General features: G+C 47.5%; 2 protein-coding genes across 3 annotated transcripts; both read left to right on the forward strand.

Annotated features, from left to right (window-relative positions):
• Positions 1 to 18,651: 18,651 nt before the first annotated feature.
• tnfsf12 (TNF superfamily member 12) lies at positions 18,652 to 67,156 on the forward strand. The gene is made up of 6 exons (XM_072591611.1): positions 18,652 to 18,908; positions 44,986 to 45,124; positions 49,680 to 49,724; positions 51,730 to 51,771; positions 59,844 to 59,965; positions 61,684 to 67,156. The coding sequence occupies exons 1-6, from the start codon at positions 18,681 to 18,683 to the stop codon at positions 61,927 to 61,929; spliced, it is 822 nt and encodes a 273-aa protein (XP_072447712.1). The 5' UTR covers positions 18,652 to 18,680; the 3' UTR covers positions 61,930 to 67,156.
• Positions 67,157 to 75,360: 8,204 nt separating this feature from the next.
• On the forward strand, positions 75,361 to 98,653 carry tnfsf13 (TNF superfamily member 13). 2 transcript variants are annotated; one of them, XM_072591613.1, is made up of 6 exons: positions 75,361 to 75,547; positions 87,045 to 87,207; positions 89,322 to 89,369; positions 90,975 to 91,087; positions 91,794 to 91,935; positions 97,335 to 98,653. In XM_072591613.1, the coding sequence occupies exons 1-6, from the start codon at positions 75,530 to 75,532 to the stop codon at positions 97,442 to 97,444; spliced, it is 594 nt and encodes a 197-aa protein (XP_072447714.1). In that variant the 5' UTR covers positions 75,361 to 75,529; the 3' UTR covers positions 97,445 to 98,653. The 2 variants fall into 2 exon arrangements, with proteins under 2 accessions (XP_072447714.1, XP_072447713.1); XM_072591612.1 differs by lacking the exon at positions 75,361 to 75,547 and adding an exon at positions 75,767 to 76,212.
• Positions 98,654 to 109,723: the final 11,070 nt, after the last annotated feature.

The raw sequence follows: 109,723 nt of genomic DNA on the forward strand, positions 1-109,723 counted from the left end.
TCCCCGAGGGGAGGGGGAGTGTGTCAGTATTTACAGGGGGGCCCCCGAGGGGAGGGGGGAGTGTGTCAGTACTTACAAGGGGGTCTTTGAGGGGAGGGGAGGAGTGTGTCAGTCTTTACTGGGGGTCTCTGAGGGAATGGGGGAGTGTGTCAATATTTACAGGGGATCCCCGAGGGGAGGGTCGGGGGGGAGGGAGTGTGTCAGTATTTACGGGGGGGGGGGGAGGGGGGGGCCCGAGGGGAGGGTCGGGGGGGAGGGGGGGGCCCGAGGGGAGGGTGGAGTGTGTCAGTATTTACGGGGGGTCCTCAAGGTGGGAGTGTGTCAGTATTTACAGGGGGTCCCCGAGGGAAGGGGGGGAGTGTGTCAGTATTTACAGGGGGATCCCCAAGGGGAGGGGGCGGGGGAGTGTGTCAGTATTTACAGGGGGGGTTCCTGAGGGGAGGGGGGAGTGTGTCAGTATTTGCAGGGGGGGTTCCTGAGGGGAGGGGGGAGTGTGTCAGTATTTGCAGGGGGGGTTCCTGAGGGGAGGGGGGAGTGTGTCAGTATTTGCAGGGGGGGTCCTGAGGGGAGGGGGCGTGTGTCAGTATTTACAGGGGGGTCTCCGTGGGGAGGGACGAGTGAGTCAGTATTTACGGGGGGGGGTCCGGAGGGGAGAGGGTAGTGTGTCAGTATTAACGGGGGGCACAAAGGGGAGGGGGCAATGTGTCAGTATTTACTGAGGGGTTCCCCAATGTGAGGGAGGAGTATGTCAGTATTTACAGGGGGTTCCCTGAGGGGAGGGGGCAATGTGTCAGTATTTACAGGGGCGTCCCCGAGGGGAGGGGGCAATGTGTCAGTATTTATAGGGGGGTCTCCGTGGGGAGGGACGAGTGAGTGAGTATTTACAGGAGGGGTCCCTGAGGGGAGGGGGGGGGAGTGTATCAGTATTTACAGAGGGGTCCCCGAGGGGAGGGGGGAGTGTGTCAGTATTTACAGGGGGGGTCCCCGAGGAGAAGGGGGGAGTGTGTCAGTATTTACAGGGGGGGTTCCTGAGGGAAGGGGGGAGTGTGTCAGTATTTACAGGGGGGTCCCCGAGGAGAAGGGGGAGTGTGTCAGTATTTACAGGGGGGGTTCCTGAGGGAAGGGGGGAGTGTGTCAGCATTTACAGGGGGGTCCCCGAGGAGAAGGGGGAGTGTGTCAGTATTTACAGGGGGGGTTCCTGAGGGAAGGGGGGAGTGTGTCAGCATTTACAGGGGGGTCCCCGAGGAGAAGGGGTAGTGTGTCAGTATTTACAGGGGGGGTTCCTGAGGGGAGGGGGGAGTGTGTCAGTATTTGCAGGGGGGGTCCTGAGGGGAGGGGGCGTGTGTCAGTATTTACAGGGGGGTCTCCGTGGGGAGGGACGAGTGAGTCAGTATTTACGGGGGGGGGTCCGGAGGGGAGAGGGTAGTGTGTCAGTATTAACGGGGGGCACAAAGGGGAGGGGGCAATGTGTCAGTATTTACTGAGGGGTTCCCCAATGTGAGGGAGGAGTATGTCAGTATTTACAGGGGGTTCCCTGAGGGGAGGGGGCAATGTGTCAGTATTTACAGGGGCGTCCCCGAGGGGAGGGGGCAATGTGTCAGTATTTATAGGGGGGTCTCCGTGGGGAGGGACGAGTGAGTGAGTATTTACAGGAGGGGTCCCTGAGGGGAGGGGGGGGGAGTGCATCAGTATTTACAGAGGGGTCCCCGAGGGGAGGGGGCTGTGTGTCAGTATTTACAGGGGTTCCCCGAGGGGAGGGGGAATGTTGTCAGTATTTACAGGGGTTCCCCGAGGGGAGGGGGAATGTTGTTAGTATTTACAGGGGTGTCCCCTAGGGGAGGGGGCTGTGTGTCAGTATTTACAGGATGGTCCCCGAGGGGAGGGGGGAGTGTGTAAGTACTTACAGGGGGGTCCCCGAGGAGAAGGGGGAGTGTGTCAGTATTTACAGGGGGGTCCCTGTGGGGAGGGGGAGTGTGTCAGTATTTACAGGGGGGTCCCCGTGGGGAGGGTGAGTGTGTCAGTATTTACAGGGGGTTCCCTGAGGGTAGGGCGCCGTATGTCAGTATTTATGGCGGGGGGTGTTCCCAAGGGGAGGCGAGAGTGTGTCAGTATTTACAGGGGGGGTCCCCGAGGGGAGGGGGGGGACTGAGTATTAACGGGGGGCACAAAGGGGAGGGGGCAGTGTGTCAGTATTTACTGAGGGGTTCCCCAATGTGAGGGAGGAGTGTGTCAGTATTTACAGGGGTTCCCCGAGGGGAGGGGGAGTGTTGTCAGTATTTACAGGGGGGTCCCCTAGGGGAGTTGGGAGTGAGTCATTATTTACAGGGGGGTCCCCGAGGGTATGGCGCCGTATGTCAGTATTTATGGCGGTGGGGGGTTCCCGAGGGGAGGCGAGAGTGTGTCAGTATTTACAGGGGGGTCCCCAGGGGGAGGGAGGAGTATGTCAGTATTTATAGGGGGTCCATGAGGGTAGGGGTGAGTGTGTCAGTATTTACAGGGGGGATCCCCGATGTGGTGGGGGAGTGTGTCAGTATTTACAGGGGTGGTCCCCGACGGGTGGGGGGGGTGGCGAGTGTGACAGTATTTACGGGGAGGCCCCCGCAGAGGAGGGAATGTGTCAGTATTTACAGGGGGGGTCCCCGAGGGGAGTGGGCTGTGTGTCAGTATTTACAGGGGGGTCTCCGTGGGGAGGGACGAGTGAGTGAGTATTTACAGGAGGGGTCCCTGAGGGGAGGGGGGAGTGTGTTGGTATTTACAGGAGGGGTCCCTGAGGGGAGGGGGGAGTGTGTTGGTATTTACAGGGGGGACCCTGTGGGGAGGGGGGAGTGTGTCAGTATTTTCAGGAGGTCCCCGAGGGGAGGGGGGAGTGTGTCAGTATTTACAGGGGGGTCTCCGTGGGGAGGGACGAGTGAGTGAGTATTTACGGGGGGGGGGTCCCTGAGGGGAGGGGGCAACATGTCAGTATTTACAAAGGTGTCTCCAAGGGGAGAGGGGAGTGTGACAGTATTTACAGGGGGGACCCGAGGTGGGGGATGTGTGTCAGTATTTATAGTGCGTTCCCTGAGGGGAGGGGGGAGTGTGTCAGTATTTACAGGGGGGTCCCCGAGGGAAGAGGGGAGTGTGTCAGTATTTACAGGGGGGGACCCCAAGGGGAGGGGGGAGTGTGTCAGTATTTACAGGGGGGTCCCCGAGGGAAGAGGGGAGTGTGTTGGTATTTACAGGGGGGTCCCCAAGGGGAGGGGGGAGTGTGTCAGTATTTACAGGGGGGTCCCCGAGGGGAGGGGGGTGTGTGTCAGTATTTAAAGGGGGGTCCCCATGGGGAGGCGGGAGTGTGTCAGTATTTACAGGGGGGTCCCCAGGGGGAGGGGGGACTCAGTGAGTATTTACAGGGGGTCCCCGAGGGGAGGGAGGAGTATGTCAGTATTTACAGGGGGGTCCCCAAGGGGACGGGGGCGTGTGTCAGTATTTACAGGGGGGGGCTCCCCGAGGGGAGGGTGTGTGTGTCAGTATTTATAGTGGGTTCCCTGAGGGGAGGGGGGAGTGTGTCAGTATTTACAGGGGGTTCCCTGAGGGCAGGGGGGAGTGTGTCAGCATTTACAGGGGGTTCCCTGAGGGCAGGGGGGAGTGTGTCAGCATTTACAGGGGGGTCCCTGAGGGGAGGGGGGAGTGTGTCAGTTTTTACGGGGGGGTCCCTGAGGGGAGGGGGGAGTGTGTCAGTCTTTACGGGGGGGTATCCCTGAGGGGAGGGGGGAGTGTGTCAGTTTTTACAGGGGGGGGTCCCTGAGGGGATGGTGGAGTGTGTCAGTATTTACAAAGGGGTCTGAGGGGGGAGTGTGTCAGTATTTACAGGGGGGGTCTCCGAGGGGAGGGGACAATGTGTCAGTATTTACAAAGGGGTCTCCGAGGGGAGGGGGGAGTGTGTCAGTATTTACAGGGGGGTTCCTGTGGGGAGGGTGAGTGTGTCAGTATTTACAGGGGAGTCCCCAAGGTGGTGGGGGAGTGTGTCAGTATTTACAGGGGGGTCCCCGAGGGTAGGGCGCCGTATGTCAGTATTTATGGCGGGGGGGTTCCCGAGGGGAGGCGGGAGTGTGTCAGTATTTACAGTGGGTCCCCGAGGGGAGGGAGGAATATGTCAGTATTTACAGGGGGGTCCCCTCGGGGACGGGGGGCGTGTGTCAGTATTTACAGGGGGGGGTCTATGAGGGTAGGGGGGAGTGTGTCAGTATTTACAGGGGTGGTCCCCGACGGGCGGGGGGGGTGGCGAGTGTGACAGTTTTTACGGGGGGGCCCCCGGGGAGAGGAGGGAATGTGTCAGTATTTACAGGGGTCGTCCCCGAGGGGAGGGGACTGTGTGTCAGTATTTACAGGGGGGTCTCCGTGGGGAGGGACGAGTGAGTGAGTATTTACAGGAGGGGTCCCTGAGGGGAAGGGGGTGTGTGTCGGTATTTACAGGGGGGGCCCCGTGGGGAGGGGGGAGTGAGTCAGTATTTACAGGAGGGGTCCCTGAGGGGAGGGGGGAGTGCATCAGTATTTACAGGGGGGTCCCCGTGGGGAGGGCAGGAGTGTGTCAGTATTTACAGGGGGGGTCTCTGAGGGGATGGGGGAGTGTGTCGGTATTTACAGGAGGGTCCCCGGGGGGGGAGGGGGAGTGTGTCAGTATTTACAGTGGGGGACCCCGTGGGTGGGGGAAGTGTGTCAGTATTTACAGGGGGACCCTGAGGGAAGGGGGGAGAGTGTCAGTATTTACAGTGGGGTCCCCGGGGGGAGGGGGGAGTGAGTCAGTATTTACAGAAAGGTGCCTGGTGGGAGGGGAGAGTGTGTCTGTATTTACAGGGGGGTCCTCGAGGGGAGGGGGTGTGTGTCAGTATTTATAGTGGGTTCCCTGAGGGGTGGGGGGAGTGTGTCAGTATTTACAGGGGGGGTCCCCGAGGGAAGAGGGGATTGTGTCACATTTACAGGGGGGTCCCTGAGGGTAGGGGGGAGTGTGTCACATTTACGGGGGGGGATCCCTGAGGGCGGGGGGAGTGTGTCAGTTTTTACGGGGGTGTCCCTGAGGGGAGGGGCGAGTGTGTCAGTTTTTACGGGGGTGGTGTCCCTGAGAGGCGGGGCGGGTGTGACAGTATTTACAAGGGGGTCCCTGAGGGGAGGGGGGTGTGTGTCAGTATTTACGGTGGGGGGGTCCCTGAGGGGAGGGGGGTGTGTGTCAGTATTTACGGGGGGTGGTCCCTGAGGGGAGGGGGGTGTGTGTCAGTATTTACGGGGGGGGGGGGGGGGGTCCCTGAGGGGAGGGGGGTGTGTGTCAGTATTTACAGGGGTGTCCCCGAGGGGCGGGGCGGTTGTGACAGCATTTAAGGCGGGTCTGTGTTCCCTTGGTTGGGGAGGGTGCCAGGGGACGTTAACATATTCCCTCCAGATATGTCAGCAGCCATTCCATTACCTTGCCCTGTCAACCATAACGCTTGACTATTCACCTCTGAGGGGCCTCACAGCCATGTTCAATCCCCTCTCTGACCCGAAACGTATAGTTTTTGACTACCTTTGCCGTAGCTCCTTCCTTCTAACTCATACCTCTTGCCCTCACCAATTCTATTGCATCTTGAAACCTATACCATCCTGCCCCCACCCCAGTCTGTATACAAGACCAGCCCTGTCAGTCCCGGGGATGTATACTGCTGTCAGCTCTAACCTCGGACTGAGTTAAATACTGTGTATCTGGTAATGAATTCACTAATTCAGCACAGGCAGTGAAATGGAGCCAAGGACAGAGTGACAAAGTAGCATGGTTGACATCTCATGGCCACAGACCCTGCGTCTGCACAGCTTGGATCCTGTCCCAGACGCCAGCATTGTGCTGAATTTTGGGAGCGTGTAAGGTTACAGTTACTGTCACACCCTACATCCCAGAATGAGGCCTTTTAACCCATAATGCCTGTGCCAGCCCTTTGATAATGGTATCCACTTGGTCCTGCCTACTCTTACCCCACAGCCCTGCATTATTACTCCTTCACTGAAGATTTTAAAAAACGTTCATTTCCAGGGTGAGGGCACTACTGACTGGGCCAGCGTTTATTCCCATCCCTAATTGTCCAGAGGGCAGTTACGAATCAACCATATTGGCTGTGGGTCTGGAGTCATATGTAGGCCCGACTAGGTAAGGATGGCAGTTTCCTTCCCTGAAGTGAACCAGATGGGTTCTTCAAACAATCAGCAATGGATTCAGGGTCCTCATTAGACTCTCCATTCTAGATTTTGCCATGCTGGGATTCGAACCTGGGTCCCAGGCCATTAGCCACTAGATTAACAGTCCAGCGATAATAGCACTGGCCATTGCCTCCCCTGCCTTTATTCAATTCCCTTCCGAACATGAACCTCAAAGTGCGTACCAGAGCACGAAGCCGGGATTGAATGGCAGAGCAGACTCAATGGGCCGAATGGCCGAATTCTGCTCCTCCTATGGTCTTAGAACAGCTCACTGTGGAAACAGAAGACCAGTTGAATGCTGCCTAGCAGAACTAAGGACTTGGGATAGAATAGAATTGTCGAATAGAATAGAAATGGTTAAATTGGTTGATGACCAATGAGTATAGCATCAGTTAGACCATAAGACTATAAGACATAGGAGCCATTCGGCCCATCGTGTCCACTCTGCCATTCAATCATGGCTGATGGGCACTTCAGCACCACTTACCCACACTCTCCCTGTATCCCTTAATTCCTTGCGAGATCAACAATTTATCGCACTCTGCCTTGAAGACATTTAACGTCCCGGCCTCCACTCGCTCCGGAGCGGTGAATTCCACTGGTCCACCAATCTCTGGCTCCTCACTTCCATTTTAAACTGACCCCCTCTAATCCTAAGGCTGTGCCCACAGGCGTTAGTCTCCCCACCTAATCAAAACAAATTCTCAGCGTCGACCCTTTCTAAGCCATGCATTATCGTGTAAGTTTCTATCAGATCTCCCCTCAACCTTCTAAACGCTAATGAATACAATCCCAGGATCCTCAGCCGTTCATCATATGTTAGGCCTGCCAATTGAGCCATTTTATTGGTCAGAGTATGGAGTACAGGAGGTCATGTTGTGGCTGTACAGGACATTGGTTAGGCCATTGTTGGAATATTGTGTGCAATTCTGGTCTCCTTCCTGTCGGAAAGATGTTGTGAAACTTGAAAGGGTTCAGAAAAGATTTACAAGGATGTTGCCAGGGTTGGAGGATTTGGGCTATAGGGAGAGGCTGAACAGGCTGGGGCTGTTTTCCCTGGAGCGTCGGAGGCTGAGGGGTGACCTTATAGAGGTTTACAAAATCATGAGGGGCATGGATAGGGTAAATCAGTAAAGTCTTTTCCCTGGGGTGGGGGAGTCCAGAACTGGAGGGCATAGGTTTAGGGTGAGAGGGGAAAGATATAAGAGAGACCTAAGGGGCAACTTTTTCACGCAGAGGGTGGTACGTGTATGGAATGAGCTGCCAGAGGAAGTGGTGGAGGCTGCGACATTTAAGAGGCATTTGGATGGGTATATGAATAGGAAGGGTTTGGAGGGATAGGGGCCGGGTGCTGGCAGGTGGGACGAGATTGGGTTGGGATATCTGGTCGGCATGGATGGGTTGGACCGAAGGGTCTGTTTCCGTGCTGCACATCTCTATGACTCTATGTGAGAGGAATTTAGCTGGTTATTTGGATTGAAGTAACTTTGGGCTGAATGGCATCCTTCTGCACTATAACAATTGTGATTCTGTGACCTTTTTATCGATGCCCATGAGGGGAATAAAAGCGAGTGTAATTATTGTTTGAGGATAATGAAGGGATTGTTGTACAATAGCCGGACGTGACAGGAGCAATGTGGATGCAACATTAACTGTGTGATAAAACAGTGGTGGTGTCCCTATCCCTGGACTGGGAGGCTCAAGTCCCACCTCATCCAGAAGGCAGATCAGAAAAATAGGCAGAGAGTAACAGTAACAGTTCTAGGGGAAGGCAATGGCCGTGTGGTATTATGACTGAGAGAGTGGTGCTGGAAAAGCACAGCAGGTCAGGCAGCAACTGAGGAGCAGGAGAATCGACGTTTCGGGCAGAAGCCCTTCATCTGGATTTCTGATGAAGGGCTTCCTGCCTGAAATGTCGATCCTCCTGCTCCTCAGTTGCTGCCTGACCTGCTGTGCTTTTCCAGCACCACACTCTCGACTGTGATCTCCAGCATCTGCAGTCCTCAATGTCTCCTGGTGGTATTAGCACGGGCCTGTTATTCCCCACACCCAGGAAATGATCTGGGGGACCGGGGTTCGAATCCCACCATGACAGATGGTAGAATTTGAATAAAGTTCGGGCATTAAGAGTCTAATGAATCGATGGCCAGAAAAATACCCATCTGGTTCACTAAGACACTTCAGGGAAGGAAACTGCCAAGCTTCCCTGGGCTGGTCTACATGTGACTCCAGACCCACAACAATTTGGTTGACTCGTAACTGCCCTCTGGGGAATTAGGGGTGGGCAATAAATGCTGGGTCGAGACAGTATCACCCTCTTCCCGTCAATTATTGAAGAAGAAACAGTCAGTTTTTCGCTCCCCTCGGGTACCCCCCCCCCCTGTAAATACTGACACACTCGCTGAAGAATGGTTGCTAGGGGTCAGTACTGGGGCCCCTTGTTTTCCCTCAAATATATCCATGATCTGGATTCTGGTGTGCAGGGGACAATTTCAAACCTTGCAGATGACACAACACCTGGAAGACCACTAAGGAGGACAGTGTAGAATTCCAAAATTATGTAGACAAATAGACAGGCAGCTGACAGATCAATAGCGATGCATTTAGTGAGAATTACATGGACAGTCAGTCTAAAATAAAGCATATAGTTCTTAAGTCGTGTGAGAGCAGAGGGACTTTGGCAAATGTATGTATAAATCATGAAAGGTGGCAACTCAAAGTGGGGGGAGCAGTTAATAAAGCGTGCTTGTTCTTGAGTTTTATTAATCAGGACATTGAGTACAGGAGCAGGGAGATTATGCTGAACTAGCACAGGTCACTGGTTTGATCTCAGCTGGAACATTGTGTATAGCTCTAGGCACCACTCTATAGAGAGAACATGGACATACTGGGGAGAGTGCTGAAAAGGTTCAAGGAAATCGTTCCATGGGTGAACTGTGAGGACAGACAATACAGGTCAGGACTATTCTCCTTGGAGAGTAGAAGGTGATCTGGTGGAGGTTTACAAAGTCACGAGAAATCTGGACAGAGTAGATAGGGAGATGTTCCCACTCGTAGAAGGGTCAAGAACAAACTGATTTAAAGTCACTAACGGAAACAGAAATTGCTGGAGAAACTCAGCAGGTCTGCGGGGAGAAATCAGAGTTAATATTGAGGGTCCAGTGACCCTGAGAGTCATAGAGATGTACAGCACGGAAACAGACCCTTCAGTCCAACTCGTTCATGCTGACCAGATATCCTAAACTAATCTAGTCTCATTTGCCAGCATTCGGCCCATATTCCTGTAATCCCTTCCTGTTCATAAACCCATCCAGATGCCTTTTAAATGTTGTCATTGTATCAGCGTCCACCACCTCCTGTTTGAGATTTTAAAAAAACACTGCAGATGCTGGAATCCAAGGTAGACAGGCAGGAGGCTGGAAGAACACAACAAGCCAGGCAGCATCAGCTGGAGAACTCAATGTTTCAGGTATAACCCTTCTTCAGGATTTTGGGTTACACCTGAAGTGTTGACTTCTCCACCTCCTAATGCTGCCTGCCTTGCTGTGTCCCCCCAGCCTCCTGCCTGTCCATCCTGATGCTGCCTGCCTTGCTGTGTTCTCCCAGCCTCCTGCCTGTCCCTCCTGATGCTGCCTGCCTTGCTGTGTTCTTCCAGCCTCCTGCCTGTCCCTCCTGATGCTGCCTGCCTTGCTGTGTTCTTCCAGCCTCCTGCCTGTCCCTCCTGATGCTGCCTACCTTGCTGTGTTCCCCAGCCTCCTGCCTGTCCCTCCTGATGCTGCCTGCCTTGCTGTGTTCCCCAGCCTCCTGCCTGTCCCTCCTGATGCTGCCTGCCTTGCTGTGTTCCCCCAGCCTCCTGCCTGTCCCTCCTGATGCTGCCTGCCTTGCTGTGTTCTCCCAGCCTCCTGCCTGTCCCTCCTGATGCTGCCTGCCTTGCTGTGTTCTTCCAGCCTCCTGCCTGTCCCTCCTGATGTTGCCTGCCTTGCGGTGTTCTTCCAGCCTCCTGCCTATCCACCATTTCCTCTGGCAGCTCGTTCCATATACACTCCACCCTCTGTGTGAAAAAGTTCTCCCTTAGGTCCCTTCTAAATCTTTCCCCTCTCACCTTAAACCTATGCCCTCTAGTTCTGGACTCCCCCACCCCAGGGGAAAAGACCTTGACTCTTCACCTTCTCCATGCCCCTCATGATTTTATAAACCTCTATAAGGTCACCCCTCAGCCTCTGATGCTCCAGGGAAAACAGCCCCAGCCTGTTCAGCCTCTCCCTACAGCTCAAGCCCTCCAACCCTGGCAACATCCTTGGATGAGTCGGACCGAAAGGTCTGCTTCCATGCTGTACATCTCTATGACTCTAACATCCTTGCAAACCTCTTCTGAACCCTTTCAAGTTTCACAACATCCTTCTGATAGGAGGGAGACCAGAATTGCACACAGTATTCCAAAAGTGACTTAACCAATGACCTGTATGGCCACACGATGACCTCCCAACTCCTATACTCAATGCACTGACCAATAAAGACAAGCATACCAAACGCCTTCTTCACTATCCTGTCTACCTGCGACTCCACTCTCAAGGAGCTATGAACCGAGGTCTCTTTGTTCAGCAACATTCCCCAGCGCCCTCCCATTAAGCATGTAAGTTCTGCTCTGAATTGCTTGATCAAAATGTAACACCTCACATTTATCCAAATTAAACTCTGTCTGCCTTAAGCCTTGTCACTCCTTAAACCAGGAGCAAAGGTCCCGTTGGGGATGGGGGGGGCATTGTGACATTTGGAGGACACACCCAGAGGTTGAGTGAGTTCGTAAAACCTGGACACTCCAACCACCAACATCAAGATAAGCACCTAGAGAGTCAACAGTGGTGTATACACAGTGTCGGTACACCAGAGTGAAAAGTCAAAGTGAATAAACAATTCATCAGATCTGGAAAGATGTCAAAATCATTACTTTTACCCAGTCAGAGATCTTATCTGGACTTCATGTTTTATGGGATATGGGTCTCTCTGGCTGGACCCTGCATTTATCACCCCATCCCTAATTGCCCCCTTCAGAAGGTTGGTGGGTGGGGGGGGGTAAGCTGCCTTCTTGAACTGCCGCAGTCCCATGTAGTGTGGGGTGTTGTTTGGGAGGGAGTTCCAGGGTTCTGACGCAGAGACACTGAAGGAACGGCCGATGTATTTTCAAGTCGGGATGGGGAGGGGCTCGGAGGGGAACTCGCAAGGGGGATGGTGTTCGCTCGTATCTGCTGCGTTTGTCCTTCTAGATGGTAGACGTCAGGAGTTTGGAAGCTACCTTGCCGGGACGCTGCAGTGCAGTCTATAGACAGTACACACTGTGCAGCAGTGGTAAAGGGAGTGAGTATTGAAGGTGGTGGTTATGGTTCCCATGAAGCAGACTGCTTTGTCCTGGTTGGTATTTAGCTTATTGAGGTGTTGTTGGAGCTGCACCCATCCAGGTAAATGGAGAGTATGTGGATGTAGGTTTGCTCACTGAGCTGCAAGGTTCATTTTCAGATGTTTCGTCACCATACTAGGTAACATCTTCAGTGAGCCTCCAACTGAAGCACCGGTGGTGTCGCCCGCTTTCTATTTATATGTTTGAGTTTCCTTGGGTTGGTGATGTCATTTCCTGTGGTGACACTCCCACAGTCCAAAGATGTGCAGGTCAGGTTAATTGGCCGTGCTAAATTGCCCATAGTGTTAGGTGCATTAGTCAGGGGTAAATATAGGGTAGGGGTAAATATAGGGTAGGGGAATGGATTTGGGTGGGTTTCTCTTCAGAGGGGCTGTGTGGACTTGTTGGGCCAAAGGGCCTGTTTCCACACTGTAGAGAATCTAATCATTTCCTGGTGATGTCATTTCCTGTTCTTTTTCTCAGGGGGTGGTAAATGGGATCCAAGTCAATGTGTTTGTTGATAGAGTTCTGGTTGGAATGTCATGCTTCTAGGAATTCTCGTGCGTGTCTCTGTTTGGCTTGTCCCAGGATGGAGGTGTTGTCCCAGTCGAAGTGGTGTGTAAGGATACTAGTGAGTGAGAGTCATGCTGCTTTGTGGCAAGTTGGTGTTCATGTATCCTGGTGGCCAGTTTTCTCCTGACTTGTGCCTGATAGACAGCCATGTTTGAATGGCAGAGCAGACTTGATGGGCCGAATGGTCCAATTCTGCTTCTTTATCTTATGGTGGACAGGCTTTGGGGACTCAGGAGGTGAGTTGCTCATTGCAGAATTCCCAGCCTCTGACCTGCTCTTTATAGCTGCAGTATGGCTATTCTAGTTGAGTTTCTGGTCAATGGTACCAGCAACAATATGAACAGTGGGAGGTTTCGTGATGATACTGCCATTGTACAATGATTAGCTTCTCTCCTGTCGGACTTGTCCATCATGTATGTTACTTGATGTCTTAAGTCAAAGAACCGCAGATGCTGGAAATCTGAATCAAAAACAGAAATTGCTGCAGAAACTCAGCAGGGTCTGGCAGCATCTTTGGAGAGAAAGCAGAATTAATGTTTCAGGACCAGTGACCTTTCTTCAGAATGTTACTTGCCACTTGTCAGCCCAGACCTTGATATTGTCCAGATCTCGTTGCATTTGGACACGGACTGCTTCAGTATCTGAGGAGTGGTGTTGGACATTGTGTAATCATCAGCGAACATCCCCACTTCTGACCTTTATGGTGGAGGGAAGGGCATTGATGATGCAGCTGAAGATGGTTGGGCCTGAGGACACTACCCTCAGGAACTCCTGCAGAGATGACCGGGAGTTGGGATGACTGACCCTCCAACAACCACCACCGTCTTCCTATGTGTCAGGTATGACTCGAACCCACAGAGAGTGTTCCTCCTATGGCTATGTACAGTAACTTTGCTGAAGTCTCTGAGATTTATATTTGCAAATGGGACTGATGAAAGGACTTTGCATGTTAGAATCGTGGGTCAAAGTGACTCTGTCAGTTCTAACTTCTTGCTCGAGAAACTGGAAGCACTGGAGAAACTCAGCAGGTCTGGTAACCTCTGCAGAGAGAGAAAAACATAGAGTTAACCCTTTGACTCCAGCGACTCTTTGCCAGAACTGGTCTCACCTCTTGCTTTCCCAGGATTCCAAAACATAACATTTCAATGTGAAGGATGACTTTGGACATTGACATTCCAATGGCATTCCTGTAAAAAATCCTTGACGCTCAAGAGATCAAGAGGTGATTTATCCGAGGTGTTTTGACAAAGAAATTGTTCTCATCAATAGTGTCATTGAGTTGCGCAGCACGGAAATAGACCTCTTGGCCCAACTTGTCCATGCCGACCAGATATCCTAACCTAATCTAGTCCCATTTGCCAGCAGTTGGCCCATATCCCTCTAAACCCTTCCCACTCAATTATCGATCCTTTTAAATGTTGTCATTGTACCAGCCTCCACCACCCCCTCTGGCAGCTCATTTCATATAGGGAACTCCGTACCACAGAGAGCTGTGGGGGTAAAGACCTTGTGTATATTGAAGGCTGAGACAGATTCTACATCAGTCAAGGGTTATGGATATGGGGAATGTTGGATCAGCCACACTTGGAGGAAACTCGAGGGGTCGAATGGCTTCCTCCTGTTCTTATTTCTTAAAGCCTTCCAAAAGGAGGAGATGGGTATAGGAGCTTTGTGAGGAAAGAGTGAGAGGGAGCAGGACTGACTGGACTGAATCAGTCGGTGCAAAGTGACAAACTGAATAGGTTCTCTCAGGGGTGTGCTGTCCACTGACTCTGTGGCTGTTTCTCTTGCGCAGTGATACTTACCAGCTGCCAGGGACAGAACCACATCCGTTGCAACCGATAAGATGAGGCTGCTATTTTGGACTCTAAGCAGAAGAAACCTTGCAAGGCCCCCCCGAAGGGTCAAAGCAGCATCTGTGGAGAGAGAAAGCCCAGGGAGGGGTTTGATGTATCTGGGGTCGGAATAATGAGACTCATACTTTGTACCAAGTAGAACGATAATGGAAGGGCAGTGGAGAGGTACCTGACCCGGGAGGAAGGAATCTTTGCAGAAGAAAAGATTGCAATTCTTCAGCTCCTTTTGCAACCACAGAACATGCCACTGGAGTTCTTTTATGGAAGTGGTCACTACTGTAACATGAGAGCATAGTGCAGGCTGCCTTGAGCAGTAACACAACTGGGATTCTGTAATCTCAAAGGAAAAAGCCAACTGGAACACATCTGGTATCTCTGGCAACTGTTCCCACCCCCCCCCCCAAACCCATCCCAAATTAACATTGAATTGAATGGCTTCCTCAGGCCATTACAGAGGGCAGCTAAAGGGGTAGTCTGTGGAGTCTGGAGTCATGTGTAGAACCAGACGGGCTAAGGATGGCAGATTTCATTCACCGAAGGACCAGTTATGGTGTTTCCTTTTACAACACAATCGATCATACTTTCATGGGCGCCATCACGGAGCTCCTCGCTATCAATGATAGATTTAATTCATCGTTATTGAAATCACACTGGGGCGGGGTTTTGAACTCTGAACCTCAACGCGTCAGGTCAGGTGGTGGTGGGGGCAGCTGCCACAGTCACCTTGTGAATCAGTCTGGCCTCTTTCCTGCTAGTTGAACAGATTTTGTCATCATGTGGAGTTTTGTTTTATTTGCTAAGGGGATGAGGTTGTCACTGGCTAGACCCAGCATTTAGCACCCATCCCTAATTACTCGGAGGGCAGTCAACCACATTGCTGTGGGTCTGGAGTCACGTGTAGGCCAGACCAGGTAAGGATGGCAGTTTCCTTCCCTAAAGAACACTCGTGAACCAGATGGATTTTTCCAACAATCGATTCAAGGTCGTCCTTAGATTCTTAATTCCACATTTCTACTGAATTCAAATTTCACCATCTGCCGTGGTGGGATTTGAACCGGGGTCCCCAGACACCACCTGGATTAACAGTCCAGTGATAACGCCACCAGGCCGTCTCCCCGCCCAATGTGGCGTTCTTGTGTTTGTCCTGACGAGCGCAAGGTGAAAAGCTTCAGCAACACGTCTCTCTTTGGAGCAGTGCTTTGAAATGAGTGTAAAAGCCAGTGAGTGATATTTTGCCTCTGTGTTGTTGATCTACTTCCCGTCAAATTAGAGGCTGGGGACCGGTTCATGGCATTGGCTACACTGAGATGTTATTGATAGCAACCTGAGCAGTGTAAACAGAGAGACAGCGTGAAAGCTAACACCGCTTTGAGCACTTTAACATTCACATTCAAGATGTGGCGTGTTCGGTGTCAGACACCATTCTCAACTCAGCTGACTGATTTTCCCCCCTCCCTGGTTGCCCCCACCAACAATTCCGCTCACAATTCCTGCTTTCAATTACCACTTCCTTGCATTTCTAACACTTTCTCAAATGCCAACACTTTCTGGAGGCATCCGAGGTTAGCACCTGTTCCCTTGGCCCATTTCGGTCCAAATGCCAGCTCTTCGACACAGACTGCCTCTCTCTCAGATGTCAGTCCTCCATCCTATAAGTGACGTTGCTTCTTATCCACTGAGTGCCACTGTGTGTTTTGGCATAACCGAACACTTGCAGGGGATAGCAGAGGACACTGATTCTCATTTACATAGCAGGACATGCAGAACGAGCGAGAAAGATCTCAAATCTATACTGAGACCACAGTCACATCTGCTGGCCTGGATCCTAAGGTGGCAATATTGGAGATGCTGTCACATTCCTCCTCTGAAGACTGACAACAACTCCTGGTTTTTTTTACACGTGCGGAATTCCAGATGATTCTACACTGTGTAATGGCAGAACCGGGCTGCAATCAATTAAAAATTACACAAATGTCAAGAGTTTAGAAGCTAATTGAAGGTTTGGGTACTTCACATCGAACAACAGGGCAGCACGGTGGCACAGTGGTCAGCACTGCTGCCTCACAGCGCCAGAGACTCGGGTTCAATTCCCGCCTCAGGCGACTGACTGTGTGGAGTTTGCCTGTTCTCCCCGTGTCTGCGTGGGTTTCCTCCCACAGTCCAAAAATGTACAGGTCAGGTGAATTGGCTATGCTAAATTGCCCATAGTGATAGGTAATTTACATTAGGTAATGGGTAAATGTAGGGGAATGGGTATGGGTGGGTTGCGCTTCGGCGGGTCGGTGTGGACTGGTTGGGCTGAAGGGCCTGTTTCCGCACTGTAAGTAATCTAATCTAACAGATACCAGGGAGTGCATTATATACGAGTTGAGATACAAAGTAACTGATACCCCGGAATGAATTACAGTCTGGAATCTAATCGAGGGTTCAGGGTGGTTTATATACAGAATAACAGATACCCGGGAGTGAGTTACAGACTGGAATCTAATCGAGGGGTTCAGGATGGTTTATATACAGAATAACAGCTACCTGGGAGTGAGTGACAGACTGGAATCTAATTGAACAGTTGGGTGGTTTCAGTGTATAAAATAACAGATACCTAGATATTCTAATGTAGTACTGAGTCGCACGTTAAGTGAAGGGCTGTCCTGCATCACCCCACTTTGTAGCGCGTGCTTTATATCCTGTCCAGCTATTCTCCTCTCGAAGCCCTCACCCACGTGTGGCTAATTATCAGTTTCGTCTCTCACGACTGACCCTCCACCATCCCATCAATGTCACACCAAACTCAGGAACAAATTTTGAAACAGCCAATTGTCAGTCAAATGTTTGTAGCCAATTTCCACACAGCCAGCTCCCAAACGCAGCAATTATTAACCCATTCCCCACCAACACCCCCAGACTGTCCACTGTGAAATCTTTGTGAAACCTGCTGCCTGTCCATCTCTTCCGAAGTGGCAATTATTAGTTGCCTGACCCACAAGTCCAGAGAGCACAGTACATGGAGTCACACACACAGCACAGAAACAGACCCTTCGGCCCAACCAGTCCATGCTGACCACAATCCCAAACTAAACTAGTCCCACCTGCCTGCTCCTGGCCCATATCCCTCCAAATCTTTCCCATTCATGGACTTATCCAAATGTCTCTTAAACATTGCAACTGTGCCTGCATCCAGGAAGCTCATTCCACACACAAACCGCTCTCTATGTGTAAAAAGAATTTCCCCTCGTGTCTTTTTTAAATCTCTCTCCACTCACTCTAAAAATGTGCCCCCTAGTCTTGAAATCCCCCCCCCCCACCCTAGGGAAAAGACACCTGCCATTCACCTTATCTATACTCCTCATGGTTTTATAAACCTCTATAAGGTCGCCCCTCAGCCTCCTACATTGCAGTGAAAAATGTCCCAGGCCTTCTCTATAACCCAAACCCTCCATACCCAGCAACATCCTGGTGAATCTCTACTGGACCCTCTCCAGTTTAATAATATCCTTCCTATAACAGGGGGACCAGAACTGGACAGTACTCCAGAAGAGGTCTCACTAATACTGGATTAGTGGTGCTGGAAGAGCACAGCAGTTCAGGCAGCATCCAACGAGCAGCGAAATCGACGTTTCGGGCAAAAGCCCTTCATCAGGAATCTTTCCAGCATCTGCAGTCATTGTATTTACCTCGAGGTCTCACTAATGTCCTGTACAACCTCAACATGACGTCCCAATGCCTGTACTCCAAGGTCTGAGCAATGAAGGCAAGCATGACAAATACCTTCTTAACCCCCTCCTGTCTACAGATGATGCAAATTTCACAGAATTAAATACCTGAACCCCTAGGTTCTGGACAGTGAATAATGGCCAGCTATTTGACTGGGTATAAGCTTCTCTCTCACTTTTTCTCTCTCCAGTTCAAGCTGTAAGGTCTGGTGGTCGCACTGAGAGAATACTGCTCTGTTGGAGGTGTCTGCTTTCGGTTAACCCCTTTGGTGGACTTTAGGGACCCCACCCGTTCCAAAAGTTTGTTTCTACTTTTTTTTTCACAGTCACAAGATGGTCCAATCTCTCCAGAAGGGAAGGAAACACACAAGTGGCCAGTCACAACTCCAGGGTGTCGGTGGACACCGCGTGCTCCTTCTCCAAGGACACCCGGGCTGAAAAGTTTGTTTCTACTCCAGTATCTTCCAATTAACATCAGTACAAAGTAAAACAAATTGAGTTTATTGTTTGGGGGGGGGGTGGGGTGGGTGAGGGGTAGCTCGCTGTGAGCAGATTGGTCGCCTGCAGCTGTGACATCACCCACCCCTTCAAAAGTGGACCGCCCTGTCGGCCTGAAGATGCGGGAGGCGCTACAGAAATGCAGCTCCTTTTTTTTTTAAAAAAAAAGTGCTTGTTGGTTTCTGGAGTCTCGCCAGCGTGGAGCTGGCCGGACAGCTATTCGGCAACAGGATGCTTCAAGAGCAAGCAATGCCTCTTTAAGTGTTGAGTCTCCTGGGGAGGCTAGGAAAAGGAATCAGTTTCCTGTTGGCAAAGGTCTGTCCTTCCTGGTGTGTGAGGAACAGTTCTATCAGTTCAGGGAAGGTGCTGGGGGAAGAGCAGGGGGGTGGTGGGGGAAGATTATATTTAAATGAAAGACGTCCTGAGCCAAGTTCCTCCGCCAAGTTTATGTCCTGCCCCGTCCCCGGAGCACCAGTCTGCAGCAGGATGGGACAGGTGGGCGTCGGAGGAATGGCCGGGGTTAGGAGGCTGAGGTGGAAGATCCGCCTGGCGTTGCTGACAGCTCTAGCGGTCTCTCTGGCTTTTTCCAGCCTGGCACTGGCTGCCCTGTCCTGGCTCAAGTGTCTCAGTCTGTCCCGGTCTCTGCAAGCCTGGGAGAGCAGCCTTCAGAGACAAGTAAGGAGGGCTGGGGGTAGCGCAATCCTCGGGACTTGGAGGGAGGGAAGGTGGACTGAGTTGAAATGAACAGGGGGCGAGAGGAAAGTGTCGCGCTCAAATGCATTTTGATTTGGTCAAACGGTGGGTGGGGGGGAAGTTTGTTTTGTCTGAGTTTGTGTTTTGCGGAGTTTTGGAGCAGCGAGAGTTTTTTGATTTCAGTTTTTGTGTCGCCTCTTCCCTGTCTGGTCCTGGCAAATTCAGCTGCTCTCCGGGGTCTTTCCCCCCCCCCCCCACCCCAGGGTAAACTGTGGGTGATTTCACCCACCTCCGGGCAGATTCTGTGCAATTTCACCCCCTCCCCACACCCCAGGACAGACTCTGTGCGATTTCCCCCCGCCCCCCCACCCCCCGCCTCCAGATTCTGCAATTTCACCCTCCACCCACCCCAGGGACTCTGTGCAATTTCGCCCCCCACCCCAGGGTAGACTCTGTGCAATGTCACCCCCCCCCCCCCAACCCAGGGTAGACTCTGTGCAATGTCACCCCACCCACCCCAGGGACTCTGTGCAATTTCGCCCCCCCACCCCAGGGTAGACTCTGTGCAATGTCACCCCCCCCCCCAACCCAGGGTAGACTCTGTGCAATGTCATCCCTCCCCCCCCCCCCCACCCCAGGGTAGACTCTGTGCAATGTCACCCCCCCCCCCCCCACCCCAGGGTAGACTCTGTGCAATACTCCCGTGATGTGTTGGACGGGGGGTGGACGCAGTGGAAAATCACACAACTCCAGGTTAAGGTCCAACATGTTTATTTGGAAGGACAGTAATCTCAGGACTGTGTGCATTTGCCCCCTCCCCTCCCCTCCCCACCCTGCCCCAGTCAGGACTGTGTGCATTATCCATCTGCCCCCCCCCCCCCCCCCAAAACCAGGATTGTGTGCATCGCCCCCTCCCTCCGGGTCCCTGCAGAGTGGGGTGTGTTTTCCCTTGTGCTAGACATCAGGGTTTAGTTCCTGAGGAGCATGGCTGACTCACTAATCCCTGTGACCCCCACCCCCCACTGCCTTCCAATCAGAAGGTGGTGGGTTCAACTCCTTCCTGCTTCCTCCCTTGCCAGCCCTGTCCTGCTTCAGGTGAGAAGGACTGAGATGCCTTGCTGTGTGGGCCAGGGGGAGCTAGGTTGAGTCTGAGCAAGCTCTGCCTACAGTCTACAAGTCTGGATCCACCCTGGGTGCACACTCCCTGGTGAGGTGCGAATCCATTGGGATTCTGTCGTGATAAGGATGTCAATCGAACATTCCAGCGCCCTTTGGCCCTCGATGTTGCACCGACCTGTGAAACCAATCTGAAGCCCATCTAACCTACACTGTTCCATCCTCATCCATATGTTTATCCAATGACCATTTAAATCCCTTAAACTTGGCGAGTCTACTGCTGTGACTCATTCCTGATGAAGAGCTGTTTTCCCTGCTCCTCGGATGCTGCCTGATCTGCTGTGCTTTACCAGCACCGCTTTAACATTGAGTCTATTACTGTTGCAGGCTGCGCGTTCCACACCCCGACTACTCTCTGAGTAAAGAACCTACCTCTGACATCTGTCCTATATCTATCACCCCTCCAGTTTCAAGCTATGTCCCCTTGTGCTAGCCATTATCATCTGAGGAAAAAGGCTCTCACTGTCCACTCTGTGCTGCTAGGAGGCCCAGTGATGGGCTGATTGGTAGCTGTCAGTGTTATAATGATTGTGTGCACAGGACTGTGTGGATAGGCAGGACGTGGGCTGAGGCAGCCACATCCCTTGAGCTCTTTTCAGCACTGCCCCCTTCCCCCCCCCCCCCCCCCCCCCTTCATAGACATCAGCTCATCTGAACCTCTGCTAACCCCTATCCTCCCTCGGTCCTCATCCCTGCTTCCCCCTCCCCTTACAGAAATCCCCACCCCACATCCTCCCACCATTTCAACATTTTGGTGCATAGGTTCCCTACAGTGTGGAATCAGGCCATTCAGCCCAACAAGTCCACAGCGACCCTCTGAAAAGTAACTTGCCCAGACCCATTCCCCTACATTTCGCCCCCCTGACCTAACCTACACATCCCTGGACACATTTGCAAGGCCAATCCACCCTAATCTGTACATCTAGGGCGGCTCGGTGGTTAGCGCTGCTGCCTCACAGCACCAGGGACCCAGGTTCAACTCCTGCCTCGGGCAACTGTCTGTGTGGAGTTTGCACATTCTCCCCGTGTCTGCGTGGGTTTCCTCCCACAGTCCAAAGATGTGCAGGTCAGGTGAATTGTTAGGTGTAGGGGAATGGGTCTGGATGGGTTGCTCCTCTTCGGAGAATCGGTGTGGATTTGTTGGGCCGAAGGGCCTGTTTCCACACTGAAGGGAAATCTAATCTTTGGGCTGTGGGAGGAAACCGGAGCACCCAGGGGAAACCCACACAGACACTGGGAGAATGTGCAAACTCCACACAGGCAGTCGCCCGAGGGTGGGATCGAACCTGGATCCCTGACGTTGGGAGGCAGCAGGGCTAACCACTGAGCCACTGGGGCCACTCTTGTCTTCAACTGCCTCCGCAGCACCGTCTCCCTGCCTCTGACTCCATCCAGGCCCCCACACCCTTCTCTGAGATTTCTGTGTTGTTCTGACTCAGCCTCCTCGGAGATTCCCATCGTTCCCCCTGTTGACGGTTGCTGAGGAGTGTTCTCGAACAGAGAGGCCTAAAGGTGCGGGTATGTAGCTCCAAGAAAGTTACGTCACAGAGCGGTGAAGAAGGCATTTGGCACACTTGCCTTTATTGGTCAGAGTATTGAGTACAGGAGTTGGGAGGTCATGTTGCGGCTGTACAGGACATTGGTTAGGCCACCTTTGGAACACTGCATTCAATTCTGGTCTCCCTCCCATAGGAAGGATGTTATTAAACTGGGAAGAGTTCAGAAAAGATTCACTGGGATGTTGCCAAGACTGAGTTATCAGGATAGGCTGGGAATTGTTTCTCTGGAGTGTAGGAGGCTGACCTTTTTATAGAGGTTTATAAAATCATGAGGGGCATGGATAAAGTAAATAGCGCACGTCTTTTTCCCAGGGTGAGGGAGTCCAGAACTAGAGGGCATAGGTTTAGGGTGAGAGGGGAAAGATATAAAAGAGACCTAAGGGGCAACTTTTTCACGCAGAGGGTGGTGCGTGTATGGAATGAGCTGCCAGAGGATGTGGTGGAGGCTGGTACAATTACAACATTTAAAAGGCACCTGGATGGGTATATGAATAGGAAGGGTTTGGAGGGATATGGGCCAAGTGCTGGCAGGTGGGACTAGTTCAGTTTAGGGAACTTGGTCAGCATGGACATGTTGGACTGAAGGGTGTGTGTATCCGTGCTGTATGACTCTGTTACTGAGCCTTCAGCTGCCCGAGCCCTAAGCTCTCCAGCTGCTACTTCCTCTTCCTCTGAGACATTACCCGACCCTCTTTGACCAAGCTTCTGGTCACCTCTCCCTGGTCTGTCCTCCTGCACTGCCACCTCGGTGGATGTTTTACCATCTTCAAGAAGTGCAAGTTGTCATTGCCAATACCCTCTGTATTGGCCTCTGAGGCTCTGGAATCTGAGGTGACCTCCACCAATTCAAGTGTGTTAATACCATATATACTTCAGTTCAGAGTCGATCTTGTGTATATGTTGACCCATGACTTTTGGGCCAAACAAAAGTTTCCTGATGCCATCTGGTTACCTGGGACAACAGGATGGTTCAGTGGTTAGCACTGCTGCCTCACAGAATCTGGGACCTGGGTTCAATTCCCGCCTCAGGCAACTGTCTGTGGAGTTTGCACATTCTCCCTGTGTCTGCGTGGGTTTCCTTCCACAACCCAAAAATGTGCAGGTTAGGGTGGAATGGCCGTGGGAAATTGCCTGTAGTGTTCAGGGATATGTGAGTTGGATGCATTGGTCAGGGGTAAATGCGGAGTAATGGGGAATGGGTCTGGGTGGTTACTCTTCGGAGGGTCGGTGTGGACTTGTTGGGCCGAAGGGCCTGTTTCCACACTGTAGGGAATCCGTATCATCGCTGCAAGAATTCTATATTATCCAACCCCCAGCCTGCCACTGAAGCAACATTCACCCTGTGCAGTCTACACAGTCAAAGTTGGCAGAGTGATGAGACGGCCTAGCGGTATTAACCCTAGACTCTTACTCTAGAGACCTAGGTAACGTTCTAGGGATCTGGGTTCGAATCCGGCTGCGGTAGATGGAGGGAAATTGGTGACCTTGAATCAATTGTTGATTGTCGGGGGCGGTGGGCTGATATCTGTCTGATTCACTCATGTCCTTTAAGGATGGGAGCTGCTGCCCTTACCTGGAATGGCCTACGTGGGTGTCCAGACCCAGAGCAACGTGGTTGACTCTTTTAACTGCCCTCGGGGAGGGGCAATAAATGCTGGCCCAGCCACATTCTGTAAACGAATCAAAAGGAAGTTCAGTTCCTGTCAAGTTTAGGATAGCCATTGTTCTTTTTGGCTTTCTTTGGTGCTCACCTTAAGGGGGTATGATGGGAGCAGTCTCCAGCCTGCTCAGTTTATCATCCCCTGATGTACCACTGCAAATGTTTATCCTTGACCGAGGAGGGGGGGGTCTATGCTTATTGGACGTTGACAGGAGTTGAGGTTGTGAGCTGAGAAGGTGTGACCTGTGTAGCAGACTCAAGGGGCTGAATGGCCTCCGACAGCTTCCAATGTGGATGCCAACAGGAGGGGCTGCAGTTCAACACCCGGTGAATGTTAACTTCCATCTTCAGTTGACGTTACAGCTGCAGGATCACATTTGGACGTGATTTTCCTGGCATCCACGCTGCTCTTAAACGGAGGTCACTGGTGACCACTTGGGGACACCCACCCACCCATCACCACCCAGGAGATCACCAAGGGGGAGGGTTTGGATGGGGATTGGACAGGGATCGGGAGCAGCGTGAAGTGGAAGCTGATGACCTGACCTTACTGTTTGCATTTCTTAGCGTCACAAGCCGAGCTCCGTGCCAGGTGTGGAAGGAACTGCTGAGGGGAAGAGCTTTTTTTTTTAAAAAAAAACACAACAACAACAACAAAAAAAACCCCCCCACTCTTGGCCCTCTCAGTTGCTGGCAGCCCCCTTTGGAAACCGACATCCACACAGTGACGCACTCCTGCGGTGAGCTCTTGGCAAACGACACAGTGGGCTGTCAAAAGCCAGGCAGAGCTGGCAAGGTGTAGGCAGCCTGCAGCAGCACGTATCAGCATGTCCCTGCTGCTGCTGCAGGATATGGGGCAGTCTGCCTGCACACAGCAACACCCCACCCACTCCTCCACCACCCCCCCCTCCAACACGCGCACTCTCTCTCGCGGTCTCTCTCTCTTGCACACTATCTCTCGCGCTCTCTCTCATGCACTCCTATGCATGCACTCTCTCGTGCGCTCGCGGTCTCCCGTGCTCTCTCTCTCGCGGTCTCCCGCGCTCTCTCTCTCGCTCTCGCGTGCGCTGTCTCACACTCTGTCTCTCGCGAGTTTAGAAGACTGAGAGGGGATCTGATTGAAACGTATAGGATTATGAAAGGACTGGACACTCTGGCAGGAGGGAACATATTTCCGTTGATGGGGAAGTGCCGAACCAGAGGACACAACTTAAAAATACGGGGTAGACCATTTAGGACAGAGATGAGGAGAAACTACTTCACCCAGAGAGTGGTGGCTGTGTGGAATGCTCTGCCCCAGAGGGCAGTGGAGGCCCAGTCTCTGGATTCATTTAAGAAAGAATTGGATAGAGCTCTTAAAGATAGTGGAGTCAAGGGGTATGGAGATAAGGCTGGAACAGGATACTGATTAGGAATGATCAGCCATGATCATATTGAATGGCGGTGCAGGCTCGAAGGGCAGAATGGCCTACTCCTGCATCTATTGTCTAATATGTAAACTCTAATATGTAAACTCTCTTTCTTGCGCACACACACACACACACACACACACACACACACACAGCAGTGCAGTAGTAGGAGTCCAGTTGGGAATACGTTGGGGTCCATCTGCCAGAGACGATCTACCCTTACATTCCCCAAAACAGTGGCAGCCCGATCTTTGACACTATGGGCACTCCCTCGGCGCTGACCCTCTGACAGTGTGGCGCTCCCTCGGCGCTGACCCTTGAACCCTAACCTCGGCATTAAAAGTGTGAAAGCTATTTTGTGAGCCCTGAACTGGCTGTTAAAGAGAAACTTTATGGAGTATATTAATCTGACAAGAAAACTCCACAATGAACCAACAGTGGAGACAGGAATCATAGAGATGTACAGCATGGAAACAGATCCTTCGGTCCAACCCAATCTAGTCCCACCTGTCAGCACTCAGCCCATGTCCCTCTAAACCCTTCATATTCATAAACCCATCCTGAGGGGGACAAGATGTGAAAGTCCTTGTGATGTGATGATTGTGATAATTTGGGAATCGGGGCCAACAATTGTGAGTTCGAATCTGAGAGTAGCAACTTCTGAATTTAAACACAGTTAATAAATCTGGAATAATCTGGGCAGCTATCATCGATTTATAAAAACCCGTCTGGATCATCAATGCCCCTTTCAAAAAGTTCAATCTTCCCTCCTTATCCAGTCTGGAGGATCTGAGCTATAGGGAGAGGTTGAACAGGCTGGGGCTGTTTTCCCTGGAACGTCGGAGACTGAGGGGTGACCTTGTAGAGGTTTATAAAATCATGAGGGGTATGGGTAGGATAAATAGGCAAAGTCTTTTCCCTGGGGTCGGGGAGTCCAGAACTAGAGGGGCATAGGTTTAGGGTGAGAGGGGAAAGATATAAATGGGACCTAAGGGACAACTTTTTCACGCAGAGGGTGGTGTGTGTATGGAATGGGCTGCCAAAGGAAGTGGTGGAGGCTGGTACAATTACAGCATTTAAAAGGCATCTGGATGGGTATATGAATAGGAAGGGTTTGGAGGGATATGGGCCAAGTGCTGGCAAATGGGATGAGATTAGGTTAGGATGTTTGGTCGGCATGGACGAGTTGGAGTGAAGGGTCTGTTTCTGTGCTGTACATGTCTGACTCTCTAGACCCCTCAGCCAATGTGACTGACTCTTAACTGACTTCCCCTCCCCCAAAATGGCTGAGCGAGCCACTCGATTCAAGGGACAATTAAGGATACTGGAATTGTTGGTGATATTCCGTCTTGCAGTATCTGTAGAGAGAGAGATAAAACAGAGTTAACATTTCCAAAGAGGAATCACTGGACTCGAAACATTAATGCAGATTATCTCCCCTGCACAGCTGCTGCCAGACCTGCTGAATTCCTCCAGCAGTTTCTGTTTCTGATGTGCAGCATCCGCAGTTGTTTTTAGTTTTTTTTTCCCTCTTCTGCAACCAGCGGTGATGCTCACCGTCCCACGGTAGAACTTGGACAGAGAAATCTCGCTGTCCCGAGTTTGGTTATCAAGGGATGGCTGGGAGAGAGGGTGAGGGGGCAGAGATCACAGTCCCTCACTCAGGGTGCTGTGTAAGTGGGGCCAGCAAGCTGATGTTTCAGCGGCAGGGGCAGGTCTGTGTGTGTCTGTGTGTGTGTCTGTGTGTGTCTGTGTGTGTGTGTGTGTGTGTGTGTGTGTGTGTGCGCCCAGCGGATTGGGCAGCAAGTCAATCTGTGGGCTGTCTGTATGCCATCGCTTCCTGCCAGTGCCCATCCACAGTCTCTGGGTTGGGTTGTTGACTCACCAAGAGTGGATCAGGTGCCAGGGCCAGTTCCTGCCAGCTCTATAAAAAGCACCAAGTGTCAGAGCTAAGCAGTCCCCGATGAGGAAGCCACATTACAATCTTGTGCTCACTGGATAACGCTGAGGGGATTTACCCAACTCTGGCCTCTCATCTATCCCGATTTCCACTGCAGGCCCCAGCTTCCCACCCGAAACCCCTGTATCTCTCTCTCTCCGCCCCTGCTTATCTCTCTCTCTCTCTCTCTCTCTCTCTTTCTCTGCTTATCTCTCTCTCTCTGCCCCGTTTCCCTCTCTCTCTCTATACCTCCGCCCCTGCCTCTCTCTCTCTCTCTCTCTCTCTCTCTCTCTGCCCCTCCTTCTCTCCCTGTCTCTCTGCTCCCCACTCTCTTTCTCTGTCTCTCTCTCTCTCTCTCTCTCTTTGGTGCTACCTCTATATCTCTCTCGCTATCCCTCTCTATTCCACCTGTATGCTCAATATTCCACTCATCTATTCCCCTAGGCCTTCGCAAATTTGTCTGTTTTTCTGGCTGATGACCCCCAGTGACACACACAACACGTTCCCGTCCCGTGCAGGGGAGGTTTGAGCACATTGTTGGGCGGGCTGTTGTGTAGGGGATGTATTAGTTTGAGCCGCAGAGACTGAGTGACACTGAGCTTGGCTATTGAAACTTGTCGGAGGAGGAAAAGACTAATATTGACCCAACGTACATTTGTCCAACACCATAAGGAGCTGGCTGTGGGCCCAGGGACTTCTCAAGGCTGCTGCTTTGGTCACAGGATGCCAGGCCTCTCTCTGTCTCTCTCTCTCTCTCTCTCTCTCTGTCTCTCTCTCTCTCTCTCTCTCCGTCTCTGTCTCTCTCTCTCTCTCTCCGTCTCTCTCTCTCTCTCTCTGTCTCTCTCTCACATTCCTTTGTGAGTCATTGGCTCCAACGTGTCTTTGAACACACCAGGAGGTGTGCTTTGCTTCTTAAACCACGTTCCACCAGCCCCCACAACTCCAGCCTTGCCCCCTGCTGGCCTCAAGAACATGGTGTCCTTGGCAAGGTCTTGTCAATGAACTAAAGCCTGTGTTCAGTGACAGAAACAGAGCGCCGTGTCCACCTCTTAACCCTGACGCTATTGTATGAACACAGCGACCTGAAACCCAGACAGCAAGTGGCCTCTTCCCCTGGGCACACGGTAGCTCAGTGGTTAGCACAGCACCAGGGACCCGGGTTCGATTCCAAACAGGGGCCACTGACTGTGTGGAGCTTGCACATTCTCCAGGTGCTCCAGTTTCCTCCTGCAGTCCAAAGATGAACAGGTCAGGTAAATTGGCTGTGCTAGATTGCCCATGGTGTTAGGTGCATTAGTCAGGGGGAAATGTAGGGGAATGGGTCTGGGTGGGATACTCTTCAGAGCATCGGTGTGGACTTGTTGGGCCAAAGGGCCTGTTTCCACACTGTAGGGAATCTAAAGTCTCCCCTAGTATGGTCCTGGGCCAAGGCCTTAGGTCGGCCATCAGTTCGTGTCAATAACTAGGGGCTGAGAGAGTGTTCCTGCAATGATTTTGTGATCAGGAAGAGGGAGATGATCCCTACTGCCTGCAAACTGTTTAGGAAAATTTTTTTTTCAAATCTCTGGCAGTGGAGGTAAATGTTGGCCCCAATTGCGATTTCTCCCACAAGTTGAATAGCAAACGTTTGGACGAGGCCCTTACTGGCTGTCAAGAAACGCCTGTAAAATGAATCAGATTGAACCGTGGCAGCACAGAGGTCTTCCTGCCCGCAGTGACCATGAAAGACAGCCATTGAATGAGTTTTCCTTCAGAACCCCACCAATTCTTCTCTCTCTTCAAGCTATGGGAGAGAAAACTGCAACAGTTTTCTGTTTGGCTTGTTTCAACCAAAAGAGGTTTCCAGGTTGAGGTTAGAGGCTGCAGCTTGAGGGATGTAGGGAGGTTTGTCATTCTGTCAAGCAGGATTGACCAGGAGTCTCTCTCTCCTTCTGTTGCCTGCTGCCGTTGGTGCATTGGAAGGATTTGCAGATTGGCACTCTGTCTGTTTAAGCACATTCTGAGCCCACCTTCCCATTCAGGCCAATAGTTCCTGCAGTGAGTCTCGAACCAAGATCTTCTGGAGCAGAGGCAGGGACACCACCTGCTGTGCCAACACAATACCTCCTACTCTGTCAGTTAACACACTTCAGGTCTCACAGCACCGAAACAGACTCTTTGGTCCAACCAGTCCATGCTGACCATGTTCCCAAACTAAAGCAGTCCCACCTGCCTACTCCTGGTCCACATCGTTCCAAACCTTTCCTATTCATGTGCTTATCCAACTTTTAAATGGAATGTGCCTACCTCCACCACATCTTTAGGAAGTTCATTCCACATGAAAATTTTGCCCGTGTCTCACTTTTAATTTTCTCTCCTCTGGCCTTAAAAATATGCCCCCTAGTCTTCAAATCCCCCACCCTCAGGAAAAGACACCTACCATTAACCTTATCAGTGCCTCTCAGGATTTTGTAAACTGCTGTAAGGTCGCCTCTCAACCTCCTACACTCCAGTGAAAGAGGTTCCAGCCTATCCAGCCTCTCCTTATAACTCAAACCCTCCATTCCCTGCTGAACCCTCTCCAGTTAAATAATCTCCTTCCTATAACAGGGGGACCAGAACTGGACACAGTTCTCCAGACGAGGCCTCACCAATGTCCTGTACAACCTCAACATGACGTCCCAACTCCAGTACTCCTATTTTCTTTCTATTCTCTTGTAGGATGTGATGTGGATACTGCCAGCTGTGCCCAGGGGTTTACTGCCCTTTGAGAAGGTGGTGGGGACCTGCCTTCTTGAACAGCTGCAGTCCATATGGCGTGTTCCTTATAAGGGGTGGAACGCCAGGACTTTGCACATTGCCAGTTCCTATCTCGTTAATCCCACCACCCTTTTTCAGGTAGTCCACCCCAACTGTTTAACGACCTTCTGCGTTTAAAGTGTCACTTACCCTGTGTCATCCAGTTGCCGCTTACTTTCAATCTCTGGGTCCGGAATCCCGAACCCAGTTGCCAATTGAAATGGTTTCTGTGTTTGTGGGAAACCCCTACCCAACTGCGAAGGCCCTGTTTCTGTGCTGTGTGGGCTCAACGCTGTAAGGTGTACAAGACAAACTCGGCCAGACTTGACCTGTAGCTGGTGTCTCTTTACCGTTGGTATTGTCCTGGTAAACCCCACCGTTCCTAAAATGTGGTGCCTAACATTAAAAGCTGGGTGGGGGAGGCTGTGGTGAACTGTTGTCCTAAATTGCACAAGTCAGCATGACTTTAGTTCTGTCTTCGCTGACCCGATTGAGGAAGTCAGCCTTGTGGGTCATGTTGAAATAATGACCGCAGACTGACTTCAAAATACGTGAAGCCTCGGATTGTCTGAGTCCCCTTGGTTTCTTTACGCTTTCAGTGTCAAAGACACATCGTGGGCGGCACGGTGGCACAGTGATTAGCACTGCTGCCTCACAGCGCCAGAGACCCGGGTTCAATTCCCGCCTCAGGCGACTGACTGTGTGGAGTTTGCACGTTCTCCCCGTGTCTGCGTGGGTTTCCTCCGGGTGCTCCGGTTTCCTCCCACAGTCCAAAGATGTGCAGGTCAGGGTGAATTGGCCATGTTAAATTGCCCGTAGTCTTAGGTAAGGGGTATGGGTGGGTTGCGCTTCGGTGGGTCGGTGTGGACTTGTTGGGCCGAAGGGCCTGTTTCCACACTGTAATGTAATCTAATCTAATCAAATGATGGGCTGAGGGGCCTCTGTGTGTTCTGGACTTTGACCCTTCTGAGGAGGGGGGTGGGGGTCATGATGGAAGATGAGGGAGAGGTTGAACAGGCTGGGGCTGTTTTCCCTGGAGCGTCGGAGGCTGAGGGGTGACCTTATCGAGGTTTACAAAATTATGAGGGGCATGGATAGGGTAAATAGGGGTCGGGGAGTCCAGAACCAAAGGGCATAGGTTTAGGGTGAGAGGGGAAAGATATAAAAGAGACCTAAGGGGCAACTTTTTCACACAGAGGGTGGTACGTGTATGGAATGAGCTGCCAGAGGATGTGGTGGAGGCTGGTACAATTGCAACATTTAAGAGGCATTTGGATGGGTATATGAATAGGAAGGGTTTGGAGGGAGATGGGCCGAGTGCTGGCAGGTGGGACTAGATTGGGTTGGGATATCTGGTCGGCATGGTAGGGTTGGACCGAAGGGTCTGTTTCCGTGCTGTACATCTCTATGACTCTGTGTGTTGTGTCATATGCAGACGGGGTGGTTAAGAAGGCGTTTAGCACACTTGTCTTCATTGCTCAGAGCACAGGAGTTGGGACATCATATTGAGATTGTACAGGACTTTGGTGAGGCCTCTTCTGGAGTACTGTGTCCAGTTGTGGTCTCCCTGTTATAGGAAGGATATTATTAAACTGGAGAGGGTTCAGAAGAGATTTACTAGGATGTTGCTGGGAAAGGAAGGTTTGAGTTATAAAGAAAGGCTGGGACTTTTGTCACTGGAGTGTAGGTGGTTAAGGGGTGACCTGATAAAGATTTATAAAACCATGAGGGGTATAGAGGGGTATAGATATGGTAGGTGTCTTTCCCCTAGGGTGGGGGATTTCAAGACCATGGAATATATTTTTAAGGTGAGAGGAGAGAAATTTAAAAAAGACATGAGGGTCATTTTGTTTTTTTACAGAGTAGTTCATGTGTGGAATGAACTTCCAGAGGGAGTGGTGGATGTGAGCATAGCTACAATGTGTGAAAGACATTTGGATAAGTCCATGAATAGGAAAGGTTTGGAGGGATATGGGCCAGGAGCAGGCAGGTGGGACTAGTTTAGTTTGGGATTATGGTCAGCACGGACTGGTTGGGCCGAAGGATCTGTTTCTTTGATTAGTTTTTATTGGTGGAGGGATTGAGTTTCGGAACCATGAGGTCCTGCTGCAGCTGGACAAAACTCTGGTACGGCTGCACTTGGAGTATTGCGTGCAGTTCTGGTCACCGCGAAGGATACGGAAGCTTTGGAAAGGGTTCAGAGGAGATTTGCCAGGATGTTGCCTGGTCTTGAGGAAAGGCTGTTTTCATTAGAGAGAAGGTTGAGAGGTGACTTAATTGAGACATATAAGATAATCAGAGGGTTAGGTAGGGTGGATAGTGTGAGCTGTTTTGCACCGATAGCGATGGGCTAGCACGAGGGGACATAACTTTAAGTTGAGGGGTAATAGATATAGGACAAATGTCAGAGGTAGTTCAATTACTCAGAGTAGTAGGGGGCGTGGAATGCTCTGACTGGAACAGTAGTAGACTATCCAACTTTCAGGGCATTTAAATGGTCATTGGATAGACATATGGATGAGAATGGAATAGTGTAGGTTAGATGGGCTTCAGATTGGTTTAACAGGTCAGCACAACATCAAGGGCTGTGATGTTCAATGTTCTGTGTCCTGTGATTGTATATAATATGCATATTACAGTTATCTCAGTAACTTTCAGATGCTGTGGCAACGTGCCCTTGTGATATACATGTTGCAGTCTGGAGGTATGCTTAGTGACGCAGAGAGTGCACTCTCTCTTCCATATCCTGGCTAACCAAGCATCTCTCCCATTCTAGCTGCCTTCTGTTAATGTTGGGAATATTTACAGCAGCGTAATCCATCTGTGTGGACATGTTATGAATGCAGTTTACTCACAGTGTTTATCTTAGAGCAGGGATACTCCTCTGCGTAGAAGAAAGTCAGGAATAAATCCAGCAGGGAATTCGAGGCAAGTCCTAGTTTGTAGTGTCACTGACAAGCCCAATATTTAACGCCCTGTCCTGAGTCACTCCCTTGAGTAGATGGAGGGTTGAGCTGCCTTCCAGAACCACCGCAGTCCTGTGTGGTGTAGGGACACCCTCACAGCACTGTTGGGGAGTTAGTTCCTGGATTCTGACCCAGCGACACTGAAGAAACAGCTGACACGTTTCCAAGTCAGGATGGAGAGCGGCTCGGAAGGGGGGTGGGGGGTGGGAGGCGGGGGAGCGGGGGCATTCCCCTGTATCTGCTGCCCTCGTCCTTCTAGATGGAATTGGTCGTGGGTTTGGAAGGTGCTGTCCAAGGAGCCTTGGTGGAATTTCTGCAGTGCATCTTGTGGATGGCATACACTGCTGTAAGGGCAGCAAGTGTCTGCCCTGAATTCACAGAATCAATGTACCACCCAAATCTTTGGCTGTCTTTGCGTTGGGAACCCATGCCAAAAAAACATTTCACAACATGTTCTCTTCAGTTATGTGAGCTTCCCCACAATGATGACGTCAAAGATATTAATTCCTCGTTTGTTTAGAGCCATGCTGATGAGATTCTAAAGTATGGAAAACAAGTCGAGGCCTACCTGTTTGAGTTGAGAGAATGTAAGAAGTGAATGTACCTTTCTATAGCACCTTTCACAAACCACACCCCCCCCCTCCCCTCCACCACCCCTCCCTGAACACCTCAAAGTTCTTCACGGTCAATGAAGTGTTGTCAGTGTCAGAATGTGGGAAAGGCTGCACCTGACCAACACACCGTCTGCCGCCTTAAATATCCCCCCTGTCTGCCGCCTTAAATATCCACCCTGTCTGCCGCCTTAAATATCCCCCCTGTCTGCCGCCTTAAATATCCCCCCTGTCTGCCGCCTTAAATATCTGTCCTGTCTGCCGCCTTAAATATCCACCCTGTCTGCCGCCTTAAATATCCGTCCTGTCTGCCACCTTAAATATCCACCCCGTCTGCCACCTTAAATATCCACCCTGTGTGCCGCCTTAAATATCCACCCTGTCTGCCACCTTAAATATCCGTCCTGTCTGCCACCTTAAATATCCGTCCTGTCTGCCACCTTAAATATCCGTCCTGTCTGCCACCTTAAATATCCACCCTGTCTGCCACCTTAAATATCCACCCTGTCTGCCACCTTAAATATCTGTCCTGTCTGCCACCTTAAATATCTGTCCTGTCTGCCGCCTTAAATATCCACCCTGTCTGCCGCCTTAAATATCCACCCTGTCTGCCGCCTTAAATATCCGTCCTGTCTGCCACCTTAAATATCCTCCCTGTGTGCCGCCTTAAATATCCACCCTGTGTGCCGCCTTAAATATCCACCCTGTCTGCCACCTTAAATATCCACCCTGTCTGCCACCTTAAATATCCACCCTGTCTGCCACCTTAAATATCTGTCCTGTCCACTGCTGCCTTAAATATTCACTTCAAGTCATTGAGTCAGACTGGACAGAAACAGACCCTTCAGTCCAATCAGCCCACACTGACCAGGTTTCCTGAACTAACTTAGTCCCAATTGCCTGCACATATCCCTCTAAATCTTTTAAATGTTGTCACTGTATCTGCATCCACCACTTCCTCTGGCAGTTCATTCCACCCACGAACTACCTTCTAAGTGTAAAAAGGTTGCCCCTCTTAAATCTTTCCCCTCTCACCTTAAGCCAGTGCCCTCCAGTTTTGAACACCCCCTCCCCCACCCCCCATTCCCCTACCTTGGAGAAAAGTCCTTTCCTATTCACCTTATCTATGCCCCTCATGATTTTATAAACTTCAGATTCACCCTTCAACCACCTACGCTCCAAGAGAAAAAAGTCTCAGCCTCTTCCCCATAACTCAACCCCCCTAGTCCCAGCATCATCCAGTAAAACTTTTCTGCACCCTTTCCAATTTAGTTATATTTTTTCTATCGATAGGTGACCAAAATTGAGTGCCATGTTTCAAATGTGACCTACCCAATGTCCCTGTACAGCTGCAACATAACCTCCCAACTCCTATATTCCATGCACTGACTGATCAAGGCAAGTGTGCTAAACACTTACTTCACTACCCTGTCTACCCGTGATGGCACTTTCAACGAACCCCTTGGTCTCTGTTCAACCACACTCCCCACTTCATCCACCAACTTAAACATTCTCTTGGGGCCACTGCTGGTGCTGTGATAATTGTGTGTTCAGTTTACATAATGTGCTACAGCAACTCACAAGGGTTTGTGTGTTGTGTTAACATTGTGCAGAGGAACCTCAATTATCTGAACAAGACGGGTGGGAGTATTTTATTTGGAAAATCGACATTCGGATAATCAAGGTTCCTCTAACCTGTGAAGGTTAGGGTCTCGTCGATTTTGGTATCTACAAACCGTTTAAAGCTGTCACACCAACAGTTTGCTCCCTCTACCCCTGACCCTCAGTCACAGCAGTGTGTACCCATCTGCAAGATCCTCAGACAGCACCTTCCAAACCCACAACCTTCACCATCTCGAAGGACAAGGGTAGGTGACATGGGAACACTGCCCTCCTGCAGGTTCCCCTCCAAGCCACTGCCCATCCTGACTTGGAAATATATCAGTTATTCCTTCTTGGAGCTCCCTCGCTAATGGTGCTGCGTGGGTGTCCCTACACCACACAGGAGTGCAGCGGCTCAAGAAGGCAGCTTCTCCATCGGACAATTAGAGACGGGCAACAAAGAGTGAAAAGAAAGCCATAGATTTTATTTTGGGGACAGGGAGATGTGTAGGGCAAAAGAAACTTATATTTCCACTCTTGTTAGTGTGAGGAAGTGTTCCCTTAGCATCACCTCCCCCCTGATCAGCTTGGCTGGAATGTCGAGATTTAGTTCCCTTTGAGTCTAATTTGCAACACCAGAGGAAATCACTTGTCTCCAATCCTCCCAGCTGTTTCAAACATCTGGTCAGATTGCCCCAACGCGTTCAGATGTGTCCTCAGGACCGAACCATTTCAAGATCTGGGTTAAAGGTCAAGACAAACCTGTACTTAAACAAAAAGCATCTGTTGGAGGGTAATGAGTGGTTCTGAGCATCCAGATTGGGAAGGATACCAACATAACGGAAGTGGTCCTGTTTAAACTGACCAGCATATTACTGGGTGGGTTGGGGGGGGGGGGGGGGGGGGGGGGGGAGGGGAGGTGGTGAGAGGTTACAGAACAGGATGAAAAGGGGCATGTTATTTTTCACTAGAAATGGAAAGCTATCTTAAGCTCCTCACAAGCCAGTTGTACAAGTATAAAACAAGACGCAAATACTTTTCTTCATCATCAGTTCATTTCCAACATGTACAGTGCACACATCTGTTACCCAGCATCCTCACTTTCCAAGTGTTCATACTTCATTAACAAAGAACAGTACAGCATAGGAACAGGCCCTTCGGTCCTTCAAGCTTAAACTGACACATTTTGCCCTTCTATACTAAAAAAATGTCTTCACTTACGGGATCTGTATCCCTCTATTCCCTTCCCGTTCATGTATTCACCTTGGTGCTTCTTGAATGCTGCTATTGTGTCTGCTTCCACCACCTCCTCTAGCAACACGTTCCAGGCACTCAACACCCTTTGTGTGAAAAACTTGCCTCGCACATACAGTCATAGAGTCATAGAGATGTGCAGCACGGAAACAGACCCTTCGGTCCAACCCGTCCATGCCGACCAGATATCCCAACCCAATCTAGTCCCACCTGCCAGCACCCGGCCCATATCCCTCCAAACCCTTCCTATTCATATACCCATCCAAATGCCTCTTAAATGTTGCAATTGTACCAGCCTCCATCTCTTTTAAACGTCCCCCCACCCCCCCACACCTTGAATCTGTGGCCCCTAGTAACTGACCCTCCACCCTGGGAAAAAGCCTCTTTCCACTCTATCCACACCGTTCACAATCTTATAAACTTCTACCTGGTCGCCCCTCCACCTCCTGCGTTCCAGTGAAAACAAACCCAGTCTATCCAATCTTTCTTCGTAGCTAAAATCCCCCCATACCAGGCAACATCCAGGTAAGCCTTTTCTACACCCTCTTGAAGCATCCACATCCTTCTGGTCATGTGATGAATGGAACTGTACGCAATCTTCCAAGTGTGGCCTAACTAAAGTTCTGTAAAGCTGCAGCATTGCTTCTCTATCCTTGTACTCAATGCCCTTTCCAATGAAGCAAGCACGCCATAGACTGTTTTTCTTTACTACCTTACCTACCTGTAGTGCCACCTTCAGTGATCTGTGGACCCAGATCCCCCTGCATATCAAAGCGCCCAAGGGTTCTGCCATTCATGCTATAATTTCCACTTGATCTTCCAAAATGCATCACCTCTCCATCTGCCATTTTTCTGCCCATGCCTCTAACTGATCTATATCCTGCTGTATCTGCTCTAACAACGCACCTCACTATTCACAACTCCACCAATCTTTGTATCATCCACAAACTTACTAATTAGACCAGTCACATTTTCCCCCCAAGTCATTTACGTAGACCATGAACATCAGAGGTCCCAGCACTGATCCCTGTGGAACACTGCTAGTCACAACACTCCATTCTGAAAAGCATACTTCCACCGCTACCCTCTGTCTCCAATGATTACACCAGTCCTGTATCCATTGTGCCAACTCACCCTGGACACCATGTGACTTCACCTCCTGTACCAGTGCCCAGTATGTAGTTGGCATACGATTATCAAGGTTAAAGGGTAAACTTAAGCATCAAGGTAGAAGGTACATAATCAGGTATGGTTTTGTAATATATGTTGTGATGAGTATAATGTGCTAAAGGGAGCCAATTCGAAAGAGCTTGAGGAGAGAGGTTGAGGGAGGTGCTAAATGCACAGATTTCTTTCAAGAGGTTTTCAACAAGGGGGCAGGTTGGTCCATCGGAGGTAATGTGCATTTAGGTGGTGCCTCTAAAGTCGTAAAATGGATTGAGGCATGTGATAATTAAAGCAGAATTTGACTGCGTAAGGAGATATCAAGGTAGATAACAAATGCCTTGATTGTAGAGTTTGATTTCAAGAAGTGATCGGAAGGAAAAGGGAGTGATCGAGAGTATAGAGAGAGGATAGGAAGGGCAGAGGCAACGCGAAACAATGTAAATCAGGGTTGGCTAAGAGGCCAGAAGGTGAGCGAGGTAGAATTCTCAGGGCTGTATGAACAGGAGGAGGTTACAGAGAGAGGAAAGGCTTCTGGTTGGAAGACAAGGTTGAGAATTTTAAAATTGGCTCCTGGATTTGCAATGCCTTTATGTAAGCCAGCAGTGTTGGCCAGGAAGGTGTGAATGCCACATATCAAACATCCTCTTATCAGCTAACTGATAAAAAATATGAAGCAAATCCAGCACTTGCTTCCTTACTGTCGCACCTGTCAGCATTCTTTCTTCCGATCAGGATTTATAGATGAGGGAGGTCAAACCGATAGTCAGTCCTGCTGAAAGACCCTCAAAGCTTTCGGTCCTAAACTCATTAGGACAGACAGCTGGCCAATCAGCTGCCTCCCTTCCTGTGTGCTATAAGTTGTTATTCTCTATGAGATTTGGTACTCTTGCAGACGTGTCCTGATGAGTGTGAGAGGATATGTTTCGGCTGCACTTGTGTCTGATTCTGCATGTTATTATTTTACAAGAAAAGTTGAGGGGAATTCCAAGTCCGTTCTTTCAATGCTCTCGAAAGCAAGCCATCGCAAGGCTTTAGCTCAAGAGGAATATTGGATTCTTCAATGTCAACCCCGCCCCCCGCCTTCACCGTGTTCCCTGGCCAACGCCTCTGTCTCAGGCTTGCTGCAGTGCTCCAGCAAAGCTCAGCAAAAGCACCACACTTTCTGCTTGGGAACCCTGCAGCCTTCAGGACTCAATACAGAGTTCAATAACTTCAGGGTTTGAGGCACTTTCTCCACCTCCTGATGCTGGCTGGCTTGCCTGTGTTCTTCCAGCCTCCTGCCTGTCTACTTGTTATTACACAGTCTGCCATTACACGCAACCCACTAACAGTCCCCATCAGCAACTAGTCAGCCTCCAAACCTGATCATATCCACTTCTTTGTCCATCCAACTGTTCTCTCTGTGTGGACTCTATCCCCACTTATCATTTACTACTTACTCTCTACCTTCTGCAAACTAAAATCCATCCAACCTTTTCCCAGCTACCATCAGTTCTGATGAAGGGTCACTCAACCTGAGACGTTGATTTTTTTCTCCACAGATGCTGCCAGACCTGCTTAGCTTTTTCCAGCGATTTCCGATTTTCGGCATCCATGGTTCTTTTTATTGGATCCTTTGTTGAGTAGTCATGGTGTGTAGGGAAGAGGTAGGAGATTGGCACGAGGTAATAAATCCGGATGAGATGGCGGAGTTGGTGCAGGCATGATGGGCTGAATGGCCTGTGGATTTCATGCCATCTTTTTTCGGCTCCCAGAATGCAATTGGAGGCCTGTTAGGCTCTGGAACAGCAAACGCCCTGAATTCTCTGGATACTGCAGCTGCAACTCGGTCCCCCCTGGCTGGGTGGGGAGAACTCCTACACCCCTGGCTCGCAAAATGCAGGAATGTTTCTAGGCTTGTGGGAGGGAAGGCTGAAGTGGGGAAATGTGGGGCTGCGTCTGCTCCAAGGCAGCTCCTGAAAACCGCCTTGATAACACGTCGTTGTCTGAAAACCACATTTCAAGGTTGCAAAGAAGGGAAAAAAAAGAGCAAGTTGTGGGATTTGGCAGCTGGTAGTAGTCAGTTGCCTTAGCAACCATGACACACAACAAGGATAAACTGTGCCAGAATGGGTCCCCCATTGGAATCTGACAGGACAAGACAGGAAGAGTGTCGTAAATTGTGTTAAGACATAACTCCACCTCTGTCAAAGCGCATCCTTTGTGAGTTGCTAAGTTATTTTCTCCTTCCTTTGACCTCCAGCCTGTGTCAGGTTTCTCTTTAAATTGACGTCTCTAGGGATTACATACCTCTGTCTCTCTCACTCTCTCTGTCTTTCTCTCCCTCTCCCATTTCCTCTCACATTCTTCCTGTTGTCCGACATGAACCGGCCGAGCTCCTCGAAATCTGTTTTATTTCAGGTCTTGTGTTTACAAGTGCCTTTTAACATCATTGTAGGGCCTGAGTCCCTTCACCCAAACTATATTTAACGCCAAACTACGCAAGGGGATATTGCGATCAAATCTGGGAGCCAAAGAGTTTAGCATTTAAAAAGCACCACAAAGGATCAGGATAGAGTTCAGCTGAGTGGTTTAGGGGAGCAAATTCAGAGCATAGGGTCCCAGGCAACTGAAGCCCTGAATGGGATGAGATTAAAGCAATAGGAACAAGGGACACAGAAGAACATCAATATGCTTGCCAGTCTCTCCCTCCACAAGTGCTGTCAGAACCTGCTAAGTTTCTCCAGCAATTCTTGTTCTTGTTTCAGATTTCCAGAACCTGTAAACCTTTAGTTTTTTTTTGTGAAATAAAAAGCTTTGGATGATTGCAGGGCTAGGGGAGGCTCTGGTGATACGCGAGAGGTGAAGATCTTGGAAAGGTGACTGAGTCAAGCCTATTGGGGTCAGTGGGCAGGCACAGGGAGAGATGGTGTGAGCTGGGAATTGGTGCCAGTCCGGACAATGCAATTTGGGATCATCATCAGTTTCTAGGGCGTTCCTATCCACCTGAAAAAACCTTCAACATTTCCATGTGTGACCACCTCACTATGGAACAGAGGTTAGAATACTTTATCCAAATGGGTGTAGAGGGAGCTTTACACTGTACCTAACCCTGTGCTGTCCCTGTCCTGGGATGGGTGGAACAGTATAGAGGGAGCCTTACTCTGTATCTAACCCTGCGCTGTCCCTGTCCTGGGATGGGGGGACAGTATAGAGTGAGCTTTACTTTGTATCTAACCCCATGCTGTCCCTGTCCTGGGGAGTGTTTGATGGGGGACAGTGTAAGGCAGCTTTACACTGTACCTAGCCCCGGGCTGACCCTGTCCTGGGATAGGGGACAGTGTAGAGGGAGCTTTACTCTGAATCTAACCCTGTGCTATCTCTGCCCTGGGATGGGGGGACAGTGTAGAGGGAGCTTTACTCTGTATCTAACCGCGTGCTGCCCCGCCCTGGGAGTGTTTGATGGGGAAACTAGATGGAGCTTTATTCTGTAAAGAGTAGGGGCGGCACGGTGGCTCAGTGGTCAGCACTGCTGCCTCACGGTGCCAGAGACCCAGGTTCACTTCCACCCAGGTTCAGTTCCGGCCTCGGGCAACTATCTGTGTGGAGTTTGCACATTCTCTTTGTGTCCGTGTGGGTTTCCTCTGGATGCTCTGGTTTCCTCCCACAGTCACAAAGATGTTCCTTAGTTGTAATGTTCCAATGTTCCTTAGGTGGATTGGCCATGCTAAATTGTCCCATAGTGCCCAGGGATGTGTAGGTTAGGGTGGATTGGCCGTGCTAAATTGTCCCATAGTGCCCAGGGATGTGCAGGTTAGGGTGGATTGGCCGTGCTAAATTGTCCCATAGTGCCCAGGGATGTGCAGGTTAGGGTGGATTGGCCGTGCTAAATTGTCCCATAGTGCCCAGGGATGTGCAGGTTAGGGTGGATTGGCCGTGCTAAATTGTCCCATAGTGCCCAGGGATGTGCAGGTTAGGGTTGATTGACTGTGGGAAATACAATCTTACAGGATCGGGTGGTGCAGTGGGAGGGTTGATGTGGATTCGATGGGTTGAATGGTCTGTTTTCACACTCTAGCGATTATATGAATCTATCTTCCTGTCCTGGGAGTGTTTAATGTAGAGGAAGCTTTACTCTGTATCTAACCCTGGTGCTGTCCCTGTCCTGGGAGGGGTTTGATGGAGACACAGTAGAGGGAGCTTCACTCTGTATCTAAGCTGAGAAAGAAGAAAACTTGAATGATCTAGCTTCCTATCTCTGAATTTCTGGAAGAGCTGTAATATACTGATACCACCGATAATCCCCAGCTGTTCGTACCTGGGAGGCAAGCTATTAATACATTGATATCCGGACATTCAGTCACACAGCACGCATTCCTGTAATCCCTCTTGTTTCCTCTTCGCAACTGTTTGTTAGCTCCGATAGGAAGGGTTTATTACTTTCCCCGGGCACAGTTGAAGGAGTATATTTTCCCATTGCAAACATTAACCTACAACCTTCTGTGAAAATCTGCAGCCAGCCTGATAGGATCTGAACGAGACTCCTCAGCTTCCTGTGCTGAATCGTTCTGGAATTCCCTTCCCAAATCTCTGCCTCTCACTCTCATTCCATCTCTCTCTCTCTCCTCTCTCTATTGTGGTTTTAGTGATGTTGATTGTGGGATACTTCTTCACCCCTGGACACTGGTGATTTGAAAAGTGCATGGAGTGTTTGTCCACTTAAGGCTGCCATATGCTGATATACCAGCAGAGGGAGTCTGGAAGAAAATAAAGAGGGCCCTATGTTCACAATGCAGTCTCTGTTCTGATTCTGAGATCTGGATTTTTAAAAAATTATTCATTTTTGTGGGACGTGGCTGACCAACATTTATTGCCTGACCGTCCCTAGTTGCCCCCTTGAGAAGGTGAGACTGAGCTGCCTTCTTGAACCACTGCAGTCCATGTGCTGTAGGGTAGACCCACAATGTTCCTTAGGGAGGGAGTACCAGGGTTTTGACCCAGCGACAGTGAAGGAACAGTAATATATTTCCAAGTCAGGATGGTGAGCAGCTTGGATGGCAACTTGCAAGGGGGTGGTGTTCCCATGTATCTGCTGCCCATTGTTTTTCTAGATGAAAGTGGTTGTGGGTTTGGAAGGTGCTGTCTGAGGGTCTTTGGTGAATTGCTGCAGTGCATCTTGGTACACACTGCTCCTATGAGTGTCAGTGGGGGAGGGAGGGGATGTTTGTGGATTTGGTGCCAATCAAGCAGGGGGCTGCTTTGTCCTTGGATGGTGTGGAGCTTCTCGAGTGCAGCTATCCAGGGCGAGTGGGGAGTATTCCCTCTCACTCCTGACACGTGTCTTGTCGATAGTGGATAGGCTGGCATCCGAGGGGTAGATGGTGGGAGTTTGGAATTTCCCCAGCTTGACCTGCCCTCTTCAGGCCTATCCAGGAGAGGTGGGTTGCTAATGGGAGTCAGACCTGCAACCCACTGAAATCAGTTCGGAGATGGCCAAGGGCTGTTGGTCGGGAAATGGGATGGTTAAAAGATCCAACTTGTTCTCAGTTGTAATGAAAACATAGATTGGATAACATCCTTCCTCCCATTGGATCTCCTACTTTCACTGCCCATGCCAACTCCCCCCCCGCACCCCAAAGCTAATCATATCTCCCACTATCCCTCTAGCCACCAAGTCCCATATATGCTCCATGCCAATCAGTGGTGCCCCCATGTCCATTCACCCACTGTCGACTCTGTACAGAACCAGTGAACCCTGGAGGGTTCAGTGTCGTGTATGTGAAAGTTTTAAATCAAATAGTTTAGTCATGACTTTCTGAAACAAAATCAGCTTTTACTGCAGCCTCATAAAACTTCCAATCTGATAGACCTCGTGTCGGAGAAATTAGCCCAATAAAGCCGAGATCACACAAACCAGATCGGGTGAAATTGACAAGTTGTTTATTACAAGCAATATCGCTGGAAGAGAAATTGACGAGGCTGACCCAGAACTGACGGTCTGTGCAGGTAGATTAAGGGTTCTCTTCCTCGAGCTGAGGAAGAAGCCAGGTTTTATAATCATCTTGTACAAGAAGGTTAATTAAAATGGGGAAAGATACAATGTATTTGAAATGGAGTAATCCATTGGTGACAATGGTGACAATTGGAAATCAGTTATTGGAACAATGTCCTGATTCTCGATGCAACGTAACATCCCAACAGTCTCAATGGGATCAGGAGAGTCCCATTCTCTTTTGTAGGTCGGTGAGAATATCTCTTTTGAACCAGTAAGGTGTTTCCATTGTCCTGTCCTGGGAGTGAGGTCTTTGGTGGTGCCCCTCTGTCTGACCTGTTCTTTGTGTGGCTTTGGTATTGCTGGGTTATGAGACTGCCCTGGGACGGCTGTGTTGATCTGGCATTGTTAGTGGGTGTTGGGAAGTGTATTCCCGTGTCTGCGAGTGCTGTCTGGTTTCACTTGTCAGCCTGCTTGGTCATTGCTGAGGCATTCTGGGTGTTTCTGGTATAGTCTGGCCAAGTTTGCTTTCCTGTGTTCGGTGTGGGCCTGCTATATGGGTAGGTAGGGTGGCAGATCTTTTCCCACACCTCGTGTAAGTAAACATTGCACAATCATTTGATGAGGAAAAGCCGTCTATCAAGCGAAGTTTCCCTGTCAGCTGTTTCAACAGACTAATGGAATCCTGGGCTCTCAGCCAATTCACTTAAGGCTGTTTCCTTCTGCCTGGAAAGTTTAGAGCAAGAAGGATCACAGTCGCAGAATGAAGGGTCAGTGACAAACTTTTTCAATCACGGGATTGTGAATCTTTCAAATTATCTATCTCAGAGAAGAACATCTGTCCTATTGTTGAAACATAAGCAAGACTGCGATTGACAGATTTATGAGCTCTGAGCCCGGGATTGAAGTACATAGAACATAGAACATTACAGCGCAGTACAGGCCCTTCAGCCCTCGATGTTGCGCCGCCCTGTCATACTAATCTGAAGCCCATCCCACCTACACTACTCCATGTACGTCCATATGCCTGTCCAATGACAACTTAAATGCACTTAAACTTGGCGAATCTACTACCATTGCAGGCAAAGCATTCCATACCCTTACTACTCTCTGAGTAAAGAAACTAGCTCTGACATCTGTCTTATACGTCTCTCCCCTCACTTTAAAGTTGTGTCCCCTTGTGTTTGCTGTCCCCATATTTGGAAAAAGGCTCTCCCTGTTCACCCTATCTAACCCTCTGATTATCTTGTATGTCCCTATTAAGTCACCTCTCAACCTTCTTCTCTCGAATGAGAACAGCTTCAAGGCCCTCAGCCTTTCCTCGTAAGACATTCCTTCCATACCAGGCAACACCCTAGTAAATCTCCTCTACACCCTTTCCAAAGCTTCCACATCCTTCTTATAATGCAGTGACCAGAACTGTACACAATGCTCCAAGTGTGGCCGTACCAGTAGAAAATTATCCGTAATTAACTAGAATGCTGGAGTAGACCTGAAGGGCTGAATGGTCTCCTGCTTTTTGTTATGCTTAGGAAGAGCTGAGAAAGATAACACAAGGATGCACAGTGCAACAACATTGAGAAAGTTTTGGACAATAGGGAAGAAAATGAATCTGAGGAGATGGTTTTGGGGTACAAGAAAATGGCAGAGGAGTTAAACAAATGTATTAGTGGAAGATATTTTGAACGTTCCCGTTAACACTAAAGAACACAAGGAAGGAATTAAGCACCATCTGAAGCTATTTGTAGTTAGACATTGGGTCTGGGGTAAGTGGTGGTGAGCTGTCAGTCTTTGAGCTGTGTGCATGGTTTCTGAACTTTGGTTTGATTGGAGTTTAATACCCAATACGGCCGTCTGGTGTGGGGCTGGCAGGGTCAGACAGTGGTGGGTCTGATGTCTCGAGTTGGGTTGTCTTAATGCTCAGTGCCAACTGTGCCCACTCTGCTCTGCTCTGCTTTCTCCTTCAGGGCGATGTGTCAATGTCGCTTGCGAATGTCCGCTCGGACCTGCCACAGGAAGTGGGGAGTCCCGCAGTGAGGTTGAGCTTCCTGCAGGGGCTGCTGGAGAGCAAGGCATTGACACGGATAAGGAGGGAGCGACGGAGAGGTAAGGAGGTGGTGTCTCCCTTTCAGAATTGCACAGCAAGGCCTTTCGGCTCCTCGTGCCCGTGCTAGCTCTTTGAAAGAAGCTCCGAATTTATTCCAAGTTGGGTGCAGGGAGTTGCCAGGTTTCTCTGTCTTGGCTGGGAGTTGGGGAGTGCTGGCGTATCGTAGCCGACCAAGAGAGCGCTTCAGGGGTAGCCCCTTGAGTGAGTACACTGAGGTGGGCAGTCTCACCTCACACTGAGGTGGGTGGGGGGGGGAGGGGTTTCCTTGTGCAGCAACCCCCCCCCCGCCCCCAGCAGCAGTGCGGCACAGGGAGAGGTGGCACCCAAAATGGCCACCATTGGGTCAGGTACACCAGTCAATGACATTGAGTGGCGTGAGATTATCTCAATGAGATTTCGGGCCTCGATGAGTAAATGGCCTGGAAACGAAAACAAACAACAGGGCAAATTTAAACGTAGAATCCCAGTCTCGCAATCGTCATGAAAAAACCCTCACTGGTTCCATCATGTCTGGCATGGTGGCTCCGTGGTTAGCACTGCTGCCCCACAGCACCAGGGACCTGGGTTTGATTCCACTCTCAGGCGACTGTGTGGAGTTTTCACTGTCTGCGTGGGTCTCCTCCAGGTGAACATAGAACAGTACAGCACAGTACAGGCCCTTCGGCCCTTGATGTTGTGCTGACCTTTAATCCTACTGTAGGATAAAACTAACTTACGTACCCTTAATTTTACTATCATCCATGTCCCTATCCAAGAGACGCTGAAACATCCCTAATGTATTTGACTCTACTACGACCACTAGGAATGTATTCCACGCACCCACCACTCTCTGTGTAAAGAACCAACCTCTCACATCTCTTCTAAACCTTCCTCCAATCACCTTAAAATTATGCCCCCTTGTGATAGCCATTTCTGTCCTGGCAAACAGTCTCTCACTGTCAGTCTATCGATGCTTCTTATCATCTTGTACACCTGTACCAAGTCACCTCTCACCCTTCTTCACTCCAATGAGAAAAGTCTTGGCTCCATCAACCTCTCTTCATAAAATATGCCCTCCAGTCCAGGCAGCATCCTGGTAAATCTCCTCTGCCCCCTCTCTAAAGCTTCCACATCCTTCCTATAATGAGGAGACCAGAACTGAAAACAATATTCCAAGTGTGGTCTAACCAGGGCTTTGTAGAGCTGCAGCATAACCTTGCGGCTCTTAAACTCAATCCCCCTGCTGAAGAAAGCCAACACACCATACACCTTCTTAACAACCCAATCAACTTGGGTGGCCAAAGTTAAAAATCACACAACACCAGGTTATAGTCCAACAGGTTTAATTGGAAGCACTAGCTTTCAGGAGATGAAGGCATGGCGCTCCGAAAGCTAGTGTGCTTCCAATTAAACCTGTTGGACTATAACTGGTGTTGCGTGATTTTTAACTTGGTACACCCCAGTCCAACACCGGCATCTCCAAATCATAACTTGGGTGGCAACTTTGAAGGATCTATGGGCATGGACCCCAAGATCCCTCTGTTCCTCCGCACTGCCAAGAATCCTGCATTCAAATTTGACCTTCCAAAATGAATCACTTCACCCTTTTCCAGGTTGAACTCCATCTGCCATTTATCAGCCCAGTTCTGCATCCTGTCAATGTCCCATTCCAACCTACAACAGCCCTCCACACTATGCACTACTCAACCAACCTTCATGTCATCGGCAAATTTACTAACTATCCTTCCACTTCTTCAGCCAAGTCACTTATAAAGATCACAAAGAGCAGAGGACCCAGAAAAGATCCCTACAGAACACCACTGGTCACCGAGCTCCAGGCTGAACACTTGCCATCAACCACCACCTCTGTCTTCTATGGGCCAGCAAATTCTGTATCCAGACAGCAAATTTCACTGTATCCCTTGCCTCCTTACTTTCTGAATGAGACTATCATGGGGAACCTTATCAAATGCCTTGCTAAAATCCATGTACACCATATCAACTGCTCTACCTTCATCAATGTGTTTTGTCACATCCTCAAAGAATTCAGTAAGGTTTGTGAGGCATGACTTGCCCTTCACAAAGCAATGCTGACTATATCTAATTAAACTATGGTCTTCCAAGTAATCATAAATCCTGTCTCTCAGAATCCTCTCCCAATACTTTGCCCATCACACAGGTAAGACTGACTGGTCTGTAATTCTCAGAATTATCCTTATTCCCTTTCTTGAACAAGGGATAACACTTGCCAACCTCCAATCATCTGGCATTACTCCAGTGGACAGTGAGAATGCAAAGTTCATCGCCAAAGGTGCAGCAATCTTTTCCCTCGCTTCCTGTAGTAGCCTTGAGAATATCCCGTCTGGCCCAGGGGACTGATCTAGCCTTGTTTTTCAAAATGTTTAGCACATCCTCCTTAATGTCAACCTGTTTGAGTGTATCAGCCTGTTTCACGCTGTCCTCACGAGTGACAAGGTCCCTCTCAGTAGTGAATACTGAAGCAAAAGTATTCATTCAGAACCTCCCATCCCTCCACTATCCCTGATCAGCCCTACCCTCATTCTGGTAATCCTCTCATTCCTCACAGGGCTTTCCTTAATCCTATCCACGAAAGCTTTCTCATTACCCCCTTCTAGCTCTCCCTAAGTCCATTCTTCAGTTCCATCCTGGCTACATTGTAACCCTCTAGAGCCCTGTCTGCTCTGGTTTCCTCCCGCAGTCCAAGGTTAAGGTAGGTTGACCATGGAATAGAAAGTGTGCAAAGGAGCATGGATGTCATACTCTGTGCGTTCTGTCACCTGATGCGAAAATTTCTGCTTGCGTTCTGAGCTGGAGTCATTCTCTTCTCAAACCTTCCTCCCTTACCCATGACCCTTTCAGCAACCCATTCCGGACCCCAACTGAAAATATAAACTCCTCATCCCCCCCTGCCTTTCCACTTGCCTGCTATCATTTATCTGTGCCTTTCTGGTCGCCTGCCCATTGTCTGTCCATATTCTTTCCCTCTGAACCCTTCGTGACCCAAGCATAACGAACAAGGAATCGTCCACCTCAGACCCCTGTTCCTGTTTCTTTCCCCCTTGCCCTTAGATCCCCAAGAACTATACCCAACTTCTCTTTGAAAACACTCAATGTTTTGACCTCACTTGTCCGTGCTAGAGAATTCCACCCACTCTCTGGGTGAAGACATTTCTCCCTCATCTCAGTCCAACCACATGTCCTTACATCATGACCCCCCAGTTCATGACTAACCTGGTTCATTGAGAGTACCCTGAGCTGTTGCTTGGTTCAGGAATTAGATTAGATTACTTACAGTGTGGAAACAGGCCCTTCAGCCCAACAAGTCCACAACGACCCACTGAAGTGCAACCCACCAAGACCCATTCCCCTACTTTAACCCCTGCCCCTAACACTATGGACAATTTAGCGTGGCCAATTCACCTAATCTGCACATTTTTGGACTGTGGGAGGAAACCGGAGCACCCGGAGGAAACCCATGCAGACACGGGGAGAATGTGCAAACTCCACACAGTCAGTTGCCTGAGGTGGGAATTGAACCTGGGTCTCTGGTGCTGTGAGGCAGCAGTGCTAACCACTGTGCCACTGTGCCGCCCACATGCACCATGGAATTGCACCGTCTCAGATCATAAGACTCTACAGAGGATGGTGAGGACAGCTGAGAAGATCATTGGGGTCTCTCTCTCTTCATTACAGACATTGACACCACACACTGCATCTGAAAGGCTAAGAGCATTGTGGAAGACCCCACATCCTCCTCACTCAAACTCTTCTCCCTCCTGCCATCTGGCAGAAGATATCGGAGCATTCGCTCTCTCACGGCCTGACTGTGCAACATTTTCTTCCCCCCAAGCCATCAGGCTCCTTAACACTGTATGATCGGACTCTATTCCATCTGAAATTCTTTGCACGACCTCAAATTGCTGCTAGAACAACATCTATCAATTATCATTCTTTTATGACACTGTAATTTGCGTGTTTTGCACTTATGCCACCCTGCATACGATCGTGTAGTTTGTGCTGTTCATGTAGCACCTTGGTCCTGGAGTAACGCTGTCTCGGTTTTTACTGTATATGGTAGAAATGACAAATAAAATCTGCTCCATGTTCCTGCACTTTCCCGATTAGTCTTTCATTCCCTTCGTAACCAACAAACGACTCCCCTCGGCCTTGAAAATACCGAGAGATTTTGCGTTGACTGCCATTTGACACTCAAGCCTTTGAGAGAGGGCATTTATTTTCCTCACTTCTGTCTGGAATGTTTAAACCATGATCCATGAGAGGAAATGTTCTCTCCATATCCACACGATCAAGTGCCCTCAGGATCTTGTGTTTCAAAGAAGTCACTTCCAATTTTCGAAATGCCAGAGTTCACAGGCCTAGCCTGTCTCGGCTTTCCTCATCCGCTCATTTTTAATATTAGTCTAATAGACCTCCTCAGAACTGTTTTCAACGCATTAACATCCTTTTCTACGGTGACCAGAACGGTGCGCACTATTCCAGAAATGTAGATTTACTTGATGAGGGTAATCATTTCCAATTCTCTTCATTCAACAGATTCTGGGGTCAAAACCAAGCAGCCTATGGCAGCTCATTTTGAAGGTAAGGTCTGTGTTCACACAGAATGGGGTCCCTAAACTCTCTCTCTCGAGTCCCTCCCCTCCTTTGGTAATTTAGGGGAATTAGCAACCCAACAACCTAATCCTGTTTTATACAGACACCCACATCTGTCGATATTATCTTCCCTCCATATCCCTCAATCACAGTTGCTAAGCTACCCCGCAAAGGGGGGTCAGTGTGTATGGGACTGTACCCCAGTGAGAGTGAGAGTCAGTGTGTCTGTGTGTGGGACTGTACCCCAGTGAGAGTCAGTGTGCATGTTGGACAGTACCCCAACAAGAGTGAGTGTGTGTATGGGACTGTACCCCAATGAGAGTGAGTGTGTGTATGTGGCACTGTACCCCAGTGAGAGTCAGTGTGTGTGTGGGTCTGTATGCCAGTGAGATTCAGTGTGTGTGTGGGGACTGTACCCCAGTGAGAGTCACTGTGTATGTGTGGGTCTGTATGCCAGTGAGATTCAGTGTGTGGGGGGGACTGTACCGCAGTGAGAGTCACTGTGTGTGTGTGTGGGACTGAATCCCAGTGAGAGTCACTGTGATGGTGTGGGTCTGTATGCCAGTGAGATTCAGTGTGTGGGGGGGACTGTACCCCAGTAAGAGTCAATGTGTGTGTGTGTGGGACTGTTCTGTGTCTGGGTCTGTACCCCAGTGAGAGTGAGAGTGTGCGTTTGTGTGGGTCTGTACCACAGTGAGAGTCAGTATGTGTGTGTATATGTGTAGGGGAGGTGAAATGTACCCCAGTGAGTGTGTATGTTTGGGACTATATTCCAGTGAGAGAGTCTCTGTGTGTGTGTGTGTATATATGTGGCGGGGGGGGGGCGGAATGTACCCCAGTGAGTGTGTATATTTGAGACTGCATCCCAGTGAGAGTGTGTGTGTGAGAGAGCTGTACCCCAGTGAGAGTCTGTGTGTGTGTGTGTGTGTGTGTGTGTGAGAGAGAGCTCCACTCTAGTGAGAGTCAGTGTGTGTGTGTGTGTATAGGAGCTGTACCCTAGTGAGAGTCAGTGTGTATGTGTGAGAGCTGTACCCCAGTGAGAGTCTGTGTGTGTGAGTGTGTGTGTGAGAGAGAGCTGCACTCTAGTGAGAGTCAGTGTGTGTGTGTGTGTGAGAGAGAGCTGCACTCTAGTGAGAGTCAGTGTGTGTGTGTGTGTGTGTATAGGAGCTGTACCCTAGTGAGAGTCAGTGTGTATGTGTGGGAGCTGTACCCCAGAGGGAGTCAGTGAGTGTGTGTGAGAGCTGTACCCCAGTGAGTGTGTGTGTGAGCTGTACCCCAGTGAGAGGCAGTGTGTGTAGGAGCTGTACCCCAGTGAGAGAGTGTGTATGTGTGTGTGAGAGAGAGAGAGGGATTGTACCCCAGTGAGAGTGTGTGTGCGCGTGTTTGGGACTGTACCCCAGTGAGAGTCAGTGTGTTTGTGGGACTGTACCCCAGTGAGAGTCTATGTGTGGGTGTGGGACTGTACCCCAGTGAGAGGCAGTGTGTGTGTAGGAGCTGTACCCCAGTGAGAGTCAGTGTGTGTGTGGGACTGTACCCCAGTGAGAGTCAGTGTATGTGTGGGACTGTATCCCAGTGAGAGTCAGTGTGTGTAGGAGCTGTACCCCAGTGAGAGTCAGTGTGTGTTTGGGACTGTACCCCAGTGAGAGTCAGTGTGTTTGTGGGACTGTACCCCAGTGAGAGTCAGTGTGTTTATGGGACTGTACCCCAGTGAGAGTCTGTGTGTGGGTGTGGGACTGTACCCCAGTGAGAGGCAGTGTGTGTGTGGGACTGTACCCCAGTGAGAGGCAGTGTGTGTGTGGGACTGTACCCCAGTGAGAGAGTGTGTATGTGTGTGTGAGAGAGAGAGAGGGATTGTGCCCCAGTGAGAGTGTGTGAGAGACACACTGATTCAGAGTTTGAGTGTTTATGAGAAGAGGGTTGAAACTCCGTTGGTTTTGGTTTTGATCTTTTGGTTTTTCTGAATTTTTTCCTCTTGTTTGTATTTATTTTGCAGTGATGCCCAATAATGTGGATGGGACATACATAGTTGAGAAGGGTAGGTAGCTACTTTTGATGGTGTTGCCTTTTTAAATATTTTCTCTCCAATCTGTTCTGAGACATTATGACACATCTCTGGAGCAGTCTGGATTAGAACCTGGGCATCCTGCCTCAGAGATAGGGACACTGCCATTGTCCAAGAGCCCTAAACTCCCATCCATTTGACGCTGCAGGGTGAGTTTAAATCATTAACTGGGAGTTAGTCAATGGACAGGAATTATTGACGGTGACTCTCCACTTGCTGGAAGACTAGAGAGACAAAGCGTTGACAGAATCCAGTTCACCTTCACGGAGTCATCCACGCTGATGCTGGGAGAATGTAAACCTGAGGGGCAGCAGCAGAGTTTCCCCTCCACCCCCTGCCCCAGTGCGTCCCGGGCCTAATATCTACAACTCTGCCAGTGCCATTTGGAAAACTTTCAGCCAATTGTCATCAGGTTGTGGGATCATGCAGTGCTCAAAACATTGAGGCCCCGCTCCATTCATTGCAGGAGTTGCTTCAATTCACAAAAAAGACCTTTGATTGCCTCTGGGGTGTTTTGCCGTGTCGTGAAAGATGCTACAGAAATGCACCTGTCTACACCTGGAGCGCAACAGTTCCTGTGCACGTTGAGACGACAGGAATGGGTGTGAATTGCTGGGACATTGGGTTGGGGAGAAGGGAGTGTTCAGTTCTCAATTGTGTCACAGCGATACCTTGTCAAGTGCCAGTTGGCCAACTGCAGAGAGACCGAGGGAACATTTATATATAGAGCTGTACAACATGGAAACAGACCCTTCGGTCCAATTTGTCCAAGCTGTTCAGATTTCATAAATTGATCTAGTCCCATCTGCCAGCATTTAGCCCACATCCCTCTCATCTCTTCCTTTTCATATCCCCATCCAGATGCCTTTTAAATGTTGTAATTGTACCAGCCTCCACCACATCCTCTGGCAACTCATTCCATACACGTACCACCCTCTGCATGAAAAAGTTACCCCTTAGGTCCCTTTTATCTTTCCCCTCTCACCCTAAACCTATGCCCCTCTAGTTCTGGACTCCCCGACCCCAGGGAAAAGACCTTACCTATTTATCCTATCCACGCCCCTCATTATTTTATAAACCTCTATAAGGTCACCCCTCAGCCTACGACGCTCCAGGAAAAACAGCCCCAGCCTGTTCAGCCTCTCCCTGTAGCTCAAACCCTCCAACCCTGGCAACATCCTTGTAAATCTTTTCTGAACCTTTTCAAGTTTCACAACATCCTTCCTGTAGCAGGTGAACCGGAATTGAATGCAGTGTTCCAAATGTGGTCTAAATATATTGACACTCATCCTAGATAATACAACCATCTTGGCTGGTAGCCTGCATCAGCTGACAGTACAGAGGAAACATAGTGATTGGTCCCTACTGTCGCTCAGCTGGGAGTAGGACAATTCCACAATTAAAGCTTTATCCTGTGAGCAACACAAGAGGGCGTTCAGCATAAACATCACACACTTAAGAATACTGTTATTTTTCACTCTTGATTCATTCACTGGATGTGGGAATCACTTCACCCAACATTTAATTAGCCATGCTTTTTCACCCTGCAGAAAAGGTGTCAAGCAGCCCTATTGAACTGCTGCCGTCGGTTTACTCAGGGGAGACCTGCAATGCTGTTGGGGAACGGCTGATATATTTCCCAGTCAGGCTGGAGAGGGGCGAAGAAGGGAACTTGCAGGGACTGTTGTTCCTTTATATCTGCTGCCCTCGTTCTCCTCAATGTCAAGGTCATGTCTTCCGAAGGTGTTGTCGATGGTACTTGCAATGAGTCGCTGCAGTGCATCTTGTCGATGGTACAAACTGCTGCTACGGAGTGTTGGTGGGGGAGGGAGTGGTATGTTTGTGGACGTGGGGCTAATCAACTGGGGGGCTACTTTGTCCCTGGATGGTGTCGAGCTTCTTGAGTGTTGTTGGAGCTGCCCCCATGCACGACAAGTGGGGAGTATTCCCTCACACTCCTGACTTGTGCCTTGTTGATGGTGGACTGGCTTTTGGGAGTCAGGAGGGGAGTTACTTGCTGCAGGATTCCCAGCCTCTGACCTGCTCTTGTAGCCGCTGTGTTCATGTGGAGAGTCCAGTTTGCTTCTGGTCAATGGTATCCCCCACAATGTTGATAGTGTGGGATTCAGTGATGGTAACACCATTGAATGTCAAGGGGCAGTGGTTAGATTGTGTTTTATTGGTGATGGTCTGAGTGTGGCGTTTGTGTGGTACAAATGTTACTTGCGACTTGTCAACCCAAGCCTGGATATTGTCCCGATCTTGTTGCATTTGGACACGGACTGCTTCAGTATCTGAGGAATGGTGAATGGTGCTGAATATTGTGCAATCATCAGCGAACATCCCCACTTCTGACCTTATGCTGGAGGGAAGGTCATTGATGAAGCAGCTGAAGATGGTCGGGCCTGAGACACTACCCTCAGGAACTCCTGCAGAGATGTCCTGGAGCTGAGATAATTGACGTCCAACACTCATGAGCACCTTCCCACGTATGACTCCAACCATCAAGAGCTTGCCCCCTGACAGCCATTGCCTTCAGTTTTTCTCGGGCTCCTTGATGCCAGTCTGTCAGACACAGCCTTGATGCTTCAGAGAACATCTCTGGGACACCCACACCAACCAACTTCACCGCCTCGTGGCCGAACACTTCAACTTCCCCTACCACTCTGCCAAGGATATGCAGGTCCTGGGCCTCCTCCAGCCCCCGATGCCTGGCGGAAGAACGCTTCATCTTCCACCTTGGGCTTCTCCAACCACACAACGTCAATGTGGATTTCACCAGTTTCCACATTTTTCACCCCCCCTCCCCAACCTTATCCGAGATCCAACCTTCCAACTCGGCACCGCCCTGTTTACCTGTCCATCTTCCTTCCCACCTATCCGTTCCGCCCTCCTCTCCAACTTATCACCATCACCCCTAACTCTATCTCTCTATCGCACTCCCAGCTACCTCCCCGCACCACCCCCCCTCCCCCTCCCCCAGCTCCAAACCCCCTCCCCCAGCTCCAAACCCCCTCCCATTTATCTCACCACCCTCTCAGCTCACAAGCCTCATTCCTGATGAAGGGCTTTTGCCCGAGACGTCGATTCTCCTGCCCATCAGATGCTGCCTGACTTGCACCACATCCTCGACTTTGATCTCCAGCGTCTGCAGTCCTCACTTTCTCCTCCTTGATGTCAAAGGCTGTCACTCTCAGAATTTCGAAGGTTCCTCACCCTCTGGCTGAACAAACTCCTTCCGCGTTCAGGCTGAAATAACCCACCTTGCCTTGTCCCCAAGTTTTTCGACCCAGTCACGTGCCTTGGCAGGTAGAGTTCAGGATTAGCCACTATCTCATTGACAGGCAGAACAGCCTCGTTGGGCTGAATGGCCTACTTTTGCTCCAGTGTCTTATCTTTCTAACTTTTCTGTTCCCGTTCAGTAGCTGGTAGCTTCACTTTGACAGATGGGCATTCAAGTAATGACAGAGTTTGTCACATTTTCTCCCTTGTTACCTCCCCCTCAAAGGCAGCCTATGGCGTTGTTCAGTGAGCTGGGGAGGTTCAGGCAAAGCTGCCATCTGGTGGCCAGGGACGAGAAACTGCAGATGCTGAATCTTAGGTGGACAAGCAGGAGGCTGGAAGGACACAGCAAGCCAAGCATCGTCAGGAGGTAGAGAAGTCCACATTTCAGGTGTAACCCAAAGTCCTGAACAGTCCTGAAGAAGGGTTACACTCGACTTCTGTTTGGGAAGCTTTTAACATGAGAAAACACCCCTTTTTAACAGAAAAAGCAAGTTGCTGCATTGCCTTTCACCAGCTCGGAATTCCTGAAATAATTCCATAGGCCCTTTGGCCTATCGAGTCTATTCCAGCATTCGATTGTGGCAGATATTGTTTCTCAGCCCCATTCTCCCCATAACCCTTGAACCCCCTTACCGGTCAAGAACCTATGTCTGTCATAAAGACATTCCATGACTTGGCCTCCACAGCCCTCCGGCTGAAGAAATTCCTTCCCCATATCAGTCCATCCCTTCACCCTGAGGCTGTGCCCTTGGGTCCTAGTTTGTCCGACTGGTAGAAACACCTTCCCCACCTCCACTCCAACACCAGGGCTCTCAGGATTCCAAAAGTTTCAATCAGACTCCAAACCACCACCACCCCCCCCCCCCCCCCCCCCCCCCACCAATCCTTCTAAACTCCATCAGGGACCTCAACTGCTCCCCATATGACAAGCCCTTCACCCCCCTGGATCATTCTTGCAAATCCCCTCTGGACCCCCTCCAAGGCCAGCACATCCTTGCTTAGATAGGGGGCCCAGAACCGCTCTCAGTATTCCAAAAGCGATTTGCCCAGAGCCTCACACAGTCTCAGCAGTACTTTCCTTCTCTTGTATTCTAGCTCTCTTGAAATAAATGCTTACATTGCATTTGCCTTCCTAACTGCCAACTGAACCTGCATATTAACCTTGAGAGAATCCTGAACTAGGACTTCTGAGTTCCTTTGTACTTCAGATTTCCAAAGCCTTTCCTGTTTAGAAAATAGTCTACACCTCTATTCTTCCTACCAAAATGCATAACCTCACTGTACTCCATCTGCCACTTCTTTGCCCATTCTCCTAGCCTGACAAAGCCCTTTGGAGCCTCCTCTGCTTTCTCCATGCTACCTGTCCCTCCATCTATCTTTGTGTCATCTGTAAAGCAAGTAACAACCCAGTTTGTTTGTTCACATTGTTAACATTTAACTTAAATAGTTGTGGTCCCAACACGGACCCCTGCAAAACCGGGCTGCCATCCTGAAAAAGACCCTTTTATCCTCAATCTCTGCCTTCTGCCAGTCAGCCAATCTTCTATCCATGCCAGTACCTTGCTCCTAACACCATGGGTTCTTATTTAGCAGCCTCCTTTGTGGCATCTTGTCATAGGCCTTCTGGAAAACCAAATAGATCACATCCACTGGCTCTCCTGAATCTAACTTGCTCATTACCTCCTCAAAGAATTCTAGCAAATTTGTCAGGCATGACCTCCTCTTGACAAAGCATTGCTGACTCAGCCCTACTTTATCATGCACTTTGGAGTACTCTGCAATCTCATTCTTCACAATGAACTCTAAAATCTTACCAGCAACTGTAGTAAGGCTAACTGATCGATGGTATCCTGTTTTCTGCTTCTATTGCTTCTTAAACAGTATTACATTAGCCATTTTCCAGTCCTCTCGGACCCTCCCTGATTCCTGATTGATCATCACCAATGCCTCAACAATTTCCTCATCCATCTCCTTCAGAACCCTGGTATGTAGTCCATCTGGTCTGGGTGATTTATCCACTTTCAGACCTTTCAGTTTTCCCAGCATCATCTCCTTAGCAATGGCCGCTACATTCACATCTGCCCCGACTCTCTTGAAATTCTGGTATCCTGCTGGTGTCTTGAACTGTACAAACTGATGCGACGTACCTATTCAGTTCCTCCACCTTTTCTTTGTTCCCCATTACTACTACTCCAGCCTCATTTTCCAGCAGTCCAAAAGTCCATGCTTGCCCAAGCCCTTCAGAAATTCCTGATGAAGGGCTTATGCCCGAAACGTTGACTCTCCTGCTTCTCGGACGCTGCCTGGCCTCCTGTGCTTTTCCAGGGTCGCCCTTTTTGATCTGACTCTCCAGCATCTGCAGTCCTCACTTTCTCCCATATCCCTCGAAACCAGGTCAGATGGTTAGAGTTCCAGCTTAAAAGGATCTGATTTGGAACATCAGTTCTGTTTACTGTGAAGATCTCAGGTGGACAAAGTGCTGAAGTGGTAATGTTAGTGGACTAATCGGTCGTGCTTATCTGGAAAGTCTCTTAAACGCCCCTATTGTATATGCCTCCACCACCACCCCAGCACTGCATTCCACACTCCTACCACTCTGTCACTCTGTGTTTTTAAAAAAAACATTCACCTCACATCTTGTTTAGAACTCCCCCCCCTTCATCTTAAATACATGCCCCCTAGTATTACACATTCTAAATCTTGCGGGGGGGAAGAGTCTGTCCATCATCCCTATCTATGCATCTCATACTTTGAAAGACTTCTTTCATGTTTCACCTCCGCTGCTCCAGAGAAAACAACCCAAGTTTTTCTTGCATCTCCTTATAGCTCATACTCTCTACTCCAGGCAGTATCCTGCTAAACCTCTTCTGCACCCTCTCCAAAGCCTCCACATTCTTCCTGTGATGTGATGACCAAAATTGAACGCAACACTCTAACCACTGTGGAATCTGAAATGTGCACCAACTGGGGAAGGGTTTCTCAGCATCTGCCAAGTGCAATGGGGCACGCTTAAGGTATGAGTGGGCGCTAGAGTAATGAAAGTCCTTCTTACTTCTGGAGTGGTGGTGACAGGGCAAGGGCAGAATGAACCAAGCCCGAGCAGATTCAGGCACCTGTTGGGGAGGTTTCTGTCCAGATCCAAACATCAGCGAGTCCCTCTGTCCCTTGGGAATGGTGAAGTCTTGTATAGGAGCAGAACCTCATTCGCTCCTTCAAATATACTGCAACCTTGAACACATTAAAGAACAGTGAACAATCCAGCACAGGAACAGGCCCTGCAGCTGGAAAGCCTACCCTTCCAAACTAAACCTGTCTTCACTTAAAGGATCTGTATCCCTCTATTCCCTTCCTAGTCACATATTTATCCAGGTGCTTCTTGAATGCTGCTATTGTGTCTGCTTCCACCACCTCCTCTGACAGCGTATTCCACGCACTCACCTCCTTGTGTGTGAAAAACATGCCTCGCACATCTCTTGTAAACTGCACCCCATACCCCAAGGCACCTTGACCCTGTGCCTCCGAGTAATTGACCCCTCCACCCTGGGAAAAAGCCTCATTCTTCCCACTCTACCCACACCATTCCCATTCTTATAAACTTCTGTCAGGTCGCCCCTCAACCTCCTGCGTTCCAGTGAAAACAAACCCAGTCTATCCAATCTTTCTTCACAGTTAAAATCCCCCCATACCAGGCAACATCCAGGTAAACTTTTTCTGTACCCTCTCTAAAGCATCCACATCCTTCGGGTAGTGTAGTGACCAAAACTGTACGCAATATTCCAAGTGTGGCTGAACTAAAGTTCTAATAAAGCTGCTGCATAACTTGTCTATCCTTGTACTCAACACGTCAACAAGTACACCTTATTGTAGTGGGATACAGCATTGAATAAAGCATTCAGCATGGTGGTTCAGAGGTTAGCACTGCTGCCTCACAGCACTAGGGTCCCAGGGTCGATTCCAGCCTCAGCTGACTGTGTGGAGTTTGCACATTCTACATGAGTTTCCTCTGGATGCTCTGGTTTCCCTCACACTCCAAAAATGAGCAGGTTAGGGTGGATTGGCCGTGGGAAATTGTCCCGTAATGTCCAGGGACGTGCAGGCTAGGTGGATTATTCATGGGGAATGTCGGCTGATGGGTCTGGGTGGCATGCTCTTCGGAGGGGTGGTGTGGACTCGATGGGCTTAATGGCCTGCTTCCACACTGTAGGGATTAAATCTTCACTTTCTGGGCTGGAAAGGCAACGGGCCCAGCTTCTCAAAGTAGCGGAAATCCCTCCTGGATGGTGAAGGAAAGAGGTATCTTGGAAATGTTCTGTGCACAACAACGACGCCTGGCCACTTGCATTTGAATGGAGCCTTTGGCATTGCAAAGCATCTCCAGGGCTCTTGATGATGCCAAGAATCATCAAAACTCAACAGTGAACCACAAAAGGAGATATGAGGACAGGTAACCAAAGGCTTGGCCAAGGTGGGGGCGTCTGAAGGAACGTGGGGAGAGGATTAGGATGGGATACCCCAGGGTGAGCCCCAGACAGTGTGTGACAGAGAAAGAATTGGAGGAACACTGAGACCCTGCAGAGTTTACAGGAGAGAACCAGAATCCGAGGGAGCAAGGGCACAGTGGGATTTGGAGACCAGGGTGAGGACTTCAACATCGAATAGGAACAGTGTCTGTTTCACATCAATAATCTTACTGTGTACCACTCTCTCTGATAAAGTGGTGAAACTTCACCCTTTTTCTCTCTCTCTCTTTCCTCAAACAGGTGGGATCATCAGGCAGTGGTTAGAATGCCCACTTGAGACGACCAAAAGTGCAGTGACCTACAACAACAAGACGGCCAGATTCACCGTACACCGGGAGGGAGTCTACTACATATACAGTCAGGCAAGAACCTATCCCCCCCACCCCGCCCCACCTTTCCAGCTGAACATTGTCCAAAAAATATTCTCGTTTTAAGTACTGGTCAAACAGGTTTAAACCTCACTGTCTGAGGGAGTGGGCACTGTTGGAGTGTCGGTGCCGAGGGAGTGGGCACTGTTGGAGGGTCAGCGCTGAGGGAGCGCCACACTGTAGGAGGGTCAATGCTGAGGAAGCAGGTGCTATCGGAGAGTCAGTGCTGACAGAGCAGGCACTGTCAGGGGGGTCGGTGCTGAGAGAGCAACGCTCTGGCAGAGGGTCAGCGCTGAGGGAATGCTGCACTGGCAGAGGGTCAGTGCTGAGGGAGCTTCGTAGTGTTGGAGGGTCAGCACTGAGGGAGCATCACAGTGTTGGAAGGTCAGTGCTGAGGGAGCGCCGCAGTGTCGGAGAGTCAGCGCTGTGGGAGCGGGCACTTCAGAGGGTCAGCACTGACGGAGTGGCTATTGTCGGAGGGTCAGCATTGAGGGAGCGGGCACTGTAGGAGGGTCATTGCTGAGGGTGCAGGCATTGTTGTATGGTCAGATGATGGTTGATCTTCTTCAACACTGTTTTTCCCCACTATCCCTTGATATCTTTAACATGTAGAAGGCTAGTGCTGTATGTCTTAAGTATACTGAGGGCCCTGTTGGACCAGAAATTCCAAAAGTCTACCACCACCATTCCCCCCACCTACACCCACTCGGTGCATCTGCTGAGGTTGATATTTCATTGTCAGGAGTGGGACTCACACCCACAATCTCTGACTCCATTCTGAAGAATGGGAATGGGGGATAGAGGGATGGGGGGGGGGGGGGGGGGAATGGCATAGAAAGAGAGATGGGGAGAGCGAGATGTCGGGGGTTGGGGGGAAGAGAGAGAGAGATGCGGTGGGGTGCGGGAGAGAGAGATGCAGGGGAGGGGAGAGAGAAATGGTGGGAGGAAGAGGTATGGGGTGGTAGAGAGAGATGCGGCGTGGGGGAGTAGAGAGAGATTCGCAGGGTTAGAGAGAGAGACAGATGGGAGAGAGAGTGATGGGGAGAGCGAGATGTCAGGGGTTGGGGGGAAGAGAGAGAGAGATGCGGGGGGTGCGGGAGAGAGAGATGCAGGGGAGGGGAGAGAGAAATGGTGGGAGGAAGAGGTGTGGGGTGGTAGAGAGAGATGCGGCGTGGGGGAGTAGAGAGAGATTTGCAGGGTTAGGGAGAGAGATGGGAAAGTGATGGGGCGATTGGGGGGGAGAGGTATGGGGGATACAGATGTAAATGGGGGCACAGGGAGGGAAGAGATGGGGATAGAGAGAGGGATAGGGAGGTGAAGGGATGTATAGAAAGAGGGGGATGGACAGAGAGAGAGAGGAGCAGAGAGGGGGAAATGTAAAGAGGAACAGAGAGGGGGAGATGGACAGAGAAAGACACTGGGGGTGTGGGGGACAGAGAGAAAGCGAAGGGGAATACAGAGATGGGGAGGGGAGATAAAAAGATGGGGCGGGGGAGAGACGTTGGGGTGATAGACGGGGGGGATCACGGAGAGAGAGGAGATAGAGAGAGTGAAGAGAAGGAAGAGCAAAGAGAGGGGTAGGGGGAAAGAGAGACAGAGATAGAGAGAGAAAAAAAGAGAGCGAGCGAGCTATTGAAGGCTTGAACATTTCTGTTCTCCTTTCCTGAATGTCAGTGGAACTGACAAACCTCTCTCTCTCGATGTATCTGCAGGTTCATTGCGATGACAACACCACCGCCTACTTAAAGCTGGACGTGATGGTGGACAAAGAATTGACTTTTCGGTGTGTTCAGGGATTACCGCCGACCCCTACCTACAGCCAGCAACTGGCTGTGCATTCTTGCCAAGCGTCTGGATTAGTTCGGCTCCGGAAGAAGTCCCAGATCAGTGTTTACAGCATCGCCGGGGTGCACCTCAAACCCAAAACCTTCACTCACTTCGGGCTCTTCAAGCTGTAAAAGGGGACCACGTCTGTGTCCGCGTGTCTGTGTGTGCAAGTGTGTGGGGAGACTACTACATACAACCTGGCCTTCTTAAACTGAGAGACCGCCGTGTCAAAGAGAGGGAGGGAGAGAGACAGACTTTTCTTGTACCTTTTCTTCCTTTTGGCTAGATTCACCTGCAATCCCGACAACGGCAGACCACTTGGCGCGAGAAAACACCCAGAGGGTTCTGCGATTTGCCCCTCCCGTCGTCCGAGATTAGCTCTTTTCCCTGACTTTTGAGCCTACTCTCTGGACAGCGACACGAAAAGAAAGTGGCAGAGAAACTCAACAGCTCTACAGAGAGAGAGAGAGAGAGAGACAGAGAGAGAAAGCACGGGTTTAATATCCAACATGATTCTTCCCCGATATGGGACGAGGACCCTGGCTGCGTGTGCGTGTAGGGCAGTGGGGAGGATTTGGCTGTGGTGCCCCATTCAGTCGAATAGCTGGCTGCCTGAGGGTTGCAGGGCTGCGGCCAACAGGACAGTACCGGGATCCATGGCCGCAAAAGGTCACAAGAGTGAAAGTGTGGGGTGTCAGTCTGAAGAGGCTTTTCCAATCTGTTTCTAATCTCCAATTTGAGTTTATCCAAACAATTTTCCTTCTTGTAAGAACGCGGGAGACTTGTTTTTGTCTGTTTCATGATTGGTTGGCAGGGTCAGGCCCTTGGCTATATTAAGTATCAGGGGTCAGGGGGCAAAGGTCACCTGTTCAAGTATCCAGGAATACCTCCAAGGTCTCAGTTGGAATAGGAGAGCAAAAAGCACTATTGAAAGTTAAGATGTATGCATTGTATAAGTCTTTGAGATATTACCTGTTGTGTTTTTCCCAGAGCCTCTCTCTTTCATTTCCCATTTCTCCCCCAAGTGACCTCTGGTGACAGGATTGACAACCAGAGACCGGAGATTTGAAATTGTTAGGGAGGGAGTTACGGGAAGGGTTTTCCGTTCGGAGAGAGTTGACAATCTCCACCTGGGAAAGGGATAAAGGATGATCCCACAAATAATTCCAACAGGGTCACAGATTGAAAGGCAAAGTGAGGAAACTCTTTTAAAGAGCTGGAGTATTATGATGGGCCAAGTGACCTTCTGTAGGTTGCAGTGATTCACTATTTTCCCTCGTCATTGCTGTTATTGTCTCCTCATGGGTTTTTTTTTATCCCAGCTTCCTGACTCAGTTAGTTCCCTTTATGGTTTTCGGTTGGGGTAGCCTGCATCCTGTACTGCGAGTGGAGAATCATTTGCACTGATCCTGTTCCCAAGTGTCTTTAAAATCGAGATTGCAGGAATTATAGGTAAAGGCCCAATTTCAGTCTGTGATCTCTCCTGTGTTCGCTGACCCCAGTGGCAGCTCTGTAACTGTGACGCTCCAGTTGATGGAGGGAACATTGGAGCTACTGAGAGACCCGTTGCAGTTAAATAGTTAAATTGGCAGGTTTCAGATTGGAGGTTTCTGATGGATTGGCCGCTCAGGAAGGAAATGGCACCTTTAGGGATAAAGGAACTTGAAAATTAACAAAAGCACAACAGTGAATGTTGTTGCCAAAATAGCCCGTTGTTTTTGGGGAGGGCGAGGTCAGACCCGATCAGGGCATTGGACAAATCGCTCCAGCCTGACTCCCCCCAAAGCCTGTCCCACCATTGACAAGGACTGTGAGGGAATACTCTCCACTTGCCCTGGATGGGGGCAGCTCCAACAACATTCTCGAAGCGCGACACCATCCCAGGACAAAGCAGCTCCTGGTTGGTTGGCACCACATCCACAAACATCCCCTCCCTCCACCACCGACGCTTAGGAGTAGCAATGCGTACCATCTATAAGATGCGCTACAGAAATTCACCAGGGTTTCTCTGACAGCACCTTCAAACCTTCAAGTTCCCCTCTGAGCCACTCCCCATCCTGACTTGGAAATATACCGGCGGTTCCCTCGGTGTCGCTGGGTCAGAATCCTGGAACTCCCTCTCTCACGACACTGTGTGGGGAGTCTCTGCACCATGCAGGACTGCAGTGGTTCAAGAAGGCAGCTGACTCCCACCTTTTCAAAGGGGCAGCTAGGGAAGGGGCAGCAATGTTCTACCCACATCACAATAACAAATCTACTTAAAAATTGGTCTTTTAGAGTTGGAAGAGGCATGGCAGGGGTGAGGAGGGTAAAGGAGAATAACAGGTATTGGAAAAAGAGGCAAGAGGTACTGGGCATGCAGGAATTCAGTGAGCTGCAAACATTTTTGTTGGTTTAAATCACTGGGCGGATTCTGAAACGATCTCTGTCAAGCTGCAGAGAGGGAAGTAGAGGATTAGAAGGAAAACAGTAACTCTTAAAGATTCAGGGAGGGCTGGATGGAGCACTGCATAGCCAAAGACATCAGGGCTGGGTAAGTTGTTGGAGGGGATTCTGAGGGACAGGATTTACATGTATTTGGAAGGGTAAGGACTGATTAGGGACAGTCAGTGTGGGAAATCGTGTCTCATGAACTTGGTTGAGTTTTCTTGAGGAAGTAACAAAGATTGAAGGCAGAGATGAATGTTGTCTATACAGACTTCAGTAAGAGGTTCGACAAGGTTCCTCATGGTACACTAGTTAGCAAGGTTGGACCACAAGGAATACAGGGAGACCCAGCCACTTGGATATAGAACTGGCTCGAAGGTAGAAGACAGAGGGTGGAGGTGGAAGGTTGTTTTTCGGACTGAAGGCCTGTGACCAGGGGTATGTCACAAGGATCGGTGCTGGGTCCACTGCTTTTCGACATTTGTATAAGTGATTTGGATGTGAATATTGGAGGTATGTTGAGTAAGTTTGCAGATGACACTAAAATTGGTGATGTAGTGGACAGTGAAGAAAGTTACCTCAGAATACAACGGGATCTTGATCAGATGGGTCAATGGGCCAAGGGATGCCAGATGGAGTTTAATTTAGATAAATGTGAGGTGTTGCATTTTGGAAAGGCCGAAAGGTGGGTCGAATACACTTAATGGTAGCTCTTGGGGAGTTTTGCTGAACAGAGACCTTTTGATTGCAAGTTCATAGTTCCTTGAAAGTGAAGTCACGGGGAGACAGGGTGGTGAAGGAAGTGTTTGGTATGCTTGCCTTTGTTGGTCAGTGCATTGAATATAGGGGTTGGGATGTCATGTTGCAGCTGTACAGGACATTATAGAGTCAGAGAGATGTACAGCATGAAAACAGACCCTTTGGTCTAACTCCTCCATGCTGACCAGATATCCTAACCTAATCTCATCCCATTTGCCAGCATTTAGCTAATATCCCTCTAAACCCTTCCTATTCATATCCCCATCCAGATGCCTTTTAAACATTGTCATTGTACCAGCCTCCACACTTCCTCTGGCAGCTCATTCCATACATACACAACCCTTTGTGTGAAAAGGTGGCCCCTCAGGTCTCTTCCCCCCCCTCTCCCGAAACGTATGCCCTCTAGTTCTGGATTCCCTCACCCCAGGGGAAAGACTTGTCTATTTATCCTATCCATGCCCTTTATGATTTTATAAACCTCTATAAGATCACCCCTCAGCGTCTGTCGCTCCGGGAAAGCAGCCCCAGCCTATTCAGCGTCTCCCTATAGCTAAAACCCTCCAACCCTGACAACATCCATGTACATATTTTCTGAACCCTTTCAAGTTTTGCAACATCCTTCCAATAGGAAGGAGACCACTTTTGGAATACTACATACAATTCTGGTCTCAGTCGCTGTTTATTGACTGCACCTAATCTGCTAACCTAAATTCTGGAAGGTTTATTTGTCTTTGATTTCAAATAATATGTTGGAAGGTTTTTCAACGAGTTACAGGGTCCTTAGTAACTGTGAATCAAAATCTGAAGAGATACTCAGCTGCTGGTACTGCTGCCTCACGGTGCCAAGGATCCAGGTTCAATTCCAATCTCGGGTGACTGCCTGTGTGGAGTTTGCACCCTCTCCCTGTGGATTTCCTCTGGGTGCTCCGGTTTCCTCCTACAGTCTAAAGATGTGAAGGTTAGGTGGACTGGCCATGCTAAATTGTCCACAGTGTCCAAGGATGTGCGGGCTAGGTGAGTCAGCCATGGGAAATGCAGGGTTACAGGAATGGGATGCTCTACAGATGGTCGGTGCGGATTCAATAGGTCAAATGGCCTGCTCCCACTATATGGATTCGATGTTCCATTCTATGAATGGTTGCTGAGCCAGCAATATCTGAACCTGTGCCTGCATGTGACTGGATGATAATGTTCTAAATACTGCCTCTTTGCATTTCATTCAGCCCATTGAGCCTGCTCCATCCTTCATGGAGGATCGTGGCTGATTTCTATCTTCACCTGTTGATCCCGTAACCAACAAGAAGTCATTTTCACTTGTCCCTCTACAGCCTCAGCATCTCCATGACTTGGGGGTGTTAGTTTTGATTTATAGTGTGTATGTATATTTAACCAAACGTGAGTTGTCATTTAGTAATGTAAAGTGTTAATGGGAATGATTTTTCTGCGGCACATCCCTTTTGTCGGGGGGAGGGGGGGGGGTTCATGGTTCTCTGTCTGTATTTGCACTTCGTTAGGGTGCAGTTGCTCATCATCTGAGAAACTGGACACAACCAAAATTACCAAGGAGTTGGGGGGGGGGGGGGGAGGGATGCAGTGTACATGTAAAGACAGGGACCATGTACCCAGCAGCAGAGCTAACTCTACAACATCCCCTGCTCTTTTTTTTCCCCCCCAATACCTACACCTCTTTCCTAAAGCATGGCAACCAGATCTGGACACCTCCCCCCCCCCCCCCCCCCCCCCCACACCTCCCCAGCTCTAGGTCGACCTGCACAAGTTTGGCAAGAGCTCTCCGTCCTCATAAATAAAGCCCAGGAAACTGGTTGGGGGAGAATTGGACAATCTTAAAGTCTGAGAGGTGGAGAGCGGGGTCTCTGCTTTCTGACTGGTCACCCATCACCTTCCCCCTGTCAATGGTGAGAGGGTGGAGATTGTGTGATGTCTGTTCAGGAACACGTCCGGGTGAACGTTTCCATCCAAAGTTGTTGTCGTTACTTCAAAAACTGTGAATTTGGATTGAACTGTATCTAACTGTGATTTGATTTGAAGCGCCATCCCCTAACTTTCATTCAAGGAGATGTCAGCTCTCAAGCGAAGCTTTGTAATGTTGCTGCTACGAAAAAGGCCTTTGTCGGTATTATTGTATTTCAATACATTATTTTTTATTCTGGATTGAGCCCTGTGTGTCATCTTTGGAGAGGTGGGGGGGGGGGGGAAGTTCGGCAAGGTGTCCCATTGTGTTAGAGGGGGATTTACTCAAACAACATCGGTTACGTGGAGAGACTGGGGGATCTGAGATTGTTCTGCTTTGAGCAATGAAGAAAGGTCATTGAACCTGAAATGTTAACTTTGATTTCTCTCCACAGATGCTGCTAGACCCGCTGAGCCTTTCCAGCCATTTCTGCTATTGTTCATATTAAAAAAAGGATTGAAGCAAGGTTGTCAAAATCTTGCAAAGTCTTGATGGAGTAAATAAGGAGAAATGGTTCTCAGCTACTTGGAAAACACAGAGGGACCAATTTAATGTCTTTGGTAAAAGAATGGGCAGAGGAAATGAGATTCTTTTTCACACATTGAGTAATTGTGATCTGGAACTCGCTGCCTGAAAGGGCGGTGGAAGCAGATTCAGTGGGAACTTTCAGAAAGGGATTCGATAAATATTTGAGGGGGTGAAAATTGCAGAACTCTATGGGGAAAGGGTGGGATGAGTTGCACTAATTGGAAAGCTCGAAGGGCTAACACAGGGCATGATGGGCAGAATGTCCTCCTGTGCCATCAATTTCAATACTGATTAGGTGAGGAGGTGGGTACTGGTGTCCAAGAGCGAGTTCTAAGTCACTATGTGCCCACAGACCTGAGAATGATATCTGCGCTGATGCTCCCAGTGCACTTCTCGGAATCCTTACAATACAGAAAGAAGCCATTCAACCCATCAAGTCTGCACCAACCCGCCAAATAGCATCCCATAACCCCCCATATTCTCCCATCCCTGTAACTCTACATTTCCCATGGCGAATCCACCCTGCCAGCACATCCCTGGACACCATGGGATAATTTAGCACAGCCAATCCTCCCTAACCAGTACATCTTTGGACTGTGGGAGGAAATGGGAGGAAATCCACGCAGACACGGGGAGAACATGTGGGTGGCACAGTGGTTAGCACTGCTGCCTCACAGCGCCAGAGACCCGGGTTCAATTCCCGCCTCAGGCACCTGTCTGTGTGGAGTTTGCACATTCTCCCCGTGTCTGTGCTGGTTTCCTCCTACAGTCCAAAAATGTGCAGGTGAGGTGAATTGGCCATGCTAAATTGCCCGTAGTGTTAGGTGAAGGGGTAAACATAGGGGAATGAGTATGGGTGGGCTGCTCATCAGAGGGTTGGTGTGGATTTGTTGGGCCGAAAGGCCTATTTCCACACTGTAAGTAATCTAATCTAATCAAACATGCAAACTCCATGGGGAATCGAACCTGGGTCTCTGGTGCTGTGAGGCAGAGAGAGGTCCTGAGGGGCTGCATAGCCCACTCCTGCTTCTTACTCACATTTTTGCAAATTCACAGCTGCATTCTCATTGGTAAGAGTGGAAAATTGACAAAGTTGTACTGACTTAAATTGATTTGCATCAATGAGAGACCTAATGATAGATGTTGGTAACTGAAATGTCTTTCTGTCCTCTTACAATTTCCCGTTCCTGTCAGCCTGTGCTTCTGGGGGACAGTCAGAGGTGCTATAGTTAGAAGAGGTGGATGGTAATGATCCCATGACCACTATTTCCAAGAGATGTAACTGAGCCCTTTTCCCCAAAGTCCTGGGATAATATTTATCTCTCAACCAACACCCTAAAACTCCCAGAAGATCTGGGTCATCATCACACTGCTGATGTGGAAATTGTGGTAACTTGCAGTATACAGATGGCTCCATTGACAGCACAACCCTTCAAATACATTCTTCATTGTATAAACCTTGACAGCAACAAGAATTTGAAGGGTAACACCTATTCTGAGTAAGGGTGTGTCGAATAGACTGGAAATAAATGCAACAACTAAGCCAACATTAGCTCAATTGCAACCCAGGCTCAACTGCAAACAACCCATTGCAACATACCCATTGCAGCACAACCCAATAGGACAAAGGCAGTAGGAGATAGAGTCACTGAGCACAGAAACAGACCCTTTGGCCCAAACTGTCCATGTCGACCAGGTATCCCAAACCGAACTGGTCCCATTTGTCTGCATTTGGCCCATATCCTTCTAAACCTTTCCTATCCTTGTAGCTGCCCAAATGTCTTTTTAAATGCTGTAATTGTACCCGTCTCTCTACCACTTTGTCTGGCAGCTCATTCCAAACTTGTACCACCCTCCACGTGAAAACATTGCCCCTTAGGTCCTTTTAAAATCTTTTCCTCTGACCTTAAACCTATGTCCTCTAATTTTGGATCCCTCATTGCTGCAAAAGGACGCTGGCTATTCATCTTACCAGTGGCCCTCAAGGTTTTATAAACCTCTATAAAGTTACCTCCCAGCATCCAATGCTCGAGGGGAAAAAAGTCCCAGCCTATCCAGCCTCTCCTTATAACTCAAACCCTTCAGTCCTGGCAACATACATGAGAAAGTGAGGACTGCAGATGCTGGAAATCAGAGCTGAAAATGTGTTGCTGGAAAAGCGCAGCAGGTCAGGCAGCATCCAAGGAGCAGGGGAATCGACGTTTCGGGCATAACCCCTTCTTCATTCCTGAAGAAGGGCTTATGCCTGAAACGTCGATTCTCCTGCTCCTTGGATGCTGCCTGACCTGCTGCGCTTTTCCAGCAACACATTTTCAACATACATGAGAACACTATTTCTAAACCACGCACACTCCTGATTTGGAATTATATCAATGTTCCGTTACTTTCCCAGGGTCATAAATGGTCATTGGATAAAACATATGGATGATAATGGAATAATGTAGTTTAAATGGGCTTTAAGATCAGTTTCACAGGTTGGCACAACATTGAGGGCTGAAGGGCCTGTATTGTGCTGTAATGTTCTGTGGTCTAAAATCCTGGAATTCCCTCCTTAGGGAATAGTAGATAATCATATATTCCAAAGACTCACCAGCTTACCATCAAGGGCATTTGGCAATAATTGCCAATATAGCCAGCACAATCCATGAATGGACAAACACTTTTTGACATTTTCCCTAAGGCTTCAACCTCTTTCCTGCAGATTATAGCAGTTGGGATGTCATGTTGCAGCTGTACAGTACATTGGTTAGACCACTTTCAGAATACTGCATTCAGTTCTGGTCTCCCTGCTATAAAAAAGTTGTGAAACTTGAAAGGGTTCAGAAAAGATTTACAAAGAGGGTTGGAGGGTTTTAGTTCGAGGGAGAGGCTGAATAGGCTGGGGCTATTTTCCCTGGAGTGTCAGAGGCTGAGGGGTGACCTTATAGAGGTTTATGAAATCACGAGGGGCATAGATGGAGTGTTGTTGTGGTTCTGTTTGCCGAGCTGGGAATTTGTGTTGCAGACGTTTCGTCCCCTGTCTAGGTGACATCCTCAGTGCTTGGGAGCCTCCTGTGAAGTGCTTCTGTGATCTTTCCTCCGGCATTTATAGTGGTTTGTCTCTGCCGCTTCCGGTTGTCAGTTCCAGCTGTCCGCTGCAGTGGCCGGTATATTGGGTCCAGGTCGATGTACTTATTGATTGAATCTGTGGATGAGTGCCATGCCTCTAGGAATTCCCTGGCTGTTCTCTGTTTGGCTTGTCCTTTAATAGTAGCGTTGTCCCAGTCAAACTCAGCTATCCTTAGTAGTCACACACACAGATGACAAGCAACATGAGTTTGACTGGGACAACACTACTATTATAGGACAATCCAAACAGAGAACAGCCAGGGAATTCCTAGAGGCATGGCACTCATCCACAGATTCAATCAACAAACACATCGACCTGGACCCAATATACTGGCCACTGCAGCGGACAGCTGGAACTGACAACCGGAAGCAGCAGAAACAAACCACTATAAATGCCGGAGGAAAGATCACAGAAGCGCTTCACAGGAGGCTCCCAAGCACTGAGGATGTCACCTAGACAGGGGACGAAATGTCTGCAACACAAATTCCCAGCTCGGCAAACAGAACCACAACAACGAGCACCCGAGCTACAAATCTTCTCACAAACCTTGAATAGATGGGAGTGAATATGCTATGGGTAAGAGTTTAGAGTCCATTATTAAGGATGAGATTGCAGAGTACTTGAAAATGCATGGGAAAGTAGGACTAGTCAGCACAGTTTCATCAAGGGGAGGTTATGCCTGACAAATCTGTTAGAAATCTTTGGTAGGGTAGTAGAGTCCAGAACTAGAGGGTATAGGTTTAAGGTGACAGGGGAAAGATTCAAAAGGGACTTAACAGACAAGTTTTTCACACAGAGGGTGATGTGTGTATGGACAGAGGAAGTGGTGGGGGCTGGTACAATTACAACATTTAAAAGGGATCTGGATGGGTACATGATTAGGAAGCGTTTAGAAGAATATGGGCCAAATGGGACTAGATTAATTTAGGATAGTGGGTTGGCATGGATGAGTTAATAACCAAGGGTTTGTTTCCATGTTGCACAACTCTATGACTGTATGATAATTTGAGGGAGTCTGTCCCTAAGGCTTTCCTGTCCAGATCTCAGTGGAAAATGAATAATCTAACACCCCTGCTTAAGAAGGGAGGGAGGCAGAAGACAAGAAACTAAGCCAGTTAGCCAGACTTCAGTTGTTGGTAAGATTTTAGAGTCCATTATTAGATTCCATGGGTGGCACGGTGGCTTGCACTGCTGCCACATAGTGCCAGGGACCTGAGTTCGATTCCACCCTGTGTAAAGTTTGCACATTCTCCCCATGTCTGTGTGGGTTTCCTCCCACAGTAAAAAGATATACAGGTTAGGGTGGATTGGCCATTCAAAGTTGTCCACAGTGTTCACGGATGTGTAGGTTAGGTGCATTAGTCAGGGGAAATTTGAGCAATAGGGTAGGGACATGAGTCTGGGTGGGTTATTCTTAGTAGTGTTGGTGTGGACTTGTTGGGCCAATTGGCCTGTTTCCATACTGTAGGGATTCTATGATTGTTAAGGATGAGATTGCAAAGTACTTGAAAGTGCATGGGAAAATAGGACTAAGTCTGCGCAGATTTGTCAAGGAGAGTTTGTGCCTGACAAATCTGTTAGAAATCTTTGGTAGATGCAGGTACAGTTCCAACATTTAAAAGACATTTGGACAGGTACATGAATAGGAAACGTTTAGAGGGATATGCAGGGAAGTGGGAGTAGTTTAGTTTGGGAAACCTGGTCGGTATGGATGAGTTGGACGGTGGGGTCTGTTTCCATGTAGTATGAGTGCAAATAAAGAGAATTCAGTGAAACACTGAGGACATGCAGCATAGTCAAGAGATGTTAAACAGAGCCTCTGACACCCCCTCAATGTTTTAGAGAAGACTGGGGAGAGTTGCTAACTGTCATTTCCAGGCCAACATTCATACCTCAACATCATGAAAACAAATAATCCTGTATTTATCATGTTCTGGGATCTTGCTGTGCAACAACTGGTGGCTGGGTTTCCGACACCGCAGCCTTCGCTTTCAGCAGTTACACTTGATGTCTCCGGTATTTTGCTCTCAGGATATTCCCAGGTTGGAACACAATTTGAACTTAAGGAACTTGTTTAGTAATAACTTCTTTCCACTTATTGGTTACCAGGCATCAGTTATTGTTACTTCTTAAAAAAATTGCTTTGCTTGCATTTGGAAGAAACGATATTGGATAGAACTCTATAGTGTGCACGTTTTTGTAATCTGGCAGGGGTCAGGAGGAAGGTTAAGAAAGGTTTAAGTCCTGATTTTTAGAGAGGGCCAAGCAAACAAGAAGTGACAGCTTAAAGTTGAGTTAGAGATCATGACCTTGCAACAACATCCTGCATTTATACATCACCTTTCATGTGTTAAAAGCTCCCAAAAGGGACCTCACAGGAGAGTCCTCAGACATAACACAGCATTGAGTGACATCACGATGCTTTGGTCAAGGAGTCCGGAGTGTCCGAATGGAGGAAAGTGATAAAGAGACAGAGAAAGGGCTAAAAGGGGTCATTCCAGGGCTTGAGGCTTAGGCAGCCGAGCGTACGGCCACCGATTGTAGTGAGACAGAAACCTGTGATGAGCAAGAGGCCAGAATTGGAAGAGGGCAGAGATCTCAGGGAGGGGAGGACTATGGGTGTGGGACTGAGGGAGGGCAGAGTAACTAATAGATGGATTGAAATAGGACAATGAGTATTTTTGAATTGAAGGATTTAGGATTCTGGGAGTTTACATAGGTCGGTAGTGGGTGGCTGGAAGAGTTGAACTATGCGGTGAAAGCTGAGTGGAGCTTAGCTGGATTGAGGGTATTGGGAAATCAGAGTGTTGGATAAGCTGACTTCTAAAGGGTGCGGAAGCCTCAGACTTGCCTTTGGATCTTGCTGTAGGTCTCAGTCAGGGCCCCATCTTCCAACTGGACAATTTCTCTGCAGGCAGGGATGAGTTTGGTGGTACTGACTAAAGGATAATCTGTTTTATGTCCAGGGCGCAGGGAGGACTGGAAAAAGTACAGCAGATTGAGTTCAATCTGGAGTCGAGAGTGTGGTGCTAGAAAAACACAGCAGGTCAGGCAGCATCTGAGCAGCAGGAGAATCGACATTTCGGGTATAAGCCCTTCATCAGGAATTTCAGATTCCTGATGAAGGACTGCTGCCGAAACGTCGATTTTCCTGCTCCTCGGATGCTGCCTGACCTGCTGTGTTTTTCTAGCACCACACTCTCGACTCTGATCTCCAGCATCTGCAGTCCTCACTTTCTGAGTTCAATCTGGATAAATGCAAAGTATTGTATTTTGAGCCAATAAACAAGGGCATGACTTATACAATTAATGGTAGGGTTGTAGAACAGAGAGACTTAGAGGTACAAGTATGTGTTTGCCTCACATATAGACAGAGTGGTTAAGAAGGCATTTAGCACGCTTGTCTTCATTACTCAGACCTTTTGAGTACAGGAGTTGGGATGTCATGTTGAAGTTGTACAGGACATTGGTGAGGCCTCTTCTGGAGTACTGTCTCCAGTTCAGGTCTCCCTGTTATAGGAAGGATATTATAAAGTTAGAGAGGGTTCAGAAGAAATTTACCAGGGTGTCGCTGGGAATGAAGGTTTGAATTATAAAGAAAGGCTGGATAGGCAGAGACTTTTTTCACTGGAATGTAGGAGATTGAGAGGTGATGTTATAGAGGTTTACAAAATCATGAGGGGCATGGATAGAGTTAATGGCAGGTGTTTTTCACCCTCGGGTGGGGTATTTCAAGACTAGGGGGCATATTTTTAAGGTGAGAGGAGAGAGATTTAGAAATGACATAGAGGGCAAAATATTTACACAAGGGTGGTCTGTATGTGGAATGGACTTCCTGAGGAAGTGATGGATGCAGGCACATTACAACATTTCAAAGACATTTGGATAAGTACATGAATAGGGGGGGTTGTCATCTCCATCCCCAGCCCCGCATACACTGGGATACCCCTACTCTGATCCCCCACAGGGTTCTGGGTTCTCAGCAAATTTCAAGCACCAAACCAGGGCCACGATGGGAAGATATTTGGGAATTGCAATGTGCTCGGCTGTTTCAGAGAACAGTCAAGAGTCAGGTGTGCTGCTGACAGAAAAACAAGTGTAGCGGGGATGCGGCTTGTCAGACAGGAGGGGTGACTGTCACCTGCATCACTGTGGGTCTGGAGTCACGGGTAGAGCAGACCAGGTAAAGATGGCCAAACCTTCCCATTCGCAAAACCAGATGGATTTTTCTGACAATAGTCTCAAGGCCACAATTGCTAGGGCTACCTTCCAATTACAGATTTTTCTTTTTAAAATGGAATTTAAATTCCAGCATCTACAAGGTGGCTCAGTTGTTAGCACAGTTGCCTCATGGCACCAGGAACCAGGGTTCAATTCCACCTTTGTCCAACTGTCTGTGTGGAGTTTGCACGTTCTCCCTATATCTGCATGGGTTTCCTCCAGGTACTCCAGTCTCCTCCCACAGTCCAAAGATGTGCAGGTTAGGTGGATTAGCCATGGTAAATAGCCTGTAGTATCAAGGGATGCATAGGTTCGGTGATTTGCCATGGTAAATTGCCCCAGAGTATCCAGGGGTGTGCCAACTAGGTGGATTAGCCATGGTAAATTGTCCATAGTATCCAAGGATGTGCAGGTTAGGGTGGATTAGCTATGGCAAATTACCCATATTATCCAGGGATGTGTAGGTTGTGGATTAGACACGGTAAATTGCTATTGGATGCTGCCTGATCTGCTGTGTCTTTCCAGCACCACTCTAATCCAGACCCCCACATTGCTCTGTAGTGTCCAGGGACGTGCAGGCCAAGTGGTTTGGCCATGGGGTATTAACCCACAGTGGCCAGGGATGTGCAGGCTGGGTGGGTTAGCCGTGGGAAATACAAGGTGACGCGAGAGGCGGGATGTTCTTCGGGCGGCCGGAGTGAACTCGATGGGTTGAATGGCCTGCTTCCACACGGTGAGGAGTCTATGGTTTGGCCCCGTGTCCCAGCCCTGACCTGAACGTTCGCCCCAGTCTCTGGGTCCCTGAACCGCTGATATTGTCGCCACTTGTTCCTTGTACAGACTGAGTAAGGCTGGGCCCTGTGGGCTTGGGTGGGGACGGGGAATCTTTGTCAGCTTTCTCTTCATGATCGGTGTAACACTTCCAGCTCCCTCTCAGCTTTGCCAGATCTTGCACCTGAGCTGCTGTTGCCTGTCTCCTTAATCCCAGTTTTCGCTCTGTTAACCAATCAGAATTTGCAGCTGTAATGTTAAAAACAAATCAAGGGTTTAACCTGGATTATAATGTTATGCGCCGTGTTTTATTTGATTGTTTTAGGCTGCCTGTTTAGCAATTCGTGAAACTAGGACCTGGCTCAGTGAAAGTTTCCCTCCCACTTTGGGCCAGAATCCAGCTGCTCTCGCAGCGGCTTGGTCCCTGCTCTCACTTCGCTCGGCCGCCCGCAGAGGAGTGGGAAGCAGATGGTTTCGCCGGTCTCCTTGGGGCTCGCTGCTCTGGCCGGAGTCTTGCTGTGCCTGGCCACTCAGCTCCTGCAGTCAGCCGAAGTGGCGAGGCTCAGGAGGGAGCTGGAGGGGCTCAGGGCGGAGTGCGGTGACCAGGGCGACGGCAGGTCACTGGATGTGAGTTTGCAGCCTTATCCTCAGAGTGGCACTTTGCAAGTGACAGAATGTGTTCGTGTAGAAACCGGGGAGAGCTCAGAGGCTGATTGCCTCAAAAGTCTCGACCGTGTCGGCTGTTACTCGTTGATTGTCATTAGGCTTCGTTGCTCTTGCTCTGTCTGGAGCCCACAAATGAGGTCAAAATTTGATATCTGTGTTTAAATGTACAGCATCAGTGACTTGTCACTGCAGGAATGGGGAAGCGAGGTGAAATAATTTTGAGTTGCAATCTAGAATAAACTGACTGAAATTGGGGGGGGGAGGGTGGAGGCAGAAAGGAACTTGTAAAACTATGTTGCAGGGCCAATGAAAAGGAGCAGGGTGGATGGGGAAAATGCTTCTCATATTGGGCCGAATGGCCACTTTCTGTCACTTCAGGTTCTGCAAAGGGTTTGAGGTTAATATTCCAGAGTTTCTGGGATGTGTCGCCTACCTGGTGGAATGCAAAGGATGTCATTTCTTAAACGTCCTGAGGAATGGTTTTAAAATTAATCAGCTATAAGGAAGCATCTTCGGCTAATCACTCTAGGTTAGGCCTCGCCAGAGAAACCAGGATTATCTCACGACCTCAACAATCAGATTAACTAAGCTGCTGGGGGCTAGTCCGGAAAGGAAATCTCTCAGGATTTTTATTCACTCTTATTTTCTCTCTCTCCCCTCCCAGTGTTTCTTTTTAAACTAGTTGTAAGACACTTCAGAGTACTGAGTGTCACTGGGCTGAAGGGAGTACAGATTCTACCCGCTTTTTGGTTGCCTGTGGGAGTTGGGAGTGTGAGGAGTGGAGTCAACCAAAGCAGGAACTTGGAGCTGGTTAAGAAACTTCCAGGAATACAGTTGGCAACCCTGTGGGACACTTCTGAGAGATGGAGCTATAAGGCTTGCGTTATGCAAGAGGAGTCGGCCTGTTATGGACTCGTTATGAGACCCCAATTCCAGTTTACGAACAGAATTTAACACCAAGCCACACTAGGAGATACAGTGGACAGAGGAACACCTTAAAGGAGAGAGGTTGAGGGACGGAATTCTAGAGCTCACGGTCCAGCCAGCTGAAGGTGTGGCTGCCAATGGGAATTGGAGTATGCTCAAGAGGCCAGAGTTGGCAGAGTGCAGAGATCTTGGATAGTCGTAAGGGCTAGGGAAGATGACCAGGATTAGAGAGAAGCAGTGAGACAGAAGAAGAATTTGAACACAAGTATGGGATTTTTAAAATCAAGGCATTACTGGATATGTCAATGAGCTTTAAAAGGTGATGGCGTGATCAGGACTTGGTGATGTTATGTCAGAGGGACAGCAGTGGATGTATTGAAAGGGCTTGTCAGAGTAATTGATGGAAAAAGTCTACAAGTTTGACACTGCCAATTGGATGGTTTTGTAGGACAGGTCTTTCAGTCTCTGTTTGTGCTTGCTATTGGGATAACTCTCCGCATCAAATAGCTGAGTTTCCCTGGTAATGTGGGGAAATCAAGATGCAAAGACAAATGTGAGTGTACCACAGCTGTAAGTGACTCACTGTCTCCCAAACCTTTCCACCATCTACAAGTCAACAGTCAGGAGTGAGAAGGAATACTCTTCACTTACCTGAATAGCTCCAACAACACTCAAAGATGTTTGACACCATCCAGGACAAAGCAGCCCACTACATCACAAACACTCCCTCCCTCCACCACCAATGCTCAATGGATGTGCTGCAGCAAGGCTCCTTCTACAAATCTGTGACCTCTGGCATCTGGAAGGACAAGGGCAGCTGATGCACCATGCTGATTTGGAAGTACATCACCATTCCTTCAGTGTCACTGGGTCAAAATCCTGGAAAATCCTCCCTTACAGCATACCCACAGCAAATGGACTGCAGCGATTCAAGAAGGCAGCTCACCAGTACCTTCTTGGGTGGGTGGGTGGGCGGGAGAGGGATAAGAATGGATGATTGGTTTGATTTGGTTTGGTAGGACAGCTCATTGGGACTAATGGCTGCTAACTTTGGTTAGACCAGTTATGAAGGTTTGATCTAATTCTGGTTACCCCAGCCCCCACAAATGGGTCATGATGAGAGATCTGTCCTCCACATGCCCTCCAACAATCAATCAATCAAGAAGTGAGCAGACCTTTCATTTGTTGGTAAAGTGTTGGAAAAGGTTATAACCATCTAGAAAAGAATAATCTGATCAGGGACAGTCAGCACGGTTTTGTGAAGGGTAGGTCGAGCCGAACGAATCCTATTGACTTTTTTGACAAAGTGACCAACAGGTAGATGACAGTAAACCAGTTGATGTGGTGTATATGGATTTCAGCAAGACGTTCGATAAGGTTCCCCACAGTAGGCTATTATACAAAATGTGGAGGAATGGGATTGTGGGAGACATAGCAGTTTGGATCAGTAATTGGCTTGCTGAAAGAAAACAGAGGGTTGTAGTTGATGGAACATGTTCATCTTGGTGTCCAGTTAGTAGCAGCGTACCGCAAGGGTCGGTGTTGGGTCCACTGCTGTTCGTCATTTTTATAAATGGATGAGGGCTTAGAAGGGTGGGTTAGTAAATTTGTGGACGACACTAAGGTCGGTAGAGTTGTGGATAGTGGCGAAGGATGTAGTAGGTGGCAGAGAGACTTAGATAGGATGCAGAGCTGGGCTGAGAGGTGGCAAATGGAGTTTAATGTGGACAAGTGTGAGGTGATACACTTTGGACAGAGTAATCGGAATGCAAAGTACTGGTAAGATTCTTGGGAGTGTAGATGAGCAGAGGGATCTTAGTGTCCACGTACACAGATCCCTGAAAGTTGCCACTAGATTGACAGGGTTGTTAAGAAGGCATAGAGTGTTTTGGCCTTTATTAATAGAGGGACTGAGTTCCGGAACCAGGAGGTTATGCTGCAGCTGTACAAAGCTCTGGTACGGCCACACTTGGAGCATTGTGTACAGTTCTGGTCACTGCCTTATAAGAAGGATGTGGAAGCTTTGGAAAGGGTGCAGAGGAGATTTACTAGGATGTTTCCTGGTATGTCTTAGAAGGAAAGGCTGAGGGCCTTGAGGCTGTTCTCGTTAGAGAGAAGATGGTTGAGAGGTGACTTAATAGGGACATACAAGATAATCAGAGGGTTAGATAGGGTGAACAGGGAGAGCCTTTTTCCAAATATGGGAACAGCAAACACAAGGGGACACAACTTTAAAGTGAGGGGAGAGAAGTATATGACAGATGTCAGAGCTAGTTTCTTTACTCAGAGAGTAGTAAGGGTATGGAATGCTTTGCTTGCAACGGTAGTAGATTCGCCAAGTTTAAGTGCATTTAAGTCGACATTGGACAGGCATATTGATGTACATGGAGTAGTGTGGGTGGGATGGGCTTCAGATTAGTATGACAGGGCGGCGCAACATCGAGGGCCGATGGGCCTGTACTGCGCTGTAATGTTCAATGTTCATTTCCTGGTTGGCTGATTCCTAGCTCTCCACTGGACAGACTTGATCCCCATTTTTGTTTTGCAGAAGCAGATATGGCTTCCAATAAAATTTAGTAAATGACAACGTAATTCTTCTCAGAAAATTTTCCCAGTGTGTCTGCTGGACATTTAACAAAGCTTCCTGCTAGAAGCTTGGTGATCCCGGTACTTGGGTGGGGGAGGAGGTAGACAGACATTCAGATTCAAACATCTGGACGACTTCAGTGATTCCTCTTTATCCGGAATGTTTGCTTGTGACACTGACTAAGCAATGTGTTTTTAGCTGAAAGGGCCATTGTTTTGGCTGTGCGTGATGTAATCACAAATATTGACAAGTTGCATTACTCACCATGGATTATTCCCAGGTTAAGATTGATTCCAGTTTTACACTCCTCTGTGTTTCAGTCTTCCAGCTGCCCACCGGATTTGAGCTGTGTGGGAGTATTGTGTTTCAGTGGAGGGAGTGGTTAATCCTCTCCAGGATAGGAGGTCTGATGATGCAGTGGGTAGTGTCCCTGCTTCTGAGCCAGAAACTCCAGGATCCAGCCCCATTCAAGGGTTCGATGGCAAAAGAAATAACGCCGTCGACGACGTGGCCGAAGTGGTTGAGTCTCAAACGTCCTTCCAACACAAGCTAATAGAGTGCAATGACAGTGGGAGAGATCCCAGGTTGGTGGTGCAAAGAATATAGGAGCCTCTGCTGTCACTATCCAGACTGCAACATGCACATGAAGGTATATGGTGCCATGGCAACACACACTGCTAGTGTGGGGCCCGCCTGGTGTATCACAGATCTAGGGTATGATCTCCCATCCTGACTGGGATAGAGATGACATTTATTTGCCACTATCCTTGAAGGACTTTGCAACTCAATGGATCGGACCGGCCTTTGGACAGTGAATCCAGGAAGAGGAATTGTCCAGGGATGGAGAAAGATTAATCACCTGGGAACTCTGGCAAGGCACAACAGAAAAATCATAGCGAGGACAGATTTGGTTTTGATCGGGTTGACAATAGAGAAGATAGTAGCTCTGTTTGGTAAGCTTGCCTTTATTGGTCAGTGCATTGAGTACTGTATAGGGGTAGTTGGGATGTCATGTCACGGCTGTACAGGACATTGGTTAGGCCACTTTTGGAATACTGCATTCAATTATAGGAAACTTGAAAGGGTTCAGAAAAGATTTACAAGGATCTTGCCAAGAGAGGCTGAATAGGCTGGGGCTATTTTCCCATGACCATCGGACGCTGAGGGGTGACCTTATAGAGGTTTATGAAATCATGAGGGGCATGGATAGGGTGAACAATCAAGGTCTTTTCCCCTGGGTAGGGAAGTCCAAAATTATAGGTTTAAGGTGATAGGGGAAAGATCTAAAAGGCACCTAAGGGGCAACCTTTTTCCATCCAGAGAGTGGTACCAGAGGAAGTGGTGGAAGCAGATGCAATTATGACATTTAAGAGGTATCTAGATGGATATATGAATAGGAAGGGTTTAGAGGGATGTGGGCCAAATGCTGGCAAATGAGACTAGATTCATTTAAGATATCTGGTTGGTCCACTTTTCCATGCCAAAGAGTCTTTCCCCATGCTGTACAACTCTATGACTGTGTGTTTTTTTTGGAGAGAGACCCCAAGTGTAAACTGTCAATATGCAATAGTCATAAATTACTCCAACTGGGAATCCAGGAGAAAGTTCTTCCCCAGAGATGGAAGATGTAGAACTTGACCGCAGCAGGGAGTAGTCAAGTACAAGAGATATATTTAACTGCATAAACGCATGAGGAAGAAAGGATTACAAGAACTTGCTGATTGGTTGAGATGAGCACTTGCATGCACCGGAGAGCAGATGAGCCAAATAGTCTGTCTCTATACGTTTTACGTAAGGAATCTGTTGGTGATGAGTGAACAGAAGGAAGGACAATAACCAAGAGTCATGAAGCATTCAATTGGAAAATGAGTGTATTCAGATTCTGATTGGCTGTGGGAAGGCAAGACACCACAGAGGTGCATGTTTCAGTCGATGAATGGGGAGGCAGCAGAGTGGGAACATACTGAGTGGGTATGAAGAACGTCCAGGCTGGGCAAAAAGCTGGCCTCACTGAACCAATGTTAATTGCATAACAACTGGTTCACTTTAGGGAGGAAATCTGCTGTCCTTAACCATTTTGGCCGACATGTGATTCAAAACCCAGTGATGTGGTTGATTCTTAACTGCCGTCTGGAATAGCCAAACAAACCATTTAGTTCAAGGGCAATTAGGGATTGGCACACCCCACGAACACACAAGAGATAAAGGGTGGGTGGAGAGGCTGGATCCAGACTTTGGCTTATGCAATTAAGTGAACGCAGATATCAAAGTCAAGGACTGTTGCTAAGAGGTGAGACAAACAAGGAATGTGCTTCAACCTGCACTCCCAAAGTCTCTTTGCTCAGCAACACTCCCCAGGACCTTACCATTAAGTGTATAAGTCCTGCTCTGATTTGCTTTTCCAAAATTCAGTATCTCGCATTTATTTAAATTAAACTCCATCTGCCACTCCTCAGCCCATTGACCCATCTGATCAAGATCCCATTGTACTGAGGTAACCTTCTCAACTGTCCACTACATCTCCAAATTTTGGTGTCATCTGCTAACTTACTAACTGTACCTCCTATGTTCACATTCAAATCATTTATATAAATGATGAAAAGTAGTGGACCCAGCACTGATCCTTGTGGCACTCCACTGGTCACAGGCCTCCAGTCTAAAAAGCAACCCTCCACCACCACCCTCTATCTTCTACCTTCGAGCCAGTTCTGTCTCCAAATGGTAGTTCTCCCTGTATTCCATGAGATCTAATCTTGCTAACCAGCCTTCCATGAGGAACCATGACATACGCCTTACTGAAGTCCATATAGATCACATCCCCATATCTGCCCTCATCAATCTTCTTTGTTACTTCTTCAAAAAACTCAATCAAGTTTGTGAGACATGATTTCCCACGCACAAAGTCATGTTGACTGTCCCTAATCAGTCCTTGCCTTTCCAAATACGTGTATATCCTGTCCCTCAAAATTCCTTCTAGTAACTTTCCCACCACCGATATCAGGCACACCGGCTTATAGTTCCCTCGCGTTTCCTTACCACCTTTCATCAATAGTGGCATCATGTTAGCCAACCTATGGTCTTCCGACACTTCACCTGTGACTATTGGGGGGGGAGTCTGGAACTGGAGAGCATAGGTTTAGGGTGAGAGAGAAATGATAATAAAAAGGACCTAAGGGGCAACTTTTTCATGCAGATGGTGGTGTGTGCATGTAATGAGCTGCGTAGAAAGTGGTGAAGTACAGTATTTAAAAGGTATCTGGATGCATAGATGAACAGGAAAGATTTAGAGGGATATGGGCCAGGTGCTGGCAAATGGGACTAGATTAGATTATGATATCTGGTTGACATGGACGAGTTGGACCGAAGGATCTTTTTCTGTGCTGTACATCTCTACGACTCTAATTCAGGAGAAAGCTGCCCATTGTACAGCAATGTCATTCCTGAAAGAGTCAGCAGTAACCCTCAAAGGGAAAGGGGGTATACATACGCAAAAGGAGGGCATTATTATATGTAGGACTGTTGAGGAAAGAGCAGAGGGGTGTAAAATTAATTGGACAGTTTCAAAACAGATGCAGTGGGCTGAATGGCCTCTTGTGCGCTATCACTCTACAATTTTGATCAGATGTTCAGGATTTTGTAAAATTAAGAATTATAACAAGAATTAGTAATTCAACAACAACCTGCAGCTGTATAGCATCTTTAGCATAACAAAACATTTCAAAGTGCTTCTGACAGGAGCCACACAAGGAGATGAGGACAGGTGATTAAATGCTTTGTAAGATGTAGGTCTTAAAGGAGGGGAGAGAGAAAGCAAGAGAGAAAAGGGAGAGATTAAGAGTTTTAGGGAGGTAACTGCAGAGTGTAAGGCCCCAGACAACCAAAGAGAAGGCCAGCCAATGATAGAGAGAGGAAAATTGAGGGTGGGGTGCTCAATGCCAGGATTGGAGGGGTGTAGAGGCTTGAGGGGTTGAAGGAGGTTGTAGAGAAAGGGAGGAGGCGAGGCCATAGATGGATTGGAGAACAAAGGAAGAGAATATTTAAATGGGAGTGTTGCTGGACCGAGAACCAATGCCAGTCAGCAAATACAGCGAGGGAAGTGTTAACAGGACTCGCTGTAGGTTTTTGTCCCTGTTTGTCACAGCAACTTACCCTTTAACTGTACTTCTGATGGGAATTGAAGAGCAATTTAGGAGCAATGGCTTGACATTTTGACATGTACAGTATGTAATTATAGCATTCCATCAACAACATGTTTGACCTTTTAGCTTAAAATCTTTATTTTTTGACTAGGACTGTAATGTTTAACTTGTTTATGCTATACTAAATGACTGTAATGTTTAACTCTTAAGTTCTTTCTTTTTACCTTGTTCTTAAGTGTTTGTACCAAGGTACTAGACCTTCAGATGGCGTCGTGTGGGGCAATATGAAAAACTTTTCACTGTACTCCTATGTACTTGAGTACACATGACAATAACGTCTAAGTCTAAATCTGAAACTTCCATTGAAAATCCTTGAAGCCAGTAACCATTCTTTCTAATTCATCTCTGACTTGCCCTTAGTTTCTTTTTGCAGGCATTGACAGACTCTTGGTGTGTTTCCAGAACGTCGTACCCTATTCTATTGCAGGGATCTGGGATTTGATCTTTGAAATCTGAGGTTATGGAATAGTCAAGCTAGTGCCAATGGTTTTCTGTCTCCCCCATGCTCTCACTAACCAGAAAAATGCTGATAATTGCTGATTTCTCAATAGAAATTCCCGAAAACAGTAACTGCTGAAGCCAAGCCAACTGGACAAGGGTGAAGAGTCTGTGTAGTTAACTTGTAAGCAGCATTCAAGAAAAGAGTTTATGTTCACAAGGGATTAGTGATATACCAGTAATGTCACTGGGTGGGGCTTTTCTCTGTTGTTGTCTGGCCTATTCCTCATTGGAGTCACACCCATTTCCACTTAATTTAAAGGTTTAAGATGGACAGTGTCTGCAGGGACACCATGTGCAAAGTTCTGGCTAAAGGAGGAAAGAATGTACCCAAAATCACCCTCATCCTGATGGCCACCTTTGTGTGTGTGTGTGTGTGGCTAATCACGGGGTGGCACGGTATCTCAGTGGTTAGCACTGCTGTCTCACAGTGCCAGGGGACCCGGGTTCAATTCCTGCCTCGGGGGACTGTCTATGTGGAGTTTGCAAATTCTCCCCGTGTCTGCGTGGGGTTTCCCCCAGGTTCTCCGGTTTCCTCCCACAATCCAAAGATGTGCAGGTCAAGTGAATTGGCCGTGCTAAATTGCCCACAGTGTTAGGTGCATTAGTTAGGGGTAAATGTAAGGGAATGGGTCTGGGGGTGTTACTCTTCAAGGGTCAGTGAAGACTTGTTGGGCCGAATGGCCTGTTTTCATACTGTAGGGAATCTAATCTAATCAAGCTCTGCGTAGACCTTTAGTACTCAAATACCAAATTTCACTACATACTGAGGTTCTACCTGTCCCTAGTGTTGCAAAGGATTGGACTGGCCTCACACCTATCCTTCATAGAGAAGTTTACAAAGAAAAACACCTTTAACCACAAATCCACAGGATGTAGTCAACACGTAGCATCCTTGAGACCCTGCTGGAAAAGGACAGGGTGGATCCTGTCGGGATGTTCCCTGAGCAGACTGTCAAAGTCATTTGGCAGATGCCTTATAGCCAGTGCATTCCAACAAGCACCAAGCCATCACTTGGCTGCTGGTGAGAAGACCACTACCTCTGTGTGTCCAGACTCTGTGTGTCACCACATGCTGCCCTTGCAGCAACTGAGAGGGTGGAAAGACTGTCACACATCTCCTTCTGGAATGTGCCTTTGTAAAGGAAGCCTGGAGGAAGATGAAGCGGTTCCTGTTGAGGATTGTCCCGAGCAACTCCGTGATGCAGGACTCTGTGTTCTACCATTTGTTCCCCAACACCGAGATAAACTTCAACTGCACCTTGAAGACCATCACCTTGGTGAAAGATGCTGTTTGGACTGCCTGAAGTGTGTTGGTCTTCTGGAGCAAGGAGTTGACCCTGACTGAGTTTTGCAGACTGGCACATTCCACGGTCCAGGACATTGACAGGAGCACACTAAAATTTGAGGCAGCTGCCACCAAGATGCAGTGAGCAAAAACCACCATTGGAGGGTCTTTCTGGCCAAGTTAAATGGAGGCCTGTTCAGTTACCTTGATGCCTCAAATATTTGTAAATAGAGTTGTGTACAATAATAAATGCCTTTAGTTTATTTTTTGGATAGAATCACACCAATATTTGTTGTTTCTTCATATGTTGCTGCACAGAACTTAACTGCTTTAGCAACTATGTACGTATATAAAGATTTTTATGAATAAAGTACATTTTTAAAATAATGAGAAAGGTAATATCACTGGGCTCCAGTGGCTCAGGTTAATGCTGTGCAAACCTGAGTTCAAATCCCGACACCCTGAAATTTAAATTAGTAATAAAATTTGCTATTGGAAGCTGGTCTCAATGACAGTCCCAATTAAACTTGTTCATTTTTGTAAAATAAACAATTTCTGGTTGACTAATGTCCTGTGGGGAAGGAAATCTGCGATCCCTAGCTGGTCTGGCCGTCATGTGACTCCAGACATCCAACAGTGTAGCTGATTCTTAACTGCCCTCTGAAATGGCCGAGTGAGCCACTCAGTTCAAGAGGCAAATTGGGATGGGAGACAAATACTGGCCTCATCACCAACAATGCGGTTCTCCCTCAGTGCTCACTTCCACATGTCTGCTGGGATTATATGTTCTCTGGCATAGACACCTTGAGGTCAGAGGCAAGATTCATAGCATGGAAGCAGACCCTTCGGTCCACACTGACCAGATATCCTAAATTAATCTATTCTCATTTGCTAGCATTTAGTACATAATCGCTCTGTACTCTTCCTATAGATGTACCCATCCAATGTCTTTTAAATGTTGTTTTTGTACCAGCCTCCACCACTTCCTCTGGCAGTTTGTCCCATGATGTCTCTGCACTAAAAAAGTTGCTGCTTAGGTTCTATACTCTAGGCCACAGCTAACACTACAGTCAAAGTGGGACTTGGAGGTAAGATCTGATTAGACCAAGTTCAATCCCAGATACTAATCAATGGCTCAGAAAGAGGAGGGAATGTCATTAGAGGTGGCATTTTGAGAAGTTTCTCACTTTGGGCATTTTTCAGATTAACTCTCCCAAAGATTGAGACCCAAACTCGGTCTGTTGAGTTGCGTTTCTCTTTTGGAATGACCCTCTGACCCTGGCTCTACCCACAGGTCTCCCCTGCACTGGGTAACAAGAGGTCACCTAGCAACACCTTGCCCGCAACTCCACACTGGGACCCGCTGCATCCTGCCCATTTCCACCACAGGGAACCAGAGCGACAAACTCTCCGTGTGGAACGAGACTCCGGGAGCAAACTGAGGCACAGGCAGAGAAGTGAGCATAAGCAGATAATTTGGTCTCCGTTTCATTCACCGTCCTTTCAGCCCCGGTTTGGACATTGACTGACCTCAAAGTAGCAATCTCAGGAGCTATTTCCCAATCTGAGGGGTGGTTTACCAGCTTAGAGATTGTATATCAATTTTAAAGGGCCAGTGTACCAATCTCAAAGGCAGTGTACCAATTTCATAGACAGTGTGCCAATCTCAGGGGTATGGGTTCAAGTCCCTTTCCCCAGAGCATCAACTGAAACTTGGAGTGTAGGCCTGACGGACCACAGTATGTGTGTGATATTAAAGTGAGACTCTCTCTCATATTTGAATGCAGATGGTCCCCAGGCTGCTATTCTGAAATAGAGGGTGAGTGGGGGTGTGGTTTAGGGTGTCTCAAGACAAATATTCATCCCTCAAACAATCTCATCAAATCAGATTATAGACTCATGGGAGCTTGCTGTGCATAATTTGGCTGCTATATTTCCTACATTAGCACATTGACTACATTGCAAAAGCCACTTGGTCTGGTGTAAAGCGCTGGCGGGGAGGAGGCAGCAGCAATGTCTCAGGTTGTGAAGGACATGATAGAAATCAAAGCGCTGAATCAGTAAATATGTCACTCTGCCTTATAGCAATGTTCTTGCTGACAGTAAAAGTTCCTCTGATATTGGAAACTGTCCCTCAAACTAATTCTGCCCAGATGGATTTACTCAGGTTGAGACAGAAGGTTCACCTCTGGAGATAGTCTATCGTTCTTACTGGGCATAAACTGCCATTTCCGTTGAAGTTGAGTCACAGATTGATGCAACCTATGTTTACTGAAACATTCTAATGCAGGAGTAGGCCATTTGGTCCTTTGAGATTGCTCTGCTATTTAACTTGATCATGGCTGATCATTTGACTTTCAACAAGAACAGCAATCTGCATTTATACAGCACTTACGATTTTACCAACGATCATTTCACAATTCCGATTTCCAAATAAAAATCTAACACTGAGCCACACAGGCAGGTATTGGAAGAGGCAGCCAAACGTTTTCAGTGAAACAAGGAGGTTTTTGAAGAGTGTCCTAAAGGAAAAAGAGAGTGAGAGGAAGGTAGAGAGATTTACGAAGAATATTTTAAAGTTTAGGGTGCAGGCAACTGAAAGGGGCAAAGGTGGGAGTTATAAATGTAGAGGAAGGGAAACAGACAAGAGGTAGTAGTCAGAGGAGCACAGTGACCTGAGATGTCACAGGGTTGTGTATAAGAAATGGGAGTAAAATTTTGTTCAGTCTATCATGGTTGCTCCACCATTCAATAGAAACACAGCTGACTTCTACCTCAATTTCTAACCCTGTTCCACGATTTTGTTAGTTTCCTAAAAAATCAATTAATCTTTGTCATTCTTCATTCATAACTGCCTAAGATAATCATAAAATCGCACAACACTCTGAGTGATGACATTTCTCTTCATCTCAGGCTCACAAGAAGACAGCCATTTGAGACTATGTCCTAGACTCTTCAGTAAGGAAGATCATTACCCCACCTATTAACTATCAAGCTCCTTGAGATTCCTGCTATGTCCTCCTTAGGTACGAGAACCAAAACTGTACACAATACTTCTGGTTTGACTGCACCAAAGTTCTGCACAATTGCAGTCAGACTTGAACCTTTTGAGCGGGGCTTTGAGGAGGGTGGAGTTCCTGCTGAAAAGACCAAAGATTTGCTCACATCAGGACAAACGCAAGATTGCTAAATTTTAAAATATCACAACAGTTTATACTATAGGAGAAAAAGAAACACAGTTTCCTGTTGCCTTCTCCTAGCAATACATTGCAATCAACTTACCAATCAATCAGCATCCTTTTCTTCTGCAGTACACATTGTTGTGATTGTCTAAAATTTGGCATTCTTGCATTTGTCCTGATGAGCGCAAGGTGCAAGTCTTTCGCAATGTGTCACTCTTTTTAGCAATGTTCAGGCTGGAATGAGGGAGAAGCAAGGCCATGGAGTGGATATGAATGCAGTTTCATCATGTTGTTGGTTTGCTGACCCATCTGTAAGTGATGCCATGGGGTTTGAGGAAGGAGTTTGAGCTGTCATCACTGTTACTGATCCTTGTTCTCATTCGTTCCAGGAAGAAACTCATTGATTCACCTGGCACCAACCTCTTATCAATCAGAGGGTGAGTAAAGGCTGGGATATTGTCAATGGACAGGAAAAAAATGTGGGACTTTAGTCCCAGGGAACAGAATTCCAGAACCTTGTATCATCCTTAGCAACTCCAACTCCTGAGTAGTCAAACATAGAATACTCAGGAGTTTGATAGTTACAGGGTTTGAGAGGGAGTTGTTAGGAAGGGATTGGGTGTTCGATGTCTTGAAAGGATGGAGGGGATGGTATGTAGGAGGGGAGGATGGAGGGGGAGGGTTTGGGAGGAGATGGGAATAGAGGAGGGGAAAGACACTGAGATGGAGTGGTTGTAGGGATTGACAAAAGGAGGGAGATTGAGGGGGACAGGGAGAAAGTGACAGAGGCAAGGGATTGGGAGAAATAGGAAATTGGAGAAATGGAAGGGTTGAGGAAGGTGGAGAGGATGGGGAAGAAGATGGAGATGGAGACAAACAAGGAGAGGAAGAGAGAAAGAGCAGAGGCAAGGGATGAGTGGGACAGAGAAATGGGAAGGTGGTAAGTAGGGCCAAGGTAGGTGGAAGGGTTCAAGTTGAAAGGGAGAAGTGAGGGTCAACAGCTTCAGAATATTCCATGGTTGATAGCTTAAAACCAGATAATTAGTAGAATTTGATGAAAATGTTCAATAAGGTCAATAAAGAGAAACTAGATCATCTGGTGGAGAGAATTCAGAACTTAAAATTAGAGGCAGGCCATTTAGGAGTGATGTTTGGAAGCACATTTATTGATAATCCTTCAACAGGATGTCGGTGTCGCTGGCTGGGCCAGCTTTTATTGCTTAACCCTGGCTGACCTTGAGAAAGTGGTAGCCTTCTTGAACTATTGCATTGTATGGTGTAGGGACACCCAAAGTGCTGTTAGGGAGGGAGTTCCAGGATATTGACCCAGAAACACTGAAGGGACAGTGATATATTTCCTAGTCAGGATGGTGTATGACTTGCAGAATGTGTGTTCTCATATCTGCTGCCCTTGTCCTTCTAGGTGGTAGAGGTTATGGGTTTGGAAGATGCTGTTTAAAGGAACCTTGAAAAAAAATCTGTAACTCTCTAATCTGAAAAATGCTGTCAAGGTTGAGAGTCAATTGGAAATTTTTAGCTGGGCGAGGAGCTGACTTTCAGAACCAAGATGAATAGAGTGACAATACAGATCGGCCAAGATCTTATTAAATTGTAAAACAGGACTGAAAAATTGGAATGGCCTGCTCCTATTCCTATGTTCCTTGATGCTAGAGAGGTTGTTTACTGGTTGGAGAGGGGGACAAGTGATAGTCCAGAACTGGAAAACTGCAGACCAAGTCTGGGGTGAAGGGTCTCGAGTTAACGTTCTCGATGAAGAATGACCAATGCTGCCCCTGTTACCCAGCAGAGATGCACAGTTAATGGCTAAGGACATGATTGAGGTAGGCTGCGACAGCTGCAGTTCAATCGCCTTGCACCATTTGTTTTCTTGGCTTCTCAGTGAAGGGTGGATAAGACACTGGAAGACATCCAAGTAATTAAAGAAAGAGGAGAAGATACAGAGTTCATGAGAGGAAAGCTGGTAATATTTATCAGAATGATAATGTGCATTGTCTCTGTGTCTTCCTCGACACTTCTTTTAGGTGACAATACCATTATTCACTGGCAGAAGATCATACATACCGGGCAATCCTTCGAACAGAACAACAGTACAATCGCCATTAAAGGGAATGGTTACTATCTTATTTACACTCAGGTACGGAGAAGGCTGCACTTTCAATAGCCAGAGGCTCAAGCCAGGTGCTTTGGTCAGGGATGGATGTAGCTCATTGTCTCAGGTGAAGCTGATCCCTAAATATTGACTTGGTTTGAGGGAAAAGGAGAAATGAGAGCAAGAGAGAGAGACAGAGAGACAGAGACAGAGATGGAATGAATGAATGGAGTAAGCGAATGAAGCACTGAGTGAAAGAAAAAAATTAGCATAAGAATAAATGAATCAAAATTAATAAGTATGTTCATGAGATGCTGACTTGGCCAGCATTTATTTCCCATCCCCAATTGTTCCACTTAAGAATCAATCAAATTACCAAGAGTCTGGAGTCACATGTATGCCAGACCAGGTTTGGGTGGCAGATTTCCTTTCCAAAAGGGCACAAGTAGCCCAGATCATGTTAAACAAAATCTGGAAAGTGGTTACACGGGTCACCATTAGTCTATACCTTTCTTGAGCTCTAATTCAAAAATCATATAGCTATGGTGAGATTCAAACAAACCCACATTCCCCAGAACATTAGCCTGGGACTCCACTCCTAAGTATTTATATTAGCAAATTTTTGTGATCTGGAATGCACTGTGATTCCTTCATTTGAGGAGGTAACTAGAGATCTTGATGGGGTCGGACAGTGGGGAGACGGCTTGTTATACCTCCAATACTGACTGAGCTGTTTCAACATTGTGCCCAGGTCCTGTATAAGGACCGGACGTTTGTCATGGGTCATGTCGTAAAAAGAAAGGAACAGAACAGGCAGAAAGAGGAAGAGACCCTGCTCAGATGCACACAGAATATGCCTGAGGAACAGCCTTTCAACACCTGCTACAGTGCAGGTAAGTATTCTCTTCTGCTATTGCACCCCATCATTCCAACGTAGGTGTATTCCCGTTCATAATATCTTCTTTCATTTCCTGTTTGTTGGAGGGAAAATTATATCAGGAATATTAATGGCTCTCTTTGTCTAACACGGCTCACATTCTGCTGTGATTTCAAACTGGCCACTGTATAATGGAGCTTCAGAGTATTATAGTGTTAACAAACTCAGAATTCAACAATTAGGTGATAATTTCCATATTGATGGTGTATAGATTCCTCTGTTAAAAAGTTTAGTTCCGTAATTGCTTCTATTGGAACACAGAACTGTACAGCACAGGAACAGGCCCTTCAGCCCATAATGGTGTGCTGAATATAACACCAAATTAAACCAATACTTCCTGCCTGCCTGCTCTTGGCCCATATGCCTCCAATCCTTGCATATTCCTGTGCTTATCTGAAAGTCCCTCAAACACCCCTTTCATATCTGCCACCACCACCACCACCCTTAGTAGCAAGTTCCAGACTCCTACCACTCTGTATAAAACTCTCACAACGCCTTTGAACTTTTCCCCCTCTCACCTTAAATATATGCCTCCTAGTTTTAGACATTTTAACTGAGAAAAAGATTCTGACAGTCAACCCTATCTACGTTTCTCATAATTTTATAGACTTCTATCAAGTCTCCCCTCAGCCTCCACTGCTCCAGAGAAAACAACCCGAGTTTTGAAAATATTTGTAGCTCAGGTTGAGGTTCTGGATGTGAGTTTGCTTGCTGAGCTGGAAGGTTCAGTTTCAGACATTTCATCACCATACTAGGTAAATCACTGGTGTTCTGTCCCGCTTTCTATTTATGTGTTTAGGTTTCTTTGGGTTGGTGATGTCATTTCAGTTCCTTTTTCAGAGGATGGTAGATTGGGTCCAAATCAATGTGTTTGTTGGTAGAGTTCTGGATGGAATGCCATGCTTCTAGGAATTCTCATGCATGCCTTTGTTTGGTTTGTACTAGGATGGATGTTTTGTGTCAGTCAAAGTGTATTCTTCCTCATCTGTATAGAAGGATACTAGTGATAGTGGGTAATTTCTTTCTGTGGCCAGCTGATGTTTATGAATCCTGGTGGCTGGTTTTCTACCTGTTTGTCCAACGTAATGTTTATTACAGTCCCTGCACAATCTTTGCAGTCCTCCTCATAAAACAGGAGGAAAACAACAACAAACTGCCATTTCTAGATGTCACAATAGAAATGGGGAACTTCAAACCAGCGTCTGCAGGAAAACCACACATTTGGACCAAATACTTAACTACTTAAGCAATCATCCCAACACCCACAAACAATTAGGGGGGTGGACATTATTTCAATGAGGTGTTCGGACATTATTTCAATGAGGTACCACACACTGCAGCACCAAGGAACTATGAACAGCAGAAGAAAACCAGCTATATAGCATATTCAAGACGAACAGGTACCCAATAAACTCAATCTGCTGATTTCTCAACAACAAACCCAAACACCTAGACAAAATGCACCCAGAAACCCGAACCACTTTACCCTACATCAAAGACATCTCGGCAATGATTACCAGACTACTCAGGCCTCTTGGCATCATGGTAGCCCACAAACCAACCAACACATTTAAACAGCAGCTAATGAACTTAAAAAGACCCTATACAAAGAACATGCAAAATGCACATCATCTACAAAATATCTTGCAAGGACTGTAATAAACACTACTTTGGACCAAGTGGCAGAAAACTCACCACCATGATTCATGAACATCAACTTGCCACAAAAACCTACTATCATGACCCACTATCACTGGTATCCTTACATACAGATGAAGAACAACACCACTTCGACTGGGACAACATATCCATCCTAGGACAAGCCAAACAAAGACACGCATTAGAATTCCTAGAAGCATGGCATTCCATCCAGAACTCTCAACAAACACATTGATTTGGACTCCATCTACCAAAAAGCAGAAATGACATCACCAACCCAAGGAAGCCTAAACACATAAATAGAAAGCAGGACAGAACACCAGTGCTTCACCAGAGGCTCACTGATGATGTTACCTAGCATGGTGATGAAATGTCTGAAACTGAACCTTCCAGCTCAGCAAGCAAACTCACATCCAAAACAACCCAAGTTTTTCTAGCCTCCTTATAGCTCATACCCTCTAAACCAGGCAGCATCTTGGTAAACATTTCTGTACCCTCTCCAAAGCCTCCACATTCTTCCTGTAATATGGTGACCAGAATTGAACACAATACTCGAAGTGTGACCTAACCAAAGTCTTATAAAGCCGCAATATGACATTCTGACTCTTGCACTCAATTCAGCACATACTCATTGACAGTGATAGCTATTAAAACTCAAATACATACTTATGACAGGATTGTTGATGTATTATAAGAGCATAAGTAGTAAAATCAGGAGAAGGGCATTCAGCAGTTTGAACCTGTTCCACCATCCAAAAAGATCTCAGGTGATCTTCCACCTTTCTTAGATCACGTTTACCTTTGGGGCCAGAAGTCACTAGAACGCAGGAAGTTGAGAGGCATCCTGACAGAAGTTTAAAAGATTGTGAATGGCATAGATAGATTCATATTTTTCACTCTTTTTCCCAGGATGGAGAGGTCAATTACTAGTGGACACAGGTTCAAGATGCCATGGGGGGGCAGGGAGGAAGGAGGTGGGTGTTTAAAAGAGATGTGCAAGGCAAGTCTTTCACACAAAAGGGAGGTGAGTGTCTGGAACGTATTGCCAGAGGTGGTGGTGGAAGCAGACACAACAGCAGCATTCAAGAAGCACCTGGACAAAGACATGAATAGGAAGGGAATAGAGGGATACGGATCTTGTAAGCAAAATGAAGATAATTTTCGTATGAAAGGGCAAAATGTGTTGGCGCAGACTTGGAGGGCTGAAGGGCCTGTTCCTGTGCTGTATTGTTCGATCAATCACAATACTGAATATACTTATCGACTGAGCACTCACAGCTCTCTGAAGTAGAAAATTCCAAACTAAAATATTCATAACTATTTGACTGAAGACATTTCTTCTCATCTTGACCCTAAATGACCAATGCCTCACTGGAAGGCATTCTCCATCAGTTCTACACTCTCCAGGTGGGGAAACAATTTCTTGACATATACTCTTCAAGCACTCTAAGGACTTTATACATTTCAGTGAGATCACATCTTATTCATTCAAGCTCCAGTGAATATAGGCCTATTCTACTGAATCTCTTCTCATACGATAACCCTTTCATTCCAGGAATCAGTCTGGTGAACCTTTTTTGGCCCACCTCACACATAAGCTTGGTTAATGCAAGGAGATTAATTGCCTACTGTACTCCTCACCAAAGTCCTATATAATTGCAAGCAATAGAAATGTTGATCCATTAACAAAGTAACGGATAAGGCCATTCAGCCCCTTGAGACTGTCCAATGAAATCATGCCTGATCTGCATTGTAACGGCATCTAGCCACTTTGGTTCTGTAACATGCAACCCCCTTGCCAAACAGAGGTCTACCAATGTCAGTTTTGAAAGGCCATTAGCATCAATTATTTTTATCAGATGGACAACTCAGTGGAAAAACTGCTTCCTGACATTGCCTGAGTGGCCTGGCTTGAATTTTAAGCTTCTATCACCTCCATCCCCTGTTCTGGATTGCCTACTACCAGAGGAAATATTTTTTTCTTTATTAAAGTGATCAAATACATTACTTGTCTTCAACATAAGTAATGGCACCAAAAGACAATGACTCTTAACTCAGCTCCCCTGTTTGAAATGACTTGTTTACTCAGATGTTAGACTTTCAACTTCTATAGCTTCTTCCACCTCAAGGAATCAAATTCATTACAAATAATGAAATGCCTTTTTGGTAGTGCAATCATCATTGTAATGTTGGAAATGCAAACAGAAAGACCCTAAAAATCTTAGTGTAAATGTAACAAAATACTAGATAATCGACATTTTTAGCGAGGTTGGTTTGAGTATAGATATTGAACAGAACTGTACTGTTCCCTTTTGAAATACAATACCACAGCAATTTTTACACCTACCTTGAGGGGCAGACAGGGCATTGTAATTGAAAGGTGCTACATCCTCGCGTGTAGCACTTCCTTACTGGCATTATAGATCAAATCTAGAGCACCATGATCAATACTGGGCAAAGCTTAAGGGGAGGATCAGTAGAATATACTCCTCAGAATGATACCTGGATGCAAAGAGTTTAATCATACGTGGAAATTACACATTTGTTTGTGTCCTTTTGAATACAATTCTTTGGAATTTAAGTGAAATTTGATCAGTAGAGAGAAACTGTTCCCTTGATTGGCTAGTCTTGGAAAAAGTGAACTAGAATTAGAATAATCTTTTCAAGTATAAAATTTAGGAACACTTCTGCAGTAAAGGTATGGAAGAATATTGAAACCTTTTTCAGAAATGGTAATTTGATGCTCAGTAGTTTAATTTTAAATCTGACATTGTTAGGGTGCTCTTAACCATACATATAAAGGATATAAAACAATGGCAGGTACATGGAGTTTGACTGCAGATCTGCCATGATTCTCATGGAATGACAGAAAGGTTCATGGGGCTGAATGGATTCCTCCTTTTCCTATCAGCAAGGTTTTATATTCAAAGAATTTGCATAAACAGATCATTTAGAGTCAGAGTTATACAGCATGGAAACAGACCCTTCAGTCCAACTCATCCACTAGTCCCATTTGCCAGCATTTGGCCCATAACCCTCTAAACCCTCCCAATTCATGTGCCAATCCAGATGTTTTTGCACATCCCACCAGTCCCTTTCAAATCTTTCCTCTCTCACCTTAAACCTATGCCCTTTAGTTTTGGACTCCCCTACCCTGGGCAAAAGACCTTAGCTATTCACCCCATCCATGCCCCTCATGATTTTATAAACCTCTATAAACGTCACCCCTCAGCCTCCGATGCTCCAGGGAGAAAAGCCCCAACCTAATCAGCGCCTCTCCCTATAGCTCAAACCCTCCAGTTGTGGCAATATACTTGTAAATCTTTTTTGAATCTATTCAGGTTTAAAAACATCTTTTCTATAGCAGGGAGACCAGAACTAAACACAGTATTCTAAAAGTGGCCTAACCAATGTCCTGTACAGCTGCAACCATTATATCCCAACTCCTGAACTCAATACATTGACCAATGAAGGCAAGCATACTAAACACCTTCTTCATCACCCTAACTACCTGTGACTCCACGTTCAAGAAACTATACTCTTGCCAGCTTTTTTGCTGCTCGAGCTCTTCTCATTCTTCCTCCAGGATAATCCGCTATCCCTTCTTCTTCATACACTTATGCAATTCCCCAGAAACATACATCGAACTTGTTTTTGTACGGAAGATAATTTGTTTTCTCTGTTCTCCTTTTGAAGGTATCTACAAGCTACAGAAAGGGGACATCATAGAACTGGTGATTCCTCGGAATTCTGCGACCATTGTCATGGAGAAAGATTCGACTTTCATGGGATTGATGAAAGTGTGACCTAACCAGAGTCATAGAGATGTACAGCATGGAAACAGACACTTCGGTCCAAACTGTCCACGGCGACCAGATATCCCAACCCAATCTAGTCCCACCTGCCAGCACCTGGCCCATATCCCTCCAAATCCTTCCTATTCATATACCCATCCAAATGCCTCTTAAATGTTGCAATTGTACCAGCCTCCACCACATCCTCTGGCAGCTCATTCCATACACATACCACCTCCTGCATGAAAAAGTTGCCCCTTAGGTCTCTTTTATATCTTTCCCCTCTCACCCTAAACCTATGCCCTCTACTTCTGGACTCCCCAAGCCCAGGGAAAAGACTTTGTCTATTTATCCTATCTATGCCCCTCATAATTTTGTACCAGAGAGGCTATCCATCACCTGACATCTTCCCCAGCAGCATCCAGCATGTACTTTGAGCTCATTTTGTGTTTTTTCATCTCAAACTCTGCTGGCTCCCCACAAGCTCTTGTGATTTGGATTTTTTGTCCTTATCTCCCCAACTGGGGAGAAATACGCAGTCCCCTCCAACCTGTTCCATTGCCGATTGTGAAATTACATCCAGAGATGTCCTCTCCGCGCACACCATCTTTTCCTCTTCCTCTGATATGTGGCTCATTCTATCTGCACACATTTCTTGGGAATTCTCTTCCAAACCACCTCAGCTATCTAACTTTTGGTTTCCTTAAGAACCTTAACACAGAGATCACAACTTCTGTGCCAGTTGGTAGGATTTTTACCTTTGAGTCACAAGATTCTGTGTTTGAATTTACATAGGGCTTGATCATAAAATTCAAGCTGTCAATACTTAGATTGTGGCTCAGTTGGTGGTACTGATTTTCCAGTGAGACATTCAACCCAGGTTTGGTTTGACGTAAAAGACCCCACAACACTACTTTTACCAAGAGCAGGAGAGAAATCCCTATTGACCTGGCCAATATTTATTCCTCAGTCAACATCACAAAAACGGATGATCTGGTCATCACCAGGGGTGGCACTGGCTAGCACTGCTATCTTATGGCGCAAGGGTTCAATTCCAGCCTCAGGTGACTGTTTATGTGAAATTTGCACATTCTCCCTGTGTCTGCATGGGTTTCTTCCCACAGTCCAAAGATATGCAGGTCAGGGAGATTGGCCGTGTTAAATTGCCCACAGTGTCAAGGGATGTGCAGATTAAGCATAGGAAATGCAGGGTTACAGGGATAGGGGAAGGGTGGGTGGGATGCTGTTTGGAAGGTCTGTACGAACTAGATGGGTTGAATGGCCTGCTTCCACACTGTAGAGATTCTATAATTCACCACATTGCTGTTTGTGGGAGCTTGCTGTGTGCAAACTGTCCACCATGATTCCACTGCAATGATGACAATATCTCAGTGATGACGATATTGGCTATGAAGCACTTTGGGATATCCACTGGTTGTCAAAAGAGCTATATAAATGCAGGTCTATCTTGGTTTACTAACTCCTGTACCCAGTTTGAATTGGTGTAAGAGTATAGATATTTTTAATCAACCTGTTCAGAGATGTATGACACAGCTCGAGTAGGTGGGACTTCTAGTTCAGAAGTAGGGACATTAGGGCATATACCCATGTTAAACAATCCCAATTAAATTTTCACAAATGAAAACAAATACTTGATTGTAAATCCAACACTGAAATGGTGATCCTAGCCATTGGAAGCTCTGGACAAAGATTGTAAAATCCTGCATTTGAGTCACCCTCCCCGTTCCTTGCCAGCTGATTGGGTGATCCTATCAAACAGCAGATTTCTCCCAGTTATCCTGCCATTACTAAAACATTAATGCTCCCCACAAAAAATGTTCTGAAATCAGAATTTAAATTAAACAAAGACCCTGTCACATTTTGACTGGTTTGGCATATAGCCATGACCTGAAAATGAGTTATAATTCCACAAAGCAATTAATAGAATCAGAACCATTAAAAATGACTGTCTGAGGAATTCCATCTCTCCAGTGAATTTTTCCTGTACTAGTTGCTAATTCTGTGTTGACATTTCTTGATATATCAGTGTTAGTTTTTGTTCTATCACTGTGGCACAGATATGCCAATTCCTAGGTTTTGTAGGACAATAAAATGTTGGTGTTTACAGTTAAATATAAATTAAAAAGAGCAAGGTTGTTCTGATTTGAGATGGTTTTTAATAGAATATCAGCCATAAGTAAAAGCTAGACATCCTGGATATTTTTACTACAAGCTAATTAACTCAAGATTTAATGAGATTACAGCTTTCTGCTGTCGGTGGAAAATAACATCAGAAAAGCTTTAAAAGAAATTTGCAAAACTATGGAGAAGAGGGTGGCAAGTGAGACAAAATGAGTTGTGCTCATGTGGGCAGGTGGGCCAAAAGGCTGTGCTGTAACTATTTTATAATTCTATAATATTAATCCACATCAGCATGGTTTAGAGCGGGAGCAGATGTCTTGCTGAAAGATCAAAAAAGGCTGTCTGTGAATTTTAAAATCATGCTGATCCTTTGGTTTAACCAGGCAAAGTTGGCACATGGCTTCACAACAGATCTGAATTACAGCAGGATTAGTGTGAACCTTAATTGTGTGAGGTCTCTGACTAATTTAATTTGATCCTGTCTTGATGCGATTTATTGACAGCAGACATATTTAGCCATGGCCAATCACCCAGTCTCAGCAACACACCCCTCCCCATTCATCGCTATGTCTCATGTTGCCTCTACTAAGTCATTAAAAGAGTATACAGTTAACCACCCGTCCTCCTCCTTTCTTGGCATGGTCCTGCAACTTCTTTTCCCTTTCAGTATTCATTCAATCCCCTTTTGAAATTTGCAATTGAATTTATTTCCATCGCCCTTTCAGACAGTGGTTTCCAGATAACCAAAACTTGCTGCACTAAAGGTAAAAATCACTGTCCTCTCTGTTTCCATTTGCAATTAAAGTTATTCCACATCCTGTGACATCTTGCCGTTGGAAACAATTTCTCTACCCACATCCATGATTTCAAACACTTCTATTCAATTTTGCCTGAACTGTTCACGTTCTCAGGAGAACAATCCCAGCTACTTAAATCTTTCTACGTCACTGAAGCCACTCTTCCCTAGTGGATATCTTCCCTAAGGTCTTGACATCGCTCGTAAAGTGTACTGCCCAGAATCAGACTCAATATACTTAATTTAGCATACTTTCTTGGATTTCATGCTGTATTACACTATTTATCACTCAGTTGCTCTTAGTACAATGTTACTGCAAGCAGGTATTCCTTTGCTGACATTACCAACTGGGCAATTTAGGAGCTAATCCTCCATTTATAAACAAACTAAAAGACAGAGCTAACCAAAATGTTAACTTTTTAATAAGAATTATTAATTGTAACAACTTAATTTTTTAAAAAGGGGTACAATTAGTCTTTACAATCAACTGGAGTTATATACAAATGTTTCAATCAGGACAGTATTTTTTAAAAAAATCAAAAATATATTGTACCCTTATCGTTCTGGAGAGTGCTGTAAAATATATAATATACATTCATATTTACACATATTTTAACATATTTAGTAAGCATCCCAATAATCCACCATAGGTTAAAATCCTGGGCATTTATTGTAATTGCAGATTTAACCTTTCTGTAAAAATGCCATTGTGTCAACTTTCAACGGAAAGGAGCGGACCTAGCCTTCGCTGTCTGTGGGACGACTGTCTGGAGGAAGCCCAGTATGACTTGGAGGAACGTTTCTTTGTCAAAGAAGGACTGTCACTTGACAATACAGACTGTGGGCACATTTACACACCCAGCTCCTTGACCTTTGCAAATTTGAGCTTCGGTGGAGTCTTCCGCTTGTTTTTCTTGGGATCATCGGTGTTCCTGATGATTTTGTACAAGTCTATTGCATGTGCAGTCACAAATATCATCCAGAAAATGTGCGAAAGCAGACGCATGATGAGCCCAAACCATTCTAACACTTGCACGCTCTTTGGGAACGAACCTTGATCAGGTAGTGACAAACTCAGGAGGCTTATCTGTACAATCTCATGTAAGAATATCCAAACGATGTAGCCTACTACTCCCCAGAATATCTCCTTCCAGATAGATAGGAACAAGACAATAACTGCGATCAGAGTGAAAAAGACAAATATAATTGATATGATGCAGTATATTTGAAGTCTGGAAATTTGATTCACAGAGCCAGGAGTAGTCACAGGCCTCAAGTAACGAAAATGCCCTGATTCAAAGGTGAGCTGCATGATGGATACCATCAACATGAATAGTCCGGCCACAATACTTCCTTCTTTGGCGTTCAACCCACACACTTCTCCAGTTATCAGTTTTCTAAATCTGGCGCGCAAGCTACGAATGTTCAGCATTTCGTTTCTTGGTGCTGTACATCCTTCTGAAAGTTGAGGGACTTCTTTTTTTCAGCAAATTGGATCGTGAAGCAAGACAAATAGTTCACTGCAACAGATTTTACAATAAACATTGGTACAATCAGGAGTTCCTCTTTCCTAGTTTCTCCAGATCTGGAACAAATCCAATCAGGTACAAAATCTGTAAAATTCCTCCTTTTAAATGACATGTCACTACCCAAGCTGACTCAATTTACTATAAATAGTTGTTTAAATTATTGGAATTCAACAAAGAATGAAGAGACGGGCAAGAGGATCCTTCACAGTCAGGCATTTGACCACTGGTGGATCTGAGGAAAAAAATTAATCAGTTCGGGGACAAGGGGGCTTTTCTCTTTCCTTTGGAAGATTGAGATGTGTTAGGAGAAATACCTTTATCCAGAGAGTGGGGAAAATGCGGAACTCAGTCCCACAAGGAGGAGTTGAGCCAAGTAGCATAAGTTTTCAGAGGAAGCTACAGGAGTACTAACAGGAGAAAGCAATATAAGGACATGTCAATAGGGTAAGATGAAAGGGTCATGTATGGAGATAAACGATTGTGATAAGTGGGCTGGTTTGTCTTGTAATTATTCCTGAACTGACCTTGAGCAGAGAGGAAGAGGGAAAGCAATATATAAAGGAAGGAGAAAATGTGATATAGCTTTCGGTCATGGAACATATCCTTTTAGAGACACTTTTTTCTGCTTTGCAAACAGACTAATGCACCATGTCTGTCTACAACTTAATGCTTTAACAGTCAGAAGATTTACAAACATAAAAAAAATGAAGGTCCAACAAATCTAAAAATGGTCTATCTCCCAAACTAGGAATTCTTAAGGTAAATTCGAAACCTAATATTCCAGATATCCTCAGATGAATAAATAGAATACATAAAGCCACAGATCCACATTTTTCAGACTTCGCACCCGAAAACAAAGTTTCCAAGTTCCTCCAAAAGTCCTATCATTCACTGAACTATTAATAACCCTCTTATGCTTCAAATGATAAAATCCAAGGAAAATTACTGTTAGTCTAAACATCTCAAAAAACACAATCCCAAACTATGAAGAATCCAGATATTCTCATTCTTGTATACCTCTTAAAATTTGTAAATAGACCAGATATTCCCTTCAATTTCTAATTATGCAACAATCTCTAAAATTAATGAGAATCCAGATATCCTTCAAACTTGCAAAGGTTAAAATATTCCCCCCTCCACAGCCCCCTGTGCCTGTAGCTATCTATAGGGCTCAAGTCAGAGATATGATGGAATACTCTCCAATTACTTGGAAAAGATAAAGCTCCAATAACAGTCAAAGCTTCAGATGATCCAGGACAAATCAATGCATTTGATTAGCAACCCATCTACTTCATAAACGTCTACGTCCAAACCACCACTGGTCCACCTGTACCCAAACTACCATTGATCTACCTGTCCCAAAAGTGTCATTGGGACCACCATTCATTCACATGTACCTCCCGAAGAACTATGGTCCACCTATACCACCGCCACCCCCAAATCACCATTAGTCCACCTGTAGCCAAGTCACCATTGGTCCCCCTTGTATCACCAAACCACCATTGGCCCACCTGTATTGCCAAGCCACCATTGGTCCCCCTTGTATCGCCAAGACACCATTGGCCCACCTGTAGCCAAGTCACCATTGGTCCCCCTTGTATCACCAAACCACCATTGGTCCTCCCCTGTATCACCAAGCCACCATTGGTCTACCTGTAGCCAAGCCACCATTGATCTCCCTGTAGCCAAGCCACCATTGGTATCCCTTGTATCGCCAAGACACCATTGTCCCACGTGTATCGCAAAGCCACCATTGGCCCACCTGTAGCCAAGTCACCATTGGTCCTTCCCTGTATCACCAGACCACCATTGGTCCTCCCCTGTATCACCAAGCCACCATTGGCCCAACTAGCATAGGTCCTTCCGTGCTCAACCACCATTGGTCCATCTGTAACCCCCAACCCACCATTACTCCGATCACAATATATCCATTTGTCCGCCATTTCCCCACCCCACCCCGTACCTGAACCACAATCAGTTCACCAATTTCCCCAGACCATCATTGGTCCGCCTGTATCCGAGCCACTCAGCGTACCCATTGCCACCGGCCGCAAGACTCGCCGTTTATTTTTGGCCTCTTGAGCTTTCTGGGGCCTAGCGCCATTTTCAGTACTCACGCCCCTCGCACCCCGGCCTGGCTGTCATGGCAGCGGCTCCGCCCCCCGGCACTGTGACGTGTTTTGAATTTCCCGCGCCGCTGACCAACCGCCCGCACGTGGCCTGACCCGCGCAGCCAACCGCTGTCTCCCGGAACAGCGGCCGGTCGTTACTGCGCTTGCGTAGTAGCCCTGCTGGAGAAACTCAGCAGCGTATTTGTGGAGGGGGAAGGTAAAAACAGAATTAACCTTTCAGGTCCAGTGGCTTTTCTTCAGAACTGATTGTAGGAAAAGTTTGGAGCCCCGGGACTGGGGTAATTGTCAAGCTGGGAGAATCAATAGTTGCTAATGGGGACCATTAATGGTTGACATTGGGATGGTTTGTGGTAGTAGACCATGTGATGACAAGGCCTGGTGTATGTGTGGGTTGGGGTAAGGACATGGGACAAGGTGCTAGGGCCCTAAAATTGTTGAACCTGGCTTGAGTATAAGAGTAGGGATGTCATGTTGCAGTTAGATTAGATTTCCTACAGTATGGAAACAGGCCCTTCGGCCCAACAAGTGCACACCAACCCTCTGAAGAGCAACCCACCCAGACCTATCCTCTACATTTACCCCTGACTAATGTACCTAACACTACGGGCAATTTAGCATAGCCAGTTCACCTAACCTGCACATCTTTGGATTGCGGAAGGAAACCAGAGCGCCCGGAGGAAACCCACGCAGACATGGGAGAATGTGCAAACATCACACACACAGTCGCCCAAGATGGGAATTGAACCTGGGTCACTGGTGCTGTGAGGCAGCAGTGCTAACCACTGAGCCACCGTGCTACCCGTTACGCAAGGCCTTGGTGAGGCCACATCATAGAATCCCGACAGTATGGAAACGAGCCATTCAGCCCAACAAGACCTCACAACTTTTCCAAACAGCATCCTACCCAGACAAACGTTCCCCCTACCCTTCCCTGTAACTTGACACTTCCCATGGCTATTGCAGCTAACCTACTCATCCCCTGGACACCATGGAACAATTTAGCACAGCCAATCCACCTTAACGTGCACATCTTTGGACTGTGGGAGGAAACCAGAGCATCCAACAGAAACCCACTTGGGCGTGGGGAGAACCTGCAAACACCACCCAGACAGTCACCCAAGGGTGGAATTGAACCTGGGTCACTGGTGCTATGAGGTAGCAGTGCTAACCCCTGAGCCACTGAGCACACCTTGGGTATTGTGTGCAGTTTTTTTTTAAGATTAGATTCCCTACAGTATGGAAACAGGCCCTTTTCCCAACAAGTCTACATCGACCCCCTGAAGAGTACCCAGATCCATTTCCCCTCCCTAATGCACCTAACACTATGGGTAATTTAGCATGGCCAACTCACCTAGCCTGCACATCTTTGGATTGTGGGATGAAACTGGAGCACCTGGAGGAAACCAACCCAGGGCGAATGTGCAAACTCCACACAGACAGTTGCCTGAGGTGGGAATTGAACCCAGGTCCCTGGCGCCACCCTAAGTCTCCCAGTCTGAGAAAGGACATTCTTGCTAATGAAGGAGACCAATGAAGGTTCATCGGAATGAATCCTGGGATGGCAGGACTAATGTACAATGAAAGACTGGATCGACTGGGCTTGTACTTGCTGGAATTTAGAAGAATAAAGGGGGATCCTATAGAAGCATATAAAATCCTGATGGGACTGGACAAGTTAGATGTGGGAAGAATGTTCCTGATGTTGGGGAGGTCTGGAACTCGGGATCAAGGTCTAAGAATGAGAGAACTGAGATGAGGAAGAATTTCTTCACTCAGAGAGAGTTGTGAACCTGTGGAATTCTCTCGCACAGAAAGCTGTTGGGGCCAATTCGATTATAGTCAAGAAGGCGTTGGACATGGCTCTTGCAGCTGAAAGGATCTAGGGGTATAGCGGGAATGGGATACTGAAATAGCATGATCAGCTATGATCATATTGAATGGTGGTGCAGGCTCGAAGGGCTGAATGGCCTACTCCTGCATCTAATTTCTATGTTTCTATGAACTCAATATTAGGTCCTGAGAGTTGATGGGTCGTCAAGGAGAAAATTAGGTGCTGTTCTTCCGGCTTGAGCTTTGCTTCGCTGGAGCACTGCAGCAAGCCCCTGAGACAGATGTTGGCCAGGGAATATGATGTTATGTTGAAGTGGCAGGCAACAGAACACTTGGCCTGGGATGGACAAAGTTAAAAGTTGCACAACACCAGGTTACAGTCCAACAGGTTTATTTGGAAACTCTGGCTTTCAATGCCAAAAAGTGTGGTGCTGGAAAAACACAGTCGGTCAGGCAGCTTCCGAGAGAGAATCAATGTTTCGAGCATAAGGTCTTCTTTAGGAATGTGATGATGCTTTTGACTCTGATATCCAGCATCTGCAGTCCTCACGTTCTCCTAACTTTCAAAGTGCTGCTCTTTCACCAGGTAACTAGTTAGACTATAACCTGGTGTTGTGATTTTTTTTGTTTCGTTGTGGAAGATTAACAGTCAGCATTTTATTCTGGGCGATCCCAGCCTTCCTTTCTATCTGTGTAGACCTTGCAATTAACTTTTTTTTGTTAAATTTTTATATTGTCTTTTGTGCCACAGATGTAAGGTAGTCACCAGTAAATCCAATAGGGAATGTGGGAAAAACATTTTTACCCAGAGTCTAGGGATAATGTGGAACTCAGTCCCAAAAGGAGTAAAGTTTGTAAGTCTGGTAGCATCTGTGGGGAAAGAAACAATTAATATTTTGAGTCTAGTGACTTTTATTCTGAATATGTTATATTTTAAACATTATTGGACTTCTTTGAATGTGACCATTGAATAATAGGGTAATTAACTTGTAATTTGGCCCGTTAAGCCTAATCTGCCATGCACTGATGTTTTAATTTGATTTATTTTCTCTTGTCCTCCCACTCACCCATCCCGACATAACCTGAATTTCAGTTGTAGAGTCACAGAGCACTAAACAGACCCTTCAGTCCAACAAGTTCATGCCAACCATAATCCCAAACTAAACCAGTCCCACCTGCCTGCACTTGGCCCATATCCCTCCAAATTGTTCCTATTCATGTACTTACTTTTAAATGATGTAACTGTATCTGGATCTGCTACTTACTGTGGAAGTTTATTCCACACATGAATCACACTGTGTAAAAAAATAGTTGCCTCTTTCATCCGTTGCAAATTTTTCTCCGCTCACCTTAAACATATATCCCTAGTCCCCCACCATTAAAAAAAGACACCTGCTATTTGCCTTATCCATACCCCTCATGTTGCGCAGAAAACATTATTGTTACAACGCAGAATAAACCCTCCTGCTTAATTTAAACCTGCAACATAGAAAAATTTATTGCATGCAGTAATCTGTGAAATTTGGAGGGGCCAAGAACTATTTCAAGCAAAAATTAACACCTTTATTTATAGTATAACAGAAAATTAATTAACAACTACTTACAATTCCGTCCTCTAACCTATCTTTTACTTTCCCTTCTATAATACTAGTCCGATAAAACCCCTGATTAAGATTTACCAAAATTCAAATTTCAAAACCAGTCAGCTGTCTTATCTTCCTCTGTAGAGTTGCTCTCCAGGTCAGTGTCGATGTTTTTCCTCTGCAAACTCCTTCTCTCGACAGGTATCTCTGAGGGTTCTTACTGGCAGCCTACACCTGTTGGTCTTTCTGTAGTTCTCCCTCAATTGTTCAATTTTCCCCAGTCTTACACCTCCAAAACATCGGATTGTGCCATTGGCTTTTAATATTGTTAATATACTAAATTTAAACTCTATTGGAGTTTGGTTTTTTTGGGGGGAGGGTATAATTTAAACTGATTGGCCTAATACGAATTTGTTTTTGTCTCCAGGCAACCAGCTACCCTAGCTGCTGGACCAAAAGGTTACACTATATCTTGTTCAGAACACTTGGTGCTACCAGGTAGTTCTGCTAGCTTTTAACTCCCTTAAAGGTACAGTACCCCTTACACCTTCATAACATTATGATCATGTGCCTTTATTATTTCCTCAAAGCATACCTCTGAATCTGCCAAGAGACATTAATAAGGCTTTGAGATTTCATGTTCCACAATCAAAACAACACATCAAATGAATAAGCCCTTAAAGCACTTGCTGGAAAAACTCAGCAGGTCAGGCAACATCCGTGGAGAGAAATAAGGGTAACATTTCAGCTGTAGTGACCCTTCAGAACTTTAAAAGGCCTGGGTTTTATGTGAGGGGACCTGCACTTTCTGAATTGAATCTGAGAATGCAGTGAATTGTCATCCATGACCACTGAGGGTGCTCTAATTTGGCTGCTCAGATGTCCATGTAGCCAGACTCCAACCAAGTTCGATTAACCCAGTTACCAACAGCCTTCATTCCTCAATAAAGGATATTCTATTTTACAGGCATTTTTCCTCTAGGCTTTCAAAAAATTGCACACAATGCAACTTAAAACACCTAGTTTGGTCTTAACTGAAGCAATGCATTGAGATCACACATCAGGAAACACTAGAGGAAGTGCAGAAAATGTTTACTGAGAACAGTTCCTAAGATGAGAACTTCAGACACATAGCTAGATTGCAGAACACCAAATTCTTACAGTGCAGTAAGAGGCTCATTGAGTCTGCACTGACCCTCCGAAGAGCATCCCACCAGATACCAACCCCATGACCTCACATGGGGTTATCCACCTAGCCTGAACATCCCTGGACACTATGGGCAACTTAGCATGGCCAACCATCTGACCTGCAATTCTTTGAATTGTTAGAGGAAACCAGAGCACCCAGAAGAAACCCATGCAGACACTCACCCAAGGGTGAGATTGAACCCAGATGCCCTGGTGCTTTGAGGTAGCAGTGCCAATCACTGAGCCACCATGCAGTCAAATCTCTTTTTCTTATAGAAAAACAGGTCTGGAGGAGAATTGATAAAGGGTTCCTGGAAGAGTGATAGAGATGTACAGCACAGGAACAGACCTTTCGGTCCAACCCGTCCATGCTGACCAGATATCCAAAGATTGTACCTGTTGATGAAAGAATTGGGAATGACAGGACAAAGGTTCAAGGTAATTGGCTAAAGAAGTAATAGAGACATAATAATTTTTTTCATGCAGTAAGTTTAGGATCTGGAATAAATAGCCTCAGGGTATGGTAGTAGAAGGTTCAATTGACACATTTGAAAGAAAATTGTCACCTGAAAAGGAAGGGCATGCATGCATCCTCCTCTGTTGTATCAATTTAAGCATCCAGGGATTTGATGTGAGAGAGGTTGACAGGGGTGAGAATGCAAAGTAAAGCATCTGTGTTGCAATTACAGAGCAGAATCTAAGGGACTCCCCTTTTAGATTTGCCTTCCAGCCTTCCTGCCCACCAAGGGCTCCAGATCTTTGTTGCTCCACCATCTCCTCAGCTGATAGGGGAGGGTTTGGAGGAATAAATTCCACATTTAGTTCCTAGAATTCCTCAACTTTTCTCTCTCTCCTCTTTCCTCCGCCACAAACAAACGATGTCAGGTCGCCAGCGTCTGAAAGCAGTAACCCCCCTAGGAACCCAGCGGAAATGAAGGAGGTATTTCGGCTAGGAGCAAATTACTGCAGATGGTCTGATGAGGAGTCAAGTAGATTCGAAACGTTGGTTTGTTCTCTCTCTCTCTCTATGGATGCCGCCTGACTCGCTGTGATCTCCAGCATTTGTTGTTTTCGGAGGTACTTAGGGTTAT

The sequence above is a fragment of the Chiloscyllium punctatum genome, chromosome 21, assembly GCF_047496795.1.
Source record: "Chiloscyllium punctatum isolate Juve2018m chromosome 21, sChiPun1.3, whole genome shotgun sequence".
NCBI lineage: Eukaryota > Metazoa > Chordata > Chondrichthyes > Orectolobiformes > Hemiscylliidae > Chiloscyllium > Chiloscyllium punctatum.

What these genes read in the sequence shown, in the direction of transcription:
- tnfsf12 (XM_072591611.1), top strand. Translation starts at nt 18,681, where the DNA reads ATGTCCTGCCCCGTCCCCGGAGCACCAGTCTGCAGCAGGATGGGACAG. An exon ending in TATGGCAGCTCATTTTGAAG is followed by an intron (nt 49,725 to 51,729) that starts GTAAGGTCTGTG and finishes TTTATTTTGCAG; the next exon opens with TGATGCCCAATAATGTGGAT. An exon ending in TCTACTACATATACAGTCAG is followed by an intron (nt 59,966 to 61,683) that starts GCAAGAACCTAT and finishes ATGTATCTGCAG; the next exon opens with GTTCATTGCGATGACAACAC.
- tnfsf13 (XM_072591612.1), top strand. Translation starts at nt 76,054, where the DNA reads ATGGTTTCGCCGGTCTCCTTGGGGCTCGCTGCTCTGGCCGGAGTCTTG. An exon ending in GCGACGGCAGGTCACTGGAT is followed by an intron (nt 76,213 to 87,044) that starts GTGAGTTTGCAG and finishes CTCTACCCACAG; the next exon opens with GTCTCCCCTGCACTGGGTAA. An exon ending in ACTGAGGCACAGGCAGAGAA is followed by an intron (nt 87,208 to 89,321) that starts GTGAGCATAAGC and finishes CATTCGTTCCAG; the next exon opens with GAAGAAACTCATTGATTCAC.